This window comes from Toxotes jaculatrix, chromosome 24, assembly GCF_017976425.1.
Source record: "Toxotes jaculatrix isolate fToxJac2 chromosome 24, fToxJac2.pri, whole genome shotgun sequence".
In the NCBI taxonomy this organism is placed as follows: Eukaryota; Metazoa; Chordata; class Actinopteri; family Toxotidae; genus Toxotes; species Toxotes jaculatrix.
Window position 1 is genome coordinate 7,442,684 of NC_054417.1, and position 136,901 is coordinate 7,579,584.

At 41.5% G+C, this 136,901-nt stretch overlaps 8 protein-coding genes and 6 non-coding genes across 15 annotated transcripts; 9 read left to right on the forward strand and 5 right to left on the reverse strand.

Annotated features, from left to right (window-relative positions):
• Positions 1–7,127: 7,127 nt before the first annotated feature.
• On the reverse strand, positions 7,128–28,264 carry LOC121178155 (collagen alpha-2(V) chain-like). The gene is made up of 55 exons (XM_041032683.1): positions 28,037–28,264; positions 19,807–20,025; positions 19,497–19,721; positions 19,205–19,221; positions 19,090–19,122; positions 18,944–18,976; positions 18,473–18,526; positions 18,164–18,256; positions 17,957–18,031; positions 17,778–17,822; positions 17,586–17,639; positions 17,401–17,454; positions 17,203–17,256; positions 16,946–16,999; positions 16,788–16,841; positions 16,583–16,627; positions 16,437–16,490; positions 16,293–16,337; positions 16,116–16,169; positions 15,940–16,038; positions 15,780–15,824; positions 15,532–15,630; positions 15,350–15,403; positions 15,131–15,238; positions 14,971–15,024; positions 14,784–14,882; positions 14,519–14,572; positions 14,314–14,412; positions 14,097–14,150; positions 13,947–14,000; positions 13,806–13,859; positions 13,462–13,515; positions 13,331–13,375; positions 13,125–13,223; positions 12,921–13,028; positions 12,731–12,784; positions 12,489–12,542; positions 12,207–12,260; positions 12,053–12,106; positions 11,827–11,934; positions 11,618–11,671; positions 11,422–11,475; positions 11,176–11,337; positions 10,982–11,089; positions 10,794–10,901; positions 10,555–10,608; positions 10,354–10,461; positions 10,207–10,260; positions 9,970–10,077; positions 9,676–9,729; positions 9,452–9,559; positions 8,876–9,233; positions 8,563–8,753; positions 8,157–8,399; positions 7,128–8,073 (listed from the first exon to the last, which is right to left on the reverse strand). Exons 1-55 carry the CDS (start codon positions 28,128–28,130, stop codon positions 7,927–7,929), a joined length of 4,770 nt encoding a protein of 1,589 aa, XP_040888617.1. The 5' UTR covers positions 28,131–28,264; the 3' UTR covers positions 7,128–7,926.
• Positions 28,265–30,928: 2,664 nt separating this feature from the next.
• On the forward strand, positions 30,929–34,502 carry pjvk (pejvakin). Its single transcript, XM_041032672.1, has 6 exons — positions 30,929–31,139; positions 31,388–31,583; positions 32,074–32,215; positions 32,396–32,513; positions 33,963–34,005; positions 34,151–34,502. Exons 1-6 carry the CDS (start codon positions 30,929–30,931, stop codon positions 34,500–34,502), a joined length of 1,062 nt encoding a protein of 353 aa, XP_040888606.1.
• On the forward strand, positions 33,180–33,252 carry trnar-ucg. Its single transcript has one exon. It is a non-coding gene; the product is annotated as a tRNA-Arg (tRNA).
• On the forward strand, positions 33,697–33,770 carry trnai-aau. Its single transcript has one exon. It is a non-coding gene; the product is annotated as a tRNA-Ile (tRNA).
• An 807-nt stretch (positions 34,503–35,309) lies between the features above and the next one.
• pwp2h (PWP2 small subunit processome component) lies at positions 35,310–41,996 on the forward strand. The gene is made up of 21 exons (XM_041032814.1): positions 35,310–35,447; positions 35,762–35,874; positions 36,106–36,200; positions 36,308–36,407; positions 36,652–36,795; positions 36,900–37,035; positions 37,182–37,417; positions 37,948–38,091; positions 38,269–38,339; positions 38,444–38,580; positions 38,865–39,013; positions 39,126–39,273; positions 39,405–39,555; positions 39,762–39,942; positions 40,037–40,184; positions 40,291–40,399; positions 40,651–40,716; positions 40,801–41,019; positions 41,136–41,286; positions 41,512–41,586; positions 41,708–41,996. The coding sequence occupies exons 1-21, from the start codon at positions 35,430–35,432 to the stop codon at positions 41,865–41,867; spliced, it is 2,751 nt and encodes a 916-aa protein (XP_040888748.1). The 5' UTR covers positions 35,310–35,429; the 3' UTR covers positions 41,868–41,996.
• Positions 41,997–42,554: 558 nt separating this feature from the next.
• eed (embryonic ectoderm development) lies at positions 42,555–49,056 on the forward strand. The gene is made up of 12 exons (XM_041032777.1): positions 42,555–42,690; positions 43,595–43,747; positions 44,036–44,128; positions 44,308–44,373; positions 44,809–44,934; positions 45,133–45,214; positions 45,877–45,968; positions 46,328–46,461; positions 46,621–46,726; positions 46,923–47,081; positions 47,179–47,252; positions 47,736–49,056. Exons 1-12 carry the CDS (start codon positions 42,571–42,573, stop codon positions 47,860–47,862), a joined length of 1,332 nt encoding a protein of 443 aa, XP_040888711.1. The 5' UTR covers positions 42,555–42,570; the 3' UTR covers positions 47,863–49,056.
• A 382-nt stretch (positions 49,057–49,438) lies between these two features.
• atp7b (ATPase copper transporting beta) lies at positions 49,439–66,167 on the forward strand. Its single transcript, XM_041032571.1, has 21 exons — positions 49,439–49,626; positions 53,193–53,964; positions 55,292–55,537; positions 55,718–55,881; positions 55,963–56,124; positions 56,215–56,288; positions 56,724–56,907; positions 57,375–57,608; positions 58,455–58,546; positions 58,748–58,875; positions 59,065–59,219; positions 59,390–59,524; positions 59,641–59,835; positions 60,638–60,820; positions 61,001–61,184; positions 61,761–61,901; positions 61,991–62,133; positions 62,232–62,435; positions 62,511–62,628; positions 63,046–63,148; positions 63,303–66,167. Exons 1-21 carry the CDS (start codon positions 49,474–49,476, stop codon positions 63,556–63,558), a joined length of 4,026 nt encoding a protein of 1,341 aa, XP_040888505.1. The 5' UTR covers positions 49,439–49,473; the 3' UTR covers positions 63,559–66,167.
• Positions 52,330–52,402, forward strand: trnar-ccu. Its single transcript has one exon. It is a non-coding gene; the product is annotated as a tRNA-Arg (tRNA).
• trnam-cau lies at positions 52,409–52,480 on the forward strand. Its single transcript has one exon. It is a non-coding gene; the product is annotated as a tRNA-Met (tRNA).
• Positions 66,168–66,281: 114 nt separating the features above from the next.
• Positions 66,282–66,354, reverse strand: trnar-ccu. The gene has a single exon. It is a non-coding gene; the product is annotated as a tRNA-Arg (tRNA).
• A 3,063-nt stretch (positions 66,355–69,417) lies between these two features.
• Positions 69,418–69,490, reverse strand: trnar-ucg. Its single transcript has one exon. It is a non-coding gene; the product is annotated as a tRNA-Arg (tRNA).
• A 3,989-nt stretch (positions 69,491–73,479) lies between these two features.
• Positions 73,480–74,271, reverse strand: LOC121178135 (leucine-rich repeat-containing protein 3-like). The gene has a single exon (XM_041032661.1). It carries the CDS (start codon positions 74,269–74,271, stop codon positions 73,480–73,482), a length of 792 nt encoding a protein of 263 aa, XP_040888595.1.
• A 9,971-nt stretch (positions 74,272–84,242) lies between these two features.
• LOC121178047 (poly(rC)-binding protein 3-like) lies at positions 84,243–93,355 on the reverse strand. 2 transcript variants are annotated; one of them, XM_041032543.1, is made up of 12 exons: positions 93,281–93,355; positions 93,084–93,107; positions 92,951–92,983; positions 92,732–92,848; positions 91,509–91,640; positions 90,927–91,055; positions 89,116–89,190; positions 86,969–87,010; positions 85,820–85,898; positions 85,230–85,282; positions 84,471–84,640; positions 84,243–84,297 (listed from the first exon to the last, which is right to left on the reverse strand). In XM_041032543.1, exons 1-12 carry the CDS (start codon positions 93,353–93,355, stop codon positions 84,243–84,245), a joined length of 984 nt encoding a protein of 327 aa, XP_040888477.1. The 2 variants fall into 2 exon arrangements, with proteins under 2 accessions (XP_040888477.1, XP_040888476.1); XM_041032542.1 differs by having other exon boundaries at positions 85,820–85,895; positions 89,047–89,190.
• Positions 93,356–114,604: 21,249 nt separating this feature from the next.
• On the forward strand, positions 114,605–130,612 carry LOC121178120 (fibronectin type III domain-containing protein 4-like). The gene is made up of 7 exons (XM_041032644.1): positions 114,605–114,689; positions 123,790–123,905; positions 127,288–127,389; positions 128,820–128,922; positions 129,128–129,217; positions 129,474–129,640; positions 130,571–130,612. The coding sequence occupies exons 1-7, from the start codon at positions 114,608–114,610 to the stop codon at positions 130,610–130,612; spliced, it is 702 nt and encodes a 233-aa protein (XP_040888578.1). The 5' UTR covers positions 114,605–114,607.
• Positions 130,613–136,901: the final 6,289 nt, after the last annotated feature.

Genomic DNA, 136,901 nt, shown 5'->3' on the forward strand with positions numbered 1-136,901 from the left:
ATTTATGTGTAATGTCCTCTTTGCTAAGTTAAACAAATAACAAGGTTCACAACACGGTTTTGTCAGAAACATAAGCTTACAGTGTCTGGCTTAGCTACAGCTAATGTTCCTTCAGACTCACTGCTTTTCGCTTCATATCTGATTATTCCAAAATGCTGGAGAGATGATAGATGAGAGGGGACAGGGAGAGAAAGGTTCATGTCTTTGTACATATATTTGATTGTGTATGAATATGACACATATCAAGGCACATAATATTAATTACTACATTGTATTTAGACTGCCATTAGTGTACTTTTTTATATTTTCCAAGTCAGTTAGGAGTGCATCATTGTAAGTTGTTTGATTATAAAATATAAAGAGCAAAAAATTCTCCAAAGATTTTGGAAACAAATTCAGCAGGAACTGACTTAAGTTGATTCACTGATTTGATGCTTTGCACTGATAATTGTTACACTAGTGCTACTACTGTCATTAGCCTCCTCTGATTCTGCAGTATCAGGACCCTGATGAGTGAAGAGCTGCTGGTTTCAGCCTTCAAATACAGGAATTACAGACCTGTCTGTTCTGCAGTGTCAGTAACAAAACAAGAGAAGAAATAGAAAACACGCTTATTTACTTTATTGCCGAGACTGAATGATCATTGTTACCCAAAATGTTGAGCTTTAAATGTGCAGAGCTGCACCTGAAATTAAGACTTGCTAAAAAGCTTCCTATAATGATTTTCTGTCTCTATTCATAATACTGCATGTGTACTATGACAATTGATTACATGATTTCTGCAGTGATTTCTGAACTCTCAATATCACAGGTAATGTATTTTTCTAAACCCTAAAGACAACTGGGATGTGCTTAGTGGTGGGTAAACAGTCAGATATTTACTGTATCTTACACTGGACATAGCTACATACTGTATTTGTCACTTTGTCTGGGCTCTAATGTCTGATTGGTGGCACTCGTTTCTTAAAGTAGTGGTTTGAAATTTCGGGAACTACCCAGATTTTAAAAAAAAAATAGTGCTGCTGAATACTTCCAGCTCTAGGTCCAGAGTCTGGCCTGCATGCAGCATCTGGGCTGTCATCCAGCAGTGTAGGCTGACAGCTGGCAGGAAGTGGCAGAAACATCTGACAAATATACAAATCTGTATTAAAACATTCTAAATTAAAGCTTCACTTCTTCAGCAAATGGAACAACAATATTTTATCACAGATATGTTTCGCCAATGTCAAGAACAAACAATGTTTCTTTCCCGAGGTTGGATCCCATTCTTATTTCTGTACCATAGTTTTGTCATAAATAAATGTAAATAAACGACAAAGTGTTTTTAACTTAGATTCAGTACTAAAGAGCGACTGTTTATTTATCTATCTGTGAGTGTTTCTTATAAATGGTCCAGCTTTAAAATAATTCTGTCACTTTCCTTAAAGACAAAGGGAAGAAAATATGTAATTGCATCGTTTTCCCGCACATATTTAATTAAGGGTGGGATTTCCTTGTCTGAGCTTAGAAAATGTTTCCCACTGAAATGAATATTGTTTCCAGACAAAGCAGGGTGTGTTACTGTCTGTTCCTCGTCCAAAACATATATGCGAACAGGTACAATAAGGAAGTCCCAGAGGAAAAGGGCTATATCCATCCATCCATTCCTCATTTATCAAGTTCAAAACAGAGAAGCTGTAAAAACACTTAACATGCCACTTTTCTTTCAGTTGGTCAAAACGCCCTTCTGCAAACAACACATGATGATCAAAAGCATGTGTGCACTGTGCGTGAGCGTTTATCATTGCATGTAATATTTACGAGCTACTTGCACGCCTGTCACAGTCATGACCTCAGCCCACTAAGGACTCTGGTATCTGTGGTTTTGGACAGTGCTTTCAGCATCATCCACAGCAATCATGAGAACGTCCCCTCCCCTGTTATTTTGCGCAGAACACAAAACATCTGACAGTTTTACTGTACCAAAACCACGCTTTTAACTCGCATCCTGTTACATCCACATGACAGATAGTGTAGTATCCTGTGTGATTTGCGATGGCACACGTTTCCTTTAAAGCAGGGATAAAAATAATGCAGTAATATAATGCTCACCCTGGAGCATATACCTGTGAACGCTGTCAGTAGAGATGTTTTTGTTGTTTACCTATCACAACAGCATCTGACAAACCTCACGTCCCTTTATTTACCTCAGTGGAAATCAGACCAGTGGATGTATTGCAGGCTTCCTGTTTCTAAGAATACATTGCCATTGAACTCTTGATCCGTCGGCTCTTGTGTGCTGGTAGCAAACACTTCCTCGGTCTCATGACTAACACTTGTTTACTGCCTTGACTTCCGCATGCTTCCACTGAAACTTAAAGCATTTAGCCGATGTATTAAATCCAGACGGGTTTCCAGTCGGTAGCAGTTCTGAGTATTCGTCAAGGACATTTCCACAGGACACGGCTGCGAGCAGAGACACAGTATACCAGAGTGCCCACATGTGCGCTCCCCTGGCGCGGTGACAATCCTGCATGTCAACATGTAGCTGTAGAAACGATCACATAAAATCTGCTCCAAGTCATGAAGACGCGTATCTTTAATTTGGCATTTACTGTAGCTGACGCACAGATCTGGAGTAATTTCCCCTGAGTGTCAAACACATCATTATGAACTTATGTAACACACAGTGACTCAGTGTTTCATTAGGCTTCGGCTCATTCCTGAGGACTAGAAAGTGGCAACAGTGATCAATAGCATGAACAAAAACACAGCTTAAATTTAGCAGGAAAGTTTATTCGATAGGTGCTCTCTAAACATAGCCAAGATTAAATCCTGGTAGCTCCAAAGAACAGAATATGTGAGGGGCCTTGTAAACATGCCCATTTTCATTTCCCATAATGCATTTCTAAGGTAAATACTCCAACATTTACTAATCCTAACAATCCGTGTGAGTCTGTCGCCACGTTTGGCAGTTGTCAAACTGAAGGAGACATGAGGGGTGTCTCTTTGGTCTCATCACAGCTGCTCTGAACACAAACAGTGAAATTAACAGCAGATACAACAGTGTTGGCCACTTTTCATCTCAGAGAGCTCAACTGAATCAGGTGGAATCTGAATCTGAATCTCCTTCTGAAACACTACTGTCATTGATAAGGGTAGAAAATGATATCAGGGCAGTCTTACCATCAGTTATAACCTTTGGCTGTACTCATATTCTTGAGCCATGTTCCTTTTTGAATAAATGTGATGTAACAGAACAACATGTTAGAGAAACTGGAGAGTGGACACGTGGCTTTTTGAGTGGACCATTCGATTGGATTTTTCCTTCCCTGTGAAAGGAAACTTCCCATTTCCCATTTGTCATGAGTGTAGGTCCGCAATTGGGAAAACCCTCGCTTGCACACAAGATATGATGCGCTTTACCTTCCCAGCAACAGTAGAGGTGGTATGTCTGGAATGCAGGAGAGGGCGATTTGATTTGTGTCAGAAACTCACAGGAAAGCATCATGTAACCTGTGGCGCTGTTTGACTGACTGGTGATTTCTGGGAATAATCACATTCATCAACAGTGAGCTCTTAGCATCAAAGCTGACGAAAATAAAAAGCAGCAAACAAAACAGCATCTTGTGGTTTATGACTTTACAAACACGCGGTAGCTGAAAAAACTGATGAACTTTTTCTCATTTCAGGGAAGAGTGACTCAAGCTAAAAACAATGTGCTGCATCCATTTCCAGAAAGTCCACTTCAGGAGAAACCTTCGCTGTTCACAGAACTTTCTGGTTAAACCACGCTCTAAAGACAATGCTTTGCCATGCGCTGTTGCACACATATGCACATACCATATGCACATCTGGCCAATAGCGTGATCTGGCCTCTTGTGTATGGGGACGTCTCGCTCTTGAGAACAATGGAATGAGTTCTTGGCTGTGCTCGAGGGTGTGGAGGGTGTGCAGTTCAAGGGTTGGGGTGAGCAATGTGGCCCGACTGCGTGGATGTGACCCGGGCCTGGGTGGGGACTGCAGGAAGTCTGCTGCTCGCTGCGCGGCCCTTTCAGACCGCTGCAGGGTCATGAATTATCTGCTCATCATGCAGTGATGTCAACACTTGGTTGTCTACTTTGGTGTTTCTGGACGGACGTCATGATCACAAGTGTGAATGCCTTATGTGGGGAGTTCGTTTCCAGAGTACCGGCCAGGGGCGTAGCTAGGAAGACCCCTGAAAGAATATTGCTCCGGGGCTCGGGCCATTTTCTTTGATGAAGTAATCCTACTGGACTTCCACCACCTTTCACTCCACTCCAGCTGCCACAGCATCCAAATGGAGAGAAAAGCTTTTTCAGATTGGTGATAATCAGACAGGTTTTAAACAAGCCTGCAAGCAATGTTTGCACCGTGCATTGAAAAACTTCTGACACTGACAACAATCAATACAATGAGTATTCTGACCCAAACGCCCCGACAAGGTGGGTCACTTGGACCAGAACTAAAAGACAACAGCATGAGAACAGGTGTGACGGTGACCTCACTCGTGGGCGTGATGCCTGCCTCATCCACAGGGAACTGTGACGAGCCTTATGTGCGTTACAAGCAGTTTTATTTTGACATTCATTCGTCACATCTGGCGGCAGAACATCTGAGACTCCTTCCCTTCAAATATAAGACAATTGGATTGAGACTCTTCAAAACATCTCGAACAATAAGCTTATTACAGTTTTAAAGAGCCCAGTTCCTAATACCCAGGGCACTGGGCCAGGATACACTTGTGCGAGGTGCGCCGCTGCTCCTGCCTGCGGTATCATCGTGCCAACAGGAAGTCCCTCACTCCTCTTCCAGTTTCCTGCCATTGTTCTCCTCCCTGCCACCAGGCACAGGCTCCTCCCAGGATCTGGGAAAAGGTGGGATGTTAAAGCAAACCATTTCCCTTTCGATCAGTTCAGCCGGTGGAGGAGGGGTGTGTGTCAGGCTCTGTGTGTGTGTGTGTGTGTGTGTGTGTGTGTGTGTGTGTGTGTGTGTGTGAGCACCCATGTGAAGAGCTCAACTATCATTTTCAAGTGCAGCTAAGTTCTTTGTGTGAAGGAAGGGTGTGAGGCAGGTTCATGTGAGGAAAAACACTGACTGACACCCACAGCTTGAAAATCCCAGTCTAAAAATCCCATATCATACAAATGTATTTCATTTCATGCCAAACGTTCACACAGTGATGAAATGTCACCTTATTTTTCTTAGTTGTACAGAAGCACTTGGATCTTTGGAACTGATATCATGAGGTGAAAAACATGGAAACCACTCAAAACTTACACTTCACGTAAAATGATTCATGTCATCTGTATTTAAATCCAGATCTACATAGATAGATAGAGATACTTTATTAGATTACATAAGAATACAAACTAATAGTGACAAATGTAGTAAATTGTGAGGACCCAAAAGCAGAATCTGCACAGAGGAGTTGCAGATTCAGGTGAAAATTCTCCGTGGGATTGTGGATATAACAGGATCTGTGATGACAAAGAGCAAATTATCAGCCATGGAAAATGGGAAGTAAAAGTCCCAGAATAGATCAGGCTGTCGCCGAGGTACTGATAGAGCCATGGAATAAATAGCAGATTAGTTTCACTGAGGTATAGGCGCAGAGTTCCATGTGTAAATTGAGAAAATGTTAAAAATGCCACATCTGGAAATGTTGGAAATCCTCTAAATCTGCAAAATAAACTGATCACTGTTTAGTTCCACATGCAAAACCTATAAACAGTGGCTTCAGTGTTCCCACTATAAACAACAAACTTTATGACTTTCCCTCAATTGTGAGATTCTTTTTTTTTTTTTTCTCAGCCCAGCGTTTTCTTGCCAGTGAGAATAATTTAGGTTAAGAGTTTGATCCTTTCTCATGATCCTTTCCCAGTGTTCTTTAAGTGTTCTGGAGGGGCGTCAGTGAGGTGGGGTTGGAGGGTGCAAAGGAAGGAAAAGGAGCAGCTGGGAAATCTCATCGACGCTCCTCGGTGAACAAGAGACACCCCAGTCAGGATCTGGGCGTCGCTGCCAAGTCATCTCAGGGTCGTAGACTCCAGCGGTCCTCATGTGGGTGAAGCGGGCACAAATACATTAAGTGGAAGAGAACCAGTTGTTCTTAGAAAACTACGTCAGGCTTGCAGAGAGACCTTTAAGTACATGCAAGCCGGGGGAGATGAAAGGAGGAGACAAAGGAGAATTCAGCCTCTGGACTCATATATTTCCACAGGAAATGAGACTTTTGCTTCTCAGAGATGACAGGAGGCTAATTAAAGCTGACAGTTTTGAGTGAACAGGTGTGCACTGGTTACTGGCTTTGCATTAATAATTAATGTCTGGAACCCTGAAGGCCTTGTGTCTTGACACTATTGTCCCCTACCTGAGCAGCTTGTATATAAAAATGTTCTTTAAAGCTTCCACAGAAGAACAGTTTAGATTCCTTCACCCATAGTTTTACCTCTATGATAATTTTTTTTCCATGCACTGAAATGAAAATAGCAGCCCCTCGGCTAAAAATGACCACCTCGACAGATGTGGAGCGAGCCCCGGGCTGCAGGAAACGGTGAGAGTGTCACGTCTTTCACCGAGCGCTGAGAGGAGAGGTCGACCCAGAAACATGTGCTGCCTGAACTTTGGCTCTTTTTCTTCCTGTGAGGACGCCTTCTTGTTCCCTCTCTCTGGGTCTTTATTTTCTTTTTTTTCATCTCGTTTGCACACACACCCTCATGCACTCAGACACACTAAAGTGTTGGGGAGAAGCACGTGGCGAGGACAAGTTTTCACGCTGAGGTGACACATTTGGTTGGTTTTATAAATCAGTGAACCAGCGTGTTGTTAGATTTGAAGAAATAAGCACGAAATCAGTGTAGAAACACCAAAATCCATGTCTGAAATGAAAGCTGACTCCACAGTTTGAATTCATTTATCATAAAGCACGGATTCATTTGTTTTTAACCCACAGATTCCTGCTGCTGTTTTTCATTTCAGCCATCTAGTGAAGGACACCTGAAATCTCAGGTGAAAGCAGTTTACTGTGATTTGATGCCCGGTAGGAAAAGCACTGTCTCCCTCCAGTGGTGAGAGGATTTAATGTCTGAGCTCATTTAAACTCACTTTCAAGGCAAAAGTTTGCTGCTCATGAGGGGGGAACCGAGTGTTTATTCAGTTTTTCTTACTTTAGTTTGTGGGAAGAGCACAGTCATTCCAGAGAAAGACATTTATTCCACATCCACAGTCAACAATAAACAAATAATTTGCAATTTACAGTCATACGTTGCATTTACAGTTGAAGTTTTAAAAGGAGATACAAAGGTTTCCTGTTGAAAGAGTAAATGAGTTCCTGCACAGAACTAAATAATTTAGGTTCAAGCACGATTTTCATTTTTTAAATTCCATTAAAATTAAGAACTACAGTCTTTGCCCTATCCAGGCCTCTGGATGTGCATTTACTGGAAAAAAAGCTATCACTGGTGAAAAATGAAAAAGTTTGAAAGCTTTTATTCAGTATAAACCTTCACTTCTCAGGCAATCTCGTCCAAGTTCCCAATAAAGACGTCTCTTTAAGCTTTAATATTACAGGCTGTTTTTCCAGTTTATGCAAGTCTGTTTAAACCCCACTTTCTTTTTTTATTAGCACCTCAGACATTTCTTTTTTTCCACCCACATGCATTTCCCCATAAAGTACTTGTGCTCTCGATTGTAAATTGACATGGTGAATAAATTACGTCAGCGTCACATCAGTCGCACAGCTCTCGTCTGCTGGCAGATACAGTAAGTACACTGTGCTTCAACAGCTTATGGGAAATGCAGCCACGTGTGAAGAATCTTTATTTGTATGTCCACATACAGAGGAGTCCATGTACTATAATTTGTCACGATGATGTTACTCCTCTACAAAGGACTATTTGAGTCCATCTTGCGTTGGGTATTTGTGTCTTACGAGAAGCACACGGGGCCGATGTCCAGGCCGAACTCCTGATCAGGTTTTCCAATGTCCATGGGGGCCAAGTCTACGATGGGCAGCCTGGCTGAAGTTTGAGTCCTGTACTCAATCACTGTCTTGCCCCACTCTCCGTTCGATTTCTAAAGGAAAAAGAAAAGATAAATCACTTAAAGTGTCTTCAAAGTGTTTTTCATCAGGTCTTGGTATCCTGTTGTAGACTTACTGAGCAGCCGTCCTCTATGACGGTGTATCGTAGGCGGTTGTTGCCCTGCGCTCTCAGCTCCTGGCCGTTGGAGCCTCTGAGGACCAGAGCTTTCTTCAGGTTGCTGCTCTTCTCGTCTTTGTAAGCCACGCTGTTCCTGCAGTGGTAGGTGATGTTCTGATGCGACTCTTTGGACAAAAGCTGCAGCAGTTTCACTTGAACAGCCACTGCATTGGGCTGCTCCTCCTTATTTCCATAGCTGAACTGAAATCAGATGTCAGTTTGACATATTTACACACAGGGCACGCTGAATTTGAAAGATTTCCAGGCTTCTAGATGCTCATTTTTTGGATGGAATACAAACCCAGTACAGAGTTTAAAGATTCCTCAACATGCACATATGAAAATAAATCTTTTGATTTCTTACTCTATTTCCACCATTCATGTCGGCTCCAAACCAGACCAGTTTGTTGGCACTGGGACTGGATTTCATCCACCAGGCTTTGCGTGGAATGTTTGCCGGATTGGCAGAGATGCAGGTTTCACCACTTTCCATATTACAGAAGACCCTGATGGCGTCTTTAGTGCTTCCTTGATTTGGATCAAGCCAGTACTCACCTGTATCAAAAGCACAAGAAAAGGAGTCAGATTACTTGATCTTAAAATGGTCTAAAAATAAAAGAAAATAATGTCTAAACAAGCAGAAAACAGTAGAAAAATAAAAAAAACAGGCCCCTGACCGCTCTTTTTCTGGGGGTAACACTGCCTGATGTCCTGGCAGGTTTTTGCGGGGTTCATCTTGCTGCCATCAGGACTGCGCAAGTTCTGCAGATTTCCACTGAGTGTCTTCAGAGTAGCATGGACGCCGGTGTTTGCACGCAGGATCGCTGACTTCTTATTGGGAAGGGCTTCGTCTTTGTTGAACTCTGGAAGTGGAGGAGGATCAGAAGCCACACCATCCTCGACGAATTCCACAGCCTCTGGCACGTCACCGTTCCCGTCATAGTCAACTGGGTCGACAAAGAGGTCTTCCACAACCGCAGTGGGAGGTCCTGGGGGGCCTGGAGGGCCAGGGGGTCCGGGTTCACCTTGTGGACCCTGACAGAGAAAAGACGATGATGCAATCATGCATCCAGATCAAGATATCTCCGTCTTTCTGAGGTTACACATGACAGCTTGACGCTGTGGTCTAATTTATTTATACCAACTTTATCTACTCCAGCTATTAAGGTTTAAGTAATCTGAAAATGTAGCTTCAATAAGATAACTGTCTTAAAATGTAAAAGTGTAATCTTGTAAATGTAATCTTGTGTCACCTGTGCCCCGATGTCTCCACTGGCTCCTCTGCTTCCAGGAGCGCCCATCGGTCCAGGCTGGCCGATGTTTCCTTCCTTTCCAGGAGGACCCAACACTCCTGGAGGTCCCTGTCCGGTTGTAAAACAATGAAACATTTACACTGAGAAATAATACGTATTTTATAATGCATATTTTTATCTGGTCTGACTGTAAATTTCACTGCACGGTGTGGTTCTACACTTACCCTCTGTCCAGGTGGTCCAACAATACCGATAGCTCCTGCATCCCCTGTGGCACCCTGAAACAGAAAAGAGAGAAATGTAATTGTCTGTTATTGTTGTTCAAATTTCCCTGAACTAACTAGACTCAAAACTATTTGACCTGCACTACATGTTAAAAGACTCCAGTAAAATCAGAGTAGATCGAAAACTGTTGCTGCAACAAAGATCCTTGCGAAACGAGATGCTGAATTCTGCTGCTGTATCATGGACGTTCCCTTCTAACTCCACAGGAAGTGAATGATAAACATTGTGCTTACAGTTATTCCAGGGAGACCGTGGAGACCTGTGAAACCTCGGTGTCCTTTCTGACCCCTCTCTCCTTGTTCTCCAGTTGCCCCCTTCTCTCCCTGTGGTCCTTGAGGGCCCTGAAACCAGACACAGGATGACAGTTCAACACATCATTGGAAAACATTACGTTCAGGTATTGATTTTAAATTTTAAATTGTTGAACTGTTTAGGTATTAGGTATTAATAGGGTGAAAACTAGCATTTACCACTTTCCCCCGTACTCCAGGCTGTCCTTGGGGCCCAGGGGGGCCTCTGGCACCCTAAATGCAAAACAAGCAAACAGATGTGACAGAGCAGACTTTGCAGCACTGACAGATCTACAAATTACTTGTATTTCTGTTTGTGAAACTCACATTTTCGCCAATGGGTCCCGGACTGCCAGTGACTCCCACTGGACCCTCAGTTCCTGGAGACCCTGTAGTACCAGCCAGACCCTCTGCACCAGGATTTCCCCTGTCTCCCTGGAAACACATGCACACACCAGTAATTACACAGCTGATTCAGTGCTGTTTAAAAAAAAAAAAAAAAAAAAAGATGTATTTAATCTATCTTACCCTCTCCCCTACTAGACCATCTTTACCAGGAGGCCCCTCTGCTCCAGCAACACCCTGAGTGAACACATGAAGACATGATCAGCTTACTTTGAAGATAATTTCCAAATGTTATGCAGTGTTGTTGCTTTGTAAAGACCATAAAACCTGTAAAGATATTTTTGCCTGTGAGTGATAGACACTGCCGCAGACATTATATATTTATATAGGTTCTCCTAATCAGCAAGAATAAAATAACATACCTCAGTGCCAGAGTCTCCTCTTGGTCCGGTAGCTCCTGGTAACCCAACTCCACCAGCGGGTCCTTTGCCGCCCTGAGTTCCAGGGCCTCCAGGTTTTCCTGGTGGACCCTGAGAAACATAAAAACACAAAGTTATTGTGGTGTAGTCTGTCTGTGAGGCTAAAAAAAATTGCCCGCAGGATTACATACAGCTGGACCTGGCAGTCCCAGCATGCCTCTCTCTCCTCTGAGTCCAGGCTGACCCACAATACCCCGCTGTCCTGCGGCGCCAGCAGGTCCTGGAGGCCCATCAGGCCCCTGACAGAGAAACACAAGAGCAGACAGTCAATTGAATCATCTCAGGACTTATCTGGAAGACCAGCACAGTCTGACGATTCTCTGACCGGAGGACCGTCCTCTCCAGAGTCTCCCTTCTCTCCAGGGCTGCCTGGTGGGCCTGAGGGTCCCGACTCTCCTTGCTGTCCTGAAGCTCCATTCTCTCCTCGAATCCCAGAAGGGCCCTGCTTTCCAGGAGCACCTATGGGCCCATCTGCCCCAACAGCACCCTGAAACATGCACACAACCTCCTGTCAGTACAATGTCAACAAATTTTATGTGTCATTTCCATTTGATGCAGCTAATTAACTCACAAGAGGGCCAGGTGGTCCAACTCCTCCAGGCAACCCAGGGAAACCAGGAGAGCCCTGCAGGAAGTGAAAACTTCTAATAAGATGTACTTAATATATAAATAATGAAATGACATGTCACTCTGTTAACTCACCAAACTAAAGTTATAAAGAAAGAATGTGAAGTTGTTATTTGTCACAAAGGCTTTGAACAACTCACCGCTTGACCCTGTGTTCCTCTGCCACCTTTCAACCCAGTTACACCAACAGGTCCCTAAAACAAACACACACAACTAGATGAGATCGCCCTGAGCATCTTTATGAAAATGGACTGATCATCTGTAAATAACTGACTTGCTGCTTGAACAATTTTGACTCCAGTGGAGTTTAATATAAACAGTCTGAGCACTTCATGTTTCAGATGTGTACCTGTGCTCCTGGTTTCCCAGCCATCCCCTGTGGTCCAGGTGGTCCTGTTTCTCCCTTTGAGCCTGGCTCACCTGTTTCACCTTTGACCCCAGGCTGACCATCAGGACCCTGGGAAAAAAAATGGAAATTAATCTCTTTTTAATCAAGCTTTAAAACTTTAATTTTAAAAAATAGAAAATGTGTTTCAGGTAATTATTGATGTTATCTGTCTTTAATGTGGACTTACAGAAGGCCCAGAGAAGCCAGCAGCACCAGTTGGACCAGGATCACCAGTAGAGCCCTGTTAATATCATCACACACATACAAATACACACTTTATCAAGGGAAACATTAAACTTCCTCTTAATTTAACATCAGGTGTAAAAGAAAAAGTTACTGACAGCGATTCCCCTTGAGCCTCGACGTCCTGCAGGTCCCGGTGGACCAGGTTCACCCTGAAATAAAGGACCAGAAAACCGAGTAAATTCAAAGTTCCTAAAACATGGCAAAGAGTTTTCTACAGGTGTGAGTAAATGTGAAGATCATCTTCATACCACATATCCAGTCACTGGTGATTTTGCAGTAGTATTTTTTTCAGAGTGAGACCCCTATGGCTGATTATGTGACCATAACCAACCACATCTCCAGGTTTAAAATGCTAAAATGCTAAAATTTGAACTCACCTTCTCTCCATTGGGTCCACTGGAACCAACAGGTCCAACAGGACCAGGAAGTCCCTTTTAAGAAAATGAATAAATACGTATTACAATACTATACCAGAGAAATGAAAACTTAATTGAATGAAAACCTGAAAGTAAGATTGTCAGTCAGTGATGGTTTTACAGAGAAAATGTTTTCAGGTAAAATGTTTGGTCACAAACATCTAAGAAATCTGCAGTGCTGTTGGCTGGTGCTGACGACTCACCCGTGCACCGTCAGCTCCTGCTTTACCCTCGGGTCCTTTCTCTCCAACCGAGCCCTGTCAGAAGAAATCAGCCTCATCAGTGGCTCAGGTTCCTGAACACACAGGAAACTCTTCCTTCCTGAGTTAGTACTATGCATCATGTTAGTGGAGAAACTGGTACCTCTGTTTCTAATCCTACTCTTTAACTTACAGCATCTCCCTTTGGGCCTGCAGGTCCTGGTATGCCCCTCTCTCCTGGCATCCCCTGAAGTCCTTGACCCCCTTGCTCACCGACAGTGCCCTTTGGACCAGGGTTACCCTAAAATGCACCAGAAAGTATCACAGATTTAAAATGTAGCAGCTCAGCAATTTGGTGCTTCAGGTCTCAGTGTCAGTGGTTTTATGGTTACGATACCTTTGGTCCATCTGGTCCTGGTCCACCTGGACTACCTTTGGGTCCCTGCAGCCCATTGGGTCCGATTTCACCTCTTTCTCCTGGAGGGCCTCTTTCTCCCTACAAGGGCGACCAGGAGATAAAGACAATGTCTTGCTGCTGTAAGAGAAGAAAACTGACCTATAATCAGGGGAGGGATCAGTAATTAACAATACAAATGGACCTACCCTTGGACCAGTAGCTCCAACGGACCCAGCCTCTCCAGCAAGACCCTGGAAAAATACAGGAACACTATGCTTAATATAATCTGAAGGCTAAATAAAACTGACGTTTGTGTGTGTGTGTTATTTCATCGTACCTCATCACCTGGTTTTCCTGACTCTCCAGGTGGGCCAGGCATTCCGGGCAAACCCTAAAAAACACCAACCCACTTTTATTTAATACTAATGATAATAACAGACAAGATTATCAGCGTACTCAGTCATACACTGGTGTGATTAAATCATGCTTTAGTTTCAGTTTCACAAGTTTTAGCAAGAAAAGGAAAGAGATCATCAGTTGAAACAGAGAAAAAAAAGGAAATCGAACATAAATATGTAAATAAAAGGGTCATTTTAAAAATTAATATGTTTAACATATATAATATACAGTGTAAAATAATATATTTCAGCAATAAAATTGAAATATTCTGTAAAAGTTTACCTGGAAACCAGTCAGTCCCTGTGGTCCCTGCTCTCCTCTTTTTCCTGCAGGACCCTGAAAATAAGCAAATTGAATATAATCAAATCAAATCATAAAGTTATTAAATCACTGATGATTTTCTCAACAAAGGCAGATGCTTACAGCTGGGCCAGTGGGACCAGCGGCGCCTTCCTCTCCATCTTTTCCATTTGGTCCCTGGAACAACAGTTTAAGTGCAGTATTAATCAGTATATTTGTACTTTAAATTATATATAGATATATAAATTATATTATATAAATAGTGATTGTTACCCTTTGACCTGGAGGTCCAGGACTTCCAGCCTCTCCAATCTTCCCAGCATCCCCCTAAAAAACATCAGGAACCCAAGCACAGAAGTCATGATGTGATCAGCCTCACACAAACATATTCCCAGAATAAAATGGCTAACTTTATAAATTCAGACTGTCGTTTAATCTTAAATACTGAATTTAATGTTTGTTGTGTAATCTCAAACACATTCATACTCACAGCAAAGCCTTTTGGTCCTGGCAGGCCCATGGGTCCAGCTGAACCTCTGTTTCCAGTAGACCCAGCTGGGCCTGGTTTGCCATCCTCTCCTACTGAGCCCTGGAAAGAGAAAGAAAATTAAATTCATGCTATCGATGTCACACGTTCTGTACTCTAGGTTTGGGGAAACAGTGCTGAGTGTTGAAAATAAAAGGTTTTTGCGAACCAGTGGTCCTTGTTTTCCCTCTGCTCCCTGAGCGCCAATAAGTCCAGTCAGACCCTGTGAAATAAAACACAAAATAAGAAGCAGAGTTACAGAAAAGCATTGGACACTAGTGTCTTCTCCTTAAAAGCAAATATTACATGAATATTGCTATTATAACTCTAAATGGAAAACAGCACTCCTGATTCTTTCCATTTCATTTCAGGTACATTTTATGTATTTCAGAATAATAAATGACAACATTTAGCTGTGTTTGTGTTTGTGTTACCCGAGCTCCTGTTAAACCTGGCTCTCCACTGCGGCCCAGATCTCCAGCTAAGCCTTTGGCACCAGAAGATCCTGGCAGCCCTCTTTCACCCTGAGCTCCCTGTTCGGGCAAGAATCAAATTTTCAGAATCACAGAAACTCATAATAATGGTAATTAACAACAGTAACAGCAGTAGTAGTCAGCTCACCTTTTGGCCTGGTAAACCATCTGCACCAGGGAAACCTCTATTTCCTGTAGCTCCCTACAACAAATGAAGAACACAATGAAGAAAAATCTGCTCCTAGAGTTTTGAGTTTCCAAAAAATTTGGATGAAGTCAGATGGAGGATGAAGTAAAAGCTGACTCACTGTCTCTCCTGGAGGTCCTGGAGGCCCGATGGATCCAGAATCACCTCGTGGTCCACGCTTCCCATCTTCTCCCATTGGGCCTAAAGGACCCTGAGCACCATGGTCACCCTGGCATCACACAGAAATCAATGATCACTCTGTCAGTCTCCAAACAAACTAGTCAAACAATCTGTCAATTAACCAACACATGACGTCAGGATGGTTTTATTTTTGGCTTACTCTTTCTCCTTTGAGTCCAGCATCTCCTTTGAATCCAGGCACTCCAACATCACCCTGTAAAAGACGATCACATGACCTGGAAGTCAAAACATTAAAGCTCCCCGTGGATTAGATCATATGAACCATAAAGTTACAAACATGTATTAAAAAACAGGGAAACTGGATGAAATGGGAGCTCATACCACTTGGCCCTTCGGTCCTGGTAATCCTGTGGTTCCCTGGGGGCCAGGGGCACCGAGTGGGCCCGGCACACCTGCTGGACCCTGGACACCTGCCAGACCCTGAGAAGGAGGAGGAGCACTTACAGATTTAATAAAATTTAAAAAAAAGAAAATCTAAAAGACAACTGAAGCTGCTAAATCCCACATTACAAAATTACTATCACTATTTTTTTAAAGCAGTGAAAGCTCTAACAATCTCTGACACTTACTGCTTGGCCACGGGCACCTGGACCTCCATCAGGTCCTGCTGCACCCTGTTATAAAACAAAATATTAACCAGTCATTATCAATAATGTTAATCCCCCTATAGAGTGTTCCCAGTTTTAAAAGAAACACCTAAAAAAAATGGTGAATTTGATTATAACACACCTGCTGTCCTGTTGGTCCAGGTGGTCCAAGACGTCCGGCATCACCTCTGGGTCCCTGAGGTCCTGAACTTCCTCTCACCCCTGTTGGACCCGCTTCACCCTGCACCAGAGGACGGATTCAGGACAGAATCTACTGTAGAATCACTGTATGTGACAACAGACTATAAAGAACCTCACCTTCATTCCTGGGCCACCAGGAAATCCTGGCATACCGGTGATTCCCATTGGACCCTGTGATTAAAGAAAATTTTATATACGTACATAAAATAATATAACTCTGCTGTTATCTCACAGCTTTAGATTCTATTTATTTACAAGTCATGCAGCCCATTTATACAGCAGATCGATCCTTACCACAGGACCTGGTTTGCCGACATGGCCGGGTGTACCACGTTTTCCCTGAAAGAGGAAACAAGAGCAAAGGCGTCAAGCCTTTCACATCATCTTAGTGTTTTTTTTTTTTTAATGCACGCACGACAGATGATTTTATCCTCTTACCACAGGCCCTGTTGGGCCAGCTCTGCCTCTCTCTCCCTGCAAACCTGCTGGTCCCTGAAACAGAAGACTGGCTCAGTATCCGTGTGACTGACATCTGACTCTGTATCAAATATTCTGATGATCCTTTTACTGTGCGTGTTGCCTACCTGTGGACCAGGAGCCCCCATAGCACCAGGAGTACCAGATGTACCCTGCAAATCACCAAGACACAGAAACAATGCAGGTTTGAAATATGTTGTTTGTTGTTACATATGCTTAATGTATATTATACATATGTACAATACATTATACATTTTCATATTGTGATAAAAATAATTTGAGAAAGCACATGATGAGGTGACATATTCACACCTTGATTCCAGCTGCTCCAGATTCACCTCTTGACCCAACAAGACCAGCGTGTCCCTGTCGAAGAGATTTAAATTCACAACAACAGGTAAGTTCTGGATGTAACTGAAGAAGTAAAAAAGTGAGGCTTCACTGTTCCGCTTTAAGTACCTGTGACTCACCTTGTGACCTTTCAGTCCTGGAAGACCTGGGAGTCCTGGGAATCCTCTTGCGCCCTACAGAAAACCACCAATTAAATCCACCATGAAGTCCCATCTCACACTGTTCCTGGTTATGTGGATTTGTTTAAGCATAGATCATATTTGATGTACTCTGATTTTACATTATGTGTTAAATGAAATTGTGTCACTGGGTTATGATCAATACAATATTATAATTTATTTGTTTTTGGTGTGAATGCTGGGAGACGACTGGTTACCGCAGATCCTGGAAATCCTGGCTCTCCTGTGGCACCTGAGGGTCCAGGTCCCCCCTGAGCAGAGAAAGTGAAAATTGTGGTTCTTAAAAAACAACAACTACAGATAAATAATTATCGTTAACACTGAAACACTTTAATGCTGAAGAAATGAGGATAATAAAAGCATCTTATTAGCAGATGTGTGTATGTTTGACTCACATCAGGTCCAGATTTTCCTGGTGGTCCATCTGGTCCTCGATTACCCGGCTCACCCTGAGGAAAAAACGCAAAGAAGTGACACAGCTGACACAAGTTTTTCAAAATTCAGTACGGTTAAATTTAAACTGAACTCGACTTTAATATCTCCGTGTAAACTGTAAAAATAGAAGCAGAAGAGTTCCCACCATTGGTCCTGGATCTCCAGACTCTCCTGGGATTCCCTGACCACCACTTGGACCCTGAACAAGAATGGAGGAGATGCCAAACACAGTGACTTTAAAAATACGATTTAAAAAGCTGTGATACTAATTAGTCAGTCAAAGAATAACTAATAGTTACAGTCATTTAAAAGGCTGAAAAAGGTTCACAAAACCTACTGGTGATCCCGGCGACCCTGGAGGTCCTCGTGGTCCTGGTTCACCCTGAAACAGCAGCATTTCATATACTGTAGTTTGAACTGTACATGATGACAAATGTCTTAACATTGTACAAATGTGATTTAATTAATTAAAATTAAATAAAATAGCTTTTTCCAGTACACCTGTGCAGCACTCACCCTTGATCCTGACACCATCCCAGCCAGACCAGACTTCTCACTGAAACCTGAAGCCATCTGTGACACTAGGTTTGACTGTTAGGAGATAAATTCAAACTTAATGTTCAAACCCATCACAGAGGACTGATTAATCTTCTGTTAGACTTGTGTATTCCTGCTGCAGTGATGAGACAGTGAAACATCTTATCTGAATGTTATCAAACTCACCCCAGGTGGGGAGGAATGGCCTGGCGGCCCTGGTTCTCCTGGATTTCCTGGCACACCAGGCTCTCCGTCAAATCCTGCAGGCCCTGGGAATCCCTGCAGGTTGTGCAGAAACATATCACAAATGAGAGAAGACCCAATTTTGGCCGTGCAAACAATAAACAGACAGTTCTTACAGTTATTTTCTGTACCAATTAATAATGAATGAATTTTAATGAGGCACAGTAAAGGACAGTGTGACTGCTTGTCTGTTAGCTGATGATAGCACTGCTGGAGCCTTAAATCATGATTCTGACTCTGATTCAGACTTACCCGTCTGCCTTTAAAGCCTCTTGGTCCAGTGTGACCCTGAGCTCCTGGAGGACCCTGGACCATGAAGACGAATATAAGACAAGTGCATCAAATGATACAATAGGCAAAATATGCAAACACCTGCATGTAAATAAATCTACCTGCACTCTCTCAACAAAGGCCTGTGTTATATATGTCTGTGTGCTTTACCAACATAAATGTATTGCACACACGAATAAATGTTTTATTGTTTTACAATCATAAACATTAAAGAAAAGAAAAATATTGTGTGACTGTAAAAGTCTAATGAAGGTGAAGACAAAGTTATGACACTTTGGTGTCCTCTAGTGGTAAAACTAGTGCAGTGATCATCACTCACTCATTTCCTCTAACTAGTATCTTAAACCTTATATATTATCTAATTACAAACATTAGTACATGTCAGAGTAAACACAAAAACAACATAGAGAGGAAAAGCAGTTGAAAACTCACAGAGGGTCCTGGAGATCCAGGCAGCCCCACCACCTACGAGGAAAAATATACGTTAACATGATGCAGAAGAAAAAAAGTCCTTTTATTTATTTAATGTAAGTTGCACAGTATAAAAATTTCCCATGCAAACTACTCAGAATACTTACATATGGGATATCACCTGGTTCACCTTTCTGTCCCTGAGAAAGAAAATAAATATTGTGTTTTGCAGCTTTCATACTAGTTTTAAATGAATCCATGTGGAAATGATTCTTGTCTTACCTTGAAGCCCATGATTTCTTGGGGGGAAAACAGGAAAAAGAAAGTTAATCACATTAATACTTCAGCTTGACCTGCACTGTTACTTTCTGTCCTAAACCTGAATGATGCATCGTGTCATTTAGTGGTTTTCCTCAGCTCTCAGCTACTGCAGTCATCATCTCACGTTAAAGCTACACCCAGCAGTGTGGTTACAGGTGCAAAAATGCACAAATGCTGCAAAGTGCATTAACTAAATGCACGTTTCTGCACACTTAACTATGACTACTATAATAAGAAGACAGTGTAAACTCACCAATCATCCTGCTGGCACTGGAGAAGGTGTCACACACAGGGCAGCACTCTCCCTCGGGTGTCACGACCTTCTCGCAGTTGGACAGGGCCTCACACTGCACCTCATCGCAGATGGCGACGCCATTGTCACAGACGCAGACGCGACACGGCTCCGGTTTCCAGATGTCGTTGTTGACGTAGATCTCCCCGTCGACGGTGCAGTTGTCCCCTTTGCTCTCATCTGCAGCTGCAACACAAACACAAACAAAAGTGAGATATTTTTAATGCAGCACAATCTGAGACCTCGGCAAAGCGACAGGTGTGACATTTACCTGTTTCGGGGTGTGTGCTGGGGGTTGATGCTGAAGCTGAGGTCAAGCACACGGGGCAGCACTCTCCATCTGGGGTCACAGATTTCTCGCAGTCACCAAGGTCCTCGCACACCACGTCCTCACACACCGCCGTCCCCATATCACACACACAGATGCGACACGGCTCCGGGTTCCACATGTCACTGTTGGCGTAGACTTTTCCGTTTTCTGTGCAGGTGTCTTTATAAAACAGAAACGCAGAGAAATCAAATTAGTATCAGAGGTGGTTTTTAATTTTTCAGTGCAAGACAATAACATTGACCATGTGATGTGAAATCCAACAGAAATTTAAAGAACTTAAAGGAAAAGTTCAACATTTTGTAAGATGCAAATTTTTCACTTTCTTGCCAACAGTTTGTCTGTGCACTAAATATGAAGCTATCAGAGAGAATCTACCAACCAGCACACTCAACCTAACTAACATATTATATCTCATTTGTTTAATATGTGCAGTGTAAAACTGGGAAAACTGGTAGGAAGTTACTGGTCCCAGTCCAGAACTAAAACCCCTGTAACCCCCTGTATGGATTAAACAAACCCAAAACAGCCTGTTAGAGCTTTACAGGTGCTGGAAGGTGGACTGTTTCGTTTCCAGTCTTTTCCACTGACCTAGCTGGTTGCTTCATATTTGGTGTGATATCAGTCTTCGCCTCTAACTCTTGGCAAGAAAGTGTATTTCTCAAAATGTCAAACTTTAAATACAAAATCTTAAATGTTAACATGCTTTTTCTAACTCTTATGCCAGCAATTATACACAAAGGTAGAAGTAGTCCTGTTTTCAAAGCCTCTATGTGTAGATTTCTATTTGTAACTTGAGCATCCTGCAAGCAGGGTTTAGAGGGGTGCAACGGTATGCATCACTGCTTTTTCTAGAATTTCCCAGAGGAATACACCTTATTTGGTAAATAAGTTACTCGCTCAACTTCATTTGTGTGGCAGTAAAACAGGTAAACTGCAAATGAAACTGCTACCAGTTCTTTTGCTGCACGAATGTTGGTTGAGGAGTGAACTTATCTGGCAAAAAGTCAATGTATTCCTTTTGCAGACTTAAAATACAGTCAAAGGGAAACTCCAAGCTCAATGACACAGATTTAACAAACAACATTTTGAGGCACAGGATGGAGCCTGAAGAGCAGAGCTTCAGACCGTGACAGATGACAGAGAGCACCAGCAGTCCTGACACAGATGGGAAGATTGACTGACTGCTGATGGTGGAGGAAAAAAGTCACCTCAGACTTAAAATAACCAAGATGCAGCCACAGGAAAATCTGCAGGTAACAAACGACCTCAGTTTACCAGTTTTTGTATCTGTGTTCGGGCGCTGTGCTGCAGCCAAGCACACGGGGCAACACTCGCCCTCTGGGATCTCTGTGGTCTGGCAGTCACTTACATCCTCACACACCACGTCCTCACAAATCACCGTCCCCATTTCACATATACAGACTTGACACGGGTCCGGGTACCATATCTGATTGTTGGAGTAGACTTTGCCGTCTTCTGTGCAGGAATCTTGGTGAAAAAGAACAGCAACTGACATCAGCACTTGATGTCTGATACAGTGGGTGTAAATGGGGGTGAGATCCTGGATTACAGCCTCAGCAGGTTCACATTAACGCCTTAGACTCTGCCCCTTCCATCTGTCAAAACCCAAACCTAAGATAAGTCTTTTCTCATCATGTGAAAGTGACCAAAGACATGTGCATTGATTTTAGACATCGCCACCCCACACCTGAAAACACGGTGATAAACTGTGAAACAAACTGTAGAGTCTTAGAGGTACATGTTGGAACTAATACTCACATGATCCACAAGAAAACCCAGCAGCTTATCTTTGTCTGAGGAAACTGGCTAAATTTCACATGGATAAGTCTTTAATATTTGTTGCTCTTCCTCTCTTCTCCTCTCTTTTAAATTATTTTAAAACTGATTTAACTTGTTTGCTCTGCTTCTTTCTTTATTTCTTCTTTCCTGAGAGAGGAGAGTTGATTAAATCTAGGATTATTTTGTCCTTTTTCAGTACAAACGATCACCTACAATTGTGATCATCCAAGAAAATGTTTTTTAAACCACATAAAAATCCACATGACCCAAGGTAAAATTGTAAACGTGGATATTTATGGAACATGCACACCCACATTTAAATGTGCTCAGGTTTAAAACGGTTCTTAAATATTTATTACCAGTTTTATTGTCCGTGCTGGGAGGAGGTGGTGCGGCTGTCGAGCACACGGGGCAACACTCGCCCTCAGGGGCCTCGGTTGTCTGGCAGTCCCCTAGCTCTTCACACACCACTTCCTCACACACCACAGTCCCCGTGTCGCACATACAGATTCGACACGGCTCTGGGCTCCATATCTGATTGTTGGCGTAGGTCTTGCCATTTTCTGTGCAGGTATCTTCATGAAACAGAACAGCAACCACGTCAGTATCGTGGGTGATTCCCTTTCAGTTGGCAGTGATGGTGAGGTCTATGCATCATTATGGGGTTTTCAATCATAAGTCCTGCAGCAAACTTCACACATAAATTGCACAGTCAGTACTTGGCCTTAACTGGAGCACATGTCAGAGGGTGCTCTGTGTGGGTCTGGTGGGAAGGCAGTGTGATAAATACAACACTCACTGTTTCCACCTACGGCTGAGTTTCCTGTTTAAACACACCAAGTTCAGTTTAAAGTACAAATTTGTAGGTAGAGCTCTCTGAAAGCCTCAGTTTACAAAAACACAAACCAGCGCACAGGGTTTTTAACTCGCAAACAGAAGCTACTGGAGAAATTAAACTAAAAAATAAAATAAATTATGCAGTTGTTCTACTTCTGTTTTCTTTATTTCACTTGTGTTTACTTCTACTTAAAACCTGCTTCACTGTGCTGATGCACTGCAGTGCAAGGTAAAAGTCTTTACAGTAAGTAGGCTAATTAAACACAGGTGCACATGCACAACTAGTGTTTTATGTCAAGCACAGTCTGCACATACCCACACAGTCCTGAGAGGAGGCCTAATTAGCCAAAATACCCCCTGTACACTACCAAACATCACACACAACCAACCTGGTGAACATAAAGCATTTAGCTAAAAGTGGCCTCAAAAGTCATATATTGCAAGTCAACCCATTGATTCCTATGATGGAAACAAATCACTAGATTTGGTGCTATAGCTGCTGTAAAAGTGCTTCAATCTTGCAGCAAATTTTGCAGCATAAACTGTATAAAACTGGTGTATGTTAGAGATGAAGCTTTGTGTATGCATGTGTGTGGGACTCATCTAAGTATGATTGGAAAAACCCCATAATGATGTATTGTACCAACTGAAAGGAAACTGAAGGTGTTGAGCATAAGCAGTGTTCCCCGTAGGAGGGAATGAAGGTACAACAGCAGTGATGTCCATTTACCTGCTTTAGTGTCTGTACTGTGAGGTGGTGCTGCAGTGGAGCACACGGGGCAACACTCGCCCTCAGGGGTCACAGCCGTCTGGCAGTCACTTAGCTCCTCACACACCTCGTCCTCACACACTACTGTCCCCGTGTCACACACACAGACCCGACACGGCTCTGGGCTCCATATCTGATTGTTGGAGTAGACCTTTCCGTTTTCTGCACAGCTGTCTGAGTCAAGCAGAGCAGCAGTGAACATCGGGAGCGTTCTTCACGTACCTGCATGTGCACCTCACTCCAAATATTCTCATCAAATTCAAGGATAAAATCTTGAAAGGCAACTTCACATCATGAACTAACCCACAGAAAACATTAAAACCGCTGAGTGAATCCACCACTGAATTCAGCCCAGTGTATTTCCCACCTTTGGCCAGCAGGCCGCACCCATTACTAAGATATTCAATATATCAGCAGGTACATATCAATCAAATGTCCTCTGCTTGTGTCAACCACATATCAGCTGATTATAGAGAGCAGGAAGTATTCAGATCCTTTAATTAAAAAACAAAAAACAAGAAATAAATACATACCACAAGTTCATCATGTAATCTGTGTGTAAAATAGAATATTAAATAGAATAATAAGTAGAATATTTAGCCGCATTTAAAGAACCATATGTAATCTCATACTAATGTGCTTTCCACCACTCATCGGTGACTTGTGAACAGAGTGACTGTTGACCTCACTGCACGTCACAGTTCAAAGGGTCAACATTAAATGACTCATTTCTTTGACTCAAAGAGGAAGACTGAAATTAAAACGCCATAAATTACAGTGAAGGCTCAGTAAACTCAGCAGTATAACATTAAGTCTCATGATTTAAAAGGGGATTCCATGGATTTTGCACATCAGAGTCAGTTGGGAAACACTCAGCCAGGTTCACAATGTCTCCTCTGCCTCTGGGGGTAAAAATAATCCGAGTGAAGTTATGGGGCATGCAGACTGCATATTTATAAAGGAGCTACTATGTTAAACTGCGGGTGTAGAGTTTTAAAGACATGGGCATTTACCAGACAAGCAGAGTCTATGAAAAGATTGCAAGTTGCATTATGTGATGTGTAGTATGCAGATGTTGTTGGAGTTTAATCCATGCTAAGGACAAAAAGTCAGGATCTGTCAGCATCTGCTGCTTCGATTTTGACTGGTTTTTTTTTGTTTTTTACTTGACTCTCACCAAATTTTATCTATTTGATTTAATATTTTACAGGTAGAAGGTAAGTATACAGCATAACCCAATGACCAATAAGTAACTTGCACAACTACTAAGGTTTCAGTCATGTGTGTCTGTTTTTGATGACCTTCATGTGCACTGACAGAACGACAGTGCTGTGGTTTTGTATGTTTGTAACATGTTAGATGTTAAATTAGAATAAAAAAGAACAAGAATGTGCTGCAGATATTTGAGGTGAATTTCCTTCAGGGGATAAACAACAACAGCTTCTTGATTTATGTGCAAAACCAAAGATGTGGTTTCAGACTTTAAGAATTAGATGTTCTCCAGCACAGACAGACACTTTCAGGCAAATTGCCACTGACCTGCATTTGAGCAAGGCACTACAATCATTCAGCCAAGAAGTGACTAGACTGTGGTTGAACTTGACAGCTCCTGGCTGTTAGTGTGTCTATAAATGTGTCTGTACGCAGCACAGACACATTTTTCTTGGCTCCAACATAAAAGGAGATAAGACCTGTAGTTTTCATGTTATCACATCACAGTACACGAAATTCATCTAAGTGCTATTTAATGAAAAGAAAACCCCTCTGGAAGTTACTATACGAAAAAATAAGGTTTGAATCCTTAAATTCATTGTTATTAAACTGTAAATGCAGTAATTTAAGCCCTAATAATAAAACCTGAATTGATAAGCTAAGAGATAAATCTGATTTTTATTTTCGCTTTCAGAAAAATAAAGTTCAAAGACAAAAAGTGACCATAAAGAGTCAAATTTTAAGAAATGAAACAAAACCATCAGGAAAAAGTGCAAAAATAAAAGCAAACATGGCCACCTGCTGCAGGCTTTGTGAGCATATTTTAATCCAGGCAGTTTAGTGACGTTCCTAAGTACTAATTATGTGGTGGAGCCTCTCCCCGCGAGAGAGGCTGCATTTCAAAAACGGGAGTTATTTCAGGGGAAACCACAGTGGCTGTATTATACGTTAGGCTTGGGTAGAACTTGTGGCTTGCCTTTATTTGGGAGAGCACAAGAGGTGCCACACCCGGAGAAACCCTCCTGCAGGGAAAGTTGCTTCACCCTGAGGAGCGGCTGGCAGGCAGGCAGGCTACAATACGTACGGAAAAACTACAATTCAAAGAGTTGTAGGTTTATTCAGTGGCTTCTCTAGGCTGCAGTGCTTTTATTAGCAGTTTATTAGTTCGATGCTCCTCTGCGTCTTCCTTCTTTTTGAGTATTGAACCTTTTGCTTTGGAAATTAATTAAAATTCATTTTTTAAACTGAAACCTTTGCAGAACATTTAGCAAAATTATAACCCACAGACTCCTATGATCAAAAGCTTTATATTTTCAGGCAGTTGACTTAAGTTTACATGATTATGGCTCAGATTTTGAGTATGAGAATAATTAGCATGTCTAACTGTTGGCTCCTTTTTAAGTGGAAACTGTCTGTGCAGCTTTCTGACCTGCATGAACTGAACCTTAGGCTAGTGGTTTACAACCTGCGCTTTGGATCAAAATCATGTCAAGGTGATTTATGGGATTAAAAAAAAGGAAAATATTTCTTGTTTTCCTCATCCTATGTTCCACTTTATTAATCGTTATTCCACATTTAAAGGGATATTTAGTCTGAAGTTCGGCGAATAATTGTTTTTTTGTATTTTTGTAATGGAAAATTCTACAGTTGGAGTCCATTTAGTCTTTTTCCCTGTGAATTATGAGATATTTTCTTTTCTCTGGGCTTTAAAAATCCTCAGAATGAAACAGTCCAAGCAGGAAAGTTTATTGATTAAAGTGATTACAATCGTTAGAGTCTAATTTAAAGGTCACAGCACTGCATTGGATGTACACTGCAGCAAATTCCAAATGAATCCCTCATTTAGTCCAACCTTTCTTATTCACCCAAAAACCAGTGAGATGCAAAAGAACTTAAAGCCTTCAAGATGTTGGTTTCTCCCATTTAAAATCTAAACTCGTTCTGTCTCTCTCCATTTTTCCCACTCAAACAAACTCACACATTCACACACACCAAGCCAAGAACAACACGCTGAAATCTAAAACGGCCAGTCAACATCTTAACAAGCTGACAGCCAGGATCGTAAATCTCCCACAACTGTTCCTCCACAACAACAGCTGATGTACCTGGATCTGAAACAAACACGTCTCCATTCAGCTTAAAACAACATTTAAGGTTATTTAAGGTGAAACTGTATTAATGCAGCAGCACAGCAACATGTTAAGGTCTGGTTGTTACTGTTTCTCTACACTTGTAGGAAAGACAGTGGCCTTTAAATCTAGGGCCTGACTGCACTAACTCATCTTTTGTACCAGTCTTCATCACAGCTGGAGAAGTTGATAGATTGGGTCCTTCCAGCTGCTGCACACCTTTCAGCGTCAGCTCAGATGCTTTACATGCTTAAGTAAAGTTTTTCTTTTTCTCTTTTGCAGCTTCAGTGGAGGTGATGACAGCAAGCGAAGCGTATTTCACATCCAGCATCCTCTCACTCTGGGTGTGTCTTGTCTGCCTTTGGCCCGAAGTCTGACCAAAATTAGTGGCCTGCTTTTGTCCATCCCATCCGCAAGGCCACATCATTATAGCCGTGGCGCTCGAAACCCCTTCATTCAGCCTCGACCTCGCACTGAAATAGCCCAGCCAGGCGTGTGCGCTCTTTAGTGTGTACTGCAGCGTGTAGGGGGGGAAGGTATTTTTGACGCAGAATCACGTCTACTGGGACGTTTTATTTTAGAAAACGTGCTTGAAAGGGAGAAGCCACATCTGCTTCTTTAAGAAATCATCCTGAATCAAGGGATTTTGTGAGGAGCCTCAATATCAGGCCCAGAGATCAGGAGCAGCGTCACAACTTGTTGTCACCTTAAAGATTTCTAATTAATTCCTGAAAGGTTTGTAGTGTTTGTCAGATGTTTTGTGTCCACACCATGAGAACACCCTCCTTATCATCACTCTGTGGCTTTTAGCAGCTTCATGAGCAGGCACACGGTGTCTCATTAAGGCATAATATGCCTTTCTGGTTGATGTTGTGGGTGTGATTTTAATCTTTGGTTCCTAAACCACAAGGCCAGTGTGGTCCAGGTGTCGGGAGGCACATGAGCCCAGTTTAGCACATAAACTAAAACACGAAGCAGGAAATCTGGAAGAGAAGAGAAACTTCCCAAACCACATCCTACATTTTTGGAAAAGAAGAAATCATAAAGCAGGGATGTGATGGGAAAAACAAACAGATGTGTAAAAAACATGTCAGTTTCATAAAAATAGAAAGTAAATGTTTTTACAGGACTCGAACACTAAACCATGAATCATTCAAAGACAGTGAAGAGTCGAACATACATAAACTATGATATACATCCAGCATTGGAAATAAATCCGAATAAGTTGGTTTTATGAACTTTAAACTCCTCGTATTAGCAAAGGACAAATGTTTATTTCAGCACCAGAGCCCACAAAAGAAGCGTTTTTATGACTTTTTTTGATTTATTTTTGTATCAACCTGTCAGCACTTAAACATGCCAGGTGTGGACAGAGGAAACCAATCAGAGAACAGAAGGTCACATTTGGGTGGCTGTCACTCACCTTTCTTGGTATCTTCTTGGCAGGTCACAGCAATCACCTGAGCCAAAGTGATGGCCAGGCAGATGGTAATCCTAGAGAGCAACGAGGAGCCCATGTCTGCATGCCAGACACGCAGCGTCCTCACACAGCCGCCGTGAAACAGACGAGGAAGCCAGAGAGAGCCCGACCCCGAGCTACAGCATCCAGACTGAAAAATCCAAATATCCCTGAGTGGAACAGGCTCCTGGATGAGCGATTACTGCAAACTGAAACAAGCGCCCTCTTCCCCCCCCAGCCCCCACACACACATCTCTCCCTCCTCCTCTCACACTCCTCCTCCTCTTCTCCTCTCTCATCATTTTTTTCTTGCTTCATTTCAAGGCCAACCTCCTCCTCGGGCTCCTACAGTTGCCTTGGAAGATGCAACTAATTAGAGGCTGAATTAAATTTGTCCAGCCAAAGGACTGATGAAAGAAGGTGGGCTGGATGATGCAGCTGATTTTTAAGTTTAAGTCAGGCATTTCTTTCTTGTTGCTTTTGCATATTATTACTATATATTATTAGTTTTCAGAGCAAAAAAAAAACATTTTTGATGATTCATGTTCCATAATTACAAATAAAAAGACTATAAAAACGTGGCCATCTTTTACAATCCATCATTAAATCATCCACAAATGCTTTGTGTTGCCTTTGGACTGAGCCATGCAGGCTGTTACCCCTTGGTTCCAGTCTTTATGCTAAGCTAAGCTGGTTATAACTTAACATAACATAACATACACTTACACTAAACATAAATTCAATCATCAGTTGCTCAATTTTAAGTTCATGAGTCAAATTTGCAGAATCTCCTTTTTGCAAGCTTTTAAAATTTGTGTTGTTATTTGAACCTCTATTCTTGCATATTTTTGGGAATATCAGAGGATTTATTTGTATTTTTTGGTGGATTATGAATGAAGTGTTTATAACTCTTTCTGTTTATGTTGCTATCTACCTGAAATTCGACTCACTGACTTACATCTGTGCGCTCCAGCTTGAGCGCTTTACAATGTGCATGTTACACTCATCTGATGTGTTTTCCAGCTCAAAGCTCTGCCAACTCGGTGCATCAAGCAGAACCGTGGATCCCTGAGGCGATGTCCCGGAGGTGGAGAACAAAACAAACAGCATGAAATCTTTGCAGTCGTCTCCACTAGTGATTCGTACACAGAACACTTTAATCTATCATGTGATTTTAGCTTGAGCTGAGTTATCAAAGCCTCCTTAAGGTGACGTTTCTGTCAGTGGATGAAGTGGATTTCAGTTGTTTCCTTTGCAGAACAAGTCAGGAAGTGTTTGAGGTGCTTGAAGAACAGACTGATTTCCCATTAAGGAGCGGGGCAGAGCCACAGGGGACAGAGACCGAAGCAGATGGGAAGACAGTTCCTCCATCAGATCAGAGGTCAGCTTCTGCACATTGGTAGTTTTTATGCAGTGTGATGAACTGGTTGTTGAGGAGCATATGCTTTTAAGCAAAGGTCACAGGTGTCAGTCTCTGAAACACCCAGTGTTTCTCTTTGGATTTCCTCCGGAGACACTAAGCATGTCATTGTAGATTATTGTAATCAGTTGTCAGTAGACATCATGTAGGGATTGGACTTCCTGTCAGGAATGTAGGACCTCAAGCTGGTCCACAAACTGTACTTGGACTCTGTTGTTTGGTCTTGGCTTCTATGTGATTCTGGCTCACTTCCCCTGTTTTTTTGCTCCTGGTTCACTCTTTTTTTTGTTTTAAATCAAAATTCATCAAAAATTCATCACTGCTGCTCTGCAAACAGAGAAGTTATATACACAGACATCATGAGACTATTATCAGCCACCTGTAGATTCATCTTTAAAAACTGAACTCACTGATGGTGAGTTGCTGATGACCTCCTGCAAAAGCTTAAAAACTTTTTAGCTAGATTACTTCTGGTGGGGATTCGGCTGAGATTCACTCTAACATTATGTACAGTGGGAACTCAAGAAATTTAAAGTGGCAGACAAGGCTGCGTGGTTTGAGAATGAATTACAGAAGGATTGTTTTTTTTTTTTTTTTTATCCTTCAATCATATATTCAAGCAATGACATGACCTCCTTTGGCCAAGAAGTGAAAATTACAGGGAGTGTATTGTATAGGAAACTAATATTGACCTCTGCTCCTGTGGTAAAAAAGTTTCTTACATGTGGTTTTTAAAACCTTCCAACATACAGGCTATTTCTGGATGTATAGACTCAGACAGCAGTGTAACCACAGGAGAGATCAGCCCATGGTCACGCATGTAGGACACACACACTGTAGAGTAGAGACCGCCAGTCAGAAAGGTGGACATTATCCAAACTTAAAAAGAAAAGCTGCAATGAAAAAGCATTTGATGTTACAAAAACCACAAACATCCCTAAAAAATATATATAACCCAGGCTGCTTTTCAAGCTTACATTTGAAAGCCAGTTTCTTCATAGTTCATCTTTTGTAATTGGTTTAATTCCTGTAATTTATTATAATTATTCCATCACTGTGTGACTTTTTATAATCATTCTGGGTGTCTTCGAAACCAAACACAGATAGAACAACCACCACAAAAGTCACGTGTTGGTAAAATGTGTAAGAAAACTCATTTATCACATGACAGGAAGCAGCAGGCCCGCGGTGACCAGGTTAACACACACCTGGTCCCATATTCTCTTACACACCATCTGCATTATTTAACATTTCACGAGTCAGAAAGAACACTCCCGAATTAGCCTCTCCATTGAAAGAGTACTGATCAGCAAAAAGACCAGCAAACAGGGCCCAGCAGTGTGTGTGACTCTGTCGTTTTCTTTGGAGGTGGATTTTGTAAAGAGGAATACATTTTTTTTTTTTTAACCTGGTTTAAGACTCATGCATCACTCGAAATGTTTGCTGCCGCCACTAAGAACTTTGTGAAGCAGGTTGGAGACACTGGGAGGTTGATCCCCGTCCCCAGCCTGAGCGAGGCAGACCGCTACCAGCCCCTCAGCCTGGTCACCAGGAAGAGGAAGAGGCATTTCTGGAAGAAGAACAAGTACGCCTCGACCCCTTTCTCACTGAAAGACATCCTGGTAGGGGAGAAGGAGATCACAGCAGGTAAAACATTTACTTCTCATCATCTGACAGGATCATAAATAATCTGAATTAGCTTGTTCCAGCTCTAAATCAACTTATCTGATATTTGCACTGAGAGCAATATATTACTGTTGTGGCTGGCTGTAGTAGAGCTAATTTTGATTCATTTCTAAACCTCATATTTGTAGATATTTGTAAAGTAAGTAAGTATAAAGAAGCATATCACATGGCATATTTCCCTGCATCACTTACACCTCTGTCTTTTCCAGGAGTCTCTTCTTATCAGCTCCTTAACTACGAGGACAAATCTGACCTGGCCCTTAACGGTCGCTTGGGAAACCACATTATCAACGATGTTGGGTTCAACATCAGCGGCTCAGACTCCGTGGCCGTCAAAGCCTCCTTCGGCATCGTGACCAAACACGAGCTGGAGGTGCCCACGTTACTGCGGGAGCTCAACTCCAGGTATCCCCAGCATGCTGTGTGCTGGTGGGGCTTTCAGCAGCTGCTCCAGCTCTTATCTTGATCTGCTGGGTGTCAAAGCATCATCATCATCGTGGTGTCGCTTAAGGCTGATTATATTAAGTATCAAGGCAATGCTTTATTAATTATTAAGTGAAATGATATATAATATATTTAATGCATTATTAATCTTTTTAAAAAGAGACGACTCAACTGTCATGAGCTGATTTTTCTGAAACACATTATTCTGAATGTAAACCTGACAGATATACAGTGATGTCTGACCTCTGACCTCTTCGTGACAGAGGGAATGTGAGAAGAGGGTTTCCCTGTAAGGATGAATAAATGATTGTGTTATCCTACACTGGCACACATAGAGGAGTTACATACAAGAGCACAATGCAAGGTGTACAGACAATAGACTGTAGGTGTTGTGTTTGGAAATGTTGGTTAATCACAACCAAACAACGAGTTCGTCTTCTGGGTCTTTCAGGAAAGTGGACCTGGACCACTGCCTGGTTCGTCAGTCAAGAGGGAGCAGGCGAAGTGTCCTCTGTGTTGTTGTGGAAAGCATCCGCACCACACGTCAGTGCTCTCTGACCGTCCACGCTGGAATGAGAGGGACGACCATGAGGGTAAACGCACAAGTCCATAGAGGCCTAAACTCAACTTAATTACAATAAAAACAGAAACACTGTCTTTGAGTTGTGGACAAAGCACGATGTTTAAATTTATCAACATCAGCTCTGAGATGCTTCATCTTTCCTTTACTGGACCCCTAAGTCTGCATCGCTCAGCTCTCTGCCCTGCTGCAGTTTCAGATCGACGACGGCAGAAACCCGAAAGGTCGAGACAAGGCCATCGTCATCCCGGCTCACACCACCATCGCCTTCAGCATCTGTGAGCTGTTCATTCGAATGGACGGGCGGCTTGGTAAGGAGGCTGCCTCTGATTTAGGATCATCAAACACCCACACAGACAGTTTTTTGGACTAACATAAATCTCTACCTGTACAGGTCGTGTGTCGTTCTTCACCTGAGTTTGATGAGCCTGGAAGTGTTTTCAGCTCTTCATATACTGCTCTTTCTTCAACTTCTATCACACACTTCATGCTATATTTTCCAGTAAAAGTAAAGTAAATATAGAGCTCAGTTTAACTGACTCCGACTTTAATCCTCTACCCACAAAGCTGAGATGAAAGTCAGCAGAGCACTTAAAGGATAAGGAGATTCTAAGAAAATTAAAGGTCTGAATCCTTTTATGGTTAAAAGCTGTGCCCCACATGAAATGTTGTGTGGGTGTATATTAGTTGTGGTTAACACCTGAGGCTGTTCAGCATTCAAAGCTTCATGCCATGCATTCTTATCTTAAATGGAAGGAGTCAGAGCAATTTCTGCACCTTTAAACCTGAAAATTGATCATTTCTTTCACTGGAGTCGTGCCATCGTGTCTTATGGCCTGAAATTACAGGGCCACAGCTTTTGATTGCTTTGCAGTCTTTGAAAATGTTGAACTCAGTCGCATTTGCTACATGAGTTTGAAGTGTTTGATTTTGAAAGCTTTTGTGGATTTGCAATAGTAGACCAAAGGGGTGTGTGTGACCACGTGGCCTAATGGACAAGGCGTCTGACTTCGGATCAGAAGATTGAGGGTTCGAGTCCCTTCGTGGTTGAAGTGTGGCACAATCACTCTCCTTGTGGGTTGTTCAGGAGAGTTATGAGCTGCTATGGTTGTGGGTTTAGGTTTGATGGGAAGTCCAAAAACATGATGCACATTTTGCTCCATAGAAACAAATATAATGACTAATGCCACAACCTCTTACATGTTGAGCAAGCTCACTAAAGTGTCTGTAGAGTTGGCTGTTTAGCTCATATGGTTTGCAAGTGGTGTTTTTAATGCAAAGATTGTGAGTTCAACCCACATGGTGGTCAGTTTTTAGGATCCACTGATGGAAAGATTTAATAGATTTGAAGAGTGTCAAATAATAATAAATTATTATCTTAGAACTACATTTATCTGACAGCTGCAACTTAGGCTGAAGCTCTTAAAGAATATTTAATGTCTGACTGAAGCATTTTGATTTTCAGTTTACTGCCTTTAAAGCTGCTGTGCTACTGGCCGGTTAGCTCAGATGGTTAGAGCGTGGTGCTAATAACGCCAAGGTCATGGGTTCAATCCCCATACTGGCCAAGCTTCTGTGTTTTTTAGTGGCATTGGCCACTGGGAAGTTCCTCTGATATTTTAACAATAAAAACATTAGTTGCAGTGATAAACTGCACTGTGGATGAAAACACACCTCCACTGCTGCCTAAATTAAATTAGATTCACAGCACCTGGGTGAACACGAAAGTTGTTTTGTGATATTTTCTTCCTCTGTGTCAGATATTTGTGTAGGCCCAGAGTCTGAAGGGGGATTTGAGCGGGAGCAGATCAGGGAGCAATTTGGCGGCTTCATCGGTCGCTTCTCCATGGGTCGACTGCGCCGGTTCCTGTCTGGGATCATCTACGGAAACCCCTTCAGGGCAGGTACAGGAATGATCTCTACTTCATAGTAAACAGTTATTTTACAGCTATTTTTTTTTGTTATACTTGCTTTATGCTTTATCCAACTCCTGTGCAGATGACCGAACATTTGAGGAGCTCACTCACTCTGACACCTACATGGACGACATGGTGACCGACTACTACGAGAAAGCCGCCAGCATGACGGACGTGTCCACCGCCTACCTGAGGGAAAGCACCCACACACGGGTCAACCTCCTCAAACACAACATCCCCAAGGGCCCCTGTGCGCTGTGCGGCATGGGCAACCAGAGGCGGGAAACTGTCTACGGCTGCCTGGAGTGCTCAGCTGGAGGCCAAAAATATGTCCGCCTGCACGTGGTGCCTTGTTTTGACCTTTGGCACAAAACGCTTAGGTGAAAAAGAGAAATGCTCACACATGGGAGCAGCTTTGTTCGTAGGTTGTTTTTTTTTTCTGGTGGTACTAGATGGTACAAGTGTAACTGTTTACCATGTTGATTTTCAGATGTTTAGTCTTGAAGTATTTCAAATAAAAATCCCGAAAACTGGACTTGTCCTTTTGCAAAGTATCTAAACATCCGTGACAGTTTAAACATCTTGAGCCATTACTTCAGCAACAGCCAACTGTCCCAGTAAAAGATGTAAATATAAACTTGGTGTCATCTCTCACTTTGTGGTGTAATGTACAGTATCGCTTTCAGTTTACCTTTGGCACCAGCTCATCTCCACACGTGTGCTGTGTTTGCTCAGTGGCTGCCAGACGATGAATTATTCAGTGACAGTATTAAAAATGGACAGGGGGATCGTGTGTAGGCCAGCGAGGGAAGGACAACTGGAAAGGATGACCTGGTTTTGATCCGTTCCAAGTGTGACATTTATTCTGAGCGGGTCATTTCTGACTTCCCATGGTTTTGGAATTATAGCCTTACATTAATTAAACTGTGATCAAAATCACTAATAACACTATTTGAAGACTCACACAGAAAGCTGACATGACACTCAGTAAATTCTTACTTCACAACTCAAATGTGGTTGCCTCCTTATCTTGGAAAGCATGAACATCCTCCCTGATGTGATCTTGTAAACAATATCCTGCATGACCGAGTGCTGGTGAGAAAAAGACTCCTTCACCCTCCCTGCAGCTAGAGGGCGCATTGCTTCATGTCTTTACTCAACTCGAGCCGGATGCTCCGAGTGTCAACAAAACGCAAACACGTGTGGAGGAAGAAGCATGTGTAGCAGGAACCTCATATTTTTATTTGTACGGGGATGTTTAAAGATTTAAGAAGAAGATAAATGCACAAAGTTTAAGGAATATTTATTAAAATGAAGTTTGCTTATAGGGTAAGTACGCCGCTGTTAGCTAAACTGGGAATGTCGCAACATTAAGTGCACGGGAGACAACGTCAGACCAAATTTCATTCAAAAATTGCTAAATTATTATTTATTACTTATTTGCATCATTTCATAGCCTCAGCGGTACAAACCACGCAGCACATTTCAGACTACTACTGTAAAATGGTAACATTCACACTTAAATTCGGTTAAAACAGCGTTTGGTTCATGACTTTATTGATATTAAGGTGTGTTTTCTGTGACTGTCCTCCACTAAAGCAACAAATAAATAAATAAATAAAACCACTCTGCATTGTTTGTAGTTTTCCAATCTGCTCGGAGCAGTCTACCGCCAGGGAAATCTGAATTTCTCTAAAGATGGCAACGCTGTGATCAGTCCGGTTGGAAACAGAATCTCAGTCTTCGACCTGAAGAAGTAAGTCACCAACAGTAAACAGAATAAATGTTGTGCACAATCCTTTGCCTGCACATCAAGATTATACATGTCACTGTATTCATTGAGTTTTTGTGTTAACACAACCTAAGCTTGTTTTCAAATGGGCAAAATAAACCTCTCCTTTTTTAATGCACAATATCTTGAAAATTGAAGTTGAATTTAAGACGTAAAACAAAGCAAGACTGAACATTTTCTTTTTTTGTCTTCAAGCAACACATCTGAGACGTTACCTGTCTCCACCACAAAGAACATAACGTGTGTGGGTCTCTCTCCTGATGGAAACTTAGCTGTCATAGTAGATGAAGGTAAGAGGCTCCACTGAACTTTTTCTCTTGTGATATCTAATAAGAAGGAGTTAAAACTGCAAAAATCCAAATGTGTCTGTGTGTGTTCATGTTCATGTCTCATACAGATGGCGCAGCGCTGTTGGTCAGTCTCGTCACCCGAGCCATCCTCCATCATTTCCACTTTCACAAGCCTGTCAACAGCATCCGTTTCTCTCCTGACGGCAGGTAAACAGCTCGACCTTTGACCTGGAACAAAAAATCAGCACCTGCTATTGAAGAGTGGTCGTTACTTTTTTCAGCTCAGATGATTTTTCTGTAAAAGTTGCAGCAGACGCATCACTACACGTCAAACATAAGGCGTTTAAATCATTTCCTTTTCCTTATTCTTTGAATCAATCAGAATAGAAAAGATCATATTAACAATTACTCATTTAATGAAATCCTAAGAAACATTATTTGTCCCTCTCAGGAAATTTGTTGTTACGAAGGAGAACGTAGCTCTGATGTACCATGCTCCTGGGAAACAGCGGGAGTTTAACGCCTTTGTGTTGGATAAAAGCTACTACGGCCCCTACGATGAAACCACCTGCATCGACTGGACCGACGACTCCAAGTGAGTAAAAGTTAAGCAGTTTGCTGGACATAAAAGTGAACAAGACACCTGTAACTGAGAAAAGACGAATCATCATAAATGGCGGTTGTGACGTTTGGCTTCAGGTGTTTTGTGGTGGGCAGCAAAGACATGTCGACGTGGGTGTTTGGTGCAGAGCGCTGGGCCAACCTCATCTACTACTCCCTGGGTGGACACAAGGATGTGATCGTCGGCAGTTTCTTTGAGAAGGACAGCCTGGATGTGAGTTTATTTCTGCCTTCTGTGACGTTATGATTCAGGCTGAAAGTACAAATGTGGTTTTGCTTAAACATCCAAAAGACAATGTTGATACAGAGACCCTGGCAAACTTCTGAATGTAACCCTGTGTGTTTATCCTGTGTTTCCAGCTGTACACGGTGAGTCAGGATGGTACGCTGTGCATCTGGGAGAGCGACACCGAGTTGGATGGCCTCGTCCTGAGGAAGAGCCGGGACAAACCCAAGACACCGAGACAGGGGGAAGAAGAGGAGGAGGAGGAGAGGCTAGAGGGAGAGGAGGGAGAGGAGGGAGAGGTCATCAGAGGGAAAGCTGAAGCTCCCAAAGAGAAGACGACGAAGAACGTTCGTTACAAGCAGAGAAGCAAGTAAGAAACCTTTTCATTTTTTGTTCAGTTTTGGTTGATTTTGTTAATGAAATTACTTCTTCATTTTTTGGTAAATGTAAGTGGACACGCTTTGCAATAATCCAATAAAATCCAATATATCCAGCGTTGCAGCATTAAAGCTTCAGAAATGTCTTAGACAGTAAATGATTTAATATTATTTTTACAACCCCTCTTATTTACATTTATCCCATACTGTATTGTACTTAGTTTGGTTTCTGTATGTTTAGGTTGTCAAGTTCTTTCTGTCAAACCTAAAAACCACATAACGATGCTCAGTCACGACCAGAAGTCCTTCCAAAAAACACTGTAACACTCAGACCTTGACAGTGTGAGTGGTAATTATCTGGCTCTCCATTAAGCTGCTGACTTTACAAAGTGCAGGTTCATTTGTCCCTTGGCTGCTCTGAAACTGTAACAGCTGTATCAGCATTTGTAATGAAAACCAGCGTGTGCTGTAGCTTTGAGCTGGTGTCTCATTGCTATATTTCCTTTTTTCCCTTCTCTTGTAGACACTTCTTCAACAAGGAGGGGGATTTTAACAACCTGACTGCTGCCACCTTTCACAAGCCGACTCACATCCTGGTCACTGGTTTTGCGTCTGGTATCTTCCACCTGCACGAACTCCCAGAATTCAACCTTATTCATTCCCTGAGGTGAGAGAAAAGTAAGCTTTTTGTTTAAGAAGTGCTCCTATCAGTGTGCTGTAGAGAGAAAATAGGAGACAAAAGTTAAAATGGGATTATAACATCATTAGATAGGACAGGACTGACGGGGTTTTCCCATTTGAACTCTGTTATCTTATGTGACTCTCTGAATGTTTCTCCCTTCAGTATTTCAGACCGGAGAATTGCTTCAGTTGCCATAAACAGCTCTGGAGACTGGATCGGCTTTGGGTGCTCAGGTAAGAGGTCAGGATGGATTCGTGGTTTTCTGTTGCAGCAGGTGCAGCTAACTGATTTGTCTTGATTGTATTTTGTGTGTTTTGTGGGACCTTGTTTGTTTCAGGGATGGGTCAGCTGCTGGTGTGGGAGTGGCAGAGCGAGTCGTACGTCTTCAAGCAGCAGGGACACTTCAACAACATGGCCTCAATGGCCTACTCACCAGACGGACAGTACATGGCAACAGGAGGGGACGATGGCAAAGTGAGTGCTTCACATCTTCTTCTTCTCCACTGTCATTTCAGGTATTATGATATTTACTTGGGGAGCAATAACCTAAAGTTGTATAAAGGATGTTTTGTGATAGGAGACTCATGGATACCTGGTATTTTCATGAACCAGACAACGATGATGAACAGTGATAAAATTCTAATGTTGATTCAAACCTACACAAAGCAGTCAAACGTTCTTGGACCAGCGCCTGTGCTAAAGCTGTGAGTATCAAAGTGTTTATATATCTGAAGGCTGTGTTTTTTTTTCTCCCTCAGGTCAAAGTGTGGAACAGCAACAGCGGACTTTGCTTCGTCACCTTCACAGAGCACACCAGCAGCATCACCAACGTCACCTTCACCTCCAGCGGCTTTGTCGTCGTCAGCGCTTCTCTGGATGGGACGGTCAGAGCGTTTGACCTGCACAGGTGAACTTAGAGCAAAGCTGGTTCACTTCCAGCAAAAACAAAAGAGAGCGAGAATATGGATTTGTGTTTCGCACACAGTGCATGTGTTGAACGTGTTTGTGTTTATTTACAGGTACCGAAACTTCCGGACGTTCACGTCACCGCGGCCTGCACAGTTTTCCTCCCTCGCAGTCGACAGCAGTGGAGAGCTGGTGAGCGCAGGAGCTCAGGACTCCTTTGAGATCTTCATCTGGTCCATGCAGACAGGCAGACTGCTGGAGGTATTCACACTATTACATATATTTAAACTCTTTAGTCACAATTATATTTCCTCTTTATAATGTTAGTATGTTTTATACAGTGTATTTAACAGCTGTGATGCCTCATCTCCTTCCTCCCTATGATTAATTAGGTTCTTGGGGGTCATGAGGGTCCAGTCAGCTGCTTGTGTTTCAGTCCAGTCCAGTCCATCTTGGCCAGCTCCTCGTGGGATCGCACCATCCGGCTGTGGGACATGTTGGACAGCTGGCAGGTCAAGGAAACACTTCCCCTCACCTCTGATGGTAAATAAAGATTGAGTGGACAATCCCCAGTGCAACCACTAAGGGGCACCAGAGTTGGAAAGATTTAAAGTGAACTGTCCCTAGACTCACAAATGGTGACTGAACTAAGATCAGTCACCGATTCTTGTGATACGTTGGTGTAAATATAACAGATTTAGACATGATTAATTAACTAACTGCACTCACTGTGGGTTTTTTTCCCTCAGGTTTGGCGGTCACTTACCGCCCTGATGGTCAGGAGTTGGCCGTGGCCACTCTGAACGGGGAGATCACTTTCTGGAACCCCCAGACAGCCACACAAACCGGCTCCGTGGCTGGACGCCACGACCTGGACATGGGCCGTAAAGAGACGGATAAAATCACAGCCAAGCAGTCCGCCAAGGGCAAGTGAGTGGACAAGAACCACACCATCAGTCTCCAGCTGTCTCTCAGTTTGTTTCCTCTGGTTCAGGTTGTGTGTTATATTTGTTTTTCCATTAAGGTCCTTTACGTGTCTGTGCTACTCTGCGGATGGGGAGTCTATTTTGGCAGGAGGTCAGTCCAAGTTTGTCTGCATCTACAACATCAAGGAGCAGATGCTCATGAAGAAGTTTGAAATCTCCTGCAACTTGTCCTTCGACGCCATGGAGGTACAGTCTTAGAATCAGTTCAGTCACAGATAATTGAATTTAATGCCCATAACTAGTATGGGAACCCTGTTATCTTATTCACGTTGACGTGTCTCTTTACCTTCAGGAGTTCCTGGACAGGCGGAAAATGACAGAGTTCGGCAGCCTGGCTCTGGTGGATGAGGGAGCTGGGGACGGAGACGGGGTCAACATCAGCCTCCCTGGAGTCAGGAGAGGTACCACTCTGCCTTCACTGCCTCAGACCAGTTATCATAATGTATAAGACTCATTTGTGGAGATTTGACAGCACATCAGTTTTTATATTAATTGGTAAATTTCCAAAAAAAATGGTTGATTAAAGTCACCTGTGTTGTTACTTGATCTTCTCTTATTCCCTGATGTTTCTGCCAGACTTCACTCGATGTTCTCACTGCAGGTTTTTCTCCATATAACCAGTAAGTATTTTTCTCTCTGCATGTGTTTAAAGGCGACATGAGTTCTCGACACTTCAAACCAGAGATCAGAGTCAGCTCGCTGCGGTTCTCCCCCACTGGTAGGTGACAGCTGAGAAAAATATTTCCCCTGCAGAGAAGTTGCCATTATTAGAGGAAAATTCATTCATTCCATGTTCTTTCAGGTCGTAGCTGGGCGGCCACCACCACCGAGGGTCTGCTGGTCTACTCTCTTGACGGGTCTATGGTGTTTGACCCCTACGACCTCGACCTGGACGTGACGCCGGCCAGCATACGCAAGCAGCTGAGGCTTCAGGAGTGGGCATCGGCCATCGTCCTGGCGTTCAGACTCAACGAAAAGGCCTTGAAGCAGGAGGTGTTGGAAACGGTGCCACATGAGCAGAGTGAGTGAACCATCCATCAGACAACACAGTGAATTTTACATGACTGGCTATGAATTTAATTCACTATAAAGCTGAAAACGCCTGAAAGATCCGGCTCGTCTGTGTTTGTCCTCCAGTCCCAGTGGTTTGTGGCTCTCTACCTGACATTTACGTGGAAAAGCTGCTGGGATTTGTGGCGGCATGTTTGGAGAAGTCCAGTCACCTGCAGTTCTACATGACCTGGGCCCAGAGCCTGCTCATGCTGCACGGACAGAAACTCAAGAACAGGTCTGCTCCCGGCCCCTTATTACCTTTTCTATGAGTTTGTTTTAAATTGTGCAGGACCTGGAGAATGATTTTAAGTAAACAGAAACACTAACACCAGTGTGGACACAGACTGGCAACACAGTCAGTTTTATTTGTAATTTACTGGATGTAAAACTAACATTTCATGGCATTTTGTGCGTTTCATGTAATTCTGAGTGACTATACCAGATGTCCTTTGGTGTGCAGGTCAGGATCCATACTGCCCACCCTCCAGGCGCTGCAGAAGAGCATCCAGAGACACTTTGACAACCTGTCCAAACTGTAAGTCTCAACGTTTTAGCTATACAAACCCACAGTTCTTCATGTTACAGTACATATGGCCCTGTTGGCATCCAAATTCAAACCAAGTCAGTAACTATAAATGTGTATTTTCTCTGTACAGGTGTGACTTTAACATGTATAACATTCGTTATGCTGTGGCTCTGTCGAAGCAGAGGGGTTTAAAGAGAGCAGCTGAGGAGGACAAGGAAGAGGAGGAGGATGAAGAGCTGTCTGAGGAGATGAGTGAAGCCTCCTTAGAGGATGCAGAGATGATGCTTTAGGTTGTGTCCTGAAACCACCTCATTTTATCACCATGGCTGATGTCTGTGCACAGAATAATAATGTTGGAGAGACTGAGAATATTATGATTGTAAACTGTTTTTTTATTATTAAATTCATATGTAAATGTGCATGTTTTTATGTTTCATTTGGCCCCCATTCACTTTGGCTAAATGCCCCACATGCACAGGTGATTCCTTGTGGCTTAGAGATAATATGGGCTTCCACTGAAACAAGACAAGGGATGCTGGTTATAATTTAATTTACCTGAAAATTGCTACTGTAGTTTGAATCCTAACTAATTTCCTTAACATTTAGTACTTTAATGCATCTAATGCCTTTGAAAATGGCACTTAACTCATGGGTTATTGTGGTGTTTAGTGCTAATAAAATGTCACTGATCTTTGCATGTGTTAGGTGGACTAGGGCTGCAACCATAGGCTGTAATTGATGGCATTTTCTATTATTTAGCTGTTCGCACAGGGTTTTATTGGACAAAATGTTAAAACACAATATAAAATGCTGATAAAGTAACTATGGCCCAACGTTATAAGTTATATTTAACTAATGAAAGCAACTGTAACCAGCAAGTATTTGATATTTTTCCATCTGAATTTGGCTGAACTACAACCCCGGCTCGAATCAAACCACATTACCCGGTAGCACTTGCGGCGGCGGAGCGGAAAAGGTGGAGTTTGAACCAAAATGAGGGAAAATAAGAACATGTCCGAGTCCCCTTCTCAAGCGGGAAAAGAAATACCGGCGAAAAAACAAAAACTAAGCAGTGACGAGAACAGTAACCCAGACTTATCAGGAGACGAGAATGTAAGAAATTAAACCGTGTTGTTTTTTAGGCTATAAGTGACCCACAATTAGGCTTTGGCGAGATAGCATTGTGCTAAAGTAGCCGACTAGCTAAAGAAGCTAGCTAGCAGCTTTGTCCGTCTATACCGGCTGAATTCAGACAGCTGCTCGAAAACCGATATTAGCTGTAAACCCGTTTAATATCTCCAGAATGTGCTATATACATTTAGTATGTACTCACTGTCTCTTTTACGTACACACTCAAATGCCACTTTCTTTGGGCTCTGACTACAACCATTCACGTGTAAACTTAAGTTAGCGTTAGCACTAGCAGCTAATAGAAATGTGCATTGTGCTAGAGTTATTGGAAATTACCTGTTGGCGTAAGGGTTAATGGAAAGGCATAAGTTTGGGATACGTGAATGAAAGGTGCCTTATCACCAGCAGGAAAAGCTGATAATATGAGGGCCATTTTGGTCGTAGTTAGGACTATATACCTCTTCTGAGCTCGTGTTACTTATAAGAAGTAGGTGTTTCATGTTAAATGTCTTGTGCAAGAATTAAATGCTTCAAAGTTGGTACCTGCAGAATTTAACAAACTTTTTGGTGAAACTTCTGCAGTTAAATACATTTACAAGATGCTAAGAAGAGTTGAGCTGTCTGCATTACGACTGTTACAGAAAAGCATTGATGTGGTGCAGATTATTGGGCATATTATTAAATGAAACATCACGGTCTTTGTCCAGTGTTGCTTGTCACCTTGTAAAAAATGTTGAGAAATGTTTTAAAACAGCTCCGGACACCATACAGATACTGGTACCAAATTATTGTTGTGTCTGTCATTAAAATATCAAAGTATTTAACTGGTAAACTACAGGTTAAATGGTCATTTCAGATCTGTATATACATCACCTTGATTTTGTAGGACGATGCTGTCAGTGTGGAGAGTGGGACTAATGCGGAGCGCCCAGACACACCTACGAACACTGCCAACGCCCCGGGCAGAAAGAGCTGGGGCAAGGGGAAGTGGAAGTCCAAGAAGTGCAGATACTCTTTTAAATGTGTCAACAGTCTGAGGGTATGTACATCCACCACCCTGAACAGCATGTGCAAAAACTATTGGACATTTTACCATAGGATTACCATCACAGTACTTTTTTTTTTTTTTTTCAAAAGCTGTGGTCCCATCCAAATTTTACTTTGACAAACTTCTGTTTCAATATTGGTTCATCACAAAATCCATCTTAACTGTTGGACCAGCCGAGCATATTTTCACTGAAATGCTAAATAAGCAGCATAATGTCAGGTGTGACAGGTTAATTTCACCCTCCGAATGTTGTTGATAGTAACTTAGTGGTTTTCACAGGAGGACCATGGCCAGCCGCTGTTTGGAGTCCAGTTTAACTGGCACAGCAAGGAGGGAGATCCGCTGGTATTTGCCACAGTTGGGAGTAACAGGGTAAGATGAGCTGCCTGGGTTGCAAGTTCTATCTGTTGTATTTCTAAATGACCCCATTCTTGTTTGACATACTATACGGTACTCTCCTGTGTTCTTGGCCGTGCATAACATTTTTTTAAGTAAAAAAAAAAATTTTTGTGTCGTTCCATAACTAACCAGTGGTGTCTTTTCTCCTCCAGGTAACTTTGTATGAATGTCACTCTCAGGGAGAAATAAGACTCTTGCAGTCTTATGTTGATGCAGATGTATCCTTTCGCTTGCTTGAAGTGCCTTGCAAAGTAGCTCCTTCCTTGCTGTCATTTGTCATTTGTTCATCACAGTTTACACACAGAAAGTCCGGTTGCTTTTGTTTTTAACATTTATTATGTGTATAACCTGGAAGGAAGAACGCCAGCATAGACGTATTTAATTTCTTGTCACCTGAGCTAACCCCAAACACAGTTACAGATAAGGTAAAATGTTTGTACAGAAATGTAGTTAACTTGTCATGTTCTGGAAATCATTTGAACAAGATAAACAAAAAAAAACAAGCCGTGTACTGCTGACAGCAGCAAGACATGGCACAGTAAAAACAGGGGATTTTAAGTAATAGAGATACACAACCACCTTTCAGGAAAAGTTAGTATTAAGATCACGGGGAGAAATTTTTTTGTGATTTCTTTGACTACATGCGTTCAAAGGCAGAGGAGAACTTCTATACGTGTGCCTGGACCTACGACACCAACACAAGTCATCCCCTGCTGGCTGTAGCCGGATCCCGTGGTATCATTCGGGTGATCAACCACATCACAATGCAGTGCATCAAGGTACATTTAATACGTTACCTCTCAAATCTTTTCTTTCTGGACACACACAGTTATATATATATATATATATATATATATATATATATATATATATATATGTGTGTGTGTAACATAAATGGCTCAGATGTAAGCATCAAAAACGTGAAGTATTCTTTCTGCACAGTTCAACACTCCACTTTTTTTTTTTTTTACGCCCAGCATTATGTAGGTCATGGAAATGCCATCAATGAACTCAAGTTTCACCCGAGGGATCCGAATCTTCTCCTGTCGGTCAGCAAAGGTAAAAACAGACAATAATAATCATACAATATAAAAACAGTTCAGCTATGACATAGAAAAGCCAATAAGTGATATGTTTTCTGATGTAATAGCATTGACTTTGGCGGCTTTATTGATCTCAACACCGAAAATGTCTCTCACCCATGATTTATTGTTACCTTCACTGTGGGACAGGTAAGAGGTAGGTTACAGTTGTTCACATCACCCTATGACAGCAGAGATAGATGGAGTTTTTTTATTACCCCGTGATTGTCAGGTGCTTCCTTAATTTGAGTTAAAAGCAAACAGCATGGTTTGCTTCTCCGATAAGGACTGACAGCAAAGTTTAATATTTTATTTCGTCAAGTGAATGTTGAGTGGAAACATTTAATGGTTTTTCATGATTGTAGCTGTTAAATCAGTGCAAAGTGACAGAGCAACAGATGTTAAGCTTTGTTGAAATTACTCTTAAAGCCATGTGTTGGCAAAGTTTGACTGTAGTTTAACTTGATTTTCTTCTCTTTAGTTTTACTTGTATAAAAGGACTGAAACTACATGGATTGACAGTAATAATCTGTAACCTCTCTGGCAGCATAAATTATAAACAAATGAACCACTCTTTCATGGCACTTACAAGGTGACTTCTTTTGTTTTTAATTGCTTATTTCGTACCTGTTTCCTCAGATCACGCCCTTCGTCTATGGAACATTCAGACAGACACGTTAGTGGCGATATTTGGTGGTGTGGAGGGTCATCGAGACGAAGTCCTGAGCGCTGTGAGTGTCGTTACATCAAACCTTGTACCAACGCCCCCTGGAATTAAGCTTAAACCCCAGATAGTAACTGGCTTTTCAAAGAGTCTTTTGTTGTTAGGTCACAGGAAAAAAAAATGTTCCTTGAGGGGTAAAGAGGGGAAGTAAACAAGATTGTATCACATAATTAAATAACCAACAGATAAACGGAACACATTTATCTCAGAATATTATTATCATAAAAAATAAAGAATTAATGGCCATACAGATCATATCACTCCAGGTTATGTAGTCCCATCAATAGGTATGGTTAAAGAAGATGTTTTATTTAAAGGGTTTTTAAACTGTTTCCTCATTTGTCTCTTTTTTGTGTCTCACTTTAGGATTTTGATCTCCTAGGTGAAAAGATTATGTCATGTGGGATGGACCACTCCTTAAAACTTTGGCGAATCAATTCAGAGAGAATGCAGAAAGCCATTCGTGGATCTTATGAGTACAACCCCTCAAAGACCAACAGGTACAAAATACAAAATAGTTTTTTGGTCTTTCCATGTCCTGTTTTACCTGTGGAGACTCTTTGACCAGCCAAATCTCCAAAGTTTTTAGAAATAAATCTAACATGGGGTGATGCTTTTCTTGTTTGAATCCATTTTTACTCGATTTGTGTTTCCTTCAGGCCTTTTGTCTCACAGAAAATTCACTTCCCTGACTTCTCAACACGAGACATCCATAGAAACTATGTGGACTGTGTGCGGTGGCTGGGGGACCTTATTCTCTCTAAGGCAAGTTATTAGTGAGTGTAATGATGCTTAAAATGGCCTGAATACTAAATCTGTGATGTTAAATATGTTTAATTATAAATATTAACTTTGTCTGATAAAAAGGTAACATTCTAGAAATAAGGAAAAAACTTTCCTGTGTTTAGTTGCGATTTTTTAATTGTTTTTGTTCTCATTTCCTTTTCCTGTCTCACTGCAGTCTTGTGAAAATGCCATCGTGTGCTGGAAACCAGGAAAGATGGAGGACGACATCGATCACATTAAGCCAAATGAGTCGAATGTGACGATCCTGGGACGCTTTGATTATAGCCAGTGTGACATTTGGTACATGCGCTTCTCCATGGACTTCTGGCAGAAGGTTAGATAACTTAATATGTTTTTTCATCTGTAGTCATGGTGCTGAAATCACCACAGAGTTTTGCTCATATTGTGTCTTTTGTGATGGTGATTTACAGATGCTGGCTTTGGGAAACCAGGTGGGGAAGCTTTACGTGTGGGACCTTGAAGTGGAAGATCCTCATAAAGCAAAGTAAGTCCACACCATAGAAGGCAAGAAATGTTTTTTTTTTTTTTTAAATCAAAACAGATAAGTCACAGTTTTAATCCTCGTTGACAGGCAGGTTATGTGTCCTGTCACTGATGATGAAGGTTGGCTTAATGCCTCAAAATATGAATGTAATGTTATACGTTTCACACCCAACTGATGTGTAGTGAAGCATTACATGACACTTTAGTGACCCAGGGAACTATGGGTGTGATTGACACCACCAACAAGCTTAAGTTGCACTGATTTAAAAAATTTTTTGTCAGTGTTGGCAGAATAACTCTTAGAAAAACAAAACCACAGTGATAAATGACCATTTGGTGAGTGCTGTGTCTCCAGTTTCTTAATTGCGAGAATTTGCACCTTTTCTTGAGTGGACAGCCATGCCGCCTGTACTCTCCGTGCTGAGTACAGAATGAACCACACAAACGTTAAAACAACCCGAACCGTCGTGTTTCTGGTCTCCAGGTGCACCACGCTGACACTCCCGAAATGCATGTCAGCCATCCGGCAAACCAGCTTCAGCCGCGACAGCAGCATTTTGATAGCGGTGTGCGATGATGCTTCGATCTGGCGCTGGGATCGACAGCGCTGAGAGGCTCTGACCGAGAGAAATTTGGTTCCTGTCGCTTTTATCCCTCCCAACCTGTTTCCCTGTTGTACAGATCTACACTGCAAAAAATGTCCATTTGAACACTTTGTCGTGTGTGGTCTAAAAATACTGCATCTGCTAAAAAGAAAAAAAAACTGAGGCTTCGTGTCAAGGTGAAAGGATCTTGTCCTACTCCAGCCACAGAGTTTGTTTTTATTTCCTGTTTGTGTGATGGCGGGATTTTTGAGAAAAAAACAGCAGATTTTGAAGAAGTTTACGGACAAGGTTGACGCCAGATCAAGGAACAAGAACATCACTGAAGATGAGTTGAGATTTTTCAATGATGAGTTTTTTCCCTTTAGATGAACAAAATAAAAAATACCATGAATTATAAATGTATGTTTTTAATTTCAGTGGGTTTTTTGGGTCTGTTTTTAAATGTAAGGAACAGGAAGTATAACGTGGGTAAAATAATCAGCATCAGCAGATTCTCATCTCCTCTGTGTGCCTTCTAGTTTCTAGTCTCATTTATTGAAAGTTCATAAATTAATCAATATCACCACTTTCAGTTCTTGAGAAAAGAGCAATTGTTTTTTTCAGCCACCTGCAGTTTTTTGTCACTTGTTTTTAGGGGAAAAACTTTTAAGATAAAATGACTAAAGGCAGGGTTTTTTTTGCTGTGTGGCATATTTTATATCCATTAGTACACACAAAACAAAATGATGTTTTGTCTTCAGTTAGTCTAACATTTCCTACATTCCTTTGCATCTCTTTAGACACCCTCTTGGTTTTGCTTCGACCTCCCCCAACCCTCCCACCTTCACACACATACTTGCCATTGATATTTGAGGCTTTATTGAGTCCAGTCAATAAAATGATTTTTGTAAATACATATTAAAGAGTCCGTTTGTGCAATTAAAGAGTATTGGCAGTTGGGAATATAAACGTTGGTTTGGCAAAAAGTGAAATGAAATTGTATTTTTATCTTTAGTTCTCCAGAAGAGAGGAGAAATTGCATCGCAGTCGCATTTGGATGATTGGATCTTTTTACAGTGGCAGACTGGCTTTTATTTTGAAAAGTTCCACCTAATCCCCTATAATAAAAGTCTGCTGAAGGGAGGGGAAGGGGGGGTCTCTTTGCTTTTATGGAGTGCTTGTACTGAATTTATTTGGACTTAAATAAAACTTATTTTTCTACGTTTGGTTTATTTCTCTGCTTAATTTTCTCTCAATGAATAACTCATACAACTCAAACATAGTCCAGCTGCAGAGGCCACAGAGGGAATGTAAGGCCTTGTGGAAGAGCTGTATCAGTGTGAATATCAGATGAAATTAATATATAAGGTTAGGAAGTCACTTTTTTGCACTTTTTAGTGTTTGTGACGCTTATCTGCGCCGTGAGGTTTGTGCGCTTTCTGCTCCCGCATGCACAGGTCATGTGATTCATTTATCATCATGAACCCCCACCTCTGATCAAAAACCTCCAACTCCCGCGCTGCGCCGCGCTCGCCTTATCTCCAGGAACAGGACGCGGCGCTTGTCCACTGCGGACTTTTGCCCTCCGACTTTGACAGGTGGAGATAAGCCGAACGGCATCAGAGCAGCTCCTCCAACATGTTTTCGCCTAAGTCGCCCAGAAGTCGGTCCAAGTATGTCTCCAGGTCTCCGGAGCAGATCTGTATGGTTGACTGTGTCTGTAAGCCGGGCTGCACCTGTAGTGTCCACTCCGCAGGCAGCGGCGAGAGACGCTGCGCTCAGGAGTTTAAGGTAGGCCTCCAGAGACCTGCAGGGACATCTGCAGCTCATGTCCTGTCTGACTCCACAGTTTCCCATGTTGCAAGGTCAGGGAAGTTACTTAAAAAACTTATTTTGAAGGGTTTATCAGGCCATGTCCACCTGTGGCAGTTAATATAGTTTCTTTTGGCACAAAAAGTAGTTTAATGGCGACTTTAATGGCCCAGGAGCCACATGATGATAATCATCAATTTCTTCACACTTCATGTGCCCATATTTATAATTTATATTTAAACATTTAGTGTGTAATGTACAAAACACTACAATGTAGCTGTCAGCAGATACAGATGTTTATTAATGCATGCAAGTGGAGGCTTCACTTATAATTGTTGACATACTGTGGCCTACATTGACATGCATCTAAAATGTCCTGATAGCTGCTTACAGCTACATGATTATGTGTCATTTAGAAAATAGAAATGAAAGTGATAACAGCAAAAGGCAAGTCTCTAAAATAATTAACATTCAAATGGAAAATCACTGTTGAGCTGGTCACAGCTCAAAAATGTATGCAACCTGTTGGGAGGGGTCTCTGGTAGTTAAAGCTTCATTTTAAGGTGATACAAGCTAAACTAAAAGCCAGGAATCCAAATGACCCCAGGTATGTGTAAGATGATTTAGTTTTTCTTTCAGTGATCTGGCATTGAACAATAGTTTTATTGTCAGCGGGTGAAACACTACACGGCCCATGTATCAGCTGTAGCATCCATGCTGTGGTTGCTATGGAGGTTGAATGCACTTAAAGTATGTGCTCTGGACACATGCCATATGAATGTAATGCAACCATGCAAGTTACTGAGTTTACCACAAGTCAGTCAGGGTTACACAACAAAATGCAAAGTGTAACTCAGAGATATTCGCCACGATTATATATCACAGCAGCTCTTTTGTCGTATTTATTCTAAATTTCTATATAGCTTTAGTTTTAAAAGTCAGGTTTTTCACTCTTTTAGGTTTAAAGAGCTTATTTGACATAAATATCCCCGTGTGTGTCTTAAAACTGAGCCAACAAGAGAAAAATTATTTAAGAAATTAAAGAACGTAAAGATTAGTGGCTGATACTTTACAGTAGCCCGGTGCCAGATTTCTTTATTGTTAAAATGCTCAATGAGGTAGCTCAACAGGGGCTTTATTCAACATTATACCAAGTACAAATCACTCATGATTACAGTAAATGCACATAATCTGTCCTTGTTTTGATTCCAGATTTGATGCTGCATATATGGCAAGTCAGACTGGGTTTTATTCCAGCAAATTTTAAACAAAACAGAAGCAAAACCTATGTGAACTTTCTCAAAATGGGTTTAAGTGGACAAAACTCTGAAGCTCTAACACAAACAAGAGAAATAATTTAATTAGGACGGTTATCATGCTTGCACTGTTGAAATCAATGGAGAAAATGTGATTAGAGTCACTCTCCACTAACGTTATATTCAGGTCCCTGCAGTAATGACCTTTCTCACCACAGACTGTAAATAACAATACCTCCACCACTCTGTAATCCCCTTGCATCTTTTCCTTATTCATAAACATGATACCAATCAGTGATGCTTAGCCAGTGTTAACAGGTAGGTTATTTCAGTGGATGAATTTGATTGGTGCGAGAGCCACCCAATCATTAATTAATTCTCCTTCATCCTGAGCGATGACATGACACATACCAGAAAATATTCGCAGTACATTCAGCAAACAGCCAAAAGAAAAGTTAAGACAGCAAGGTGTGACGGCAGGTACTCATGATGCAGGTAGGCAGAAAATCACTGCTATCATCTGTAAAAAGTAATGTTAAGATATTTCTATATGTTTTTAATGTAAATAGTATCAGAACATCAGTTAACTTTATTAAAAGTAAAGATTTTTGGTGCTATTACTCATCTTTGCAATAGGCTCTTTAATTTTGTGACTTGTTCTGGAACTTCTCAGGAAAGTCAACATTTGAACATTTTCTCAGGAAAGTCAACATTTTGCAATAACAATAATAAGTTTGTGACAAAACAATACAATTTAATACAATTTCCTTAATTGTTTTTTAGATTAAACTTTGTTTTCATTGCACTGAGCATGAGCACGACGAAAGGCAGTTTTGCATCTAAACTAATGTAAAGAATGAGGAACAACAGACAAAAAACAAAGTAGCTATGATGTTCTGTGTGTAATAATAAATAAAATGTAAAGTATAAACAGCAGTTTTGCAGTACTGAGAACATAGCTTTGTTTTGACATCATAAACATATCACAGGAGACTGCTGCAGAGACAGTGGACATTTATGGAGGATGGTTTAAAACGTTTGATTTTTCTGGGAAGTGTTTGCCTGTGTGTGATTTATTAGAGAACTGTTGCACTTTGAACATCTAAACAGTGCTCATGAACTCAGCAGTCAACATTTCAGTGTTTGTACTGTAACACAAAGAGACACATGAGGACAAAAAAAGATTTTTGAAGTCTTTTTGACCTGATGTTGTCAAATCAGCAGGGCCTCTTAGCCTTAACTTTAACTAGTTGTTCTCACTTACTTGTCTTTCTGTTTCTGATGGCTGAACAAGCATGAAGTAGCCACAGTGAGCAGGAGAGGAAAAAGATGCTTTTACAAACAACATGCTAACAGTGCACTTTTCAGTGTGGACATCTGGACTGCAGAAACGTAGCGTTCAGCATGTCCACACTGTTTTTGTGTAGCCCCAGTGGCCTAATGGATAAGGCACTGGCCTCCTAAGCCAGGGATTGTGGGTTCGAGTCCCATCTGGGGTGATTTCCAGCAGAGTGGCGCAGCGGAAGCGTGCTGGGCCCATAACCCAGAGGTCGATGGATCGAAACCATCCTCTGCTATGGAAGTTATTTTAGCATTTTTGACAGCTGGTTTAATCCTCTTGTAGCTGTTATTCTCATCGGTGGGAAGCAAGATGTGACTTAATGTTCATAGTTGCACAAATACTTTTAGTTTGTGTGACTAACCTGTTTTTGGCTTTCTATATAAATAACAAACATACATGTAAAGAATGTACTTTTAGGAATGATTTATACATTTTAAAAAGAGGCATTAATAATTAAAAATGAAAGCAGCTTTTAAAGTGAAACTCTTCATATGTAGCTGGCTTCTGTCCTCATTTCTGTGAGGTACCAATGACTTTTGACTTTAAGCAGAGTCACGTTGGAAGGCTTATGTGAAGGGCCAGTCATGTGGTTTTTAGGCCCCAAACTGGCAGGGCTGGCCTTTTCTCCATTGGGGTTGAATTTAGTCTCCCATTTCTGTGTGGTGTTTTAACCATCTAAGCTGATTTTACAATATCAGAGACTTAAAATGCCCCCAAAATTTTAATTGGTTGAAGCTTTTTTTTCCCCTGGTTTGTTTGGACTAACCAGCCTCTGACATGTTTGGAAATGATCAAGAGCATTAGTCTTATTTTTATACATAGGCAGAATGCATTAATAATCAAGATTAAACTATCTCATAATTACAACATGAGGTTCCGCAGTTTTTACAGTCCCTGAGTTTTCTAAATTAACAAATGCTTAACTAACTTTTCTTTCATCTTTCAAGGAAAATTGCGCTGATGTGGGGAAACAAGGCCTTGACAACTTGGCCTATGAGTATGGCAGCCAGAGCGAACTCTACCCTCCACCCAAAACTGCCTCCAGGGTGAGCTTTAAACTCCTGGGACTCACCAGCGAGCACCAGGCCCAAGCCATCGAAGCCAGAATCTCCATCCTGAAGGGAGTACTTGGTATCAGCTTGTCTTTACCCAGAAAATTAGCCAAAGTGGACTATGATGTTTCAGTTATCACAACCAAAGAGATCGCCTTGGAGCTCCAGAGCTTGGGATACAGCGTGGAGTCAGCGGTGCAGATCAGGGTGGATGGTATGCACTGCCAGTCCTGTGTGCAGTCCATCGAGGGACATCTTTGTGAGCTACCAGGGGTTTCGTATATTCAGGTGTCTCTTCAGGACAGTGCAGCACTGATTGTATTTCAGCCTCTTCTAGTTACGCAACAGGAACTGAGAGACAAGATCGAGGACATGGGGTTTGATGCCACTTTATTATCTGAGGACCCATCTGCAGAAGATATAAGCCACTGGCAGATGGACATGTTGACTTCATCAACCCAGACTGTAACCATATGGATTGTAGGGATGACTTGCAACTCTTGTGTGCAGTCCATAGAAGGGAGGATCTCTCAGATGACAGGAGTACAGACGATAGCGGTGTCACTGAAGGATGAAAAGGGAATGATAACCTTTGACCCCTGTCTGACGGAGCCGGAGCAGCTCAGGGCAGCTATTGAGGACATGGGCTTTGACGCATCACTTCAGGGTAGGCACCAATGAGAAAGGTTTGCTCATGATTACATTTTGATGTGATTTTTGATTGGCTGGTTCAAGCTCTAAGGGGAAAAAAATGGAACATGGCAGCTGTCACCATAAAGCACCTCCAGAAATGAATGTAGTGTGAGTGCAGAGGTTGTATTTTGAAAAGGGAGAACAAGCAGCATCTTTGTTGAAACAGCATAATAATGAGAGGAGAGATAAACAGGAGGAATTTCTAGATCCAAAAAAATTATCTCTCTGTATTAATGATTCTTTAAATTGGGCTCAAAAAGTGTGATGATCATTTGTTCATTTGTGAGAATTACAGATTATACTGTAATTATTATTTAGTACATACAGATTATCAAGAAAATACTTAGTCTGCACCAATATAAGGACAACAAAGCCAGCCCATAACTTTACTAATTTTGGTCTTCCCAGCATCATCTCTAGCAGCAACTTATTAGAAGAGGAGTTGGTTTTGGAACACTACTGGGCATTGAACTGGTTTTTCAGCTTGCTGGGCTCGAGGTAGAAAAGCACCCATTGTTAGATGAACTCCAGCGGCTTATATTGTTGTCATTCAAGCAATGTATTCCATCCCACTCATGAATTCCTGTACATGATATGTTAAGATGCTTTCAGGAGAACTATGTTATTTATAACCTTGTGAGTACTGCCAGAGAATTAAAGTGTGTAGTGTAAGAAGCATGTGTAGAAAGAAACCTCGAGGTAGAACCTGTACATTATGCGCAGAAAGACTTTCATTAAGCTCTTGCATGTATAATCTATAGAGTACTATGGGCCACTAGGGCAACAGGACACCTCGTATTCACCTCACTTCAGTTTCCACAGATTACCATGGAAACCAGACAAGTATGCTCTCCAGGGCGGCTTGAGGCCTCTTTACGGCAGCTGGTGCTTTCTTGTTGGATTTAATGACAAAAACAGTTTGCCAAGACGTGGAATTAAGTCAGGGCAGATTATGAGCAGATTCTTTCATGTACCTTGTTCGATCTCAGCCGTCAAGGTCGAGTTGGAGTTCTCTGCTTTTAAAGCAGCTTTTTGAGGACTGTACTTATGTTTAATTCAGACCTACAATTTAGCATCAAAGTTTTGAATATTTGTTCCAAGTTGCTGTGAAGTATTCAGAGTAATAGTGATACTAAATCTATTCTAGGTGTTCAGACTATACTATGCACCATACTGAGACATATAATATTTAGGATATTCTCTTTAATACACATAGGGCAGTAACTGCAGTTTATTTCCTGCATCAGGATACTGACCCACTTGCATCTATGCCCACTGACTTTGTTCTTTCTTCTCCTCAGAGCCTGAGAAGAGCGTTCAGAGTTATGAAAAGTCCAGGCCTGTGAGCTCCGGACCTTCTCACTTTCCTGACTTGCAATCAGCCAATAAGGCAGGAATCAGCAATGGCACTGGATCACAGGCTAACACTGCAAACTGTCAACCCAACTCTCCTGACATAAATGTTCAGAAATGCTTCATCTGTGTAATGGGAATGACCTGTGCCTCCTGTGTGGCCAACATTGAGAGGAACCTGCTCAAACACAAGGGTAAGTCTGATTAAACAGTCCCTTTATTTACCAGTTTTTGTATTTGCAGCATATGAGAGAATCCCTTGGTTTGAATATGTTGAAATGTGGGTTATTGATTGAGTAAACTTAGTTTTCCTTTAAAGTTTTAACAGAAGTTGTGTTTGTTTGACAGTACTTCACAACTGCTTTGACTTCCAGGAATCATCTCGGTGCTGGTATCCCTAATGGCTGGAAAGGCAGAGGTGAAATATGATTCAGACGTCATAAACGCTGCTGCTGTGACTCAGCGCATACAAGACTTAGGCTTTGGGGCCAAACTGATAGAGGACAATGCAGTAACACACGGGAAACTGGACCTCTCAGTGAGTCTTCACAACATTATGTGACACAGAATTCTTAAGTACTGAAAGCAGGCAGTAATTTTCACCATCCTGCACTTTTAGATAACAGGTATGACATGTGCATCATGTGTCCACAACATTGAGTCCAAGCTCATCACAACCAAAGGGATCCTCGGGGCCTCTGTTGCTCTTGCTACTAAAAAAGCGCAGATCCAGTTTGACCCAGAAGAACTCGGACCTCGAGATATTATCAGGATTGTTCAGGTAACTGTCACGTAATATTTTACTGTCTAACATAAGATTCCTCTTGTTTAAATCCTTGATGTTATATCTTGGCGTTGTTTCTCACTGTAGAGCCTTGGATTCGAGGCCAGTCTGGTGAAGGAGGGCTTCAAACACAACCTCGATCACTCAGAGGAAATTAGACAGCAAGTATCTATTTTAGAAATTGTCCACATTATTAGAGTAAGTGCAGTCTTATGAGGCTGTGTCGTTTTTAAGGCAAAGTCACCTTCAGACCACACAAACTTGTGTTATATTTCATCTCAAATACTACATTAATGACTTGCTGTAATTGATGTGAAAATGACATTTTAATGAGTTTCAAAAGGTTGATACAGATTAAAATAAAATGTCAAGTAGGACAGTGTTTTACTCCTTCAACCTCTGGGTTATGCACCCCACCAAAGCACCACCAAAATCCTTTCACCCCAGATTGGACTTGAACCCTCAGTCCCTGGTTTAGGAAGCCAATGCCTTGTCCCTTATCCCACAGTAGAAAACATTTCAAAGGTAACAGGTAAAGTCACAAGGAAAAGGAAAAAACGTATTTCAACAGCGTCTTGTTTCTGTCACCTTTGCAGGTGGAAGAGCTCCTTCCTGTTCAGCCTTGTTTTTGGCCTACCTGTCATGGGCCTCATGATCTACATGATGATAATGGATAGTCAGCACCAGGAACATGGAGGCTCCATGCCCGAGGAGCAGAACCTGTTGCCAGGCCTCTCCCTCCTCAACCTGGCTTTCTTCCTGCTCTGTACACCTGTGCAGGTGAGGGAACAGGGAACCTTGCTGGTTTCTTTTTTGCTGAGTTCTTTGCTTAATTCACATCTTTTACTCAGAAACGGCTGGGTGTTTCCTTTTTGTAAGAATATAATTGTGGTTGGTTCCTTATGCATGAAGGGACCTTTTGTTTCTTGTAATTCTACAAGTTAGTAAGTTGATAGTTTAATGCTCTTCTTAGACAGTGGATCACTCTTGGCACTTGGCTACTTCAACAAACTGGGGTTTATTATCCAGCAAGGACTCATGTAGATGAAAATAATATCCATTCCTTCTTGCCAAAGAAAAGCCGTCTGCCATCAAGGAAATTAAATTAAAAGTTAAAAAAGAAACAGAAATGTGTGACTTTACTGCTTACATAAAAACAAGATTAAAGAATACAAGGAAAAGATGCCGCAGTGCAGCCCACGTTGTTTCACTGACTGCCAATTTTTTCTGTCTTCATTTCCTTCCAGTTCTTCGGAGGCCGGAACTTCTATATCCAGGCCTATCGCTCGTTAAAACACCGCACAGCCAACATGGATGTGCTGATTGTGTTGGCCACCTCTATCGCCTACATCTACTCCTGTGTGGTCCTCATCGTAGCCATGGCTGAGCGAGCCAATCAGAGCCCCGTCACCTTTTTCGACACTCCACCCATGCTGTTTGTGTTCATTGCACTGGGTCGATGGTTGGAGCATGTTGCCAAGGTAAAAATCATTAAATAGGGTTTTTTTTTCTAAATTCACACAATTTTTACACAACTTTCATTTCTTTCCTGTTTCACTGGCAATGGTGAACCACACTATAACCCTCTAAACTATAATGTCACATGGGTAGCATTTTTATTCTTTTTCTTATAGTCTTAAATTACTACAAAAGCAGAACTTGTTCCTTATAAGAGTCTTCATCAACTGAGTTTTTATTATAAAACTTGGACGACACATCTGCGGGCATTTTAACAACCTGGGACGTTATTATAGGTCATGTCAGGAGTGGTTGTAGTGAATGATTAACTGTACATCAGCTGCTGCTGTAACACAATCATAAGACCGCATTAAATTTTATCCTGACATTTGTTTGTGACCTTGCTGTACCCACAACTACAGTAAAAGCTCCGACCAGCGAGCAGTCAGTCAGGTCTGGGTGTTTTTATGCATCATGAATCATCCTTAAATAAGAGCTGTCATTCACAACCGCTGACAAGTCTGAATCCATGAGAATGTGTGCAACACTAAAATATTTTAAGTAGTTAGTTTTGAAGAAAAGCTGAAGCCAGCATGAATTTTTTTCTTCTTCTTCTTTTTATTTTTTGCTGATGGATGTAGTTACTTTGTACCGTATTAAAATGCCAAAATTAACGCTGCAGCTTTTATTTGTTCTGCTTTGTAATCATTGAGAATTACAGGAAAGTAATCTCTTATGTTCTTAATTTTTAGATGCCAACGTTCTGCACAAATCACCTTTATAATGCTCTATAGCCAAGTCAAGTGCTCCTCACTGACCTCTGGGCTATGATTTTTCTTTATTACTTTGCTTCGTCTCCATTTCTGCAGAGTAAAACCTCAGAGGCTTTGGCCAAACTAATGTCCCTTCAAGCCACCGATGCCACTGTGGTCACTTTGGGACCTGACCACTCCATCATCAGGTGAGACACAAGACACAACAAAACAGTGCACCTGAAAGTGTATCGCTGTGAGAAATGTGCAAACATTTAACATACTGACAAGCTGAAATAGATCTAAGCCACTTATGTCAGAGAAACAAGTTTCAAACAACAGAAATAAAACAAATAATACATCAACACATAATTATAAAGTGTGACTGTAAAAACCTTTGTATGCTTCAGTGAGGAGCAGGTGGTGGTGGAGCTGGTCCAGCGAGGCGACATTGTGAAGGTCGTCCCAGGAGGAAAGTTCCCCGTTGACGGAAAAGTGATAGAGGGAAGCTCCATGGCAGACGAGTCCTTGATCACAGGTAGGAGGATGTAACAGTTAAAGAGCACTGATGCTGCCATTTTAAATCTGCAGAATGAAATTACTGATGATTTATCTTTCAGCTGTGAAATCTAATCAGTGAAAGAAAGTGTTCATTCTGTTTGAGGAAGGAGTTTTTAATCAAGCACACAAAAGTTTGTACCTTTTTTCCACCTCGTATCTCTGTCAGGTGAGCCGATGCCTGTTAGCAAAAAGGTGGGGAGTCTGGTGATCACGGGCTCCATCAATGCTCATGGTGCTCTTCTGGTGGAGGCTACTCATGTCGGTGCTGACACGACTCTGTCTCAGATTGTCAAACTGGTGGAAGAAGCCCAAACTTCCAAGGTAAGAGGCAGGTTTTCAAAATTTCGATCAGATGCTTGAACTAAAAAACTCTTGATTTGGAAAGAAAACAAATTATCCAGCACGCTGTCCATCAGTTGTGCTTTATTTATAAAAGTGAGAACAAGAGTTAATGCTGCAGTTAACTCCTCTGCGCTCTTGTGTTTGCTCAGGCCCCCATCCAGCAGTTTGCAGACAGGCTCAGCGGATACTTTGTGCCCTTCATAGTTATCGTTTCTCTGCTAACACTGGTGGCCTGGATGGCAATCGGGTTTGTCGACTTTGACATTGTGAAGGAAAACTTCCCGGTAAGTGTGCACAAAAATGTTTTCATTTGCAAACAAAAGCGGCTGTCATAAAGGTTTGACATGCAGAGGGTTCTGTGTGAGCGTTTTCATATCATTTTCATATTGCCTCCTCACAGGGTTATAACCAGAACATCTCCAAGGCGGAAGTTATCGTCCGCTTCGCCTTCCAGGCGTCCATCACTGTTTTATCCATTGCCTGCCCCTGCTCTCTGGGGCTTGCAACCCCGACGGCTGTAATGGTGGGCACAGGTGTTGGCGCTCAGAACGGGATCCTCATTAAAGGAGGCGAGCCGCTGGAGATGGCACATAAGGCAATGCACTTTACACCCTGCTTCTGACTCCTGAAAAGTACTGCTGTTAGCAATGTAATACTCATAACTGTTTTATTTGTTTGTACCTTTATATCAGCATGTAAATAAATATCCATGAATGGCAAAGCATACACCAACAACAGGTAAACAATTTAGGGGAAGGAGGCAAACCAGCCTTTTCATTTCATTTACTTATTGACAAGGATAATGCAAGATGTTCTGAAAACAATGAAGTGATTGTTAAAAATGACACAAGGCAACAAGGAGTCAGAAATAAAGAACAGCCAGGCACAGCAACAGGAAACAGCAACGCACAGCTGAGCATGCAGAGCAGCAATAAGCAATGAGACCTTTATAGTTAGAAAAACAAAGTGCCTGCAGTAGGTACTGGTATGTTGGTGTGCAGCATACCAGCCTCAAGATGTAAGTGATACTTGTTAATCTTCTTACTTAATACATGAGAAATGAGTTTCCCACACACTGAGGCGAGGACTCAAAGAGATCCCCCTCCTCAGTGTCTCCTTCATTCCTATCACTCTGCTAACCTGTTTCTGTTCTAATTAACTAGTGACACCGTGTGGCGTCAGATGTCACTGCTTCATTACTGAAACACTCTCCTTTTTTTATTTTAACAATATCACACATTTCATTCAGGGCAGGAACATGGATGATATAATATAATATTAGCTAAATAAACAGCATTTTGATTTTCTATCTTAAGGACTATTAGACAAAGTGCAGAGGTCATAAAAAAGATGGAGCCATGACTCCGCTGTGTTTCTGTGTGTCACTGCTCCCTCAGATCAATGTGGTGATGTTCGATAAGACCGGGACGATTACACACGGCGTGCCTCAGGTGACTCGTGTGTTGGTGTTGTGGGAAATGGCCCGCATGCCCCTGAGGAAGATCCTGGCCGTGGTGGGGACAGCAGAGGCCAGCAGTGAGCACCCGCTGGGCATGGCTGTCGCTAAGCACTGCAAAGAGGTGAGAGAGGGAGCCAGGGAGGTCAGAGTCTTAATCTGATCTTGCTCATCAGCATGTAGAGTTTATGCTTGTATTTGTGTGATTACCTGTGCGTTTTAAAGTGTATTTACTAACAATAGATGTCAGAAGCTTTATTCAAAGCTTCTCGTTACCAGAACTTTGTCTGTGTGATGATAACAGGAGCTGGGCAGTGACGTGCTGGGCTACTGCCAGGACTTCCAGGCGGTTCCCGGCTGTGGGATCAGCTGCCGGGTGTCCAATGTGGAGCATCTGCTTCAGCACCAGAGCGAAGAGCTTTTCCTGCTTCCGGGAGCCACCACAGACGAAAGCAGCCTGCTCTCTGCTGCCGAGGCTCCGTCTGCAGGTCTGATGGTTCTCACTTTATGGAGTTCAACCCAGAATTCTATATTTACCTGTTGATTGAACTTCAGTTTTTGTGCAGACTCAAATTTGAGAGGTTTGTTTAACTGATACTCACTTTATTTGAATATAATCAGAGCTGCCTGGCTCTAGTCAATAAGTCAATAAGAAGCCTTTGTCTTTTCTGTGTAGGATATATAAACAAATACATTATTCAAGTCCTTTTACCTAAACAATTAAGGCTGTTCCATACAAGATGTATCTGTCAGAGTCTCATCAGCTGACCTTATAAATCAAACCACGCTGGTTAGCTCCGTTGGTTAAAGCATGGTGCTAATAACACCAAGGTCACAGGTACTATTCAGGGGTTCTTCCTCAGGAATTATATTGTGTACTGCCTTCCTATCCTCTGTTCACTTCAGCCTTGATTTAAAATATTTGACAAACCCATGGGCTCTGAGTGGGAAAAACCATTAATGTGCAAAGTGACAGTACAGATATACCATGATTTATAACTTAACAGAACAGTTTTTAATGCATTATAACAGAATTCTTATTTTTTTTATGTCTTTGCTTCCAGGAGGAGTGGTGTCTTACTCAGTCCTGATCGGAAACAGAGAATGGATGAGGAGGAACGGTCACCACATTGGAGCAGATGTTGATGCTGCCATGAGCAGCCATGAGACTAAAGGGCAGACAGCCATCCTGGTGGCCATAGACGGTGAGGATAAAACCTGCAAGATGTTTACAGACCTTACTGCTGCAGCTCTCCAGTTGTACCTCATTGTATGTTATGTGTGTTCTCTGCAGGTGTGCTGTGCGCCATGTTAGCTATTGCTGACACAGTGAAAGCAGAGTCAGCGTTAGCAGTGCATACACTCAACAGCATGGGCATTGAGGTGGTTATGATAACAGGAGACAACAGGCGCACAGCCAAAGCTATCGCCACACAGGTAAAGCACACACACATCAATAAAGAATTTTAAAAAATACTGAAAGAAAAGCACCTGAATAAATGAAATAAAATGCCTGGATGTTTGGTTGACAACAGGTGGGGATCAGAAAGGTGTTTGCAGAAGTGCTGCCGTCACATAAGGTGGCTAAAGTACAAGAGCTGCAGGAGAAAGGCCTGCGAGTTGCCATGGTGGGAGACGGCGTTAATGACTCTCCCGCACTCGCCCGTGCCGACGTCGGCATCGCCATCGGCACGGGAACAGATGTGGCTATCGAGGCGGCAGATATTGTCCTGATCAGAGTAAGTGACACACTGTGACTGTGCAGAGATACAGTGACATGTTCAAACTAACATGGAGGTTTTTCCACTGTTCAGAATGATCTGCTGGATGTTGTGGCAAGTATCGAGCTGTCGAAGAAGACGGTGCGGAGGATAAGGATCAACTTTGTCTTCGCTGTCATCTACAACCTTCTAGGAATACCAGTCGCTGCTGGTAAGGACTGATTATAAACTGACTGGAAAATGGAATCAAACTCTACGCTTGATTCTAGCAGAGGTGGTGAAAGGCCTTACATTACCAGAGAAATGAAGAGATGTTGTTGTAGCTGGCTGCACAAGCAGCAAAAGAGTCCTGTTGTTTTTAAACCACAGGAGACGCTGAAATGAAATTATCGGAAGGAAAGACAAACATTTGTTTACACTGGCATCGTGTAGATGACAGTGAAATGGCAGTGTTGCAGCTGTAATCTGCACAAAAGTTAAGTAAGAGCAAACTTAGACTTTGTTACATAAACGTTTAAAAAACGAAACCAAACTGAAACAGGCCAAAGTTACACAAACTAGATAAAGCTTTTTTTCGTGAACGCTGAAGCGTTGTCGCAGATGAAGTCCTCCCCTCTGTTGGTTGTAGGTGTGTTCATGCCTGTCGGCCTGGTGCTTCAACCCTGGATGGGCTCGGCTGCCATGGCTGCCTCGTCCGTATCCGTGGTTCTGTCTTCTTTACTGCTGAGAACGTGAGTCTGTATAAATTTCCATCAAAGAGTGCATCCCGGTGACAGAGGCTGCAGTGATGTTTGTCACTGCAGCCTCCTCTTCATAGGAATCAGCTAACTTTCATTATATTTTTCATCTTCAGAGGTGAATATAATAACCATCTGTTTCCTCCAGGTATAAGAAAACCTCTGTGGAGCTGTATGAGGTGCGCGCACGAGGTCAAATGAAGAGCCTCCGGTCGTCTCAGATCAGCACACATCTGGGACTGGACGGGCGGCGGCGCAGCCCTGCTCTCTCGACCGGAGCTCCGCAGCTGAGTCAAAGCACCGTGGCCCCACCCAGCCAGGGAACATCCATTAACTCTGTCCAGGAGCAGCAGGACCGATATTCCCTCCTGGATCACCAGACTGAAGCAGACCTAAATGTGTAGTAAGAGGTAAAGGGAAGTAGTGCTGAGACAGTTTCTGCCTGGTTCTCACGTTTACGAATGTAGTTAATCTCTTTGTGTAATATTTCTATTCTATGTATTTTTGTAAATAGACAAGGCTAATTGAGCACAGAAATGTTAAAGTGCTCTTCTATTTTACCCGTTCATCTTTGGCTCATGAATCCAAAAGCACCAGTACTGGCGTCTCTGAGGACCCTCAGTCAACACTGATCTATGGCTTTCTTTCAGAAAATGTCTGACATTCAAGCTGCTGTTCGACTGCAGTTTTGAAGCATTTTGTGTATGTTTTTCCTGTTTCATGGCAGGTAACAGGTGCTACAGGAATCAAAGCTGATATTTGAAAATAGGTTTGCTTGCTCGTCACTCAAATCCTAAGTAACTGCACTTTTACAAGATACTTAACTCAGAGTAAAGCTACACATTGTCTTTTTGGATAAGACAGTGTTGGTTTCTCAGGTTATAAACAATGAATAGGTTCATAGAGGAAAAATCTGCATTTTCTAGAACAGTCTAAGTTAAGATTATTTTTTCTTATTTTAAATTCCAACCCTTGAACAAAGCTTTGCAAGGTTTAAAGTTCATCCGTTAAATATAGAAACGAGGAAGGAGAAGTGGAGTTCAGACCTTCTGGACTTTATTTCACGTGTATTTCGAGCAGTGCCAGCGATAATTAATGGAGCAGATTAATCAAATGATCTCATCCGTGGATTCTACAGTTAACCAGAAAGAACCAGTTTCTCATTTTGTTGAGCTTAATCACAAGTGAACAGATATATATCGGGTTTTATGGATATAAATAAACTCTTGTCTCTCACTCAGCCCGCAAAATAGTCCATTTTCATCGCAGACGTGACCTGATGGCAGGAAACGCAAAGGTGGAATCAAGAAGACATGTCAAAAGGGCAGTTAATTATTTTGCGTTCACACCTTCAGAGTCGTTAAGGTTACATGTGGGTCATCGGGCCACCTGGCAGTCATGTGAGAGTCTTAAGTGTCACATGACTCCAGGTGTGAATAGGTCGTTAACTGCCTGGGAAGCGACATCGGGACAACACAGTGAGTAGCTGATAAAGGTCGGGGTGTGCTTAGAATGAGCCTGTTCGTACGAAGTGTTGTCCGAAGGCAAACGTGTTCACAGCTATTGCAAACAGCCACACTTAAAGGTGTGGTAAGAAGCAAGTAGTGAGATGTGATAATTATTCAGATAGGGATAACAGCACAGACTTTCAGATTATCTTCTCTTTAAGATATATATAAAAAAAGAAAAGTAATCGTATGAAAGTTGAAAAAAAAAACAGAGCTGGAAGGTGAAGTTCAAATCCTGCCTACTTTTCCACCTCTGAAACGCAGGACAGTTGTGGTATGAAGGGTGCACAATTATTGATTTCAGAAGGTTATAAAACTTGTCCTACACAGTCCCCAGAGGGTTTTCCATGCTGTTCGATAATCTGTCAGGTACTTTGTTTGAGGTGTGCTCAACCTTTTAGCCTGTTTGCGTTGAGCCGTCCAACTGTTTTGTCTCCCCATTGAATAGGTGTGTGTGTGTTCGCTCTGTATCAGACTGTGACTTTTCTTCTCTGCCTCACTTGATGATCATCTTGTTGCTGTTTTGACAAAGGTTTTTAGAGCTTTCTCTGGGTTTAGAGTTAGTATTTATAGACACATTCTCTAATAACTCACCAGCTTGTATTTTAGTTTTGGGGCTGTATTTAGCAGGTTTGTTTTTTGTGGGAAGGAGATATTTTCACTGTATTCACCCACGCATCTGCATAGATTATCACTTACATCTCCTCTTTTAGTGTTATAATCTTTTATTGGTGTATTTTGTCACTCGACTCAAGCCTAACAGTGTGTCACAATGTATTTTACAGCATTGTTAATATGGGCGCACAGCCCCCCGAGGAGTCCTTTGCTTGCTCAGCTATTCATCTGTAATCGTGCCAAGTTTGAGGCTGATACACTCCGCCTCCCTCAGCCTGCAGCCGAGTGCGTTTTACGGCTGCAGACACAGTCCGATGGCCTCACAATGATGCAAAGACCTCTGACAGACGATGACGATTTGGATATTATCACAGTTCTGTAGGTAAACCTATGTTTCCTTAGAAACGTACAAACATACCTGCTTAACATTTGCCTTTGAAGCAAAAACACAGATTTAGTCTATAAATGATTCCTCAGCACATTTATGTTTGTTCTTTAACAATAATATGAAAATCAATTTGTTATTGTACTTTTCATAAAGGTACGACCCAGGGGAAGGTCGTATATTTTCCTGAGTTATAGGTTTGAGAAGGGTGAAAAAGGATAGAAAAAACCCAGCAGCGGTGCAGTAATGTCAGCTTTATCAAAATATTTTCACACAGTTCAAAGCTTGGAGGCGCCTGAGCGGAGCTTTTTTCTGCTATTCTGCAAAGACAATCCTTGTGACCCAAGAGCAGTAGAGGAGGAAAAGATTAAGTGTACTTACAGCAGCCCAGAGGGATTAAACAGTTGCCTCTGCAAAGGTACACTTATCTGTGATGTAATCGTTTCAAACTTTTCCTTTACAGGTGTGCGTTCAGAAACTATTCAAACCTTTTCACTTTATATTATACATATAGGGTATGTATTAGTAAAAAGAATTTCCGTAGCAGAGGATGGTTTCGATCCATCGACCTCTGGGTTATGGGCCCAGCACGCTTCCTCTGCGCCACTCTGCTGGAAATCACCCCAGATGGGACTCGAACCCACAATCCCTGGCTTAGGAGGCCAGTGCCTTATCCATTAGGCCACTGGGGCTGGACAGTATGTGTAGCCATAGAAAGAAACATCACATGTATGCCATTTTTGGGTGTCCACATACTTCTGGCATTAGTGCTTCTCACTCACTTTCTCTGCCTCTTGTCATACACATGAATTTAAAAACTGCATCTTGGAGGATACGTCTTGAATCACAAGAGCTGTCAGGGTGCAGAATTCATTCATTCTTTTTTTTTTTTTTATCTGACTCTGCCTCATCTCTCTCTTTTTCTCTCTCTCTCATACACACACACACACAAAACACAATTCAGATGCTTCATATCTTCATGAATTCATTCTGAACTGAGCAGGCCTCTCTCAGCGTGTTCCTCCACCAGCCCCTGTGGAACACAATGATAGTGAATTATTCCCCTCCTCTCTAAACCCAAACGCTGCATTTTCCTTCAAGACTGCATCTTAAATTGAAAGACCCCCTCAGCAGGACTCTCTCAACTTCTTTGTGTCCATGTGTAGTGACTACTTTTCTTTGTTTGTGTCTCCGTTTTAACCTCATTCTGCTTCTATATTGCCTCATAAAAAAACACTGAGATGTGCCCAGAGAATCCATCCTGAATGGAAAGATGTATGATGTATGGATCAAAGAAGAGATGTGACGCCTGTCTCATTTGCATTTCCAGGAACAGATGGTCGCCATGAAATGTTATGGGTGCCATGAATATCCTAACATCAGGGCTTTGTATTCATTGCAGGGTTTTGTTTGTTTCTCCATTCATGTGTCATTACAGGCCTATATGTGTTTACCCTGTTGTCTTCCATCTTCAGAAACAATTTCAGAGAAAATAAAACATCTCCAGAAAGTGGATGTTTGTGGATGTATGTGTCCAAGAGTGTCAAATGCTTGAAAGGCAAAAGTTGTGAGGAGACAAAGACATTAAACTCATTAAAGTGCAAAAAAAGATAAAAATGTATTTCAGAGGGGAAAAAAAGTGCATGTGAATGAACATGCTCTGAATATGAAAGTGGCTGGCTGCTGTTTGAGCAGCTGATCCAATTAAGGGAGGCACTTAATTGAATCAGGTGTGCGAGAGCAGAGCTGCAGCACAAACACTGAGGCAGCTTAACAGGAAGGACTCTGCTGGGAAACACTCCATTAGGCTAATTAGGCTAATTACTCTAATAAACTTCTTAAATGACTATGCAAACTTTCTGGGAGTCACCTTACCCACCAGGCTTGACACAAAGATCACCTGTGTACCTGGAAGCTTTGAGAACACCGAACCTACAGCTTGGCAAAACTTCACACTCCCCGAAGCTCCTGAAGGCAAGTTTTATTTTCATGACTTTTCTTTAACTTCTTCACTATTGGTATTAGTCCAATGTAATTTTCAAATTGCACTTTTTTCTACGTTAACTATCATAGAGGCTCTTTTAAAGCTGCATGCTAAAGCTCTTTTGTTTAGCTAATTACATGACAGGTGAGAAAAGGTAAGTTTTCCTTTGAGTAAATGTGTTTTGCAACATGTCAAAACATATTCCTGTAAGGTTAAGTTCCTGTTTTCTCAGTCTGAAAAATTCATACAAACACAATGTGATGAAACTATTTCATTCTGCTTCTGTGACTTACATGTAATAATAATAATAATAATAATAATAATAATAATAATAATAATAACAACAAAAGGCACAAAGTAGGAGTTTTTAAGAAGGTGAAGGGCCTCTTCTTTCATACTGTACTGAAAAACTAAGTGATCTCTAAGCCTCAACTAATTTACAGGCATAAATTTAATTGAAAATTGTCTCCTTCCTCCTGCTGAGAGAGGAGGAGAAGATTAAATTCTTCCTCAGAGAGTGAACACTTCTGGCTGTGCTGTCAGCGTGCCATCCGCCTCAGTGAGAGTAATAACAGCAGCAATAAAACTGTACTTAATTTATATATTCAGCAATTTGCTTTAAAACTAAAAGAAGCTTTCCAGTCATTGTACTGTATGACAGAAATTTGTCTCTGTGAATGATTCATCAAACAACATGTAGCCTACATTCTCTTATTGCACTGCTGTAACTTTATTGCACTGTATTGTTCTTTTTTTAGGAAGTAATACAAATAAGTTAGTCCCTAAATTAAACTGTAGGGGAGAAAAAAACAGGCTGTGAAATGAACAGACAGGTCACGACTTAAGGTCACCTCAGTATAAACATCCCTCTTATTCTCTGTCTTCTGCAGACACTTAAACCTTGAACAGCGATCCGTGAAGGTGCTGCGTAATGCATCAGCTCTGACCAATAAAGGTGAGGTGTGTGTATGTGTATCGGTGTGTTGCAAGATGTCAGTGTGACAGAGACACATTTGTTTTTTGATTTTTATTTCCTGAGAGCAGGACTGGAACCGAGAGCAGATTCAGATAGGAATTCAAATTTGTGGACACAAACTTCATGTGTCTATAAAGTTTAGTTTGGACATTTAGTGTGATTTTAGTTTGGACATGGCTTTGGCTGTGGTTTCTCCATCATGTTTACTGTCCCCAAAGAAGAAATGATGTTTAAGATGTCTCCACAGTAATATCTGTCCAGTCAATGATGAACAGATGTTCCAGTGTTGGAATTATGTGTTTTAATCAGTGGGCTGATCATACACTGCAGTTTATGTTTGTAAATTAAATGATGTGACAGCTGTTTTTTTTATGTTAAGCATCCACTCAACTGCTGCTTCTAAAGGATATTCCTGTCTTTTGGTTCAAATGTGAGAAGCTGCAGCAGTGAAGCCAGTATTTTTAATTTTTTTCATCTGAGGGGCAAAATGAAGTTGGTTATTTCCAATTTCACATCCCATGATTACTTCATTGGTGCAATAGGTGCTCTGTGTGCAACGGTCAGTTAAGCAGCCAAAATGTCATCCTGCCTGTGCAATGTCAATTTGGGGAAATCATGACGTCAAAGTGTTTGTTCCACAGCCGTTTCCGAAGCACCTCTGCCGTGTCAATCACAAAAATATTGCTGGAAAACATGAAAAACACACCATCCAGCCCGTGAAGCATTTGAATTCCTCATCTTCAAGCAGTTTTTATATTTCAGAGAACACATAGGAGCCAAAGATGATACAAGTTCCAACCATGAAGGGACTCGAACCCTCAATCTTCTGATCCGAAGTCAGACGCCTTATCCATTAGGCCACATGGTCTTGTTGAGCTTCTGCTTAGATTTTGGTTGTGGTCCAGCTCACAAGTAGGCAAGAGCTGACCTGCAGCCAGTAAGACAGACTTATCTGGGGAGCCGAGAATGCTAATTACATTGGTAGCCTTTCAGTATGATAAAATGGCTGCATCCAAGCATCCGATTCCCTGATGCAGGGTAAAGTCCATTTTGCTTTTAAAGACATTGCTTTGTCTGTGACACCAGACATTGCAGAGAAAATACGTTCCAGAAACAAACTGGGACATATGCATACATTTTGCATATGAGAGACAGCAAGAGAGATTGATGATAACTGATCATAATTCATAGATTTTGTAGGACACAGAGTCCTCTCAGCCACTTGGTCACATGGGAGCTGGTGTCTTCGTTCCACTTTGTCAAACCTGTGACACGTCTGAGAGAGCGTGCCAGAGGGACAGACTTAGTTCATGCACAGGTGATGTTACTATATCAATCAGTCCTCAAGTGGGTTTTGACGGGACCACGAGTTGCAGTTGCAAGGGAACAGAACTCCACGTGGCTTAACATTGCTCAGTGTATGGCCCCTGGTAATAGCTCTGAATTCAATTCATTAGACACTCAAGAATTAATTTACCTTGAGAGAGCGTTAAACCCGACTGGATGTAGACAGTGATGAGAGACACACATTCACCTCTTGATGTTTTCTATTTTGCTGAAGGTCGTTGTTTATAAGTGAAGGCGCAGCGAGGCCTTCAGCTAATCTGTAAACATTGCCTAAATGTTCATTGAGAAATGGTCAATCTCCATAAAAGGGTTTTATTCTACATTACTGAAGCTGGCAAATGTACATCATAAATCAATGACGATGTGATGGATTTGAGTCAGTAAGAATATTGAATAATACAACATTAATGAAACAACACATTTGCCAACAATTTAATGACGTAGACAGTACAGTACAGTGTCTCATTTTCCTGTGGCTTCATTATAAACTAAAAGAATGACAGTGGCAAACCACTCATGTTAACATTTTCAGTATGTTTATTTATATGTATAAATATGTCTTTAATCTTAAATATCTGGTCTGCAGATTTAGCCATGCCGCTTCAGAGTGGCTAATGAAATTCCACTCTGAGCTTAAACGGAGGGAGGCACACTGACCTCAAATGTGTTCGGCTAATTAATAATATTCAGTTCATTATGATATACACCACAGCCCTCTGGACTTGTGAGATAAAGTAATGTGGACTGTAATTAACATTGCGACCGTTTGACGGGAGGGATAGGTCGAGTTTTAGAGACTACAAGGTCAGCATTAGATACTACACAAAATATATTAAGTGCTTTTCACTGGCAGAGAGAGGATAAAAGACAGGCCACAGTTTTGTGTCCTAAAATTGTAATATTGAAAAAGAATAAACAGATGAATCAAGTCATTCACATGATTATATAAAGCGATGCTGTAGTAGGATATTAAATGAGCAGCTCTCATAATGCCTTCTACAAAGGCTCATTGGATTTATGGATTTGAACTTTTGGCAGGATGAAACTATTTTTGGTTTGCAAGACACGTATTAATATTCTGACTCATCCCGATCTTTGCAGCTGAAGATCTATGGCTTCTTTATTTGGAGCTGTGGGTATTTTTCATAGTAATCTGATCTCATTGTGAGGAATGTGTTACGGCTTCAGATGAGCTGATACGGGACGGCGCGTGAGGTTTAAAGGCTGTGCGGCGCATTTATTGGCGTGAGGCTGCAACAACAATGACCATAAAAAACATTTACAGAATTCAATGCAGGATTCACCAACCGTTTCCAGTTGTATCCTGAGGGGGAACATTTCCAGAATGTAAAGAAAAATAAATGCAGCAGTCTCTTGTGATAAGATGTAGCGAGACAGCTGCATCTGACTTACTGAGAGACAGGATGGGATGCTCACAGACCCATGAAAGGGCAGGAGCTTGGTGTATATACAGCCACTGGAAAACTGACTTGAGTTGGCATAAAGCTGCAGTAATCATGATTGTAATTAAGAAATACACCGGTTTTATTATTCTGAATTTAAAACGTGGGACTGTAATAGATAATCCTAATCCTAAATGCTGCTTTATGGTCTCTAAGAGTGTTTCCTTTCACCTGATTTTATAAGCATTTTCAATGTGGAAATTAAAAACAACCTGAGTGGAAACTCACACAAATGTTTTTAGTTGAAGTGGTAAAAGATGGTGTATAGATTAAAACAAAATGTGTCAATGTGCAATAGAAACAGACTTAGGGAATAAATCATGAAGCCTGTGATATACACATCACTCAAGCTACAGCAGTGGATTGAAACACAAACACTTTTTCTGGTAATTCAGCTAAAATGTGCTCATCATTTGAATGGAAACTTGACTTTGCCCAAATTCATTTCAGGCTCAACAGGAAGTGAGAGATCTATCTGCAGAAAGCTGACTGAAACTGCTGCAGCATGTCTGCTTTCACCTGCCCCAACATCTGACTTCAAAGAAGAAACTCAGACTGAGTGAGTACACAAACAGTACAAACACTATTACTCTGCAAAAGCGTCGGTTTTTCCTATTACGTTGTTTAACACGACTAAAATGTGTCAGAATAAGACTTTCGGTTGTTTTGCCTTTGTGCTACCTTAAACTTGAGAAATATATGAGAGCAATTTATAAAAGCCTGTAACGTCAATTAAACCTCAGCAGTATTTGTTCAATATCTGAGACAAGCTCATCTAATGGAGGTTTTCTGTGGCTGAAATCGATTATTTTCACTCCTGAAAGTGACAGAGTTATTACGTTTGGAAGCAAAAACATTAGGTGAGCTGACAAGAGTTCAAGCGTGAAATTTAATTGCTGGTTGCAATTCCACCTTAAATGTAAGATGTAGGAGTAGAAGAAAGGTTCAGTACCACCATACACAATCTCCACTACTGGCCTCGATCCTTTATAGGATATTAAATATACAAAATCTTTACATTAAGAAGGAATCATTCACTCATTCTGACAGGGAATTTTACAGTTAATACATCTAAATGTTACTTCTACTTTTTGTTTTTTCTGCTACTCCCCCCGAGAAGTCCCCAGTCAAGGTTTACTTTTTTGAAATACATCATAAAACTTTACGCTCCCTCCCAAAAAAACAACTTTAAACTTAGAAGTGATATCCCCCTCTGACGCTGTGGGGATTATTTTCCAGGTATCTCATTTGAGTGGAGTGGTGTGGTCTGCTGGGGCAGCAGTATCTCAACAGCAGACAGGAAGAGACTAAATAAACTGATCAAGAGGGCAGGCTCTGTCCTCAGGTGCCCCCTGGATACAGAGGAGGGAGAGCGACTTATGTGCAGTGCTATACTTCGTGTAAACAATGTGCAACATTACACCTCATGTAAATACACTGTTGATGTAAATATTTGTTTGATATCTGCCCTCGTCTGCATCCTGCTACAGCTGTAACAATGCTAATTTCCCCTTGTGGGATGAATCAAAGTTCATCTCATCTTATCTTGTTTCACTGAACTCTGAGTGGCTCTCAGGAAAAACCACAAAACGATATTCAAAACTGTTTGGGGTTTTTGGTGAAGTTTACCTCAGAGATCCTTTTATGCATTATACATAACATTGGAGTGAAAAATAATGATGTGCCACCTTGTTTTTTTCCACAGAAGGGAAATAAATCGAGATGCTAGGCCTCGAAATATTAACTGTTTTCCTGCTGGTCTCACGTTTAGGGTTAATTTTGAACAAGCTAAAAGTTTTGTTAAGTTAAAGAGTGTTGCGGATCTTGAGCCAGTACTTGAAGATGATGAGACTTTTAAACTTCCTCCCAAAGTCTTTGTGCCTTGGTCTGAATATATATCACAGAGCAATGTTTTATCACTTCCTGCAAAGCTGTCACTTATCAGTGTTCTTTATGTGCTGTGAGCATATTCACTGGTACACTTTCATCTGTATTCACTGGTGCACGTTCATCTATATTCGCTGGTACTGTTGCATCTTTTCAAACTCTAGAAGACACTGCTCGCTGTGTCATAGTCCTTGCTGATGTGGGATGTGCTGGGCAGGGACTTGAGGTACTCCATGTGCCTCCTGGCGTCCTCCTGGTTGTGTTTGATGTAGTAAATGATATAAGCCGTGACCATGGAGAACCAGCAGAACATGGCCACAAACATGGCCACGTCTGTCGTCTTGTGGTGGAAGTTGCAAAAGTTGATCCCAGAGTCCAGGACCTGGATCACTGGTTGTCCCACGTACTCCTCCTGCACCGACGTGTAGCAGCTGACCTCGTTCACCGTCTCAGGGTCCAGCCTCAGCTCCCTCAGCACCTCCTGCAAAGAGCACTCGCAGTGCCAGGGGTTGTGGGAGAGGCGGACGCGGGCGTGGAGCTTGGCGAACGTGTCCTTAGGGAGGCTGCTAAGGTGGTTGTTTGAAAGATCCAAGGTCCGCAGGCTATCTGAAATCCCTTGAAAGGCACCAACCTCCACATTCTCGATGGAGTTGTGAGATAAGTCCAGCTCCCTGAGGCGGTGGAGGTCTGTGAACGCCTCCTTTGGGATGTGTCTGATCCGGTTAGATGAAAGCAAGAGGACAACAGTGTCCTTGGGCAAGTTTGAAGGGATGTTCTCCAAGTTGCGTGAGGTGCACTGCACCACCATGCCATTCCTGTCCGTGCAGTGACAGGTCTTAGGGCAAGCATATGCAGTCATAATCATAGACAGGAGCCACAATGTTCCCACAAGGAGAAGAGAACCACAGGAAGGAGGTTTTATGGCTGGCCTATGCCTCTGAGTGGCCCCCATTAGCGGGCGTTCCGACTGAAATCAGCCCTGCGTTAAAACAACGCAAGGGGCTGCGTTGGTGGCTCTATGCTCCTTCAGGTAGCAATAACACATGAAATACAATCCAGGAAGTTCAGTTTGAATTACAGGTCGGTGAATTTGGAGGCTGATCAGATGCAAAAACACTGCAGAGCTGCTTCGGATACTCTGACATAGGATTTTACAACTCTGGAAAGTTATCAGGGCAGCACAGTTACAAGGTAAACAGCAGAAATAGTCTGTTCACATTCAAACAAGAATGTGTGCTTGCATGTATTTGATTGGCCAGTGCAGAGCCTTGCTGTAGCCCGCTGTGTTGACACCCCAGCTGTGTCGCCGGGCTCGTTTCATTCAAATAAATGAACAGGCTGCATTTTTTTTTCATGCAGGGCTAAACCCTGTCTGAACACAGCCTTAGTCTGGGCACTAACGTTTCATTCTCATCACTCACTCGGACATTATCGTTCATCAGTTTCCTCGACAGTGATAGAAAACTCAGCTCTGATCCAACACAAAAGGAGCAAGTGTCCAAAGGTTTTCATACTAGTTAAATGAGCGGTCAAAGTGCAGCACAGCTGAAGAGAGAGGGGAAGGAAATTTTCTGACAGGCCCAGTCATAATCATGTATCCAGGGTTGGAGGGCACGTCTTCTGGGCTGATGGGAAGAAACCTGTGTGAGAGAAATAGATGAAAAGATGGAAAGAGAAAAGGTGAGATAAAGACAATCTCGGGTCTGAACAATAAGTTCTTCACATTCCGGAGTTTCTTTGTTTTGTGTTTTGCTGCCTTGGACTTGCTGTTTAGAAATCCTGTTACTATACCTTAAATACATTTTATGCTGTTAATTTTCTGGTCCCATCATGTAAAAAGTGCCTGTTCAGTCAAACTTCTACACCATGTCCCTGCATCAGACTCCTTCCTCCTTGGAGGGGAGGCTAGTAAAGTTCAACATTATCATAATAATAGCATGTTTCCTCAGTATGGGCCTCCCACACTCAAGATTTGTCCCTGTGAGGAAATGACATACCGTTAAACAAGGTGTGGGCTCATCAATATGCAGCAGATGAACTTTGAAAAACAGTGATTTGTGATGACATAAAAAAAAAAAACTGGTCTGTAGTCTATAAGATGAATAGTGACGTATGTGAGAGCAGTGAAGGTCATAATGCAGATTAACAGCAGAACAGGACACAATGCGTTGGCCGGAAGATCACAACACAAACAACAACCGATAAGCAGCTTTTTGATCGAGGTAATCGAACAGGTTGCTCTGAAACTGTGTCTGAGTCCTGAGATAATACTTACATTGACAAGTTAAATGTATCAGGCATATGATGGAATCAGTATCATAGACAGCAAATGTCCTTGTAAGAATATTGTAGGAATATTGTGGGGAGACTAAAGAAAATAGGACATTGTTATTGTAAATCTACTTATTTGGTAATAACAGAGATAAAACCATTTGCACTAATTGTTAAAATACTGTTTAAAGCAAACAGGCAAAGAAATATTAATAATAATAATGATGATAACTGGTCGATTTCTCAGTCTTCTTTGTCTTCTTGATATAGTGAATTGAACATAATTGTGTTTTGGACAAAACAAGACTCTAGTAAAAACCCCAACTGGTGTAATCAGTTAATTAATCTTGACAACAAACAACAGATTATGAAAATAAATAGTTTCAGCCCTAAAAGCCACAACACACAAACTAAAGTTCCCTTCAGAATATTATAAAAATATCTTCAGAGAGCGTTTTTCTCATTGGCAAATCAATAATTATGTAAATTATGAATCCAGTTGGTGACAAACTAAAGACAGAAACACAAATCAGCTTACTAATTAATTTGTTCACTGTGTTTAACACTTGAAGAAATTTTCCTCTGCTCAGATTTTCATGTCTTTCAAATTAATCAGCTTTCAGAGGCGGCTGAAATCCCTCCTGTTAATTAGACTGTGAAAAGTGAGTTAATTATTGTTCTTTGAGTCGGCTCCTACCTGATAGCCTCACTCTGTCCGGGTCAGATAACCGCGCAGTCTCGGGGGAGATGCTGCTGGCATCCAGGAAGAAATAAGCGGAGAAAAGCATCGCTTCATCCTTTGCAAATACACGCACGTCTCCGGTGACTTTGAAATAAAGAGAGAATGCAGCCAGTTCAGGAGTCGGGGTGCAACACTTTACTGTCAGTTCACAGCCTCCTGTCGGTGCAGCTTTGCAGCAGCAGTGTGTCTGTCGGTGTGTGTGGATGTGGATGTGTGCACAGGGTCCCGTTTCTCCTCTTAAGCGGAAAAACCTGCGACTCACCGGGGAAACTACTGCTATCAACTATAACGGCTGAACAGAGCCAAAGAAACTTTATTGATATTACCCAGTTTCCACAGATTTCAATCAGCTTGTCAGCAATATTAAAACAATATTAATTATTTCCAAATGTATTGTAACAGTATTTCAGCCTGCAATAGTAAAACAGTTACCCATAATCCCTCAGTGGTGGAATGTAACTAATCACATTTACTTAATTACTTCACAAAGTCCAGTTTTCAGGTACTTTATAGGGAAATACTGCACTTTATACTCAACCACACTTACATTTAGTTAGTTTACATCCACAACATATTGTATAATCTGCTTGTAAATACATTCTGCATCGTTTAATTTCTTAATTAAACAAGAATAGAGGTAAAATTAGATGTAACTCGACCAGTTACATTAGTAAATGTAATAAAATTCACATGGCTGCTGACTGTAGGTTCACACAGACATGAGAGTCAATCTTAACATCTGACTCTCAGCAAGAAAGTGAATAAGTGTATTTATAAGTGTATTTATGTAAGTGTACTTTTCTTTTCTTGTTAGTTATTTGTCCATCACAAGTTCACTTCAGGCAGTTAATGTTTTGTACTGATAATTCAAAAGTTTCATGCAGAGGTGCTCCATGTGTGAGTCAGCTAACCTTTTCTAATGGAAAAAATTAACTTGACGTACCACAGGTGTCTGAAGTAGCTCTAATTTCAACTCTATATAAGTAGTAGATGATGAGCTTTTTTGGTTTTGCTGCTGAAAAGCCAAAATGGACAAACTTGTGAGAAAAGTCTGCGTCTTTAGTAACTTGTGATGGAAATTTCCTGTGTTTACTAGACTAAATAATTGGCTGATTTCTAGAAAGTATATTTGATCGGACTGAAAATGAATATCTGTTACTGTCCTATTGTACAGTGTTCTCTATCACCTACAGTATCTGCTCATTCCACTGTACCCACTGATGTATCAAATTTAAATTTCATGCTCGCTTGCACCTCTGAATGACATCTAAACCTCTTTTCAAGTTTTTAGGATGTCTCCTCTGCCTGATGGTTTTTTTTCCCCCAGTCGTTTGATGCACGCTAAAGGACAGTTAACTATAAAGTGCAGTGTAAAAACAGCTCACCACAGAGGACTTATGGAAATTAAAGGGTCAAAAAATTCCAAATAACCTCTTAAAGCATGCGTGTACTATTACTTAGAAGTTTCCTTACTATATGTGCAGGTATACAGGTGCAAGATAAATCTCCCTGTAGATGCTCATAGGAAAGGAGTTGAGAGTAAATTTTCTGACTCACAAAATCAATCACTCATACACGATCGTCCTACAGTAAATAAAGAGTCCTTCTAAGGCCCCCAAAGGTCCCTGAACCCCATTTCAGTAACCTACCACTGCCTTATTCTCCTCATGCTCAGTCTGTGACTGATGGCTTGCCCTGGGTGTCACTCTCTGTCATTCTTCATAAACATTGATTACAATTGTCCTGCCCCTGATGGAAGATGGACTTCAATACGGAGCCCGTCACACCCACGGTGACTAAAGACCTTTGAAGGCACTCCCAGCTGTATCGCCGTGACGCAGAGACCACCTGAATGCAGCCAGCGCCTTTGCCTTTTGCAGAGCATCTGTATGATTAAATGGCAGCCACGTGCAGAGTTCAGCCCTGTCAATTTTGCTGAAAGGCAGAATCATTGATTTTATCGACTAGTCAAGCATTTTAGCCTGCATGAGTTTGCTTCGCTGTGATAGTAGACACGCTCATAAATGTCAAAACAGCCTAACACCAGTTTTTTTTTTCCTTGCTTCTGGATAATCAGGATGATAGATTTACTTCCCGTTCTCCACTGTTTGAGCTCCGTGAAACTTGCCAAGGAATTTGTCTAACATCCTTACTCATCTTGTTGGACTCCTGGCAGAATTCCTGCCTGGTAACCCATCTTAAATGAATTCCTCCCCAGGATCACAATGACATGTAGCCAAGCCAGTTAAGGGGAAGCTTTGTCGTGCGAGCATTATAGGCTGAGTGATTCCGTCACAACACAATTCATGAGACATATTTATCATGTAAATTGTAACAGATGATTAATTCAAGTTATTTCCTCTGAACAAAGATACCATTTCATTCTGTCCCATCTGCTCCTCCTGCGTGGTGTTGCTGCAGATGACATTGCGAAGTCACTCTCGGCACGGCGCTGCCCTACAGTCTATATTGACCTCTCCGATGCCACGCTCAGTACATTTGATAATGCTTTCCCGCTGCAGAGACTATGTGACATTGGATTTTGCTCACTCTGCTTGCAATTGCTTTCATTCACGGGCGAGGACAATGCAGAGCCACGTCCACAATCAGAGTGGAAAAGAAAGAGGCCCAGCATATTTGCTGGCAGGAGACTCCTCACACTCCCTACTTCAAGACATTTTAGATTTGCACGTCGTCTCTCTCATTGCTTTGACATCAGTCCTTTGCATTATAGAGAAGGTTGTCTGTAAGCAGCTTACAGCAGTGCTGAGTGATAGCCTGGACCCGCTCCAGCTTTCATGCCAAGCCAACACAGGGACGCAGCATGCCTTTATGTTTTGGGCGAGCCCAGTCAGACAAACCCTTATTGAACTGTTACTGTAGGTAAATTGATTGAGGAGATAACAGTCTGATGCCCAGCGTACAGACCACTTGATTTACTGATGTCCTTTTTGTTAAAGGTTGAGCTTCAGAGCTGTCTGGGTTACATCTTAAAAAAGAAACAAACATGATTTTTTAATTGATTTTTTGGCTTTGTGACAAATTGTGACGAGATTTGTGCTTGTTAATTGCAGCAACAGGGAGCAGTGTACAGCTGTATGAAGTGAGGAAGGACAGCGCTTTGCAGAATTGTCCACTTTGTCGTCATGCTGCTGTCTGGTAGATTTTTGTGTGCCTTGCTGTATAAATTTGCATATTAATGATGTAAAACTAATTTCTTTTTTAACCTTGTGTTTGCATTTTTGATGACATGCTTGATACGTGTTCTTTTTGTCAAGGAGATCATGGCGGGACTTGATGGCGGGTCCATCTTCATACGTCTGTGGTGTTTCTTAAACGTGTTGTGGTGATTTGTTTCCAGTTGTGAATTTACTGCATCTCTGATATGCACCTCGGACTGACTTCTTCTTATTATATTGGTTGTCATGTGTCACATCAAACTGACAGAAAATTTACAGTGGGGATACTTTAACCAGTGGTGCCTCTGTCCCACTGCGCTGAAAGGAACGTCACCATCTCCTTTTGTGTTGTTTTAGAGCTGTATTTTATTTTTTAATATAGATTAATATTCTTTGTACTTCCCCCTGCGACATGCTGTTATTAAACAATACAGCGTGAATAGATTTGTCATGACTGTGGTGTGGCAGGGGTTGATTCCTCAGTCAGACTCACCGTCAGCTGCAGGGGCAGCCCGTTAAACTTCGATACACACTGCAAAGCTCTGTGTTGGATCTCGGCCAGCGATTACAGCCTGCCTACCTATCAACTTCTCAGACAGCTTCTTGGCTCTCACCAAGAAATTCTTAATCTATCTCTGAATCCAGCCCTGAGCCCAGGAGCCGTGATCTGTTTTCGCTAAAACTGAGGGGGTTCCCTGTCTCAACAGCTTGAAACTTACATATCCTGGCATCATCTTGTGATCTGTTTTAAGCCGTCAGTTCTCTTCTAAGATAAACTCAGGGGTATTCTGGTGACATGGTGTCACTGTTCTGCCAGACGCCATAAAAATAAGACCAGCTTTCTGTCCTTGAGTAGCTTCTCAGTGTTCTGAGTTAAAATCCATCCAGACACAGAACAACTTCATTTCCCAGATACCTCCTGAGGTTGAGCTGAAAAAAATCCTTCAGATATCCTGTGTTGTTTCTGAACTTTTCACCTGTTTATTACTCACAGCTTCTTGGTTCAAGTCCTATTAGCAGAGCTCATATGAGAGGTCTGTGTTTGTCATTGTAATTATTATTGAATTATCTGAACTGTCTGCACTGTAGCTGGTGAAATATTAGTGGAGAAGAAGGAACCTGTGATTCCAGTAATGTTCTTTAGTCATTTTCCAATTAGGACAAATTAAAAATAAATTAGAGTTAATGGTAATAATTATAAGAAATGATAGTTATTCCTCATTAAGCTGCAAACCAAAGACCTCACAACGTCCTCGAACCGCTCTTTGACAATCCCTGCTCCAAACAAAAAGCATGCAGCAGCTCTTAACTGTATCACTCGATTGTGTTTTTTAATCTGATTTTAATGTTTGTTGCACTGAAATTGCACAGCTATCTTTTAAGAAAGGATAAATGAGATTCTCATTTAAAACTCATCTAATTACCATAATCACTTTATACAATAATTAGCTATATTCAATTACTATCAAAATCTCCCTGGGGGGATTTTGCTCGACATAGGCCCTTGTCAGCTCATGGTTCATCAGGCTTTAATGTGTGCACATAGATGGTGTAGAAATAATCGAAAGTCAGTCATTTTCTCTAAGGAGCAACAAAGAGAAGCCAGAGAAAAACAAGTCACAGAAAGAAAAAATGAAACTTTATTTGTTTTTATACTTACCAACACTTTTGAAATTAAAACCTATGTAATTACTCACAACTAATATAGATCTGCACATAGCAAATAAATCAATTGAAAATAGTTACAAAGTTCTATCACTTTTTTTTCCCAAACTGCAATACACACAAACAAAAGCTGAAAAAACAAACAAACAAAAAAAAAAACATGTCTAGTCATTCTTTTTTTTTCCTGCTGTTGCTGCCACATGGAAAGTGGTAAAATTTAAAAAAAAAAAAAAAAAACATTTTTCAACAAGCTACACAGCTCTCCTGTCTCTATGCTAATAACTGAATAACTGAATAAATAATTGCACATTGCACCCTATTATTGCATTAGTTGCAGTTTGTTTCAAAGTCGTAGTATACTCAGGCATATACACAAATGTAAATACAGTTTTCAAACACTGAGTAACACATGAATATTGATGTTATTGAAATCACACTGCCATCACTTACAACTCAATATTCCTGCTTAGCGATCAAAGTAATTTTACACAACAATAATTTGTCAAATGCACGCGCTGGCTGTGCTAATAACCATTAGCAACTGTTGATTGTCCATTATTTAAGCAAACATTTCAGTGGTAACACATGCACTGGTAACTGTTGTATAAAAGCCATAATACCCTTGAGGATGTTCTTCACTGTTACAGTATGTGGGTACTTCGGAAAGAATGCCCTCTTAGGTATTAGCTAACTGTTCTAAAAAGCAAGTTTGCCCCCCAAAAAAAAAAAAAAAATCCAAACAAAACAATTTCTGCTTGTTCATTTGACAAACATTCCAATTGAAGTACAAGCTATGACAACTCGAAATAAACAGAAACACAAATCCATAATTTCAATGCTAGCACGACTACTTGAGTTCACATCAAAATGTAAGAATTATTGCAGAATAATCACTGACTATGCATTGTTCAGTATATTGATACAGCATTTGGTCCATTTACATAATCACATTTGTGTCATCAAAGCGCTTAAGATCCAAACTCAAAAGAAAAATCTGACATTTTGGCAGATGTGCTTGCTTTAGCTGTTTCCTTCTGCTCCCAGTCTGCTGGTGTACAGACGTCAATGTGGTATCAGTTGTCTAAGTTTCAGCGAGAAAGCAAATACCCATATTTCTCAAAATGTGGAATCTTTCCTTTAAGCTCAGCGTAGGCTACTGGAAATAAAACAAAAGTCGTGGTATGTATGAAGAAAATGCAGAATGTTGCTGTGTTGGACAGTAGATAATGTGATTCGACAATAACATTCAACAGCTGTTTGTATGCGTCAACACTGAATTGAGGTCAGCTGAAGCTCGCAAACGAGATGACTCGAGCTGTCCAATAGTATTTAGAGCATCCTCATGAGCAGAATACGCGTGGGATGGTTGAAACACTGAATCATATCAAATATCATCCACACCTCCCTCTCAAATTAAATACAATACAACTAAATTAACTTAGCTTAAGTTTCATGATCAACAAACAAAAAGTCAAAGGTGCATCACCACACCATAAATAAATACATGCTGGTTTTACTGAAAACCAGCGAAGCAGGAATTGTCATCCAACCTGTCCTTTTTTTTTTTTTTTAAATAAAAACAATTAAGTTGCTGACATAGTCGTGACAATAAAAAGACATTCAAACCTAAAGCGTCAAATCAACCGTATGACAACGAAAAGAACATGACAAGATGAACAATCGTGAAAAAGAGACTGAGTGGTCACGTCCGCCCAGGCCCCGTGGGTTCCCCCCAATGAACCCCTGAACATTCCTTGGCCCAAAAAATACCATTCGGCTTCGTCCAAACGTTTAGGCCGCTCTGCCGTTAAGATTCGGCTTCTCCTTGTTTTTCGCTCTCTTGAAAGCTTCCACAAGGACCCAGAATTTTTTTTTTTTTTTTTTTTGCAAGCAGCCTATCAAATACTTCCCGGCACGAAGGAAGGAAGCTGAAAGGTTTGGACGCAACACTTGGCTTTTAAGTCCAACTAATTCCTCCCACATCAGAGGCAGTCCAGAGTAAAGTGTTGAGTAGTCTATTGCATGAGCGCCGCGTAGTCGACTAATGTGCTAAGTCACAATAGTCCTCGTACAAAACAAATACAGTATAATAATAAGTTAGTAAACAATCATTTAAATTTTCAGTCAGTGTTTTCACCACTGATTTTTCACTAATTTCCATTCATGCATCTATATACTAATGATCGGTGTTGATAGAAGGAGGCTATGTCGGAAAGATTTTCGTCTGGGCAGGGAGTAGGACTAGACGTGAATGGCCAAAAATGCTGAAAAAGTTTGCGGAAAAGAACAGGAGCACAAAGATATAATAATAACGTTTGAAGGAACACGCACACTGAACAGGCTTACTCAAATACACAATGATACGACACTGAACACATGCAATATAAGCAATAATGTAAATATAGGAAATTAACATGAGAAGGGAGGCTCCAGGAGTGATACCATTGGCTTAAAAGGGTCATGTGATGCAGCAGAGATTCATGGGTAGAGATTGGATTTGTAACTAGACAGAGATGCAAATTAGGACAAACGCAGAACAGTCCAATTTTTTTTCTTTTCAAAATACATTATCAAAATTTGATAATTTGGCTACATCCCACCACACACTCTGCCGATAGCATCACTGAGCAGCTGTAATAGGCAAATAACTACGTTCTACAAAAATGTTCAGTCTTTTACTAGTACTTCTTATACTTTTAAATGATGTTCTATGACGCAGCACTGACAGAGAGAAAGAGAAAGCAATAGACAGAGAGAAAAAGAAGAAAGATTAACACAAGTTGTTCCTAATAAACATTCAACATGCTTCAACAGTTCTCTAAAAAAAACCTAATCAACAGAGAATTTCTTTTTTGTAATCCTTTTTTTTAAATATATATTTAATTTGGCTCTCTGAAATAAAAGCGAGCACCCAGCCCTCCCTGGTGTATAAACAACTTTGAACCAGGGCGGGAAGGTGGTCTGGTTTTTTCGGAGAGCCAGAGCCAGAGTCCGAAGGGCTTCATCAGGGTTGTCTGCGGTAGTCAGTCATTGGAAAGGGCCAAACGGAGGAGCCAGTCAGGGATCTCAGGATGTGGTCATGGAAGATGGGTCGTTCCACATGGCCGCCACGTCTCTGAACCTAAAGGAGGATATTGGAGAATTAAGTAGTAATTTTCCCCATTGTAGCCTGAAATTTGGCTAAAGTGAAATAATTTTATACCACATTTTGGGAAAGAGTTTTAACTTTCTCTCTTGTTTGTTTCATTTAATCTCTTCACACCAGACTCTAACCAACAGGACCTGAGTTCTGACCTTGCATTGATGAGGTACTGGGCCAGGCTGATGTTGGCGGGGGTCCCTGTGATGGTGATCTGGCGCTCCGATGACCCTTCCATGGCGTTAGCAATTTTGATCTGCGCCCCAGACATCTGACGGATCTCGTTGATTTTGGTTCCCTGGCGTCCGATTATGCAGCCTATTAGCTGGGAAGAAAATGGGGGTTGGACTTAGGATGGCCAGAACACACGAAACAGGTATAAATACACACAGACCCGTAAATACACACATGTTGATCCAACGCTACTCTTTATCTGATGGGACATAGGTTCTCTGTGATGCATGAGAGCGCTGGCCAGTCGTCATCAGCTTTCAGCTTTAACTTTAACTTCTTTCTTGGGTCCAGCGAGTCTTTTCCATTAAGGACATTCACTTTACACAGCCAGCTGCCTTTGGCTGTACTGAAACTCTGCTGCGGAGAAGGAGATCTCTATCGTTGCAGTTGAACTGCTGTCACATTGTGTTGCTGCAAGCTTCAACAGGAAGCCATGTGAAAAGATAATAAACCACAGTTTTTGACACAGTTTTTGGTCCAACAGTTGTGAATTTGGGCTTGTTCCTGACAATTGTTGTGCCTCTATGTTGTTGCATTTTGCTGTTTTGGATCAGAATTTATAATTTAACCAACCAATTAAGAATTCATCATCTAATTCCTCTGAAAATAGACTTTAATAGGGGGTTATTAAATATGGCACTCGACGTACGTATTTTACATATTTTGACAAATGTACTCACATCATTGGGAATGGTGAGTTCATGAGTACTGGCCTGGTTACTGGCATCCAGACCTGCTGCTGAACACAGGAAGCAGACAGAAAGAGAGGAGGGAAGGAAGAGCACATAAAATAGAGTTTGGCACATTTAGGGAGTGAATAACAATGATGAAGTGCTGTCCTGGCGTTTTCTCATTCCCTGTCTATTGACCAGTAGCATTTGTATGTCACTGGAAAGTCTGGCTCGGCCCTGAGCAGAGCCTATGTACGCTGTAAAAACCTGTCACCCGACAATTTGAATTCTACCTACGAAATGAAGAAAGAAGCAATCTGAGGCAACTGAGTCGTTAAAAAAAGGACGCTAAGGGAAAACCAAAGAACGAAAGAAACCTCAACATCAACAAGAGCAGACCACCAGCAGGCCATGTCAATGGCAGTGCACCACAGAGACCATTAGGAGGAGAATGACGAGAAGAAGAAAAAGAGAAAGGACAGAGACAGGAAAAGAAGAGAAAGAGAAAAAAAAGGAGGAAGAGAATGTGTTTGTCTCTACAGGTAAAAACGAGAGAAGGAGCTTTGGTAAAGAGGGTCGTTGTGTAGGTGGGTACGTACCGGGGAAGGCAGGGGTGGTCTGTCCGAGGGGGGTAAAGGGGGTTTGCTGCATAGCCAACTGGTGGAGCTTGCTCAACTGCTGAGGGGGGGAGGAGGAGGACAGCAGAGCTATGAGGTCATCGTTAAAAACACACTCCCGCTCACGCACACACACGCACAGCAGACACACACGCACACACGCACACATACAGGTCTGTCCGAAATGCTACAAGAGTAAAGAGAGGATCTGAGGAGAAGTAACAACACAGACAGGTGAAGGACAAAGACTAAGAGAAAGAGAGAAAAGAAAGAAGAGAAGAGGAAGCTCATAAAGGACTTGGCCTGTGAATGGGGCACAGTGTACAGTACATGTACAGTGAGCTGAACATGTTAGAGAATGCATCTATGTTAGAGTAGTTAAATACACACCTTACATTTCTGCCCTTGTGTTTCTGTTTTGCAAAGGTTGGGGAAAAAAAACCCCATCATGCCAAGTGTCTCTCTTTTGACGGCACCATGCACAGAGCTTGCAAAGCTGCAACTGGAGAGTAACTGTTCAGGATAATATCTGTTTTAACATATGGTCATTTGGTAACCTGTAATCATATTCCCTTATTTATTAAGTTTCTGTTAATTTCATGTGCTTTCATTACAGTAAAGATATGGTTATGTAGAGTTTTAAACTGCCAGCGTCAAAAACTCTCCACCAAAGCAGCCTTTTCAATCCACAAAACTGCTTCAGTCATTGTTTTCTTATTTTTGTCCTCTGGTTCTAATCTTGGATGAAATGCTTTTCATCAACTGACATTTAAAAAAACTGAATACAAATGAAAACAACAGTGTTTGCTGTGATATAACATCAATTTCAAGCAGGTTTTAGGCCTCAAGTTGATTGTAATAGCATTTTGAAATAACAATAACCACCAGGCCAAGCCCCATGAGGTTTCATGCCAACCAGAGGGCAGGGAGGCAAGAGTCAGAAAAGATAGAAAATATAGGAATTACACATCAGAAAAAGCTGTATTAATATTAACAATTAATATTAATAAGGGTGGAAAGAGAGTAAGAAGAGCCTGCAACTCAAAGAGAGAAATAAGAGAGAAATTTGGATGCAGCGAGACAGAATTATGGAGAGTGCAGTGTGGACTGCCTCGTGGGGTTATCACTCACATCTGGATGAGGGATGGCGTACTGTCCTTGAATGGTATAAGCCTGCAGACATGAGGAGAAGAGCTTATTGTTATCTTGTTACATCATCGGTACAAGCACACAGAAATACTGGCTTCAAATAAAACACATTCTGTATTAAATCAATTTCTGACAAGGTAAAACTGTTGAGCCTGTAGCAGAATTTTCCCAAAACGGAATACAATTTAAGAAAATAATAAATGACATTTCTACAACTTAAGCACTCTATAGACTTTTATATTTTTTGCTTTATTAAAAGAAAGTCATGCACTATAGACTCCCTGTCATGTTTTCCTACTATTCATCAATCAGATCCAGTTGAACTAAATCAATAAGGGACAACGCAGACAGTGGGGAGGTGATAGGGAGGGTGTGGAGGAAACCAGAGGAGTGGCCCTGAGAGCAGTAATGTGACTTGACCTATTGGATGTGTGGTGGTTTCTACGGGCCACAGAGGTCAGAACTGGGCTAAATTTCATTTCATCAACCGAGACGGCAGCTGAAACTATACTGTACACAGAAAATTGAATGTTTCAGGTCTCTATATGGGATCAGTTCAGTGGGGATTTGGTGAGTCAGGCAGTTTCTTAAGTTAAAAAGTAAATGATAGATCTCAAAATTTAGATATTTGGTTGCCTTTCCCAGGATTGACCCATATAAGAATTTAAAATCAAGTAGAATTAAATGGAAATATTTCATTTGTTTCCTGGTGGTGTCAGCTCTCTGCTAATTGATGAGGATATAAGGTAACATGATGCTGCTGGTATTCAAATATATTGCTATTCAAATATACAGCTGAGGCAATAAACCTATCTGAAGGAAAACATAAGAGGAAAACTGTATGTTGTGAAATTTGGATCAGTCAAAAGTCATTTTTATGCAGAAATGTGAAAAAGAAAATCACTGCTTTCAGGTTTTCAAATGTGAATATTTGCTGAATTTCTTAATTTTTTTATGGCAGTAAACTCTTAAACTCTTGAATTATATCAACAAAAGCTCTGTTTCTACCAGCTTTACAATGGTATCAAGCCACAATAGGTTCTCCTGTCTCCTGTCATTCACATCCAGCCCACTAGCTGCCGCCACTGCAGAACACCTGACCTACACACCTGCTTCCCATTAGCCTCCACAGCCTAGCCTGCTCTCTTGTTTTGTGTGTGTACATGTTTCTCTTCTGCTTTCTGATTTTGGAATCTTTCCATATCAAGTTGTTTTACCTCAAAACACCCAGTATGTTTATGTTTTCTCTGCCTTTGGATCCACATCAGCTCTAATGGATTTGTAACTGAGGTGGGCAACTAAACTTTACAAGGCCTGTTCTTGGTAAGTCAGGAAACACCTTGACATCTAAATGAATGAGGTCATTTAGTGTAATTAGACATGTTGTGTTAGTGTTTTTAGCCCATATGTGTAATTTGATTTTTCAGTTTTTAGTTCAAACCATGACATTTTATTGTCATTTTTACTAATGACGTTGTTGCTCTTGTGTCCTTTTCTAATTCTTATCTGATCCTTAGTCTGATGTTTTGTGCACCTAACTTAGATGGCAGTGTGTGTGTTTGTCTGCTCGAGGTGTTTCTGTCACCAGTTGAACTAATTTCTGTCCTCTGATGGGAAGATTGAGGGAACCTCCATTTGGATTTACAGTGTGTGTATACATATAGATGTGGAACTGCTGTGATGCTTGATTATGCACCTGATGAAGGCTGAACACACTGAAAAGTTGTAAACAAATAGGTATTTCAGCAGCAAGTAATACAGTGTGTGTGAGTTGATTCCTATGGCGTCTTATTATCTAAAATCAAGGTCTTTTTTGTCTTTGTTTGTCTTTGTCTCTGTTTAGGTTTAACACGGAGGACTTTCCCAAAGTTGGCCAACTTCCCCAGAAGTGTGATGAATCCACTAATGTCATTTATCCCAGTTCTGCTGTGAGTGGCTGGGGTTGATGGATGACAGTAAGGGTACAGTAAACAGCAGTGATGGGTTCATGCTTGTTGGGGGTGGTGGTGGGGGGAGTGAGGAAGGGAGGAAAAGTGAGTAAAACCTGGTGCGACACTAACAGGCAGTGGCTGGTGCTGCAGTAAGAGGCTGAGGTTGGCTGTGGACGCCCCCAGTGGGTCTGCTCTTACCTGGCCACCTGAAAAAATGACAGGGGTGGAGGCAGGCTTGGGGCGGTAGGGGATGGTGGCACCTTTCGGTGGGGACTGAGGAGAGCAAAGGAGGAGAGAGTGGGGGATAGAAGAAGGGGTGAGATGTGGAGAGAGTGTTAGAGCAGAAAGAAAGACAGAAATAGAGAGAGAGAAAGAAAGAAGTTGCATAAAGTGAGACCAGAAGGGACAGTGCCTTAGGGAAAGACAGCCTGTGACACTCAAAACAAAAGTGCTCTTCACTGTGTGTTCATGCTGACATAAAATGTCCAAATCGTGGTTCAGTGCACAGCTAGACTCAGATTTACCTGGATTATCACTTTCAACTGGATAATGATGACTCAACATACTGTATTTCAAATAGCTTTTTAAGTCCATGTTCTAGAGACTTACACTCATGTCACATATCTCCTAGTATCCATGGCTGGTGCCATCATGAAGGCCCAATGGAGAACTGGCTGTGCAGATAGTTAAAATTAATGGTGCAAGAAAAAGAGAGACAACTACAAAGTGTGTAGCCCTTTGGTCTAAAGCATTATTCTAATGTTGACATGTATCTGCGAGCTTGTAATGATATTTTCTGCAATGTCTGTATTTTGCGAAAACAGAGTCAGGGGGGAAAAAGGCAGCACTAGAGGTGAAAAGGAGCAAACTAAGCACCTGATGTATTGATCTTCTGGGTGAAATTTATTTACAGTCAGTGACTTTACAAATCTGCTGACATGTGTTGGCTTTAAGCCTCCGTTAGAGCATGTGTGACGACAGTGAGCTCACATGATCAGCGGTCAACAGATTCAAGCGAAAGAAATCAAATTTGTGAGCTTTTTTATTGTAAATAAAATTCACACAGAAGATCAGCACATTATTATGACTATTGCTGCCTTTATTTCCTGACTCTGTAGACATTACTGCAGGAGAAGGACATCTGTTTCCTCTAGTTTCTTCTATATTGTTTTTTTTTTTAAGCTATTGGACAAGAGAAATGTGTTAGCAGCAATACAGTGGTGTGCAGCTGTGCAGATTTGCAAACTCAAAACATTATTAAGACACACAATCAAGCTGATGCATCAGTAGTGAAATAGCAGTAGCTGTAAATAAGAGAAATAAGCCATGTTTTATCATCATCAGCCCTCGATACAGCAGATCAAAGACAAAGCTGAGTTACAGTTATAATCCTTAAGATTTTCATAACACCAACCCTCATTTTTGTTAAAATATATATTGTAGATGGTAAATATTTTTCTGCCATAGCAACATATGGTATTTAATTCTGGGAAGGGTCCTTGTGAGGTTTTTAGGCAGGCAGACCTGAGGATGCCTCTGATTACAGCTTTGTCGACACTCAGAAAGTTAAAGAAACTCAACCATGAACCTGAAGGACTGTTGCACACTGAAGACGTCACAGCTGAAAAGTCTGTGCAATGTTTTATACTCCAGCTTTGTTCATGTGAAGATGGCTGCTTTCTTTCTTTATCAGCAGCATGAGTGAGTTTTGCTGCACTGTAAAGCTGATCCCCTGCTGTGTTTTGTAAATTGATTAGTCAATCAGCAGTGATTTAGATTATAGATTAAAAGGCATTTTTAAGTAAAAATGCTAATAAATGCTCCAGGAGTGTTTCTCATATTAAACTAAGTGTCACCAAATCAATCAAGACTGAAATCTTAAGGATTATAACCGTAAACAAACCACTGTATCTTCCATTTCAGGCTTTTCAATCACAACATAAAGTCACTGTTACTAATGATTCCTTTATTTCCCTTGTTTTTTCCCCTTCCCCTCTTCCACACTGTACCTCAAGCATCACCACACATATCTGTTTGACACACTGGATGATGGCTTCTGGGGCCCCTGAGATCGTCACTGCTCTCTCAGTGGAGTTGGGGAGCATGTCGCCTGCAACCTGGACCTGTGCTCCTGTGGACTGGAGGTAAGAAGGAAACGCAGAAATAAGAATAAGAAATCATACAGGCAGTGAATCTTTTATTGATCCTGCTTTTTTTTTTTTTTTAAACAACTTCAAACTGACACCAGAGCAGCAAAATAAGCTTGGAGCTGGGGATTATGGAGCACTTAAAGCTTAAATGAAAACTATATGAATAAGTGTGGGATTTAGAAAGCTTACATGAGAACTGCATGAAGGATTAATATGAGATTTGCAATATACTATGGTTATATGATTAAAAAGATTATGCATGTGATTAATTTTCAGTTTTACACAGTGAAAACTGATGTTACTGAAGCATTTACTCAAATATCTGACAACATTTTAATTCATATGGCACTTATAGAGATTATTAGGATAAAAAAAGAAAAAAAGAAAGGGTAAATTCGGGATAAATGCTTCAAATGAAGAATGTGTTTCTATAAATCCCACCTCTCTCATTTCTTTGATTTTGGAGCCTCCTTTGCCGATGAGGGAACCACACTGGCTGGCTGGGACAACAAGCCTCAGGGTTACAGGGGGCTTACTGGTGGCTGGACTGTTGCTCATGGAATTGATTATGTCCTGAGGGGGGAGAAAAGATCAGGTTTTATCAGATAAATCCTGGGTCCTTCACAACATGTCACTGGTGGCTTTGTAGTAATCCACCTTCATGCATGTATCCTGCATCACTAGAAACTGCAGAGCACTGTCTTGGTTGTCAAACAGAAATCAAATAGCTGAGTAAAAATGACATATTTAGTTGTTTTTACAACCCCAGCAGGAAACAGACCTTAAAAATAAGCATCTTCAAACATTAACGCTCTGTTACCTCTTATTTCATGAACTCGAACAGCTGAAAATAATTACAGCATGTGCAAAAGTCTGGGCACCAGTCTATAGTCATCCTACCAAGCGAAGTGTTTCCCTTTCATCTGTATGTGTACATGTGGAAGGTAGTCTTATTTATCCCCCTCCACCCTGGCCCATCATTCCTTGACACTTTGGCTTGGTCCGGCTGGAAGCAAAATCAAAACACCGTACTGGCCCACTTTCAAAGGGTGCTGCAAGGTTAGATCAGCACATTTCTGTCCTACATAACGGGGCCAAGCCTGCTTTGTATTCCATTTGGAAATGAGTCAGTACCCATGCTAAAGCACTCCACTGGTGGAATGTAACTGAGTGCATTTACTCTAGTACTTCACTTGAGAACAGCTATCGTTCCATTAGAGCCTGAGATTTGCTTACAGAACACATGGAGTGCTTATAAAATATGTTTTGTTAGAGTTTGAACTACTCTACCTAACAATATATGCAAGTAGAGCTGAAATGTTTACTCCATAGGAAAAAAAAATAATGTCTATGGACTCTGATTGATTTGATTAATTGTTGGTTTGATCATTTTTCAAAGCTCCGGCTTCTCAGATGTGGAAATTTGCTGCTTCAAACTTGTAATTATTTAAATGTATTCTTTATCATTTTGAGGTTTGGACTGTTGGTTGGACCAAATGTTTTTGTGCATTTTTCTGTACTGAATACTGAACACTATTGAATACATTTTCCTGGTAGTAAGTGACATTTGAAATGCAGAAATCTTTATTTATGATGAGATATTTCTACAGTGTGATATTACAACTTTTACTGAAGAAGAGGATGTGAATGATGCATGTTAATACCTCCTCAAACTTGTAGGCTATCATGGCAAAAGCCTTGAAAATAGCATCTGTTGGCCCGGTGATGGTGACTATCCGTTCAGGGCAGTTCCCCTCTGAGATGTTGATACGGGCACCGCTCTACAGGGCAAAAAAAGGACAAAACAATACACAATTAAGAGATAGAAACAATCACTGAGAGTGTTGAGGCTTATAGAGTATTTGTAGAAAAGTTTAACTCACATCTTCACGCATTTTCTTCACTGTTTCTCCTTTCTGGAAACAAAATAAAGGAACAATATTGAGATGCTTAGTGTATTTCCTGAAGGTGTTATGATGCTTTACATGGTCTGCTTGTTGTGTTGGTGATAAATACCTTTCCTATGATGCTTCCAACCTCCTGCAGAGAGAGAAAAAGTATTTATGCCACAGGGACACTTGAAATCAGCTATTTTCTTTGTGACAGATCCAGTAATTGAAGAAAGTTATAGAGTAGGAAATTGAGTTCATTGCCGAGAACTGTGTTTGTGTTTTTTTTGTTTTGTTGTTGTTGTTGTTTTCTCTTTTTGTTACCTTGCCGTGCATCAGCAGCCTGATGGTGAGGGTCACATTCAGTCCACCTTCTGATTGGACCTTGATGGGCTCCATGTCGGGATCGGATGTGAAGGAATAAGGGGCGTGGTCGTGTGAGAGAGGAGTTCAAGGGCCAACGCGAGTGTGATGGTGGAGTCAGCCAACCGGTCACCTGCCACAGAGATGGACAAATAGAGAGATGAATAAAAATAAAGACAGACCTGATGAGATTAGGCTGAGCAGATAGTGAGCTGAGAATGTTTAGGAGTAAGAGTTTAATATTTTAAGAGGTGGATTAATCCAGATTTGGTGCTGTAGTGAGTATTTACAGAAGCAGGACTGAGTGTGAGGGACTCAGAATATACTACAGTGTGTGTGTGTGTGTTTCATTGTAATGAAGGAACATGTCACCCAGTCCTTTTTGCCCCAGGGGAAAAAGACATTATAGTAATAACTGTAATAATGATTATATACAATACTTCCATAGATGTGAGGGACTCTGCTTTTGAAAAAAAAGAAAAAAGCAGTACACAGCCGTTTGCATTAACAGCCGTTGAAATGTAGGTCAGCATATGTCTCTTCAGTCACGAGATGAGCCATCGAACGTCGAGCGCCATATTTATTTTTATCAAGCCCATTTCAGCTGGAACCCCACTAAATTCTGCCTGACAAGTGATGTAATGAGTCAAGCAAGACTTCACAGTGAACACAAGAGGGCGCTTTAGTCTGTAATCTGGCTCCCTAACAGTGGATCTGAATATTCAGTGCACTGCAGTCAGGGCTGGAGCGGAGGATTTTAATCTGGTACAGTTTATTAAAAAAAAAAAATCAGGCATTTATACTGTGACAACTGCAGCTTACCCTGCTTTTATAGTCAGTGGCTTCAAATGATGCCAAAAATCACAAAATGTAAATGATTGTCATCTTATATTAGAAAGGAAACACTGCAGGTACTCAATTTTTTTAAGCTGAAATAATGATCATTGGTGATGAGCTTAACTCATTCTCAAATTATGAATAATTATTGTTAATAAAAAGAAATGAAATGCATGAATACTGCCCTGCAGATTGTGGTTGAATTGGCTGTTGGCAGTAGAAAGCAGGTGAAGATTGAAGTGGTAAATTGGCCCCAAAAATGTGAACTGAAAGGAATTCATATTAGATATTTTCTATTTTTGTTCTGTAACAAGGAAATAGAGATGCAGGCAGTCATAAAAGTACAGGAATAGTAAAACATATTGAAGAAAGCACATCAAACAGTATTTTCTTACTTTATGTATCTACATTGCAGATACAATGCTGCTGAAAGATAATATGTGGACAGAGAAGCTCCTGAAGCAGTTGACCTTGACTGAAGAGACAGATAATGTCACTCTTTGCCAATCAGCCTTTGCTGTTGTGTGGAAATGGAAATTAAATGTATATATGTGTGTGTGTGTGTGTATTTAATCTCACTTATCGAGTCTTTTCCCTGCCTCCCTCTACTTAATTGCTAATTTGCAGTTGTGGTCTTGGCAGTTTTGTTTTTTTTTCCTGCCTGAAAAGAAATAAGAGTATTTAAAATCCATGAGATGATTAAAATGAATGCAGCTCTTGAGTAGTCATTAAGCACAGAGTTATAACACGACCAGCTGTGTTTGTTTAATCAGAAATGAGGGAGTTTACAAGCAGCTCATTTGTCTTTTGATTAGACTGCAGTCTTTAGTTGCGCTGACAGACGCATGCACCAATCTGAAAGGGTGGATGCTTCAGTCCAGGTTTGCAGGTTCAAGGTTTGTCAGTTGAACTGCTTGGCCTTGCTGTCACCCTGTTTGAATGATCACCACCAGCACAGTGGGAGCCAAACCTAACAGCTTCATACCCCTGAAAGGAGCTATGTGCACAGATGTATGACTCTGTCTCAGACTGGTGGTCCAGCACTGTGTTGGTCTGAGGGGACTATGAAACAGGTGATGATAGTTTGGACTGGGCAAGTACAGATAAAAGCACTTCTGCCACATTATATAACCAAAAAAAAAACCCATCCATTAAATGCTTTTATAACATTTAAAATAAGATGCTTCACAAATTCAGCCATGCAGAGACAAAATATGATTCAGGTTTAGGGACTTTCTCCTTTTCTGACACATAATTTCTACAAAGATGTTGCTTTGTCTGTAAAATGTAAAAGAATACCTCATAATTTCTCAGAGTGAAAGGTGACATCTTTGTTTTGTCCAATCAACAGTCTAAAACCCAAAGATATTCATTGTACTATGATTTGAATGAAATGAAGAAAAGCAGCAAATTCTGACACTGAAAAGCTTCTTCTGGAGAATGAATTGTGGTTTTGTTTCATAAATGACTGAAAGAATTTGTCATTTGTCAAAAGAGTTGTTCATTTTCTGTCAGTTGACCAACAGTTTCAGCTCTAAATGTAAAAATGCCCAAACAAGCACTGCTTGATTGATGGAGGAGGCAATCTACAACATCCTGAGATGCACACAGAATGTTAATGTATGTTGTTCACTGGTTTGCAGTCTGCAGCTAAAGATGGTTTTCATTACCAGTTAATCTGAAAATAATTTTCTTGGGTAACTGATTGTTTGGTTTATAAAATGTCAGAAAATAGTGAAATAATGCTCATGAGAATTTCCTTCAGGCCATCAAACGCCTATTACTGTCCAACCAACAGTCCAAATACTCAATGATAAAACCAGGTTAATTACATATATCAAAAGAGTTGCTGATTAACACCAATGTGTTAATCGATTACTCGTTTAAGATCTAGTTGATGTGGTGTTATGTCATATTGTGATTGCTTAAGTGTTAATGGTTTCAGTCTGGACCCACACATATGCTAAAAATAAATAATAATAATAATAACTGTTCCTCCTCTAATCTACGCCGCATGCAGAGGCAGAGCCGAGAAATGTGCTGGTCGGAGGCCAGGGGAGGTTCGAGAGATAAGGACAGGGATTCTGTTGCCAGCTGTCTCTCCAATCTCCCAGAGGAGACCAGATTACATAAAAAGCCTTAATCCGGGTTTAAGACCCAAGCCAGCGGTGCCGGTCCTCTCCAGGGGCGGGGAGGGGTGGGGCAGAAAAAAACCTACCAAGATTGACGACAGGATTCAAGCTAACGTTGATGATACATGGCACAGCATTCATCCCCTCTCAAGACTACAAATTGAGGTTTTTGGGGGCAAAGAAGAGCTTAAAGAAGCGACTTTCACTGCAAGATTTCTTTCTGAAAGCTAGTAGATAACATCTTTGACTACATTTGCATTTTGTACATGCTTTTAGAAACCTCCTCCCTTCCTCCACTCCTGCACAATTATGAACTGCCCCTTAAAAAAAAAAGTATCTTCAAAGAGCCTCCTCTCCCGTGGTTAAGACAGTGAAACTGGGATACTCTGTATCTGTAGATTTAGGTCAATAAAAACGAGTCTGCTGGACCTCAGAGATGAACGAGGTCAGCGTTAAGAGCTGCGTTTTGAATAGTTCTCCTCCCAGACAGTATTTTGCTCATACATCCTGTAGCATAATAGAATTAGGTCAAGGCCCCGTGAATCATTTGCCCCAATGGGCTAAAACCTTCCAGCAAATAGGCAGTTATTATTTTAAGGTCTGAATTTCTTACTCTTAAAAGCTGCATTTCAAAAGCTGATGAACAGCCTCGTAAAAGCTTTTAAAAAATAACCTGATTTTTGATCAATGTCCTGACTGACCACTGATCATTTCAAACATATTACATATTAATCGATTTTGTAATGTCCCCCTCTTGTCTCTTTGTTGATCAGGCAGGAAGTTGGAGAGAATGAGAAACGCAGAGAGAGATGGCAGGGAATTTTTCATGACATCTGATGGGGAAAGTGGGTCATGCTCGGTGTTGCAGTGCTGCTAGCCTCCTCCTCTATGGCGGCTATTGAATTAATCACGCTTTACGCTCGGCTGGACAACGCAGTGCACAAAATGGCTCCCCCGCCTCCCCCTCGCCTCCCATCTCTCCCTGCGTCTTCTCGGCGCTCGCCACAGAAAAGACTTGTGCATTGCTCTTGAAGAACTTGAATCTAAGGTCTCTTCTCTTTTCATCTCCCGGCCTCTGCTTTATGTGCTGCTAACAATGAGAAGATGCTGCTCTTATGCAGAGCCACTGGTGTGTAAATGATGAGAAAACACTCACCAATGGATGAAAAAGCAAATTTAAGGGCAGATATTTCACATGTGAAATCATCATTTCTAAGATGCTTTGCTGCTTATTGATCATAAATGAATGCTGGTGCTCTTAGTTATTTCTCACCTTGTTTTTTTTTTAGAGTATATCAGTGTTTAAAGATATAAAGTGAAAATACTGATGTATTTATCTGGCTTTTTGCTCTCTTGACTCTGACAGGAAGAAGGCAGGGAAGGCTACAGATATGGAGGCGTCTCATTACAGCACTCTGCATATAAAACGGGACGGGGACTGGACAATTCTCTGACTCTGCTCTGAACTCCAGGCTGAGAGCTGCTGCACAGTAAGGTGACCATCAACTCACTTTGGCCCCCTTTGACACGCTCCACCTCACTCTGTCCGCAGTCCTTTGAGTCCAGAAAGTGTTTTTAAAATGTGAAACTACGCCCCGTGAATTCAGTTTTAAGCCACTTTTCATAGATTCTAGGCGCGACCTGAAACCTTATGCAGTCTAATCTAACACCTCACATACTGGTACAAAATGTAGGTTAATCAATTCAAAAGCTGCTGCTGTTTTGCATTTCAAGCAGTAAATGACAGATAAAGTCACTGTCATCTCCACCCAGTGTTTGAGGTGTGTATTTTAGCTCTGAGTTCACATTCAAGGACATCTGCAAACACGTAGGCTGCCCAAGCTGTGGTGTTTTTCAGCTGAAACCATGAATATTGGATATTTTATTGTGATTATAATCATTTTTCTCACCAAATCTCTTTGTCAGAATATTTCCTGATTTAAGATTAAGTGATTCCTTAAGAGGTTTAACCTCATCTGACTAGTTTTCATGTAGTCAGATGAGAAGAGGATGACACCAGCCGGCCAGTATTAGATTTTCAGTTAAAGGCTAGTCGAGGGTTCTCCTGCATGTTGCCCGTTTAAAGATAAAGCTTCAGTTATTTCAGTAGAGGAGTGTTTTCACCATATCATCAGAGGGCTCTAAAAGATTCGACCCAAACCCAAAAATAACTACGAAAAATGTAAAACTTTAAAAACTAAAATCATTATTTCGTTTTAACCATATGAGATGAACATGGCATTATAGAAATACAAGTGCTTTACTGCAGGTTACCTGTCTTAAAGTAAGAAAGATGCAGTTACTGTTGACAGAATAACTGACAAATACAGACAGAGGAAGAGAAACGTGAAATCCTGTGAAGAAAATCATGAAATGGACGACCGGCAGTCTAATCTCGGCCAAAGCTCCTGTCATCTGTTCATCCTAATCCACATATCTACAGATATGTCATTATGACGTTTTGATATAAAACCCTTCATCGCTGTGAACCAGAGCCTGAGCTGAGGCTGGACAGACAGAGTTCATTGAAAATGAAGAGTTTCACTTTTTAATTTTTTGAGATAATGAATTTAAAGTGAGAGAGTTGTCTGCTTTTAGATAAACGAGTGGTGTAAGGAGGGAAAAACGTAGAATGAAGAATGGGTTTTGTTCCTCTTTGTCTCTTCAGCATCTTCAGCTTGGATATGTGACATAATTACTTCATTTATTGCTGTGGAAAATGTGAATATAAGAATGCAAAGTGTGTATTGGAGAGAGATTTTAGTTCCAACAGTGTTCTGGTTGCCATATTTTATAGGCAAAATTATCCTGGATATAACTCATGTTTTGTGTGACGATTACATATGGAGATAAGTCATAAAAGAGGAATGCCAGTACAGGAATACAGCCTGTCCTAAGGAGCCTTGTTCTTAAAAATAGTCTGAATGAATCCCAAACTAAGTTTATCTATTTTTAGGTGCTATGGAAGGAGGTGTCCTCATCTGAGGTCTTTGACATCTACAGCTTTTTGCTTAGTTGTATTCCCAAACCTGTTTGACTTTTAAAAATAGATACATGTAGAATCTAATGAACCTCCTGAGGTGGCTCAAGGTGGCATTTATGTTGTAGATTTTTGAGTTTTACTTTTAGTTTAGTGTTTGAACTGTCACTGTTTGGCACTGCTGTATTTTACCCATGTTGTCCCGTGCTTACATATGGTCTTGAATATATTTTACGCTGGGCTTGTACTGTAAATTATCCTGGTAATTTCAAGTCTGGCAGTTAATCTACTCAACCAAAAGAAAAGGTTTACTTGTAATGTAGCCAATATGTTAGCCCATGACCGGGCTGTTGTACGTTTGTGCTCCAGTTACATGTAAGCAAAAGAAAAATGAGTGTGCATATAGGGCAGCAGAGGGGGAGCACAGCGCGTGACCTGGTTGATCCATATGTTTTTCATAGGATCTGTTCAGAGCATCTCAGTGATGAAATGAGGAACGTCTCACTTTCAGGACCTTTTGGCCCTTTTAAGTCACATTTGCAGGGGAAAAACCTCTCAGAGGCAAAGTTGGTGACAGGGAAAGCAACAGGAACGAGGGAATCTGAGGAGCAGTTCAAAAACGATGATAAATAATTGCTGGCGATGGTCACTCCTGTCAGAAATAGTAACTGTAAGCAGATCAAGTAGAAGGAATGGAGAGGAGTTCCACTGAGTCCTGAGGTTTTCGCCCTCAGTTTACTGGTATATGAGCAGCTCTTGTCTCGTCTGGCACAGGCTTTTGTTGTATGTGGTGCGGCGGAGTTGGGGGTGGGGGGGGGGGGGGGGCGTCCACCCAGTCGGCCTTCCTATACGCCGCTATGACAGTGCTCTCAAGAGCTGTCAGCCCACATCAGCAGCCCAGCATCCTGATAGCTCAGCCTAAATCACAATCAAATCTGTGGCCACCACATCCTCACCACAACCAGTCAAATCAGAGAAAAGCCACGAGCAAAGAGGACACGAGGGCCAACTATCACCAAGTCGCTTTAAAAGTACCTCACAGAGTACTACGTGTTTGCTTCAAATAGTCCAAGTGTGTGTGTGTCTGTGTAGGGGGGGTGGGGGTTCCAGTGAGCACAGTGTAACAGGCTTTACAGTGCAGGCACACCATGTTGTGCTGTGAATGCGGCGCTAAGAGCTGAGCGTTAAGTCGGCCATTTTAGATTTGCCACAATTTGTAATGTGAGATCACTGCTTGTCACAAAGTCATGGCTTCCATACGTGGAGCTTTCAGCGAGCAGTCATGCAGAACGGGTCGAGCGTTCATCCCCTTTTCCTTTGGTTTCCTGTTTTTAGATAATTGTTATCGTCATGCCTTTCACATCATTTTGAGTCACTGCTCTATTTTAGTATCGTCTCCCGCAGTAGGAACATAAATTTGCGAGCATACAGGACTTTCACTGTTGATCTCACAGGCTGTTTTACCCAAACAAAGGAGTTATTCATCGGCGTATTTCAAGTCAAATACAATATTTATCTTTTGAGCTAATGACAAATGACATTTTTGGTCTATGACTTGCCGAGAATAAGGCCATCAGCAGTGCTAATATCAGTGTGACGATAATTGGAATAATGATCTCAGGGAGGAACTGATGTATCAATTCCACTGACCATCACGTTACGTTATCATTTCTACAGTGAAAAAGGTCAGCCCAGCTTCATAGTTTACATTCATTCATTCGTTTCATGTTCCCCATTCGGTGCTAATTCTTTAACAATAAAATCGCTCATGCTTGGATCTAACCCGAGACAATGAACACCCAAGCAATGACAATCAAGAGACCCCCCGAAAGCAAAACCGACTGACCATAAAATCGACTATTCTCTGGGGAAAACCAAAATATTTCCACACTGCATGCCGTCACCTTATTGGGACTCGCTGAGGATAACTTCCGAAAATGTTAACTTGGTCTACTTCAAATAACTGAATTAGATAATGAGTTAAGAAGTCGTGCTGTGTTCCAGCTCATTGTCAGGATAATGATTCTTCTTGACTGTGGGTTAGTTATCAAGTTAATTAATTATTGATGTTGTTGAACACCTCAGCGTTGACCTGGATTTCATGCAAGTTTTGATTCTTTTGGAAGTCCAGAAACCGTGAAACTCAATTATCAATTATTATTTATCTAAAAAAATATTGGAAAAAAATAAATTATGCATTTCAATACGAGCATTCCAGGCAAAAAGGCTAAAGCACACCTTGGACTAGGCTTTACCAAATGATTCTTCATAAGAGCCATAGAAAGAGCGTTTACCTTTATGTAGCGCAGGACTCAGTAGACGATGACCACTTTCAGCGTTGCAAGATTAAAAATCGCAAAGGGAAAATTATTTTTTTTCCCCTCTTCCTTTTGCTCTGCCCAGTACAAACCGCGCCACGCTATTGGTCCAAACCACCAGGTCACATGAGCGACCAGAAGCACACGTGACACTTCTCGAAATTATATGATGAAACGAAAACGACTGGCATCCTCAATGAGCGCAGTTTTTGTTGAAACGCTGCGATACTCTGTTTGTCATACTGTTTGGTGTCAAGTGTAAATAGGCCGTATGATGAGGCGTAATCTGGGTGACCATCACCCACCGCCCCGTCAGCTGCCCCCCTTCCCTCAGTTGCAACAAAAGGGGGCATGCCCAGTGAGGCACACGGGCATTGTGGGGGCATGTCTGGGGATGAGGTGGCCTGAATCAGAACTGTAGCCTCCGGGGCGCTTGTGTGTCTCTGGGGAGGGTCGAGCACCCCCAGAATCCACCGAGCTATCGTCCTTGTCATTGTTGATAGCAATTGACACAAAAATAACCCGGCTACATGTTCGAATAACGCCTTTCTTAGGTTAAAAACACACTGAGGTGCAGCTGCCAGAGTGTTTTGTTATGTGCAGCCATGAGGGACTCAGGACAGTTGAGGAACTTTTTGGGCTTGATGCGTCTCAGAGAAGTAGAGGTCAGACCAAACACACACACTCTTAAACATGCATGCAACCCCAGCAGTGCACAAGCACACTACCGTGACATCCAGCCTCTCTGTTCCTCTGCTTTTTAATCTGCTTCTGTGTGTGGATGTGTGTGTGTCTGTCTATGAGTGTGTACGTGCAGAATTACAGAGCTTTGGAGGCATCCCATCCAGATTTTCCAATCCAGCACAAATCCAGCCCTCATGTCAGATGGACAGTTGTGCAGAGCTTAATCTGACATTATTAGGGTTGGACGGCTGCAGCAGCAGAACGTTTAAGGGAGCTGCTAGGGAAAAGCAAACAGTGAGGTTATACTGTCTGGATTAGGGGCAATGCAGACAATGAAGATCATGTTTCACCTCGCTGTCAATTGTTTTCACTTAGCACAGATGCTCTCCACGCAAAATCCAGTCTTAGTCCTACATCAAACAAAAAAATAAAGGCTTTGCAAAGAGGCTCCCAGTACGCCTTTAGTGTTTGTACCTATGCAGCACAAAATTGTAACCATCCCTTTACCTACCCACCCGACTGTAAAATGGCCCATGGGATAAACTACAAATAGAGCATTAAATTTGCTCCACATTGAATCATAAGAGGCAAAATAAGAGTGTGCGGGGTAAAACTGAGCGCCACGTCAGAGGAAATCTGCTTTATATTTGAATGACACTGTTGGCTCGCCTTCAAAACCCAAAACCAAGAGTGGTGGTAGCCCCGGATAAAAACTAGTTTACATAACATTCTTGTATAATTGAGTAAAGTCTAATCTTCATTAGGGCTAAATGCGTTCTGTCCTCAGTCCTTTGAGAAATGACATATAATCTGACAAAAAAAAGTTGTTTGATGGAGCAGTATTAATGGCTTAAAGGGCCATAATAAGCCATCTAAATGAAAAAAGTGAAATCATAGATTATTCTCTACATAATAAACTTGCACTATTTGTGAGATCCAGGTCTCTGTATCACGCCAAAACCTAAAAATAAATCTTGTTTGACGGAAGTACTCAGATATTGCCACTCAGGCTTGTTTCACAATGCCCTGGTTTAGGTCAAAGGTCAAACTGCTTACCGGTTAAGTTGTGGGGAAGCTCCTGATCAGGAGAGAGGAGGTGCAGCTTGGGAGTTTAGGACCAAGATGGCAGATTATGGGCACACTAGGGACTGGGGCAGCTTCCATGGGCCTATAAGTTGACTAACCCCCCGCCCATGGCCTCCAGCAAGGTGATTAACTCAAGCTGGTGCAGCAAACATAGACCCCCCCCTTCCTCAACCCCACCCCTAACAGAGCTTGTCCTCATAGCCACTCATGTCTCCTATCAGGGTGCCAGGGTCCTAATGAAGGCAGAAGGGCGTGAAGGAGAGAGTGAGGGAGATCACAGTGACGGTCAATCTCACTGATTGTTGACGAGCGCAGGAGAGTGGTGACAAAAGTGGGCTGAGTCAGCCCCACCAAGCAGCAAATAATGAGAAATATGGCCCAAAAAACTTATGAATATTACTAAAGTAGTAACCATGGACGGGGCCCCTGATGGTGTCGGGGTTAGGGTCAAGGGGCCAAGCATCAACCACAATGTCCCTGATTCGCGTGCACTTGCTTGTCATTCCCTGTTTGTGTCTCCCCTCATTTTCTGTGATCTGTCTACTACTGCTCGCTGCCACATGAAGTCACTGAAAAAGATAAAAGTCCAAATTTATTCCCCGGGTCGTGTGACAAAAGTTTAAAAGTGTAGTAAGTTTATTTATAGATCAAAAGAATCTAGGAAAAATCTTTGGAAACTCAAAGAAGACCAGAGGGTTTTACAACTGGATCGTTGTATAGGAATAAAACTGTATTTTACAGCTTAATTCACTCATTTTTCTCTGCACAAAGTTCAGCTTACATGGAAAACGAGAAAAGGAAGATTACTGTAAAACTAGAAAGGCATGAAAGAAAGGTTGGAGAAACTTAGAAATGAAAAGTTGTTGAAAAGTAAAGTGAATTTTGTGTGTGAAAGAGGGTGAGGCAAAGTAGGAGACTGCTCACATTGGCTTTGAGCTATTTATGCCACACTTTCAACTGCAATCAATGTTGGTTTTCCATGAGCAACCAACAGTATGTAACCACTGACTGTCAGATAACTGGACCGCAGCCAGCCAGCTCAGTGGGTGTCTGTCCAAAAACAAGTTGCAACAATGCTTAAGTCCTGTTTATGAGAAATCATGTTAGAAAATTCAATAAATGTAAACTTTAGTGTGCAACAAGCCATGGTTCTCCACATCCTACTATTCTATATCTGAATTTATTGCTATTAACCTATAGTTTAATGATATTCAGTGTTATATTTCTGATAAAGTGAGTGATTGCTCCCTAATCTCAGAGGAACCCACTTCCAAAATCATATTAGAGGTATAATTAGCTTCTAAATTCCAACAAAATCCATATTTGGTGTTATTTCTATATTGATTATTTGAGGATCATTCTTACTTTGAAGCAGCAACAATAATCTTTACAGTTTCATACAATCAGTCCCCAGTATGATTTTGAAAAAGCATTTCATTCTTTAACAACAACATTAAATAATTATTAAATTGAGTTGAGTGAGTTGAGGGTGGTTTTCAGTAAGGACAGTTGTTTAGCCTGTTCATTTTCCTTTGCCACAGTGTCTCCTCTGAGATTAAAATGAAGTTTCCTCTGTAGTCATGCTACCTCTGCCCGTCATTCAGTATTCAACAGATAAGTGATGGAAAAAAACGATTAGAGAGAACAGACAGAAAAACAAAACAGGTAACAGACGAGATAAGGCGGCATTCAAGTTTGCTTTTAATGAAAATGTCAGCAAGTAATCTTTAAAATCTTTTAAACTTCTTTTATCTTGAAGTGAATTTGTTCCTGCAGCATGTCTGCTTATATTTCAGACCCATAAACTAATCTAAAAGAGGATTCAGATATTCTTAACATTGTTCTGTATGAAGGGGCAAATTAGTGTAAAAGCAGATAATAATAATAGACACACAGACAGGAAGCTGTACTTAAATATAAATAACGATAATCCAAAAAGAATTATAGAGACCCTTTTGAACCCTTTTCTCTTTTATGGTGGTTAGACTTTATAAAGTCTAACCATCCTCTTTTATGTGGAGAGTTTATCCCCGATAGCCATAACTGGAGCACTCTTGTGTCTTGGGAACAATAAACCTTCATGCTCTAAAAGCCTTCGTCCATAACTCTAAAGCTGCTCCACACAAAGCAGCTCCATGTTCCTAATGGAAAATATTGCCTGACCCTCTCCACTGACGTGGTCAATGCAGCCAGTAATGGGTATACACTGCCTCCTGGCAAAAACCATTGATGAATAAACTTCCGTTTGATGAGGAACTTTGACTGTGTCTAACTCCTCTGGGCACAAACACTATGTTCTTGCTTTGTTAGTGTACAAAAAAAAACCCCAACAAGATACTGTACCACGTAGATGCAGATGCAAGATACAACTTGCAATAACATTTGTTTGGGAGGAAGTTTAGTTTGAGTTTAGTTTAGTTTGTCTCACACAGGGGGACAACATATTACAGATTGATGAGGAGACAACACTTAGTCATAGAGGGAAGCTGTATTTCCCAGATTAATCCAACAAGCTGTCTTCTGAAGGGGGATAAATTAAATATTTACCTCCATTTCCTTTGGAGATAAAAAAAAGAACAAAATGGGTCCAATAAAAGTCAAGAAAGAACATTTGAAAATTAGTTTAAACTTTCAGAAAGTCTTATCTCGACTCTGACACTGCAGATCACTTTCTGTCTAATTTATTTAAATGAGTATCCTCTTTAGTGAAACCCCGACCCCCGTGACAAAATGCAGGAACAGCCTGACTCGACAATATTTTAAAGGGAAATAATGTAATCTGCAGTGGTTGGATCCAAGCGGGCCTGTTCTTAGATTTGATCTAAAAAAAAAAAAAAAAAAGATAATCCTTATGTTTTATTTTTCAATATTTGATCGTTACTAAATCCTCACCCTTTTTGTGGATCCTAATCTTTTCTCATCATCTAAATGTATAGCCTTTCCAGGAAAAAATATCTAACATCAGGCTACATATACTGTCAAAACACACAATAGTCATGTCAAACTTGGTGAATAACTAGGTGATCATTTAAAAAAAGTAATGGAGCACTAAATGTTTTAGGTGATAACTGGCATTTTAATCTGGTATTTTGTGCCATTTCAAAATGAAATACACAATACAAACCTCGTTTTGTGTCACGAAATCTGTTCAAGTTGGCGTGGAGTCCTTTGCAGTGAGCTGCTGAGTGTCAAGTTAGAGATGGAGCTTTGTGAAAGGATAACTGTCTTAAGAAATAAGAGGGAGAACCCTCTCTTATCTCCAGTGTAAATGTAGATCTGAGGTTCCTGAGGACAGCACACATTTGAAAAGTCTTTGGCATATCACAAACCAAGGCTGCAACCTTGCACGTTGGTGGCTTTAAATTATACCATGAGGTTGCTGTTTTAAAGGTGACATCTGGAAACTGCAGACCTGAACTCAGACTGTTCCTATTTGCAGTTTCTTGTCAGAACATCAGGATGATTCTCAGCTCCAGTTTGTAATTTATGCTAATGGGCCTGCTGCAGTTTACATTAAAGCCTTGACTTGTTCAGCTCTTCCAGAGGGTGTCTGCTTCAGTCTGAGGATTACCTTGGTGGCAACACAGGCCAGACCATTGTGGTGTTGAGTCACAACAAATACTATATGACGGAAATCTATTTTAATCAACACAACGCATCGACACGTGGGCTCCCCTAGAACAATCCCGATAGGATTTAGACTCAAACCATCCGATGAGATCTGACATGTTAAGATGCGGGGCACATACAGCTGTGAAATCAGATGAGGATGATGAGCAAGGCAACCATGTGCTGAACTGTAATGATATGAGCCAGGGGATTATGGGTACGGTAACTGCAGGGCAGGCAGCGCAAGAATACACATCTGGGATGGAGATGATTTGCAGCACAGACGACTCGTGATAGATAAATCGACAGACAGATGGGTGTATAGATGAATGAATGAGACCATACCTGAATGGATGAATGGATAGAAGAAGAAATGGATGACTGGTGTTTTGCAGAAGCGGCGCAAACCAGTTTCTTAGCCCGTCCAAAGAGTGCAGTGATAGAAATCGGACCTGACCGTGCCAGAGGCTGGAGATGAGACACACTCGCGCACACATGGAGGAACATCACTGAACCTCAGAAGGACAGTTTCTGACGCTAGCAAAGTTAGAGGGCCCGTAAGACACGAACGCTCGAGACGACCTCGGGGGCCTCGAGTAGCCTCAATAATTACTCAGTTTTAGTTCCCATCCTCCCACTGAAATGTGAAAGGCGTAATAGATGAAAATACTATTCAGTTGTAATAAAAGTCAAGTTAATAAAAGGCTGTTATTGGCCAGAATGATCCCAGGTTTTGTGCTACTCAACAGCTTCAAATTAATAATGTTAAGGGGAGTTTGAACTCGTTGGCTTTTTGAGTGAATGTGGAGGTTTCCGATATGAAGCAATCATTTTTTTGGCTGCAGTGCCTGCTGGGAAAATACGCCTTTTTCAAGATGACTGATTAAGTGCTGATACGTCTTGTCCTGCCCATATATACAGTGATTTCTCTTTCTTTCTCTTCCCCCCTCCCCTCCCCTCTTTCATACTGTCTCCCATCTACACACACACACATACACACATGCACACACACTCTCTGGCTGCCTCCTAGCTGAAGCTGCCAGTGTGGCAGAACCAGTTGCTTTGACAAAGGACACAAGTTCCCCTGGGTGTCAGTCGGACTGAAACCTTGATGCCCTGAATATACTGGAAGTGTCACTGTTTGCATGAGGGTGTGTGTCTGAGTGTCTGTATACTGTATGCAAAGGGCTTGCGTGGTCTTGTTCTATTCTTGTGAGGACCAAATGCGCCGAAAAGCATGCGGGGGTGAGGGGAAACACCCTAAAAATGTTATGACCTGGTTCAAGCGGCCACAACAGAAGGGAGACACGCCATCAGAGAGAGTAGGCAGTCTGCAGCCAAGACCTATATAACCTGGGACCACTGGGGTCCACACAAACCAGTTTTCCCTCTGAAACCATAGAGCACAACATAGTTAGAGCAAGCGACGGGGAATATTTGGGTCTCTGCTCACCCACATAAGCAGCAGTAAGTTGGGGAATAGTGTTCTTAGGCTGCTCTAACACAGCCAGGTCATGCTGGTCTAAGTGCATTGTGATGATGGAAATGCATCTGACAGTTTCTTTGGTCTAAGAATACACAGAGGGTGTTTTGGTGAGAAATAATGAATATAGAATTTGTTTACAAAGGATCATGTGACCTGCAATCACGACTGTGACCACTAGAGCAAAATCTCTGCATAGTTCAGGAGACTTTCTTTGGGCCTGGGTGTTGTTTTTTTTTTTTTTTTTCTTTGAGAACATTGGGCATTAAACAGGACAGGAGGGACGGTGATGTCTCATCCTCGTAACTGTCTGAAACCTCAGTTTTTGTTGTTGAATCAGCTCCCAGAATAAACCCAAAAGAAAATGTGTCTAAATCACAGACAACACAGGAGAAACCGTAGAGGAGTCGCTGAGAGAAAACTGAAACAGATGTTTCGGTGAATCAGGATGAGGCCGAGCCATTTAGAGCTCATGTCTGTATGAAATTATATCGGACTGTTAATGAAAGGCTGAAGTCATGGACAGTGACTCAGACTTTTTGTAGATCAGAGTATTTTGAACAGGCATCAAACCAGCAACCCCCCCTTTTTTTTATTTCTTTGATTCATCCTGATTTTTTTAAAGCATAGTCTGTCCTGCAGGATGGATGTGGGCACACAGTGGATTTGCTGCTTACTAAAACTGACATTCCTCATGGCTGTAGCACCATATGTGGAGCTGCTCACTTAGCCCATGCATGGCTGGTTTCCATCATTAGCAAAGAATAAAAAATAAATAAATTAGGCCTTGTTATTTCAAGCATTTTTCTTTCCCCTCAATTAAAGATCCAGCGGTTTTCATGTGGGCAGGTTCTGATCTGTGCTGGCTGCATAGAAGTGTGAAATACAGGGAAAAAAATGTACAAGTGACCCAATTTAAATACATAAGTACGAAAATATGAGACTAATCAAGAAGCAAAAGTCACATCAGGACAGTCTTTTGATTAAAACATTGTGAATTAAACTGCCAAACCCCAGCAGGGAGCATGGGTGATTTGTAATTCTTGCCATAATTTTTCATTATGTGTTTTAATTTGCATTCACATCTGTGAGGGATTCTGTTAACATAAACCACTCAGCTGTAAAACATTAGACTGAGCCCCTCAGCCTAGTGTTTTTAACAGGAACATATTTAATTTTAATGCATTTTTAAAAAAGAGCTGTTTCAGGTTGGCCCATAATGTTTGTTAAATGTTGTGTCGTATTGAAAAAACAAATGTAAACACTCATAATTCATGTTAATGTACTGGGATGGCAGTGTAACCTTTTATCTGTCAGCTGTGTGACTCTGTGTTGCTTCGTCTTTCACTTATGTATTTCAGACCGAGGTTGTTCATGAGCAGTGAGCAGAAAAGTGACAAATTGCTTCTTTTTTATTATATTTTAGCGTCTTTATTAGTTTTATTAGTGCTCTAATATTTAAGAAAGTTAAAAACATTGAGCAGAATTTTGTGATTCTTATCCTGTGAATTGCCGCCATGTTGTTGCCTCTGTCGTTTAGATTTGGTGTTTTTAGTCCATCTGTCTGTTGCCTTGTTGTTGAAATGGATTGGGTGTGAAATGTTTTGTCTCTAGCTGCAGTTAACACTCACACGGCAGCTCAGTCCCCGGACGATTACTTTGTCCTTTTGCCTTTTAAATCCATTTCTTCTGACTTACGGCCTGTTTTTGCTGACAGTCATAACAGTGATGTGGTTCAGCCTCTGTAGAACCAGCCTCATTTGGTTGACTCATAATCTTGGAATTGCCAAAGGACAAATAATGTTCTGCAGGCTGCTAGCTCCCCTTGGTGGATGGAGTCGGTACACTGAGATGTTAGTAAAGTTAACAGGCGTCATCTTCAGTAAGCGGTTTGTGGTGTATGTATTCAGTAGTATGTTGAGATCCGGTTGTGAGACTTGAGCAGGACTGTAAACTTCCACAGGTAAACTCTGCCAATAATCAGTTACAGACATTAAAATCAATTAATTAATTATCAGTACAGTCATTATCAGATCTTGAGCTCAGAACAGATTAACAAAACCTGCAAACACGATCAAATACGGCATGAAAAGCGTATTCAGTGACTGAAATCAATTCAAAAATACGATAATTAAGTTCTATTTGACATCTAGAGCTTTATTAGTGAGAAATAAACCCCAGAAAAATGAGTTCAAACAAAAATGTCAGCTTAAAATTAGTCAAAGAAGTTCCCATCATTCATTTATCCTACATTGTGTGTTATTCAAAGCAGACGCGCCCTTAATCCTTTTACTCTGCATCGTGTCTTAAGGGCTTTTTCTTTTTACAGCAGAAACACATTTGCATACTGCAATAAACAAGGAAGTGAAATTTTGTTGTTTTTTTTTTGCCGGCACGTCCTCCTGGGATCAGGGGGAAAACACAGCTCGTCAAGCATAGCAGTAAAGTGGAATTTTAACAACAAAGCAACTACAGCTGTAATAAGCTGATGTTTTAGTGCTAATCATCTCAGTTTTCAACAGAATTTTCTTGGTAGGAGTGGGAATTTTAACATGTGCAAAATCTGGAGTGGAAAACCGTTGGGCTGCTGGCAAGTCAGTAGATGTTAAAGACATCAAGACAGTTTGTTTTCCATCCATTCATATATTTTGCACATCTGATTCAATCATAGTGTAGCTCCTGCAGAAGTTATTTAAAAGAAAGCATTACAAGTTATGTGTCTGTTGCACAGTTTGTAGATCCACCTGAAAACTGTAAACCCTTTATCCTCAACTCAGTTGCCTCCTCTCGGCCCCCTCTTCAGTCGATGATTCAGCTTTTGCAAGGGGATCCTGTGGCGTGCCCAGACCAGATGGGATATTTAAACCCTCCAGCATGTTCTTGATCTTCCTTGCCTCCCAGTTGCTCAAAATAACTGCCACAGGGAGGCGTCCTGGAGGCATCCTGAGCAGATGTCTGAACTATCTCTGCTGACTCCTGTCAACAAGAGAAACACAGGTTCTGTGCCTGGATAATTTATTTTATTTCATACATCCGTGACCCCATAGATTTTCAAGCAAAGCTGTAAAACTTACTAACTGCTTTGTTATTATTAGAATATTTTAAACAAAGACAGTGGTACAATTCAGTCCTTTTCTTAATGTCCATAGACTATAAAAGATGAAAACTTCTGAGCACAAACTTTTGTAAATAATAATTTTAAAATATTACACAGTCTTTGTCCCTGTTCCATACTTCCATATTAATTCCAAGCAGGTTTAAAGAGTACAGTAGTGAGTGTGGAAAACACTTTGGAAATGTGGCAAAATTATGTAAGTACTCAAAAAGGAAAAAAAAAAAAAGTGTGTATGCAAACTAAAACCAGCTTGAGATCTGAGCCTGCAGGAGAAGCTCCTCACAGCTGCAGACAATTAAAACAAATTATGGCGGGGTGGAGAGCCAACTTGAGGAAGATTATGCAAAAAAAAAAAAAAAAAAAAATGAATCTGAGAAGAAGTATTTTGCTTTTTGTTGCGATGTATAATAGGCAGCAGTGTTCCAAAGCTGTGGCTTGATTGACATCGATCTGTGCACATTTTGCATAAATCTCTGGCAGTAATAAAGTTTAGACCACCATGCAGCTCTAAATGAGGACAAGTGTACTTTTAACATAAAGAAAAAACAAATCTTGCTTTCACCCCTTTGTGTGAAGACAGTTTGCTTCCCATTTGATCACAGAAAATCAATACCAAAAACTTGAACTGCCTTTGATCTGCGATCAATATTAAATGTCAGAGTTGTCAAACTGTGTGACTTTGCTTCAGAATAACTGGAGCAGAGTGCAAACAAAAAAAAAAAGTTAAAACAAATCGAAAGCTTCAGCCCAAGATTAATGATGGGTGAAAACTGTCACAGAGCTTTATTAAACAGGTCTTTTACCCTGACACCACACAGTCTCTGGGACAAATACCAGTTTACACCTTAGAAAAGACTTTGCCAAAGGTCTTGGAGACATGTCTTTTGTTTACTGAGAAGATTTTACAAGCCAAGGTCAATATGCTTTAGCCTCTGTTTTACAGCTGCATGGTTACTATGACTGAGTGTTCAGGTTAATATCACAGAAGAAATATAACGAGCAGTTTAACTGCTGCTTTTTCCCCAATTACAGTTTTAGGCTTGTAATATTTCAGTGGCAACAAGAGAGCAGAGACGGATTGATAGTGGTGTAAATGCAGATTATTTATGTCTCCTATGGGTAGTTGTTCCCAACCTGGGGGTCGAGACCCTTTCAAGAGGCTGAAGAAATACAGTTTGAGGGTCACGATGTGAATAACAGGCTGAGACAGAAGAAAAAAAACAGTTGTTATTGTTTCATCTCTTCAGGCCTCTCAGAAGTATTCATATCAAACATTTTAAGAAAGATAAAGACACTATGGTTGATCTGATAACAGGTTCCATGATATCAGTCTTCATTTTAAGAGTTCAAGCTGTAGATGAAGTGATCAGTCTTTACTTTCATAACATGTTTTATGATAAATATAAATCAAGATCTCTGCTTTATGCATCTCTGGCTTCTGTTGACATGCTATACAGTCATGCAGTGCGTTAACTCTATTGGTCAGGTTCCTCTAGTAAAAGAGAAAATGTCTCTCGACAGACCTTCTTAAATTAAGGTTTTTAAAACCAAAGTACTGGACAAAATGAAATGTCATGATGATTGCTGAGATGCTGAGATTTCACCGAAGAAGAGATAGTGTTTATGTTCTGGTGGCGCTACATGAAAGGTCAAGGGGATCATCACACTCGTCTGGGGAGCATGAATGTCTGTACGAAATGTCATGGTAATCCATACAATAGTTTCAAAGTGGTGGATCAACCCACAGACTCCCACATATTGATTTAGCTTATGTCTTATAGTTGAGTAGTTTGTGGTGATGTTTTGTCTTGTGTCACTTTATTTGTGTTTTGGGTTGCCAGGTTGTGGAAAATCCTCCTCCAGCATGACACGTTTGTCTTTTTAGCTCTTTTGTTCTAGACCTAAAAGAAAAAAGAAAAAAAAAAGACGAGCAAAGCGGACCTGGAGGGAGATTTTCCACAACCTGGCAACCCAAAAGTTGCTGTTATCGATGGCTTATTGCTCAGTAAAGCTTTGGTAAATCATTTTAATAACCAGTAAGAAAATCCATTCATTACAGCTTATGAATATAATCTTTGTAACCTGATAACATAATCAACAGTTGATCACTGACAACATGCCGGTGATTCAGTGATGAGACGCGCATCCCCCCCTCCTCTCACCCTCTCCCTCCCTCCTCCTCATCCTCCATCCTCTGTGTTGTGACAGGATTTGTAACGTCAGTGTCGGTGCTGAGGGAAGCACCGTGCAGCCGTGCCGTGTTTATGTGTGTGTTTGATTTGTGCGTGTGTGTCTGTGTGTGTATGGGTGTGTGTGTGTGTTGGCCGGAGGAGTTACCGCCGAAGCTCCTGCAGACAAGAGACATTTTCTGATCCTCCGGGCTTTTCCTATAACCTGTCAGATTAAACCAGCCTTTCGTCCTCTGGATGAGACAGACCACCTTTGCGCTCCTGCGCCTCAAGCCTCCTCGCTTGCTTAAATATAACCCTATTGTCTTCTTTTATTTATTTATATATCTACATTTTTTTATTTATTTAAACCCCTTTTCCTTCCTCTTCTTGGCTGAGATGACAGCCGAACCGCCTGAGCGCTGTCCGCGGTGCTGAAACGCCGCCTCCAGCTGACATTTGACGCAAAGCTGAGCCCGCAAGACACGCGCAGAGCAGGAGACAAGTGGCGGAGAGGGTCGAACTACCTGTTAGCTTCTCCGGACTGCGGGATTATGCGGGCTCCGCCGCGCGTTTGAGACCCAGGCGAAGGGGCTGAGAAATGTCGCTTCATCTCCACTCAGCAGAGGCCATTTGAATTCGCAGCTGCACACCTACTGACCTACTTTGTGCAAGTTGGAAATAAAAAAACAGTGCGGTGCAGGTTCGGAAATTGTGCCTGCGTTAAAAGAAGGTGAAGATGAAGGGTGATGAGGAAACAGCGGTGACCCTGTGGGGAAACTTCCAGTAAAACGCAGGGGAGTTCGGGGGGGGGTGGAAAGGAAGAGTAGAAGGTGCTGAAGAGCCAGAGGTGTGTGCGCGAAGACAGAGAAGGTTATGACCGCGTCTCCTCACCTGGACCTCGGGCTGCTGCTGTTGCTTCTGGCCTGCTGGCAAACACCGGGAATGGTCGGAGCAAGTGAGTCTCTCTGCCCCAGATTTCCCGTTTCTAAGTTAGTGTGTCTGCGTTTAATATAAATCTAATAATCTTGCATCAAAGTTAAATTAAGAAATAGTGTTGTTGGAATGATAAATTGAACAGGAATCAGTCCTGGCAGGTGATCTCTCAGGTGTTTCTGAGGTGAGCATCAGCTCAAGGTGGTTGCTCTTTTTCTTCAAGCAGGATTTTTTTTTTCTTTTCTTTTTTTTTTTACCAAATTTTTGAGAAATTCCCATTTAAAAGAGAAGTGTTCAGACTGGATTTTGGACATAAATGGAGGAAATTATATATAATTAGGAAATTATATATTATTTTATGTTTTTACACTGCAAGCAGGAAGCTGCTGGACATTTTTTCTTTTAGTTTTAGCGTATTCCTTTTTTTTTTAACAAGATCTGGGGAAATCTCACAGCATGAATATGAGAAAATGACGATAATCATACTCTGTTTTGGACAAAAAAAAGGACAATATTCTCTTTCATTGTCCATGTTCTCAGTGCAGCTGTCTCTTTCTATCTGCATCTCCTCCTCTGCATTGGTTCAGTTAAACCCCTTCACCTGCTGGTGGTCGAGTCAGTACAAGACCTCATGCTGTGCAGCCACACATTATTCAACCCCACTGAGCTTCATTTTGAATTCTAGTGTAGATTCAAAAGTCTCTAAAGACACTGAATATGCCTGGTGTAAAAGGATTAGAGACACAGCAATGAAAAGCCATAAAAAACAGTCTTGGGTTTGAATATTTCACTCAGGGTAAACATCACGTGGCTTCAATGAGGAGTTAGAATAAGATAACAGAGAATATGTGATTCTGTCGGACAGCGTGGAATCAGATTATTTTAACAAACAAAAAGAGAAAACTGGATGTTAAGTGGCTTAAAAACCCTCGAAATATTTAAGAGTTGATGCCACGCTGAGTTAAGAGGGTACTTGCCTTGTAAAATGATCATCTTATACAACAAAGGGCAGGTCTGTCTCTCAAATGGAGCCTATTTTTTCATCATGCGGAGCGTTAAGTACATGACAGCAGCACAGCTTTACATTAACGTATTGCTTCGTGTGCACGTCTGTGTGATTTGAAGTGAGTGGGGAGGTGCTATTGCACTATTTACCCCTTATATTTCAACTAGACAAACAGCTGTTATAAAACTGTCAGAGCCTTAATTGAATGTCTATCAGGGGATTAGAATTTCAAAGCAATCTCTTGCTCACTCTCTGGCCTGTTTAATTAGCTGTAGTGGGAATGCACTGGCACGTAAATCATCCGAACCTCTGGTTAGATTCCTGCTCTCTGTACCTTTACACAGTTTTATGTAAAGCAGCCTTTGGCAAATGAATCCAAATCTACGTGCTTCTCCCTGGCTGGATACCAAGAGGCAGCTGATCTGTGTTTACGAGGCTTTGTATTGATATGGCCAATGAAGTGTGCATTTTTTATTTCCCCACATGGCCTTCACCCTCTCCGCTCACCACATAAACATCTCGTCTTTACAGGAGCTCATCAACCACGCTGCATCCTGCTGCTCTTTGCCTCTGGGTTAAAGAAGGATTTCCATTCATGAAAAACAGCTGGAGAAAAAAAAATAATTTTCTCCTTCAATATTAGCTTTAGTTGAAATATAAATCGGTAGAAATTGTTGCCAGTGTAACCACAGGACAAACATACTGATGCAAACAGCAGTTGAGATGCAGTTATATCTGATTTTTAAAGATTGTCTCATGAATTCAATGCGACAGGTAGCATTACTGAATCCACCTGATCATTGCTTCAGGTTCTGATTTCAGCTAATAAAAAGCTCTGTGTGCTATTCTGCTTATAAAACTTTTTATTTTATAATCTAGTAACTTGGAAATAGCTTCCTTCCAACTTGGGGTCAGGTCAGAGCTCGCTCTGCTTGATGAAGCCTGTTTGCCTCTGAAATCCCTGCAGGACAAAACCGAATCTTAGCTTTTCCACATTCTGAATGTTTTGACTCCACCCTGGGCTGGAGCTCATCGCAGATGAAATGATGTTTGCTGTGCTGACATTGAAATTCCTGCGGGGTTGTGATTGATTTTGAAAGTTGTGCTTTTGAGTTGTACTCGATGGACTCTGGACGCTGTGTGGAATCTCACCACGAGGACCATTGAGTAGCTGTTGGGGAGCTTTTGACTGTACCACACCATCTTCTTCAGCAGGTGGAGTTTGCTCAGTTGTCAGTGGATATTTGAGGGGAGTTTATGTGTCTTTATTGGATGCAAAGATTGTGGAGAGACAGGACATGAGGGCCCCTGGCTGGATTTGTAGTGTTCTGGTTCATATTCAACTTTCCACCTTGTACTACATTGCTACAGTCCCTGTTATCATACTGTGACTACAGCTGCTGTCCATGTGTGCCATGGATGAGGATTGGACCATGAATTTGGACACTCAAGGAGACAAAGTTTCTCCAGACAGTACTAAGATCTGGTTGGACTCTGGTTGTGTTTTTAGGTTGCATCTCACTGCTCCCATACGGGGATGAGACGATAAGCATTTCCAGCCTTTTGGAGAGTGGCTCAAAGAAGGAAGCTGAACATTTGCAGCATGTAGGGATCATAAAAATGCACCAACTGTGGCCACAGGAGGTCTTTATTGAAAAGGAGCAGGGCAAAGTGCTGCTTTATTCATGCAGGGAAGGCTCCTCTGCCCTGCTCCGCTCAGCCTCGCATCACGGCTGTCTGCTCATTGTTGATTGTCGTTATTTATTCTCTTTGCTCTCTGAGATTTTCTCCGGCAACCTGACGATTTAAATGGCTCCTGTGTGTCTCCTCCACCTGGGTTATTTCGGTTTTGCAGCACCGCTGTCATTTTGCTGCTCAAAGATTCCCGCAGAGCTCGGTTTGATGTGTTCTTGTGGGACGTGACTCAACTTTTTTTGCGGCCGGAGAGCAAATTAAAATTCTCATCTAATTGCTGACATTTGGCTGCGGTTCTAAAATGCAGTTGCATAATGTGGTCATTAATCAGAAAATATGATTAGCAACTTTCAGCTGACTCACAGAAAGTTACGCAAGAATTTAAAAGCTTATCATGTCAGGTTTTACCTGAACGTGACGGGTCCGGGGCCCTGTGCTAATATTCCTCATTAGAGAGTCAATCAAATGACACAGAGACACAAAGCAACTAGAAAGAATCAAGCAACTTCAAAGAGACGCACAAAACGGCCGCTATGAGGTGAAAATGACTACAAAGGGAATGTTGTTGTGTGTGTGTGTGTGTGTCAGTCTGTGGGGTCTTGCTCCGATGTAGCGTGGGGTCGTTTACATGCCGGTGCCCAGGGGCTTATTGTTTTACAATCCGTCCATGAACATACTGCATCTTAATCAGCATGCACAGGTTGTTGCTGTATCTCGAGCGCACACACACACACACACACACACACACTTACACAGACACCCATCCGCCACAGAGAGGGGAAGGTAGCCATTAGCCAGATTAGGCTGTCTGAGTCTATCAGCAAACCATTTCTTTGCTGTGATTTACAGTCGGCTGTCCGGCTCAAGTCGTACGTCACAGGCTACTCTACTCCAGGAGGAACGATGTCAACAACGACTGTAAACAACGGCTTGTTTTTGTTGTTGTTCTGGTGCTGGCTCCGTCATTGTAGTGTTGCTAGGGGCTGCAGAGAGACGCATTCTTGGATTTGACAATGAAACGTACGTTTGCTATGAAGCTTTTGTCGTCTCGTTGTACAAGAAATGAACAGGGTGTTGTGTGGAAAAATCAAACCACTGCATGTATGTGTGTGTGTGTGTTTCTGAACTTCAGAGAATAAACTAATGACTGAAATAGGAGGAAATCCTCAAAGGCAAACACATCCTGGCCGTTCCCCTCTTCGTCTCAGAGTTATAATTTTAGTATGATTAAGATGACACCCTCTGGAGACCAGTCCACCTGTTCCTGGTGAAGGTTCTTCTGTGTACAGCTCATAACAAGATAAAATAAGATAAATCAATTCTCAAAAATGTCACTGGATTTTTTAAATACCTAATGTTTTGTATTATTTAATTTATGAAAGATTTAATTCAATAATAGAATATTTACTAAGGAGCATTTATAACCTCACACAGCTTCTGATTCTGATTATTATTTAGAACAAGTTGTGTCTGTTTGTTGGTCAGTTTCGATGAGACTGGAAAACATGTATTTTTTAAGCATTATCTTCCTACACTTTGTGTTTAGTGCTAATAAATAAAAGTGAGCATGCTAACACAGCATTTCTCTACTGCTGTGGCCTCACATATTGCACTGAGCAGCTGCAGCACATACCATTTCTGTTAATGCAGACGTCTTGTTACCTGGTAGCTAATAGACTTCTCCTGTTGCTTGGTGATGGATGGATGAATATTTGTTTGCTGCTAAGGGAACAACAGGCACATTTTTGGAAATATAAAATCAAATTTATGGACAGTCATATTAAAAACCTTAATCAGCATACATGTGATATATGAGTTATAGAATAACTGAGCCCTTTTATGGTTATAGCTTGGGTGAAGATGGATGGATGAAGTCTAGATATGTTATGTTTATGTCAGTGTCTTGTGTGTTTATTGCCTGTGTATGTACGAAGTTCATATTTATCGTAAATGTTTAAAAAAAACCTTAGAAGCCCAAATTTGGCTTATTTTGAAACAGTTATAGATCTGAAAAGTGGCTGAAAACATTATGAGGTGTTTTTAAAAAATTATGAATAAGCATAAATAAATAAATTGCACAAACTGGGCTCAAACATGAAGGACAAACAAGGACATGTGTGTGTGTGTGCGCCTTTACATCCACCTGAACTGCTGTATTTCATCATTTAATCAATATCCACATTCTACTCCTTCTCCTACTCCCTGTTTTTCTTCCACCCTCCTTCCATCTCTCGCTTTTTTTACCACTCCCTCCATCATTGATCTTTTTTTTCCTCCCTCACTGTCCATCCGTCTCACTTTGCCCTTCGTCTGTCTTCTCTCTCAAAACCAAAAGACTGAAAATCCACTCGCCATCTCTTGATATCTGCCCGAGATAATTGCTCTCTCTTCTCATTCTCTTCATCTTTTTTTTCCATTCATCCCTCGCTCTGTCATATTCCTGTCGTCTTTCATCCTTGTCTCTCTCTCTCTCTCTCCCTCTCCACTGTTTCTCCCCCTCATCTCCATCTCTTTTCCTCTGTCTTCCTGACTCTATCTAAGCCTCCCCTCTCATCTCTTCTTCTGGTGTGTATAATGTAATTGCAGAAGTCTATTCACTGTGTGCACACTCCATTGCAGCCCTGGCAGATGAAAGCGGTTGGGATTTAGCAGCCGTAACATGATGGGAGTTTGGGGGAATCTTTGCTGTCATTGGCAGAGACGAGGGAACATGGTTTTCAGTGTGCTTCTGTCTGTGGAGTGTGTTTGTGTAGGTGGAGGACGGGATTTATGTGCATGTCTTTAATTATATGTACATATGTTTGTTTTCTGAATGTCTGCATGTCTATTCAATTCCCTCTGTATAACGCTATATGGCCAAAAGTATGTAGACACATGAATGTGGATAGATAAAGTCCTGCACATACATAACTGGCTTCCCGTGCTTGGTGTGGAAGAACTTGACAGGCCTGCACAGAGCCCTGACCTCAGCCTCATCCAGCTCCTCTGGGATGAGCCGGAACATAGACGGCGATCCAGGCCTCACGAAACGTTAGTTCCGACAGAAATCAAAGCGAATTTCTGGCTTGTGTTGAGATGTGCAGACCAGAAACAGAACCCTGAGGTTAAAAAGCGGATGTAAGCAGAGGCAGAGGATATTTGTTCTTGATAGTTGTATTATTTAGCCCACAGAAATCCAGACATGGACAGAGCGTCTTATCTTTCTTAGCAACAAAGAAGAAACCAGCATCAAGAGGAAGAGAAGATGGACAGATTATACCTGCAGCCAACGACCCACTAATGTTTTTCTCCATAGCATCTCTTTCAGGGTGAGACAGGTTGTGGTTTTGATGGTAGTGGAGCTCCAGGAAGTAGGTCAATGGTGCAGTTGTGTGAACGATGAGGCAGCAAGGAGATGGCGAGATTCTTGCTGAACACCTCCCTGAGATCATGGCGGATGGGTCAGGCAGTGTCCCTCTGGCTGTCAGAGACTAAAACTGTGTGCCAGTTTTGGTAGAAACAGTCTGCTTTCAGTAAGTGGAGGAGAGTAGCGGCAAATTCAGTCGGTCAGTCTGCAACAAGAAAAAAAACTGGGATCTACAGGGAACTCCTCCTTTGTTTTCTTTCTAAACAATTTAACTTAAATGTCTAAGTTCTGTTGTTTGTTAGAATAAACCGTGTTTACAGGAGTGAGTTCATCACGGGGTCTGAGTTCTTGCTGTTCATGGTACTTCAGCTCCACAGTCTATACATTAGCCTGCATGAAAGGATTATGAAATTTATATTCAGAGGGAGATTTAGATGCAAATTGACACAACTAGGTATGTTAAGAGGAGGCTGTTATTGCAGCAGGTTAATGCCTTTTGTTGTAGAATAATGTATTTATCAGGAACATATAGGTGTAATGTTTGGGTGGCCATGTACTGGAGCAGAGATGAATCTCAGAAAACGATTGAAAAAAGGAAAAATGTAGCCACAAACATCCGGTTTCAAGTCAGGTCCTCTGAATCAAAGAGCAGGAGCTTCTTTCTACAGGCGCCATTTAGCTCAGACCTTCAGTAATTACACAGGCAGGAATTTATCAGAGAGCAGTGGCCAATTTTTACGCCCACGGGATCAGGAAATAGACCAGAATGCATTGCAGCCACAGGACAGGTTGGGTTGAGACACAAATGCTGCTTTTTCTCAACTGCAAAAAAAAAAAAAAAAACTCCCACCTCCTTGCTTTCGCTATGCTGCTTCATTCACTCCACCTCCACACACTGGATTCAACAGGCTCATAATCCTTCCCTGTGAGCTGTCAGAGGGCATTCTGGGAAATGTAGGAAGTCAGGAAGTCCCAAACTGAAGCGGACAAACCAACTCGCTCACTATCACAGATTGTCACAGGTCCTGTTGCATGAGTGTTAAAGAAAGTGTGTGGATCTTTCCTTTAATGACTGTGGAGCAGCTCTGGCAGGCGGGCCGGCGTGTCCTGCAGGGAGCGGGGGAAGTCTGGCTTGCATAATGAGCTGTGGTTAGCTTGTTAGCCTGAGATAGAGCTTGACATTCACGGTCATACTCCACAGAGCCTGACTGGATGCTTTCGCTTTGGAATTGGACTGAATTTTTTTTTTTTACAGTCTGTCACCAAATATTGGGAGAGTTGGTGTCAGTGCTGCCGTCTCCTCCACCGGCCAGAAAATGAGCAGTTTTCTTTGTTGTTTTTTTTTTTAAGGTAAAGGAGAGGTGATACTGTTTGGTTGTCCCTGCTGCAAACAAGGTGGCATACAGAAGTACTTCATGGAAAATTAAACAAAGCTACAATGCTGTGTTAAAGTAAAATAATAAAAAGCAATAAAATAAGTTAAAACATATCAGTCAGATTTGTTTTTGCAAAGAAATCAGCATCTTTGCTGTTTGTGTTGACTTGTGCACACAGAAGACACACAAACACACAAAAGGACATGCACATGCTCCTCCAGTGGGCACGTATTAATTGCTCTCTGCAGCCAGAGAAATTGATGAGAAATGTGGAGTGCTATTCTCGTCCTGCGCTAAAAAAGAAGAAGTTGGAGAGGATGAGCTGAACTCAATAGTTCCTGACTCGCAGTTAAAACCCAGTTTTTGATTCCATTAGATGTTATATCATCAGCGCTGAGCTGAAGGATGCTGCTCGTTTCTGTCGCTCTTCCTTTCCTTTCCGGGTTTTATGTCTTCATGTCTCATTTGGTCTTTCTTGCCATTGTCTTTTGTGCTTTTTCTGTCTCTATGTGTGTCTTTCTGTGTTTTGTTTTTCTGTATTTCATTCAGTCGTTTTGTCTCATTTTGTTTTTGTTTGTCTCTTTAATTTGTGTTATGTGTCTTTCTTTTTTTTATTGCATTGTCTTTGTTTCTGTTTTCCTTTTATGGCTTTCTTTTGTGCCGTCTTTCTGTCTCTGTGTCTTTCTGTGTCACTTCAGCTTTTTCTACCTCTTTCTTTCATGTCTCTTTTCTTTCACACTCTTTGCTTGTTTCCCTCTTTCTTTCCTCCAGATGTTTCAACTGTGTTGAAGGGGGTTATGTCTCCCAGCTCCCCTCTTTCTCTTTCTGTATCTCTTTTTTCCTTTTGTTTTATTTCCCTCCATCCCTGTTTCCTCCTTTCCTTCCCTCCTAATTCTTCCTGTATACCTCATAAAAATAAAGGTAAAGAACAAGTTTTCTCTCTTATTTACCTTCTTTTTCCTTTGCCTTCCGTAGAGGTCGCAGCTTTTGCAGATGATTTAGTGTTAGAAAAAAAATCTCCCACTCTCTTGGTGAGCACTTCAGGTTTCCCATCACTTTTAACCTGCCCCCAGAGAGTTATTAATATGAGCCCTGGAGTGTGTGAGCACTGTCTGAGTGTGTATGTGTGTTTCTCATACTTTGCACGTGATCATACATTTACATCTTAGCCATTTAGCTGACACTTTAATCCGCCACGAATCACAATGACAGAGGAGACCACCATCTTGCTCAAGGACACTTGGACAGGCGCTGATAGAAACTCACACTCACCAAAAAACACGTGGGCATGATGGAGTATCTGTGTGGATGTTTTTTTTTTTTTTTTAATTCAGGACATCCAGCTGGAGTTGAAGACACTGTAAGAACTGGGGGATATTTGTGCATTAGCCAGTGAATATGAGCGGATGCTCACCAATCATATATTGGTGTAATGTTGGCGTGTCCACATACATTTGGCCTTTTAGTGTATTTCCTGGAAGTGCAGTAGAGTTTGGGCTCAGAAGCTGTGATCGTGATTGTAACATTCAGGTGTCCATATACTTTTGGCTGAATTGGGTGTTATGTTTTTCAATTCGTCTCCTTTTCTGATTTAGCTTTTTTTCTTTGTTGCAGCAGGACGAGGATGCTCTGCACACAAGCCTTCCCAACTGTCCCTCACATCTAATATATTAATGTGTATGTGTATGTGTGTTAACAGCTGTGCCAGCAGCCCCGGTGAATGTATCGGTGACCCAGCTGAGGGCGCACTCGGCCATGGTGACCTGGAACGTCCCTCAGGGAGATACTGTCATTGGATACGCCATCTCACAGCAGGTAAAGTACAGTAGCCCTGTATCATCACTGTGTGTGTGTGTGTGTGTGTGTGACAGTGAATAAAGCAATTGAGCTCAAAAATGGATTTTTCCTAATTGGTTTAATCCTCAAAAAGCTTGAAAAACAATTTCTCAGGCTTCCCATTAAACTCAGTCAATCAGCCTCACGTCAAATTTACCCTGATCTAACCTTTTCTCCCTCCGAGCTCTCATTTGGTTGAAGGCCAATTAATTTTGCAGGGATACAAATTGAAAGGATATAAATTATGAACCAAATGCCCAGAAAACTTGGCTTGCTGCCACGTTCTGGGCCAGAAAACAGCTTTTTCAAAGATGAATCATGTATTTTTTTTTTTTTTGTGATCCGTCTTCATTTCCAGAGGAGTGGACTCTTCTTCTCTTCTTTTTTTTTTTTTTTGTTCTGCTGTTGTCTACAGGGGTTTTTAAAACGCTGTGTCATTCTCGAGGCCAGTAGACAGTCAGCATTCTGCTCTAAGACACTTTCCCTCATGAGGGGTTGAATGTGTCTCCTAAAAAAAAAAAAAAAAAGAAAAAAGTCTGGAAATGCCAGTGCAGTGTGCTCATAAACATTTAACTTGAAAAGCTTGTGAATGTCAAGCCTGGCTGCTGTTTGACGTAGGTACTTGAAGCAATAATGTAAAAAAAAAAAAAAAAGAAAAGAAAAAACAAATCTCCTGATTAGAAAAGTTTCCAGCCAAAAGAAGGCGTGTAACTTTCTAAGTATCCAATCAGCAAGAAAAAAGCATACAGGCACAGGTAATGAAATAGCTGAATTGAAATATAACTACTAAGTAAATGAACATTGTGTTGTGGCTCCGATATTTTTAAACACTTTTAATTATATAATATTTTCCTATAGTTGAATTAACTGGCCTGATTAGTGTTTTTCTCTCGCTCTCATTTGCAGCACAGGTGTTACAGCTCACTCTGTATTTGTTTCCTAATGAAAAGGTAATTCATATTTCGTCCTAATTAGCTGAGCTGCTCTGCAGTCTCTCCAAGTGTCCCCAAGCAACTGCAGGACTGCCAAAGTGCCCCCTGGAGTACAAGTGTCCCTGGCTGCATCACTGTAAAAGACATTTCACATTAATTCTGCTCGTGCATCGCCACGTTTTGTTCGTCTCACATCTCTAGAAACTGCAGGCTGCAAACTCAGCTCGGCTCATTCTAATCAGTTTTTACCACCCACAGTTTGGCGAAAAGGAGAATCAGACATTAGCTGAGCTCTGAGTGGGAGTTGTCTCCATTAGTGGAAATGATTTGGCCGGGACTCGTCTCACAGGAGGAACATCCACAGCGGCGGCAATGCCAAACAACTGTTGTGTTTTTTTGTTTTCTTTTTTTTTTTGTCCACTTTTAAAATCGCCTCACGTCTGACTCAGAGTCCATCGACTTAGTGGCATTTTCCAGAAAACAGAGGGATGTAAAACATCTCCTGCTAATCTCAGAAAGCACTTCTGAAAAAACCTTACTCAAATATTAATAAGGGAGGTAATGGGAGCAGGTAGATGCTGCTGCAGAGAGGGTATCCATGCAGAAGGTTGAGCTCTTTTCAAAAGCTGTTGTTGATAAAGGTGAAAATGAACAAAAGATCAAAAAATGAAATGCAGTTACATGAAATTATGCTTCTGTCAATCAAGTATATCTTCAGGGTTTTTTTTCTTAGAAGCCAGTTCATTTAAAAACAAGCAGCAGCGGTTCAGTGTCGAGCTTTAGCTGTATGTGATTTGAATCCACATACAGGCGGCTTTTCAGGGGATTATTTCATATACAGTATCTTTCAGTAACAAGCTGAGCCTCCTCTTTGTGAAGGAGAAACAGGACGAGTGAATCTGCTCAGACAAAGAGTTGCCTCACTCATCTGAAGTTGTTCCAAATCCCAAAGCGCCGGCTGCTGAGATTCACACATTATGCAACAGCACTCACACACACACAGACACTCACACACACACACACACAGAGGAAGTAACCCAATTTCAGGTTACATCTCCGAAACTCCCAATAATCATTATTCCGATTCATAAATCCCAAACTATCACAAACACAAGGTTAATTGATGATTAATGTGCGTACGTGGGTGGACGCTGATGAAATGAATCCGAGCTGGGTTTGCAGACAGTGTCTGTTGTAAACTGTAGGCGTGCTTTGAGGTTTCTCAGCCTGCTACTAGGAGAAAATTGTCAGTGCATGACAACAACAGAGGCGAGATTTGTTCCTGCCGCCCCTCTCACTGAGATGCATGAGGCTGCTGATTTATTTCTTGACCTAAAAGTAGTTGAAAAACCGAGGTTTGGCAGCTGCACCTGTAGACGCCATGGTCGGTCATCACAGAAGAAACGTTTTGCTGAGGTTACCCTGAGCATCACATCGCGCCTCTTCTGTGCTTTTTAAAAAAAAGTATCTGAGGCGTCGGTTTGTCTCAGCTGATCCACAACCAGACAATCTTTTCTTTTACAGCCACGGAAACAGAGCTCCCTGCAAAACCTTTCATTTGATAAATAAATTCCCTCCACACTTGGTCTTGGACCGTCGTATAATCATTTAATTCTCTCAATACAATTCATTGCATCAAATTTATGTCCCTCTCAGGCAATTTACAATCTGTCCTAACCTCTGAGTGGGGCGTGTTAGATCCATAATGAGTGGAAATATGCATATAATGCAGCAAAGCCCTTTGATTTTTAGAGTTAAAATCAGTTGAAATAAATCTGATCATGTATTTAGTAACTTTCCGTAGTATTCAGTTTCATCCTGTAGTAGTCACTGTGTGGGAGGACTGGGATGTGACAGTAAAGTCACATGCTGTCAGATGCCTTTTTGCCTGAATGATGGAGTGTGCAGAGTTTTGTTAGAATTTGTTGGATTCAGAGTTTTAGTTCCAAAATCTGAGGTTCTTGCAAAATATCCATAGAATCACTGGCACCGATCAACAAGCCTTTAAACCCCTGAAAAGATACATTTTCTTTCTCCCCAGTAAAACTTTCCTTGCTGACCTGCTGCTCTCAGGGCTGTCAGAGGAGCAGGAGACACCACTCTGACTCTGCTGTTTCTCTGATTCAGACATCTGGAAGCCTCAAGTGTCCTGCCAGCCTCCTATTTATTGACTTTTCCTCCTCCTTTATTGCTTTATAGCCACATTTACTTTCTGGGAAAGTTGTGTCTCATTCTAAAGCAGACTTAATGCCATTGGCTGGATAGTCGGCTTTAATCCAGTGAGGGCGGGGGGGAAACAGTTGGTGAGGATTAATGGAGTTCTTCCCATGCATTTGTTAATACTTCTACATCTCAATGTCACAAAAACAAAAGAGATGGCTGCGGATTTCCTTCATGTCTCTTCATGTATTTGCACGTCTCATTTCCAGAGGCCGGACGGCCTGATGCAGCGCTCCATCCGAGAGGTGAACACGTCCAGCCGCTGGTGTGTGCTTTGGGACCTGGACGAGGACACCCATTACAGTGTCCAGGTGAGATGTGCACACACTCTTTTATGTGTCTTCAGCCTCAGTGCGTCCAGTTTGTGGTTATCTGTGACTGTGTTATGTCTGCTCAGAAAACCTTTTCCTTTGTTCTCTCGGTTTGATCAAGGACTCAGAGAGACGATACCACTGTCTTTGTAAGGCACTGATAATGATCCTAGTGTCCAGCAGTCCAAAGAAATAATATTCAGTCCCTGTCCATAACTCATGGATTGAACTATAAATACTTATACATCTACATGGTTGCAGCTTTATCTTGGAGAGCACATACAGAGAGTGTGGACTTGAGCTGTGTTTTGTCAAACTTGTAAAAATGTGCAAAAAGAAATCAGTAAATGAAATGCAGATATCTGCAGGGCAGCTTTAGAACTTCATCGATAATAAATAGCATTTTAGAAATGAACTCTTACTTTTATTAACCTCCTCTCAGTGTATAATTAACATGCACTTTATTTATGGCACATCTATTAGTTATTAAAGCTCAGTGCTTAAATCAAAAGCCAGCCCAAAGCCAGCTACTCTCTGAAGGAGGGGTATCTAAAGTGACTCTATTATCATGACACTATTAAACTTTTTATAATCCATTATAGCTTAATAGACCGACGCAAATTGTCCTTCAGAGCTGGAGGACTTGGTTAAATAAGCAGCAGATGTCCTGCAGAAGTGTCATTGAGCAAAGCACTGAAGCCTCACCAGCACCGGTGGGCTGGAATTTGACCTCTGACCTCCCTGTAGAGGGCAAAAGACAATTTCCCCATGGGAACAGATTAGGGCTCTGATCAAATGTGCAGCTCTCCGATACAAAAAGTCTTTTGGATACTTTTAGACTAATTCAAGGTCTTGTAATGAAATGTTTTAGTCAACTTTTGTGTTGTACCCACTCTGCTGCTGAGGAGAGTTATTTTCCTAAAGTGACTTGCAGCAACCTCCACAGAAAACTTGCTGCTTCCAACCTCAGTGTGGTTCAGTGTGTAGGTGGAGACAGTGGTGATCTGTGATGGATTTCTCTCCTTTACTTCCTGTTTCCAAACTCTGCTGTAGCTGCTAGATATAACTCAGTGTTCTGTTTCATAGAGAAACACACCATCAAACGTCATCTTGAATGGATTTAAACTTTCAAATCTGAGTTCTCTCTGTTATAGCTCTCACTCTGCTTCTGCATTTACGGTACCGTTCGTCCTCCAGTGATCACTCAGGATCCTGGCTCTGAACCAAACCACCATTTACTCGCTAAATACACCCTTGCAAGCCAGTTTCTTCTCACCGTTACATAATGTCGTCCTCCGTTAATGACAGGCCGGGAATGCACCCAATGTTTTGAGTGTAGTCTGATGATATGGCTCCATCTTGGCTTCAGTATTTCCTTAAAAATACTGAAGCTGTGTGGTACTTTCTGCTCTCTGCTTTTATGGGTTTAGGTGCAGTCCGTCGGGCCGCACGGTGACAGCCAACCCAGCCGCGCCGTCCACTTCAGGACCCTGGAGAGAAGTGACCATTATCCAGCCGGAGTCCTGGACCACCGTAAATAAACACAAATAAACACACAGACACACAAAGAAAAGGCACACTCTTGTCTTTTTCAGAAAACAAGTTATAAATGTATTTTTGACATTTTCCCATATAATTTACTGCAGTCATTACACACAGGTAAATGTACATTTCATTGACATTTTTTTTGTTCCTCATTAATAATATCTGACAGTGCTGAATCTTCATTTGTTCTCAGATGAACCAGCGATGGAGGGTCTGGGTATGACTCCTCACTTACAGACAGGAGAGCTGCTCATTATCACCACTGTGCTGCTGCTGTGGGCAGGTCAGGCTGGATGTGTGCGTGGGCGTGTGGATGGGTCTGCTTGACTGTGTGTAGACTCTGCATGTAAAAGGCAACCCCCCCCCCCCCCCCCCCCCCCCACCACCTCCTCCTGCACAAGAGCCACAGATTCAAAGAGACATCTCTGTGGTTGTTTTGCATGTTTTTTTGTTGTTGTTGTTTTGTGTCTCTTCGTGGTCGTTATGTCTGTGTTTGACTTTCTTCACTCTCCTGTTCTCCATGTGATTGTCCCCTCCAGCCGTCATCGCCCTCTTCTGCAGACAGTACGACATCATCAAAGACAACGACTCCAACGGCACCAAGGAGAAAGCCAAGAGGCCGCTGGTCCGCGCCACTTCCTCCTACTACAATGCTTCAGCCGGCAGCTCGCCCATCTACCACAATGGAGCCGTACGAAGCAACAGGGTGAGTCACTCCTCATTTCTCCACCAACCTCCAACCTTTGCTCAGAAAACTTCTCCCTCTCATCCTTCTCCATTTTGTTGCAGTGCTACTCTATAATGCATGATCATTCTTGGTTGCCAGGAATATTTTGTACTGTCTGAAGAGCCTTTGTAGCTGCATCAGAGATCTCCTAGCAACCAGAGCTGCTGCCATCATGGCTAAATATAAAACAACCAGGCTGGAAACAGCTTGCTGGGTTGTTGCTGTGTATCTATTGACTGACATGTTCAGTAGAAGTGAGCAGTCTGACAAGGTAAATCTGTTTCCAGATACAAGTGAAGATGAGAGGAGTTAGAGCACCAAGCAGCACAGCAATGTTCGCCTATTTGAAAACTGCGTGTTGGGTTTTCTGCTTGAATTTAAAACAAAGCTCTGTTTGGCTGCTGTGATAATTGAAGATGGTAGTAAAAAAAATCAGATTTGAAATATCTTGAAAGTTCCCTGTGGACTGCTCAAAGCTGTGTGGTGAGGCTGCATGCTGATTAAAAATGTTTTTGGCAAAAATCTAACAAGAACTTGTTGTATTGGCACAAGTCGCCGCAGGGCAGAGACGAGTTGAAGGCAACAACAAAACACAATGTGCTAAACATGAGTCATTTTATGTCTGGTTGCCTTGATAACAAGGAGTGTCTCATCACCCTCCCCAAAGTCACAATTTCTTATTTCTAATGTTTTTCAGCCAAAAAACATGAATCCACAGGGACGCATTGTGCTGTCACACATGAGTTTAATGGGTTATTGATTGACGGCCATTATATGTGGAGTGCATTAAGGCACGTGGCTTTGCATGTGAACTGGACCCACACACTTTATGAATCATGTTCATGTATGTGACCCTCTGCCTCTTTGTCCTTATGACTCATGTGTTAATGCACTTGTTCCTTTTTTCAGCTCCACAGAGCCTCCTCCTCCATCAGCATCATCAGGGTCTGAGTTGGGATGTTTGTTCAGCAGCCCAGGACAAGTGGAGCCGACGATGTGCCGAACTTTGGTGAGATTATCATGAGAAGCAGAGGATTTATAGACCTGCTGGATGTCTAATTTATTGTAAAATATGGGCGAAGTGAGAAGAACTCCATGCAAATCAGAATTGAAATCTGTCTAAGGAGTCACACTTTGGATGAAGTGGATGACTACTGCACTCTAGTGGCACAAGACTGCAGTGTTAAAACATCATGGCCTCCTGTGGTGTCGTATCATTGCAGCTTTTTCTTGGGTCCTTCCCAGCAAAAGAACTAATATCAAAAATAATATAAAATGTTTTTCTCCTCTCTGATGTCAAAGACTAAATGCTAGTATTTGCCAGCATGTCGGCCAAATCCTGTCTGCCTCAAACTAATTGATTTTTCCAACACATCTGTGTGTGTTATACCCTGTGTGCACATTTGACTACTATTTTTGTGTGATTTATACATTTTTAAATTAATAATCAATCATTTGATGTACAGTACTAACATCAAAAACAGTGTATTATATGTAATTAGAATCTGTACATATATTGAAGGCAGGTAAATTGAAGTTAAAGGTAATTTAAGTGTAATTTAAACATTTGAATGTATGTGACGATGGTGCTGGAGGTGGGAAACAGCAGTTTAATCAAGTCAGCTCATGTTTTATCATTAACTTATTGTACTCAGAGAATTCATCCTTTCAAGTCTTGTGACCTAAAATGATGAATCAACCAAATCTCTTTGATTTCTTTAGCTTATCTCCCCGGAGTGCAGTTTGTAGGTTAAAATTGTTGTTGTAAAGATGTTTTTGGACAGGAAAATATTTTATCTATAAAAAGTGATCATTTGATCATGCAAAAAACTCCATTGTTGTAGTTTAGTTTGACTCAGTCAACCAAAATAGCAGTCTTTCACTGTGTATCCAGGTTGGATGAAGAGTCTGCTCATAATCTGTTTATGTTTGTATTCTACAGTTTATTGTATTCTACAATAAACAAGAGGGAGGTACAAGAGGTGTTACAGAAACAAACAAGTATATACAGACTATTGTATTTTTTCCCCTTCTTACATGGTGTCAATATCAATGTTTTTAAAGTTCATCTGCTGTTAATGTTCATTAATGCTTGTGGAGATTTTCAGGTTTTTATGAGGTGTGGACAACAGATGGCGCCTGAACTCCATCCCAGGAGGTAATTAGTAGTAAATGAATTGTAGTGTAGTGTAGTGTAGTGTAGTGTAGTGTAGAGTAGTGTAGTGTAGTGTAGTGTAGTGTAGAGTAGTGTAGTGTAGTGTAGTGTAGTGTAGAGTAGTGTAGTGTAGTGTAGTGTAGTGTAGTGTAGTGTAGAGTAGAGTAGTGTAGTGTAGTGTAGTGTAGTGTAGAGTAGTGTAGTGTAGTGTAGTGTAGAGTAGAGTAGTGTAGTGTAGTGTAGTGTAGAGTAGAGTAGAGTAGAGTAGTGTAGTGTAGAGTAGAGTAGAGTAGAGTAGAGTAGAGTAGAGTAGTGTAGTGTAGAGTAGAGTAGAGTAGAGTAGTGTAGTGTAGTGTAGTGTAGAGCAGAGCAGAGCAGAGCAGAGCAGAGCAGAGCAGAGTAGAGCAGAGTAGAGTAGAGTAGTAGTGGTGGTGGTGGTGGTGGTGGGGTTCGGTGGTGGTGGTGGTGGGGTTCGGTGGTGGTGGTGGTGGGGTTCGGTGGTGGGTGGGGGGAGGGGTTCGGTGGGGGGAGGGCGGTGGGGTTCGGTGGGGGGGTTTGGTGGGGGGGGGTTTGGTGGGGAGGGGGAGGGGGGTGGGGGTGAGAGGCCCAGAGGCTGGAGGGCACTCAAAAAACGGGAAGGGCTACAGCTGTTCAAAAAAATAACATAACCCCCCTTGTTCACCTCCCCCGAAACTCGGGGACCTCCACCCCCCCGAGCCCACCCTCACACCCTTTATATCGCGGTTACGCCCACCGACCTTCTGTTAATTCATGCCCACCGGCCTTCTGCTCCACACAGGTGGAGCTCATACCCATTACGCTCACCAGCCTTCATTTTGGGAAGTCATGGGGCTTGAACCCATACTCATATAGTTCCCAGCTATCCGTTTACCCATCTGAGCTGTTCATCTCAACACTTACAACCTTTCTCGGATCCCTTTTCAATCTTTACTTTGGGTGTCTGACTTCAAAAGTCAAAAGTTCTGAGAAGGAATTGAACCCACGATCTCATAGTCCCCAACCATCCACTTATCCATCTGAGCTATTCATCTCAACACTTACAACCTTTCTCGGATCCCTTTTCAATCTTTACTTTGGGTGTCTGACTTCAAAAGTTAACAGGTTCTAAGAAGGAATCGAACCCACAGTCTCACGATTCCCAACCATCCACTTATCCATCTGAGCTATTCATCTCAACACTTACAACCTTTCTCGGATCCCTTTTCAATCTTTACTTTGGGTGTCTGACTTCAAAAATTAACAGGTTCTAAGAAGGAATCGAACCTACAGTCTCACGGTTCCCAACCATCCACTTATCCATCTGAGCTATTCATCTCAACACTTACAACCTTTCTCGGATCCCTTTTCAATCTTTACTTTGGGTGTCTGACTTCAAAAATTAACAGGTTCTAAGAAGGAATCGAACCCACAGTCTCACGGTTCCCAACCATCCACTTATCCATCTGAGCTATGTGGCTCCACACTCACAATTGATTGTCTCACAACTTTTCACATATCACTTTGGCCTCTGGCCTTCAAAACTGAACTGTTCCTCCTAAGTATTGAACCCACAGTTCTGAAGTCTTTCATCTAGGTGTTGGACTTGTAATATACCAAGGTCTGAATTCACAACCTGAAGACTTCAACAACCAACCAATCAGCAGGACCAAGGTTTACAGTCAGTTGCTTATGTTCAAAAATCACCAGCTTTCAACCTGCAACCAACCAAGCACTCCGAGCAACTTTAACTGTCAAAGCTTTTTAGTCTTTCCTCTAAATGTTGGACCTCAAAATTAAAAGGAGTAGCAAAGGATCCAGTAGAAAGACCAGAGTCAATGACTGCACCATTTTCAGATCTTCTCTACAGGTCATTTTGCTATCAATTGAAAACACCTGAGTCTGCAGACACTGATTGCTGTCTCAGGTGGTGTCAGTTGGTCACACTGCAACACAAACTGCCACTGTTTTACATGAAAAGAGGAATCTTTGCTGCATTTATGTTAATAAGCCTCTTCCTGCATTTTCTTCTTCAGGATTTAGGAGAAATGACAACTTAAGACTACCTCCTTGTTTGGGTTGATTGACAGTCGTCCATACAATGCAGCTGAAAGAGCTTCCTGTCCACACACTGATAGGCGCCAAGCCCATGAATGACCCAGATAAATGTCAAGACACCTTGCAGAATGGGTTTTTGTTCAACCAGAGGAGGTTCAAGAGTTGCCCAGAAAGGTCTGAACCATTATGTCACCCTATAAAGTGGAAATATTTCAGGGTTCACCTGGCACTTTTTCACTCTTTTACCTCATTTCTGCAGTCTTACACATCTTCGGTCCTCTGAAAAGCCGAGCAGGAACCCTGGAGATTACATTTTAAACATTAGGTAGCCATCTTAATATTTCATGTCTCAATTTCACAATCTCCTTATCTAATGACTTTCACTTGCAATTAGTCTTAAAGGCACAAATAACACCAAATATCCAAACAGTTGAATTAGTCAGTTCCCTTGCCTGCCATCTCCAGTGCTCCAAACTGCGAGTGTTGTTGTCAGCACAAAGGCCCTCTACAGAGCACATTTGTAAATGTGTCTTCATATCTCTTTATTAAGGAAAAACATACTACTTGATCAAATTTTATTGTGCCCCTAAAGTTCTTCAGTCACTCCTGTATTTTCTAACTCAGGAGCACATGTGCTCCTTGAGAAAAACGTAAGCGTTAAGCCCTGACCCTCTCCCATGTCAATATTTGAACCTTTCTTTCCTTGCAAGAGGTCGATGTGATTAATTTCTGAAGCCGTCGGATAATTATCATCTTATTTATCATAATTATTAGCTGAATAATTGAGGGTTTGCTGAGTTGTTGAGGGCCTGGGGGGCCTGGTCCCAGTGCTCTTACTCACAGTTCTAATTAAAACTCATCAAAACGTGATTATTTTGCAACAACTTGTTTATGGAAACTTGGAGGACGGCTGATAATTTCCACTTATAAATTTCTAATTGCTAGCACTGGCACTCAAATTCATGGGCTGGGGACGGTGCTAACACTGCTAACGCATGCAAGGCATAGCTGGATTAGTCAGTGAGAGGGGTCATGGGGCTAAAAAGTGTCCCAGGGCCCTACCAAAAAAACATGCACATAATTTAGTCCAAACAAAATGATATTGTGGGGCTTGTTTTTTTGCATCTGATTTTTTTTGGGGGGGGGGGGGGGGGGGCATCAGGTCTTTGAGCTTTGAAACTATCATGGACCAATAAAAAGTACAAAAATATGCAGTAAGTGAAGAGTTAACTGAACCAATAACACTTAGTAAAACAAATCCAAAGGGTGAATTTCATGAGTTTTTCAATACTTTTCAGAGGGCAATCAAATATTTCTTACAGGTATTTAAACAAGAGTCTTATTTCCACTGGAGATGGGTGAGTATCATGTCTCCTTCACTTGTACTTGCCTTAGTTTGGTTTGGGCCTCTATGCAGCCAGAGAGCAACACTAAAGCAGTACACAAGACTTAAAAAGTGCCTCTCCTCCCACTGCAGCATATTTTTCCTATAAGAAAAAAAGTACTACAACTACCATGGACCATATAATAAAAAAAATATATATAATAGCTCAAGGCATCAATATTTCTGAAATCCTGATCACCATCAGAAATTCCTTTTGAATTAAGGAGAAGATGACAACAATGGAGACAGTAAGTACTTACACCACCCTCACACCATCATCCTCACATTTTTCAATTAGTGTGCAGGCAGACACCTCAGCGTGGCTGGCATCACCGTCCTAATCCTCAGGAGAGAGAGAAAGAGGGGGGGGGGGGGGGGGGGGGGGAGAAAAAAAAGAGCATTAGTGGTCATATGCCAGCCAGATTTGTCCCATTATTCATTACAATTAATTGCTTCCCTGTACTCCCGGCCTTTCCCAGGAAGGCAGCGCTCCGTGGACGTCTCCGCTGCAGATTGTAATATGAGCACAGGACTTAAAGCTGTCATTCAAATCTCACTGTGACCTTTCGGGAGAAAAGGATGTTTTTCACCCAGTTTGCAGGGATGAAATTCAGTGTGTGTGTTCCTGTACTTCTATCCTTGTGAGAACCAATCTGTGAGGATATGTTGGCCGGGTGCAACCTGACCCGATGTTTCACAATTACAGACAGAAAGGCAACACTTAAGAGGAAACTAAATCCTTCTGAACTCCACCTCCATCATTATATGCAGATAAACTGTTAGTACTAAAAATATCCACCTGCATATTGTAATGTACAGCAGCTGTTATCTCTCACTTCATTAAACAATAGAGGTCAGCAGTGAGGCAGCGAATCCATTCAGAGTAGGTTGAAATACAGGTAAAAAATTAAAGATACTGAAGAAAATAAGCTCACCACAAGGTCCTGGAGGTTTGGATCCTGGCACATCTTCAGCAGGAGTTCTCAGTTGTCAGTGAGCTGCAACGTATGACAAACACTTAAAGTGCACAGAAAGTTATCTATGCTTTCCATTCTTCTGATGGGCATTGATTTAAATCACCTAAGATTAATTAGACTCACCAACAGACTGATGTTAAATAATCCTTGGTTGCAGCTCACTAACACATTAAAATAAAATAAAATAAAATAATAATAATAATAATAACAAAAACCTAATCTACAATTAATCAGACAGAACCTAAAAGTCAACAATTTTCAGAGCCCAAATTGATGTACGTTTCTATCCAACCAACAAGTTCAATTTAGTTCCATTTAAAATAATAAAAAACAGAGGGAAAAAAAACTGTTTGACAAGATAAAACATCCAATTAAACAATAAATACAGACAAATAAAAGGAAAAAAGCAAACCGTTCACAGGATGTTGCATCACCTCTCTCTGCTGTCATGACGCCAGGTATGAATGATGTCCACAAGAAACACAAAAAAAAATGCACAAAAGGTTTGCAAGCAACCAGATACATTTAATTAGATAATTGCTTTGTTTCTTTTTTTTTTTACCTGAAGATGGACTCACAGTATTCTTACAGTAGTGGTGGAAAAGAAAAAGAACAAGGAATATGATTCTCTTTGAGCCTGGATAAAGCTGTAATTTCATCCATAAGAAG

What these genes read in the sequence shown, in the direction of transcription:
- LOC121178155 (XM_041032683.1), bottom strand. Translation starts at nt 28,130, where the DNA reads ATGGGCTCCTCGTTGCTCTCTAGGATTACCATCTGCCTGGCCATCACT. An exon ending in CAGGATTTCCAGGATCTGCG is followed by an intron (nt 17,000 to 17,202) that starts GTAACCAGTCGT and finishes GGTTTTCTGTAG; the next exon opens with GGCGCAAGAGGATTCCCAGG. An exon ending in CTGGACTCAAAGGAGAAAGA is followed by an intron (nt 15,239 to 15,349) that starts GTAAGCCAAAAA and finishes GTGTGATGCCAG; the next exon opens with GGTGACCATGGTGCTCAGGG.
- pjvk (XM_041032672.1), top strand. Translation starts at nt 30,929, where the DNA reads ATGTTTGCTGCCGCCACTAAGAACTTTGTGAAGCAGGTTGGAGACACT. An exon ending in TCGAATGGACGGGCGGCTTG is followed by an intron (nt 32,514 to 33,962) that starts GTAAGGAGGCTG and finishes CCTCTGTGTCAG; the next exon opens with ATATTTGTGTAGGCCCAGAG. An exon ending in GAAGGGGGATTTGAGCGGGA is followed by an intron (nt 34,006 to 34,150) that starts GCAGATCAGGGA and finishes GTTATTTTACAG; the next exon opens with CTATTTTTTTTTGTTATACT.
- pwp2h (XM_041032814.1), top strand. An exon ending in TCAGTCTTCGACCTGAAGAA is followed by an intron (nt 35,875 to 36,105) that starts GTAAGTCACCAA and finishes TTTGTCTTCAAG; the next exon opens with CAACACATCTGAGACGTTAC. An exon ending in AGACAGGCAGACTGCTGGAG is followed by an intron (nt 39,274 to 39,404) that starts GTATTCACACTA and finishes ATGATTAATTAG; the next exon opens with GTTCTTGGGGGTCATGAGGG.
- eed (XM_041032777.1), top strand. Translation starts at nt 42,571, where the DNA reads ATGAGGGAAAATAAGAACATGTCCGAGTCCCCTTCTCAAGCGGGAAAA. An exon ending in AGTCTTATGTTGATGCAGAT is followed by an intron (nt 44,374 to 44,808) that starts GTATCCTTTCGC and finishes ATGCGTTCAAAG; the next exon opens with GCAGAGGAGAACTTCTATAC. An exon ending in GGGACCTTATTCTCTCTAAG is followed by an intron (nt 46,727 to 46,922) that starts GCAAGTTATTAG and finishes GTCTCACTGCAG; the next exon opens with TCTTGTGAAAATGCCATCGT.
- atp7b (XM_041032571.1), top strand. Translation starts at nt 49,474, where the DNA reads ATGTTTTCGCCTAAGTCGCCCAGAAGTCGGTCCAAGTATGTCTCCAGG. An exon ending in TGCTCTGTACACCTGTGCAG is followed by an intron (nt 56,908 to 57,374) that starts GTGAGGGAACAG and finishes ATTTCCTTCCAG; the next exon opens with TTCTTCGGAGGCCGGAACTT. An exon ending in AAGAAGCCCAAACTTCCAAG is followed by an intron (nt 59,220 to 59,389) that starts GTAAGAGGCAGG and finishes GTGTTTGCTCAG; the next exon opens with GCCCCCATCCAGCAGTTTGC.
- LOC121178135 (XM_041032661.1), bottom strand. Translation starts at nt 74,271, where the DNA reads ATGGGGGCCACTCAGAGGCATAGGCCAGCCATAAAACCTCCTTCCTGT.
- LOC121178047 (XM_041032542.1), bottom strand. Translation starts at nt 93,355, where the DNA reads ATGGAGCCCATCAAGGTCCAATCAGAAGGTGGACTGAATGTGACCCTC. An exon ending in TGAAGAAAATGCGTGAAGAT is followed by an intron (nt 92,849 to 92,950) that starts GTGAGTTAAACT and finishes TTTGCCCTGTAG; the next exon opens with AGCGGTGCCCGTATCAACAT. An exon ending in GACCACCCCTGCCTTCCCCG is followed by an intron (nt 85,283 to 85,819) that starts GTACGTACCCAC and finishes GTTCAGCAGCAG; the next exon opens with GTCTGGATGCCAGTAACCAG.
- LOC121178120 (XM_041032644.1), top strand. Translation starts at nt 114,608, where the DNA reads ATGACCGCGTCTCCTCACCTGGACCTCGGGCTGCTGCTGTTGCTTCTG. An exon ending in TGTGCTGCTGCTGTGGGCAG is followed by an intron (nt 129,218 to 129,473) that starts GTCAGGCTGGAT and finishes TGTCCCCTCCAG; the next exon opens with CCGTCATCGCCCTCTTCTGC. An exon ending in GAGCCGTACGAAGCAACAGG is followed by an intron (nt 129,641 to 130,570) that starts GTGAGTCACTCC and finishes TCCTTTTTTCAG; the next exon opens with CTCCACAGAGCCTCCTCCTC.